The sequence below is a fragment of the Cheilinus undulatus genome, linkage group 9 (assembly GCF_018320785.1).
Source record: "Cheilinus undulatus linkage group 9, ASM1832078v1, whole genome shotgun sequence".
NCBI lineage: Eukaryota > Metazoa > Chordata > Actinopteri > Labriformes > Labridae > Cheilinus > Cheilinus undulatus.
The window spans coordinates 1,219,562-1,338,148 of NC_054873.1; the positions used below are offsets into that span (position 1 = coordinate 1,219,562).

The 118,587-nt window shown below is 40.1% G+C and overlaps 4 protein-coding genes and 1 non-coding gene across 11 annotated transcripts; all 5 read left to right on the top strand.

Moving 5' to 3' along the window:
* The first annotated feature begins 3,291 nt into the window (after positions 1–3,291).
* Positions 3,292–73,731, top strand: phf21ab (PHD finger protein 21Ab). 6 transcript variants are annotated; one of them, XM_041795526.1, is made up of 19 exons: positions 3,292–3,495; positions 25,537–25,576; positions 29,271–29,322; positions 29,596–29,685; positions 32,093–32,125; positions 32,463–32,528; positions 42,435–42,587; positions 44,053–44,304; positions 47,431–47,523; positions 49,972–50,343; positions 50,561–50,674; positions 50,751–50,802; positions 50,886–50,965; positions 52,908–52,968; positions 56,996–57,102; positions 60,427–60,582; positions 60,835–60,910; positions 60,990–61,093; positions 62,207–73,731. In XM_041795526.1, exons 3-19 carry the CDS (start codon positions 29,281–29,283, stop codon positions 62,966–62,968), a joined length of 2,613 nt encoding a protein of 870 aa, XP_041651460.1. In that variant the 5' UTR covers positions 3,292–3,495; positions 25,537–25,576; positions 29,271–29,280; the 3' UTR covers positions 62,969–73,731. The 6 variants fall into 6 exon arrangements, with proteins under 6 accessions (XP_041651460.1, XP_041651462.1, XP_041651463.1 ...); XM_041795528.1 differs by having other exon boundaries at positions 50,564–50,674; XM_041795529.1 differs by having other exon boundaries at positions 44,068–44,304.
* A 2,194-nt stretch (positions 73,732–75,925) lies between these two features.
* Positions 75,926–82,520, top strand: LOC121514648. The gene is made up of 6 exons (XM_041794864.1): positions 75,926–76,404; positions 78,163–78,406; positions 78,938–79,156; positions 81,001–81,149; positions 81,250–81,541; positions 81,784–82,520. Exons 1-6 carry the CDS (start codon positions 76,063–76,065, stop codon positions 82,104–82,106), a joined length of 1,569 nt encoding a protein of 522 aa, XP_041650798.1. The 5' UTR covers positions 75,926–76,062; the 3' UTR covers positions 82,107–82,520.
* On the top strand, positions 76,506–76,577 carry trnam-cau. The gene has a single exon. It is a non-coding gene; the product is annotated as a tRNA-Met (tRNA).
* Positions 82,521–85,643: 3,123 nt separating the features above from the next.
* prdm11 (PR domain containing 11) lies at positions 85,644–97,981 on the top strand. 2 transcript variants are annotated; one of them, XM_041795219.1, is made up of 9 exons: positions 85,644–85,729; positions 85,823–86,023; positions 89,465–89,513; positions 91,014–91,085; positions 91,319–91,578; positions 92,337–92,404; positions 93,865–94,052; positions 94,146–94,631; positions 94,851–97,981. In XM_041795219.1, the coding sequence occupies exons 4-9, from the start codon at positions 91,061–91,063 to the stop codon at positions 97,010–97,012; spliced, it is 3,189 nt and encodes a 1,062-aa protein (XP_041651153.1). In that variant the 5' UTR covers positions 85,644–85,729; positions 85,823–86,023; positions 89,465–89,513; positions 91,014–91,060; the 3' UTR covers positions 97,013–97,981. The 2 variants fall into 2 exon arrangements, with proteins under 2 accessions (XP_041651153.1, XP_041651152.1); XM_041795218.1 differs by lacking the exon at positions 89,465–89,513.
* A 9,213-nt stretch (positions 97,982–107,194) lies between these two features.
* Positions 107,195–115,371, top strand: cd59 (CD59 molecule (CD59 blood group)). The gene is made up of 3 exons (XM_041795221.1): positions 107,195–107,439; positions 113,146–113,247; positions 115,020–115,371. Exons 1-3 carry the CDS (start codon positions 107,388–107,390, stop codon positions 115,217–115,219), a joined length of 354 nt encoding a protein of 117 aa, XP_041651155.1. The 5' UTR covers positions 107,195–107,387; the 3' UTR covers positions 115,220–115,371.
* The last annotated feature ends 3,216 nt before the right edge of the window (positions 115,372–118,587 follow it).

A 118,587-nucleotide genomic window follows, 5' to 3' on the forward strand; every position in this document is an offset into this window, starting at 1 on the left:
ATAAAAACAAGAAAAGTCTGTGGTATAAAAACAATAAAAGTCTGTGGTATAAAAACAATAAAAGTCTGTGGTTTTGGGATTTAAAGGGGGTTCTGGATTTGGGACTGATGTTACTTTAAATTGGGACCAGCTTTTTGTAGAAATCTTTTATTTTCTACCAATAAAAAACTTAGATACTCATTCAGAAAATCAAATATTACTGCCAGGAAGATAATAACAAAACTGTCATAAGCCAGCAGCTCCAACTCTTTGAGATCATCAGTCCCATGAATATAAGATATTTATGCGGCAGAACAATTCTCAAGAGCTGTGGGAGAATGGAAACATAAATCCTCCCCACCAATTCATAAAAATATATAAATACAATAATTACAGTAGTTTACTTGCAAATTTATATTATTATTTCATTTTTCTTCTTTTTACCTTGATTATATAAACACACACACTTGTATGTTGTATTATAAATAGAGTTTTATATATATATATATATATACATAATAAACTTAAAACAAAAAGTAAGGAAATTTGTGTTTGGTAGATTATTTCTCTGTTGTAACAGTGTTTCTTGGTAATAAATCTTATCCCGTTGGGAAGCCTGTTTATTTCCCTTTTAAATGATGCCGCATCTGTAAGGATCATGCATTTGTGGGATGAGCAGCAGAGCTGAGTATGCGGGTTGTGTCCATGAAAAATGTGCCAAATCTTCTCTGCCAATGCCAAACAGCTGATTCTGCTGTTGACTCTTGTTTTGAGCTTCTGGTACCCCCAGGTGCTCCAATCACCTGTGAGCATGGGCGGGGCTACAGTGGTCAGTAGATGTCTGCTTCAAGAATCGGCACGTCACGTTTGACTGATCTGGATAGGGCCGTCTGTCGGACAACTTCAAGCTGGTGTTCCTCAAAACCAGGTTGCTGCATTGTTTGGAGTGAACCCTAGCACCATCTCCAAACTGAAGGCCAGGCTCCAGATAACGGGAACGCCAGAGACAGGCCGCTAGGCGGGCGTCCCAAGAAGACGACACTTCAAGAATACTGTTTTCTTACACTGTCAGCAAGAACTCTATCCTCCAAGATGACAACACTCGCCCCCACAGAGCGGGGTTTATCAGGGACTACCTCCAGAATCTGGGAGTGGAGAGGCTGGAATGTCCTGCCAGCAGTCCTGACCTTTAACCCCAGTGAACACTTGTGGGATCACCTTGGGCATGCTGTTGGTGCCAGAGTGACCAACACAACCACGTTGGCTGACCTGCGACAAATGCTGGTTGAAGAATGTGATGCCGTCCCACAGCAGTGTGTGACCAGGCTGGTGACCAGCATGAGGAGGAGGAGCCAGGCTGGTGACCAGCATGAGGAGGAGGAGCCAGGCTGGTGCCCAGCATGAGGAGGAGGAGCCAGGCTGGTGACCAGCATGAGGAGGAGGAGCCAGGCTGGTGCCCAGCATGAGGAGGAGGAGCCAGGCTGGTGACCAGCATGAGGAGGAGGAGCCAGGCTGGTGCCCAGCATGAGGAGGAGGAGCCAGGCTGGTGCCCAGCATGAGGAGGAGGAGCCAGGCTGGTGACCAGCATGAGGAGGAGGAGCCAGGCTGGTGCCCAGCATGAGGAGGAGGAGCCAGGCTGGTGCCCAGCATGAGGAGGAGGAGCCAGGCTGGTGCCCAGCATGAGGAGGAGGAGCCAGGCTGTTGTGGCTGTGATTGGTTCTTCTACTGAGGCTCCTGTTTGTTAAATAAATAAATAGTTAAATTGTCAGTATGTCTTGTTTCTTCAAACTTCAATCATCCAATCCACCAAACACCAAACAAGAGTCAACAGCAGAATCAGCTGTTTGGCATTGGCAGAGAAGATTTGGCACATTTTTCATGGGCACAACCCACATACTCAGCTCTGCTGCTCATCCCACAAATGCATGATCCTTACAGATGTGGCATCATTTAAAAGGGAAATAAACAGGCTTTCCAGCGGGATAAGATTTATTACCAAGAAGCATTGTTACAACAGAGAAATAATCTACCAAACACTAGTTGCCTTACTTTTTTTAAAGTTTATATTGGCATATATACATATATATGTACATATGTGTGTATATATATACATAATATAGACATATATTTTATATTATTTATATCAAATATATTTATATATATACATACATTTTGTATTATTTATATTATATATATAACATATATACATAATATACACATATCTGTATATATATATAATATATAACACATGCATATGTTATATTAGATATTATATATATATATGTTGTTATACAAGATATATACTATATATGAATTTTGCATAATATAAACATATATTATGTATTATTTACATTATGTGTGTGTGTGTATAAATATATATTATATGTATAACAATAAAAATAATGCATAATATATGCAGACAGGCAGACACAGCTGTTTTCATTTCTGTCTTATCTATGAGATTATATTTTTGCAGTTGCTGTACATTTAATGATTCCTCGTGTACTAACATGCTCGTTTCTCTGGTTGCTCATTGTCTGTCTACGGCTTTGATTCTTTACTGTGCACGTGCTGTGTCAGCCAGGACACTAGAAATCAGATTATTAAACTCAGTGAGGTCTTCTTGGCTAAATTAAGGTCAGATAAATAAAACTGTAATAACGGTACTACACATTGCCCCTGTTTGTTTCATAGTTCAGATAAAATAATCATGTTTTTGTTGCTGTCCTGATAAAACTGTTTCCAGTTGTTTTAGTGACCGAACATCAGCCCTGAGACTCTGAGGCAGTCAGGAGGAGGCCATGCCACCTGTCCTCCTCCTCTTCCTCCATAAAGCTCAGCAGAGCGGGAGATCCAGCAGCGAGCAGCCCAACGTGGAGCCTGTTTGTCGGCAGAGCGAGGGGCGGACGGCCCGGCTGAGGATCCGGGAGCTAAAAGTGTCGAAGAAGAGAGTAACACAACAAACTGCTGTGGCTGTCTGTGACTGAGAGCCGACTTTCTCTCCATAGAGTTTCACTGAGTTTACATCCGGGTTTTTTCCCTAGGCAATGGGAGTCGCAGCACCGCCGTTCCTTAGGCAAAGTGAAATAAATTCGCCGCACCGACACAAAAAGTAGATCGCTTTCCGAACACATTTTCTCCGCGGGCTCGGCCGCTGATCGCCTCGATTTAACGAACTTTAACAACGACACGAACAAATATCAAACGGTTTACCGCGGATTGACGAGCATCCGGAGGCCCGGTGAGTAGTTTTTATCCTCCTTCCTCCAGCTCCGAGGCGGAGGGATCTGTATGTGCTGAGGCTGAGCTGAATGAGATTGAAGAAGAGTTCTTCTTGTTTTGTAGCTTCAGTTTGTCTGTTTTTACACAAATTTACTCAAACTAAATATAAAATACAGTAACAAAATAAAGCTCCGCGGGAAGCAGTGAGTCGGACTGTTTATCTGCTGTTATTCCATCGTGGATCGGCTTCTTACAAATATATATTTAATTAATCTAGAGGAGGACTGCTGCTGAGTAAGTGCACATTGGGCTTTTTAATTTCATAACTTTAATTTTCTCTCTTGTCAAACTTCATCTGTGCTCGGCTGGCGGGCTGTCTCCGTGGCTCTGTCCGTGTTTTATTCAGCTGTGTGGGCTGGCAGCCGTGTACTCTTGTGTTCTCCGTGCTCTCTGTGTTTCTGTGTGTTTAGCTGCTCTGTTTCTTATTCTAGGAGTTGATATTCTGGAGGACAAGGGGCCGATATAACTTAGACCCACCAACGCCTGCTCTGCTCGGTGTCACAAATTAGAAAGATGGCGTCTTTTGGGACTGTTTCAGAGCCATTTTCTTTATTCGCGCTCTCTTTCTCCTCCACATCACCGTCAAAGGTGTTATTATCGATGTTTGATGTAAGTTATCAGCGTGGCTGGGAGCGTTAGCCGGAGCGAGCTAACAGGATGGTTAGCATTAGCCGCTACAGCTAACGTTATCCACTAGTGATGGGGAGTTCGGTTCATTGTTGTGATCAGGATCATTTGGCTCGGTTCAATAACAAGAGTTGACTCTTCCTTAACGGCTCTTAATTTTTAGTCTAGGGTCATTCCTATTTTTGAGTTTTTCATTCGTGTTTGTTTTTATTTCAGTTTGACCGTTCATTTCCCGTTTTTATGTAGTTTTAGTTTGTTTTGTTTGTTTTGGAAAGTTGGGCATGGAATTACACGTTTTAGGTCAGAGTGTTTCACAGCCAATGAGCTTTTAATTTCACAAGAAAAATCTGAAATCACAAAACAATCTGTTAAAATAGGAAACAAAGCATGGAAAACCACAACTTCAGCCTTTTCAGGCAGATTATTTTAAATTTTTTATCATTATTATTTTCCTGTTGTTTTTTATTTTTTGTTTACCAAAATGATTTTTTTTACAGTTTGTTTTCAATTTCTTTGTTTTTTACTCTCCATAGCCTATATATGTCTCATGGATTTTTAATTTCAAATAAGAAATCCAAAATCAAGAAATGAGCTGTTTCCCAGTTACTTTTTAAAAACAAGTTAACAACAGAAAACAAGGACAAAATCTTACACCTACCGTTGACCCTTCCAGGCAGTTCATATTAAACTTGGCATTTAACCCTTTACCTACTGAGTCTAAAAATGGTGATTCAGACATATTTTGTTATCATGGCTGTAAAATAGTCAGGAAATGCCCTAAGTCTGAGAGCTTTGCTCCCTTTTCCCAGGAGTGCTTGAACTTGACTTTTCAACATCTGGTTAATGATTATTGCACATTATATGGAATTGTCAGCAGTTTAAATGAAGAAAAACACAAAAACAGATTTGTTTTTCATGAGTTTTATGAGTAGAAATGTTGTTATTGCTCATGAATTTTTGATTTGACATTTGAAATGTGAACCTATACATGTTTAGAACAATCAGCAGTCATTTTTGGAGTCTAGGACTCTGGGTGTGCAAAACACAGAGCAAAAGATAACTATATACAGTGCTTAACAAATGTATTAGAGCACCCTAACCCTAACCACAGTCAGGTTTCTGCCACAGCTGTCCTAAATTAACAGCATTGGTAATTACCAAAATCATTTTTGATGTTTCTGCAATGGTGAATACACCAATATGTAGAAGCTCTTTAACCCAGATGATATTTTTAATGCTAAAATAGAATTATTATTGATATCCATGAATTTTCAAATTTACTGATTTACAAAAAAACTGAAAAATAGTAAAGCACATTAATATTTCTGATTAATGTGTCAGATTATAGTTATTTACTGTCATTCCTGAACAGAAAAATGAGTTTTAGTGGTTGAATGTTATGCTTGATTCATTTCTGACTTCTCAGAGAAGCCCAGTGAGCCGGCTCAGATTTGGGTGAATTCAGTTTGAAATTCCTCATTCCTGTTCAAAATGGTAAAACGTGGAGAGCTGACTGAAAATGGAAGAGTCTGCATTAAAGCACTTCATGATGCTGGATGGTCTCTGAGACAGAGATGACAGCTGGGCTGATACATTTGTTAAGCTCTGTATTTATGGCTAATGGATTTTTAATTTCAAATAAGAAATCCAAAATCATTATTTGGACTTTTATGTTTTGTGCTTTTAATATTTATTATTTTGACTTTTTATCCCATATTTCGACCTTTAACATTTATTATTTGGACTTTTAGCTAATACCAAGGCTTTTCACTACAATTTAGATTTTTTATCTCATATTTTGACCTTTTAGGTTAACAGTTTTAAATTTTAAGTTACATTTTGGCCTTTAAAACATGATTGTGACTTTCTTTTTTATATATTTGCCTTTTAAAAGCCTGATATTAACATCTAATTTTGTGTTTTGACCTTTTGCGTCAATAATTTTGACTTTCAATCTCAGATTTTGAGCCTTTTAACTGATCAGTTTGACTGTTTAAATCTCAAAATCATTTCTCATCAGTGCTTAGTTTTAACCTTTAATGTATTACCGGTGAAAATGAGGTGGACAGTTTGGTTTAATGTGGACCCTGTTAGGTTAGACCTTAGTCCTGAATCTGGCCTCTTCTGTGATTGAGTTTGACACCCCTGCTCTACAGCGTGGCTAGCATTGAAAGCTAGCGCCGCCCGCCTTCGTTCCTCTTTGCAGATTAATATCCTGCTTTGATATTTGGCCTCTTTTCACTCCGGGTCAGTAGTCATACGTGAGATTGACCCTCGCCAGCCCACATACCTCTTTATTTCCATTTACTACTTTAGAAAACTGTCGTACCGCGGTCTTCCTGCTACACGCTAACAGCTTAGCCACCGCCGAGCTTCTCATCGTTTACATCCGGTGAAGGGTCAGAGAGGAAGGCTGCGGCCATTAACTGAAGCTACAGCGGCCTCTAGTGGTGGGAGGTTCATTATTTTCCCCACAGTTCTCGCACTTTAATTTTTAAATGTTTATTTGAAAACCTTAAAGTTGCTGCAGGAGCCATGCTGCTTGAGTTTTCATGTTCAGATGAAGCGTTGTTGTTAACTTGTTTGAAGAGTTTTTGATCATGTTGATGATTATTTTTTCTGCAGTTCTTGCACTTTAATTTCAAATATTCAGTTTGAAAACCTTAAAGGTGCTTTTGCAACAGTCCTACCTGAGTTATGCTGTTCAGGGTAAGCGTTGGTTTTTCTAACTTAAACTCAGTTGTTGTTGTGTTTTTGATAATATTGATATTTATTAGGGGTGCACTGATTGATCGATCGGCACCAATTTCCTTAATTTTGGGGGATCGGCGATCAGCCGATCCTTACATATGAAACCAATCTTATCCACCGATCTTATCTACCTCTGCCTACTAAAATGTGAAAAATGAAAGACTAAAGGAACTGATATAAGTTAGACGTTTGGACAGCAATGCTCTAAACTTTTCATTTATATTTGAGAGAACAGCTCATGAGCAGCTAAAACAACAAGTTTGTATTATTTCACAGGTATTGTTCAATGTTTTCAACAAAATAAGACTGGAACATTGAAGGTTTATGCTGTCAGTTATTAAAATAATCAGTAAGAGCAGAGATCAGAACAGTGGTGATGTAACATTCTCTTTTCAACACCTGCAACACGTCAGAAATGTAGAAATATATGGGGAAAAGAATGTTGCACCGTCAGAGTTCTGCTCTTTGATCAGAACATAAAAAACAACATGAGGGAAACTTGTTCATTTATTTTTGGAAAACAAAAGAAAATAAAGAAGAAATAAACCAGTTTAATGAGACTTCCTGAAAGGATGGAGGGTAGATCCTCCATGTTTTCACTTTTTTAACAGTAACTGAGAAACAACTCGCTTTGAAATTTGAAATGTTAACCAGCTGCTCAGAACTCACTGACCTTTCTGCCACCATGCCAGTGTTTCCATACTGGTCCATACTGACAGGGTTTTTAGTCAAGATGTGAGGTTTTAACCCTATTTATACCTGAGACACAACAGAGATCACACTAAACACACACATGTCCACACACACCAGCCTGTTTAACACACTACTGTAGTTTAAGGTCCATGTCCACACACACCAGTCTGTTTAACACACTACTGTAGTTTAAGGTCCATGTCCACACACACCAGTCTGTTTAACACACTACTGTAGTTTAAGGTCCATGTCCACACACACCAGTCTGTTTAACACAAAAAATCATTTTAGTTAACTGAAACTATCTAAATAACTGAAACTATCTAAATAACTGAAACTATCTAAATAACTGAAACTATCTATATAACTGAAACTAAATAACTGAAACTATCTAAATAACTGAAACTAAATAACTGAAACTATCTAAATAACTGAAACTATCTAAATAACTGAAACTATCTATATAACTGAAACTTAATAACTGAAACTATCTAAATAACTGAAACTATCTAAATAACTGAAACTATCTAAATAACTGAAACTAAATAAATGAAACTATCTAAATAACTGAAACTATCTAAATAACTGAAACTAAATAACTGAAACTATCTAAATAACTGAAACTATCTAAATAACTGAAACTAAATAACTGAAACTATCTAAATAACTGAAACTAAATAACTGAAACTAAATAACTGAAACTATCTAAATAACTGAAACTAAATAACTGAAACTATCTAAATAACTGAAACTAACTAAATAACTGAAACTATCTAAATAACTGAAACTAAATAACTGAAACTAAATAACTGAAACTATCTAAATAACTGAAACTATCTAAATAACTGAAACTAAATAACTGAAACTATCTAAATAACTGAAACTAAATAACTGAAACTAACTAAATAACTGAAACTATCTAAATAACTGAAACTAAATAACTGAAACTATCTAAATAACTGAAACTAAATAACTGAAACTATCTAAATAACTGAAACTAAATAACTGAAACTAACTAAATAACTGAAACTAACTAAATAACTGAAACTATCTAAATAACTGAAACTAAATAACTGAAACTATCTAAATAACTGAAACTATCTAAATAACTGAAACTAAATAACTGAAACTATCTAAATAACTGAAACTAACTAAATAACTGAAACTATCTAAATAACTGAAACTAAATAACTGAAACTAACTAAATAACTGAAACTATCTAAATAACTGAAACTAAATAACTGAAACTATCTAAATAACTGAAACTAAATAACTGAAACTATCTAACTAAATAACTGAAACTATCTAAATAACTGAAACTAAATAACTGAAACTATCTAAATAACTGAAACTATCTAAATAACTGAAACTATCTAAATAACTGAAACTATCTAAATAACTGAAACTAAATAACTGAAACTATCTAAATAACTGAAACTATCTAAATAACTGAAACTAAATAACTGAAACTATCTAAATAACTGAAACTAAATAACTGAAACTATCTAAATAACTGAAACTAAATAACTGAAACTATCTAAATAACTGAAACTATCTAAATAACTGAAACTAAATAACTGAAACTATCTAAATAACTGAAACTAAATAACTGAAACTATCTAAATAACTGAAACTAAATAACTGAAACTATCTAAATAACTGAAACTATCTAAATAACTGAAACTATCTAAATAACTGAAACTAAATAAATGAAACTATCTAAATAACTGAAACTATCTAAATAACTGAAACTAAATAACTGAAACTATCTAAATAACTGAAACTATCTAAATAACTGAAACTAAATAACTGAAACTATCTAAATAACTGAAACTAAATAACTGAAACTAAATAACTGAAACTATCTAAATAACTGAAACTAAATAACTGAAACTATCTAAATAACTGAAACTATCTAAATAACTGAAACTAAATAACTGAAACTATCTAAATAACTGAAACTAAATAACTGAAACTAAATAACTGAAACTATCTAAATAACTGAAACTAAATAACTGAAACTATCTAAATAACTGAAACTATCTAAATAACTGAAACTAAATAACTGAAACTATCTAAATAACTGAAACTAAATAACTGAAACTATCTAAATAACTGAAACTAAATAACTGAAACTATCTAAATAACTGAAACTAAATAACTGAAACTATCTAAATAACTGAAACTAAATAACTGAAACTATCTAAATAACTGAAACTATCTAAATAACTGAAACTAAATAACTGAAACTAACTAAATAACTGAAACTATCTAAATAACTGAAACTAAATAACTGAAACTATCTAAATAACTGAAACTATCTAAATAACTGAAACTAAATAACTGAAACTATCTAAATAACTGAAACTAACTAAATAACTGAAACTATCTAAATAACTGAAACTAAATAACTGAAACTAACTAAATAACTGAAACTATCTAAATAACTGAAACTAAATAACTGAAACTATCTAAATAACTGAAACTAAATAACTGAAACTATCTAACTAAATAACTGAAACTATCTAAATAACTGAAACTAAATAACTGAAACTATCTAAATAACTGAAACTATCTAAATAACTGAAACTATCTAAATAACTGAAACTATCTAAATAACTGAAACTATCTAAATAACTGAAACTAAATAACTGAAACTATCTAAATAACTGAAACTAAATAACTGAAACTATCTAAATAACTGAAACTAAATAACTGAAACTATCTAAATAACTGAAACTATCTAAATAACTGAAACTAAATAACTGAAACTATCTAAATAACTGAAACTAAATAACTGAAACTATCTAAATAACTGAAACTAAATAACTGAAACTATCTAAATAACTGAAACTATCTAAATAACTGAAACTATCTAAATAACTGAAACTAAATAAATGAAACTATCTAAATAACTGAAACTATCTAAATAACTGAAACTAAATAACTGAAACTATCTAAATAACTGAAACTATCTAAATAACTGAAACTAAATAACTGAAACTATCTAAATAACTGAAACTAAATAACTGAAACTAAATAACTGAAACTATCTAAATAACTGAAACTAAATAACTGAAACTATCTAAATAACTGAAACTATCTAAATAACTGAAACTAAATAACTGAAACTATCTAAATAACTGAAACTAAATAACTGAAACTAAATAACTGAAACTATCTAAATAACTGAAACTAAATAACTGAAACTATCTAAATAACTGAAACTATCTAAATAACTGAAACTAAATAACTGAAACTATCTAAATAACTGAAACTAAATAACTGAAACTATCTAAATAACTGAAACTAAATAACTGAAACTATCTAAATAACTGAAACTAAATAACTGAAACTATCTAAATAACTGAAACTAAATAACTGAAACTATCTAAATAACTGAAACTATCTAAATAACTGAAACTAAATAACTGAAACTATCTAAATAACTGAAACTATCTAAATAACTGAAACTAAATAACTGAAACTATCTAAATAACTGAAACTAAATAACTGAAACTATCTAAATAACTGAAACTAAATAACTGAAACTATCTAAATAACTGAAACTAAATAACTGAAACTAAATAACTGAAACTATCTAAACTGACTTTCTGACTCTGACACTAAAAGCACAGGACAAACATGCAATCCTCTTATTTTCCCCTTTTTTAACTCTTTATTTACAGTTTTCAGTCTAAGCTAACAGTGTTAACAGTCAACACCATACAAAGGCTGAAATAACAGGGGTGTTTGATAACTACCAGTGCCTCTAAATTATCGGCTGATATTGCATATACTTTACATATTTTTATTATCCTGATAATAAAATACTAACCAATAAAATCCACTCATAATAAAGACATTTGTCCTCTTTCCACCAGACTACACATTCTGAAACAGTAGGGGGCACCATGGTATGAGACCCGCTGTTTAACACCAGAGAAGAAGAGGAAGCAGCCTCAGTGCTAACAGGCTAATAGATGCTAACAACACGGTGGAGTTATTCAGTCTTTACGAGGAGGATAACACAACCGTGTTTGGAAAATTTGCCCCTCAAAGATCCGAAAGGGTGGAAAACAGAGTTTTAACACAATGGATCTTATAAGTCATTGAAAAGTCTTCATCCTAACAACGTTACAACGAAGCGACAGTAGCCGCTAGCCTTAGCCACAGGCTAGCAGGCAGAGCGCTGATTCAGCAGACATTAGAAACACCAGAAAGTTCTCCGGAGTTAAAAAGCAGCGCTGATAAAGACAGAACCAGACTGACAGTCTCCTGATCCAGCGCTGCGTTCACAGACCTGTCCCTGCTCTGATGGCCTGGTTTCTCTCAGTCTGATCCACGTTAGGAACCCACGTTTGACCACAGACCACGAACATTGTAACCACGGCTGAACGACACGGGGAAATCATTGGATTGCAATTTTTTTTACCCAGTGTTGCAAATGTGATTATTCCTTAAGTTCCTCATCTCATGTACGTTCTAGGGCTGAATGATTTTTTAAAATCATCTGAATGTGATGTTTTTCCCCCCAGTATTGAGATTTAACGTGATTATTTTCAGGTTCCTCATCTTATTTATTTTTCAGTAAATACAATCAAAACATTAGGGATGCACCGATCCACTTTTTTCAAGTTCTTATCTGATTCTGATAAATATGTGCCGATACTGATACTGATTCCTCTCTCTATATATACATAAATATATAATACAGTTGTTATTGTTGTTGGTGTAACGTGAGGTTACATGAGGCTGTAGTAAACCACCCAGCTCCTCTTATTATTTGAACTACTACTAAAAAATAAATATCAACATTATCCAGAAAACAACAACATCTAAGTCTAAGTTCTAAACAACAACGCTGACCCTAAATGCTTTTTAATGAACCTCCCACCACTAGAGGCCGCTGTAGCTTCAGTTAATGGCCGCAGCCTTCCTCTCTGACCCTTCACTGGATGTAAACGATGAGAAGCTCGGCGGTTAGCGTGCTGTTAGCGTGTAGCAGGAAGACCACGGTACGACAGTTTTCCAAAGTAGTAAATGGAAATAAAGAGGTATGTGGGCTGTCGAGGGTTAATCTCACGTATGACTACTGACCCGGAGTGAAAAGAGGCCAAATATCAAAGCAGGATATTAATCTGCAAAGAGGAACGAAGGCGGGCGGCGCTAGCTTTCAGTGCTAGCCCTGCTGTAGAGAGTGTATCAGGCTAACGTCACGCCCTCTCTTCTTTGGGTTCTCTCATCTTCAGACTAGTTTTGACTGTTCTAAATATAGATGTATGTTTAATCTACCAGGTAATTATACCGCTAAGAACATGCTAACTAATACTAGCTCAGTTACACACAGACTGTCTCCTGTTAGACTGCGGTGCGTTCATGGTCTACCAAAAACTGTAGGACGGATTTGGATTGGTCACTTGGATTGGCGCCGTCAGTCAGATATCTGATCTATTGATTACGTCCATGTTGGACCTGCTACCGATATTGGATCGGATCGGTCCCATCCCTGCGATAAATCTTCTGTATTATGACCTACACTATAGCAGAATATACGAGGCAACACACTTTAAACCAAATATCTGACTGCCATTGTTTTGGCTCATATTGTGAATTTGATATCAGCTGCTATGTTGAAGGATGATCATTTTTATGTCCATCTCATTTTAAAGGAGAAAAACTGACATTAGTAAGTAGGGTTGTCCCGATCAGCATTTTTGGCCTCTGATCCTGATGCGATTTTTTAATATTGAACATCGGCTGATACCGAGTCCCGATCCAATACTCATAATGACCTAGATTACAGTTTCAGTTGTTACTACTAGATATCTCAGACTTATTCCATCTAACTCAGCCAATATTGATGTAAAAACATAAAATCACATTTCTGCTCAGAATGGTGTAATAGCCGTTTCACTTTATCTGTCAAAAATAAATGTACATATTCACTTAGTGCAGTGTTAGTATTCAGACAATCCAAATCCACTTAAAGGGGTCGGCTGAACGACCTGAGCAGTCAAAGAAGTGACCTCTAATAACCTCAGATTCACTTACAGGTGGTGGAACAGAGTCAATAGTCACAGTAACATAAGAATTCAATAAATGAATTTAAATCTTATAAATCCACTTAGAAGTTAACATGACTCTGTTAGTCACAACAAAACCTGAACTCAAAAAATGAATTTAAAACATCCTAACTCCACTTTAAAGTGGTGTAAACAGTTTAACTTGAATAGGATCAAAAACACATGAATCATACAGATTCAAAACAACAATCCTTATTCAACTGTAGCAGCTGGAGATGTAAAGCATTAACACTGGAATAAAACCCAAACATCAAATACAAGCACTCTTGTCATTTATGTGCAGTTTCTAAAGTTCAGCTAGAGCTGCTCCATCACTTCTATTTGTCAGAGACTCAGCAGTGACATGGGGCAGACATCTGAGTCCACATGTCTGTAGTGGAGCTACAGCAGTGACATGGGGCAGACATCCGAGTCCACATGTCTGTAGTGGAGTTACAGCAGTGACATGGGGCAAACATCTGAGTCCACATGTCTGTAGTGGAGCTACAGCAGTGGCGTTGCCTTTCTCTAGTATGCTATCAGGTACTTTGTTAAAGCTCTGGTAAAACAGTGTCAGTAATGTAACGTGGAGACAGCAGGGCCTAGCGTGGGTCCCAGTTCTCCACCACGGAGTCGGGCTGGTTGTCCAACGCGATGAACTCGACCACCTTTGCTGTTATCTTTTTGCCTCGTCGCTCTCTCGAGTGTACTTGTCTGTTCTGTTAAAGTCCTGAGTGTGTTTCTCAGTGAAGCTGCCTGTTGCTGTAGTAAAGCCTCCGCTGCATGTTTTGATCAGAGTTGATGGATCATATTTGTAGAGTTAAACGCCGCTCTGCTGCTGCCACCTCGTGAAACAGTCGTGTTACAGATGCTGTCAGTGGTCGCTGGACTGTTTTCGCTCTAAAGTTCGAAGTTTTTCCACACCGCTGACATTTTTAACACAAAGCTAATGTTGCTACTGCTGCTTTGTTGTTACTGGTGCGTTCACAGCCTGTCGTAAATTATGCTCCATTTAAGGCAACTGACATAAATGATCGGCTGGGCTGATCGGATCAAATTGATGAGTGCAGATCAATTAAAAGTGCTTAGCATCGGCCCAGTCCGATACATGTGATCAGGATTGGGACATCCCTGTTATTAAGGCAGAAAAACTGGTATTTTTGACACAGTTCAGGTTAAAGAAGTATTGAAACTTCTGTGATTTGTTTGCAGCAGGCCATATTAATGTTTAATCTAATTTGTGATTGATTTCCCAGCCCTGGACTATTTTCCAGCAAACACAAACAATAACTCCTCCTATATTACATCCAACCCAATATTGGAGTAAACAAGGACTGAACTGTTCTGGAAAATACCTGATTGTGAGGATTTTGACTCGTTTTGCAAACTGAATATGAACTGTTATATTGGCATTCTCATATTTGACAAGAAAAGGTATAAAAATGAAGGAAATGTGATTTTTTTTGTTGACTATTCCGTTAAAAAAAACACTTTAATAATTGAATAATTATGAAAAGAATAACATCTCTGCTGCAGAAAAGTGTTAAGCGGGTATTCTGACATAATTTTCAGGTTTAAGAAAAATTGTTCGCTCTGTGATTTTTAAATTGCAGCAGACTAAATTGTGATTTAATCTAATTTTGGATTAATTTCCCAGCCCTACTTCTAACCTATTTCTGATAAGACTTCTGTCAGTGAATATTTTTATTCTTCATGTAAAACTTCACCTCTCTTTATTGAAACAACCCCAGAGCTCCAAACATGTCCCTTTGTTGACCGTGACAGCCTGGTATCATCCTGTTTCTGTCTCTGACAGAAGTCAGCTGGATTCTCCTTCAGTTGACTGAAACATCACATTTGACCACTTGTCAGGATTCTTTCATTCATTTCAGAGGAAAACGTCTGCCGGTTGTTTGTGTGTGCTGAGCTTTACTACACAAATGTTGAAAAAATAACGCTCTAAAGTCAGAATAGTTCTCTGTTTTTTGATGGAAACAGGAGTGATGTCAGAGTTAGTGATAGATAGCTTTGCTCACTACACATTAACGCCTTCTTACCCACAGATGTGCAGAAATACATCAAATAAACTTCAGTTTTTTAAATCAACCATTGAGAAAAAGATCAGTTCTTATGGGTTATCAGCCATCAGGAGTAGGAAATTGTCGGTTATCGATATCAGCTCAAAAAAATATTTATCCTCACTAAGATATAAGGAAATACAGAACAGTAGACAGGGTTTGTTTTCTACTTTCCTGTTCCAGTCCTAGTCCATGTCCTCATACTTTAGATCGGCCTGTTAGGTTGACTGCTATAAAAACATACAGTGGGAAGAAACGGCAGAAAACAAAGAAAATGTAACAGTAAGTGAATAAAAAGGTAAATAAAATAGAGAAATAAATGAATGAAATAACTTTAAAATTTTAAAAATATTAAAATGATATGGTGGCGTATTGCATTCACTTGAAAATGAATGATCATGAAATAGTTATGTCGTAAAAACAGGAGGATTTTTTTATTTTCAAGTGAATGCAATACGCCACAGTAAAATGAATAAAATTATATAAACATTTTGAAAAATGTCTTATAAAATCAAAGAAATAAATGAATACTGAGTAAAATAACAGGTGAATTTAGAAACACAGTACCAGTCCAAACTTTTGAAATGTAAGTGATCAGGCCCTGAGTGAATGAGTGACAGCCTGTGGGCGGGCTCTGCAGTCAGGAAGGATAAATGTTCAGCATATTTAATGAAAGCAGACCAGATATTATACTCTTAAGTGATCCTTTGAGGGTGGCTCTCAGACAGTGCTCTTCCTCTTTAGTGCTTACATCCAGAAATGGAATGATGAACCGAGCCGGCTCCCGTCGGTCCCGTAAAGAGTCGTCCGTTTGTCCCGACTCGTCCACGGACTGCCCACCACTATTATCCACTTGTTCTGTGGTAACGTTCACAGCGTTGTTCACCGCGGAGCAATGTCGGCGCTGTGAGGCTGGCTTTGATGAATTTAGCAACTCCAGCGGCCGTTGGAGCTCTTCTTCACCGTTCTAGAGCCCGAACGAGGCCGCCACGGCGGATTTAGACGGACTCGGTCCACGTCCACGCCGCCATGGCGCTTCAGTAAGGCGGTTATAAAACATGACTGTCAGCGCCGAAACAAAACCACACTTTTCACTGTTTGAACTCTCATCTGTGAAAACCTCCATTTTAGCTCACTTTCTCCGGGGTTCGGGGCCTCTGCGCCGGCGTGGGATGCGGATGGAAGTTTATCCGGACAACTTCACGTCCCACCCCGGGAGCAATTACTCCAATTAGCGGGCAGCGTGAGCTCCGAGCCGGCGGAGTGGGGCTTGAGGGGACTAAGAGAGCATTTACTCCTTTACAAGGCTCCAGATACGCTCCATCTTCATCATCATCATCATCAGGGACACATGGAGTTAGTCACAGAGGTCAGACATCATATAACATGTTAACATCACTGCTTTTAGAGGAGAACAGCTGATACCAGTCCTGTTGGCGGTGGGGGGGGGGGGGGGGGACTAAGGTTTAACTACAACAGATCAGAGAAACTACAGTTTAACTACAGCAGACCAGAGAAACTACAGTTTAACTACAACAGACCAGAGAAACTACAGTTTAACTACAGCAGACCAGAGAAACTACAGTTTAACTACAGCAGACCAGAGAAACTACAGTTTAACTACAGCAGACCAGAGAAACTACAGTTTAACTACAGCAGACCAGAGAAACTACAGTTTAACTACAACAGACCAGAGAAACTACAGTTTAACTACAACAGACCAGAGAAACTACAGTTTAACTACAACAGACCAGAGAAACTACAGTTTAACTACAACAGACCAGAGAAACTACAGTTTAACTACAACAGACCAGAGAAACTACAGTTTAACTACAACAGATCAGAGAATCTACAGTTTAACTACAACAGATCAGAGAAACTACAGTTTAACTACAACAGACCAGAGAATCTACAGTTTAACTACAACAGATCAGAGAAACTACAGTTTAACTACAACAGACCAGAGAAACTACAGTTTAACTACAGCAGACCAGAGAAACTACAGTTTAACTACAACAGACCAGAGAAACTACAGTTTAACTACAACAGACCAGAGAAACTACAGTTTAACTACAGCAGACCAGAGAAACTACAGTTTAACTACAGCAGATCAGAGAAACTACAGTTTAACTACAACAGACCAGAGAAACTACAGTTTAACTACAACAGACCAGAGAAACTACAGTTTAACTACAACAGACCAGAGAAACTACAGTTTAACTACAGCAGACCAGAGAAACTACAGTTTAACTACAGCAGACCAGAGAAACTACAGTTTAACTACAGCAGACCAGAGAAACTACAGTTTAACTACAGCAGACCAGAGAAACTACAGTTTAACTACAACAGCCCAGAGAAACTACAGTTTAACTACAGCAGCCCAGAGAAACTACAGTTTAACTACAACAGACCAGAGAAACTACAGTTTAACTACAACAGCCCAGAGAAACTACAGTTTAACTACAACAGACCAGAGAAACGACAGATTAACTACAACAGCCCAGAGAAACTACAGTCTAACTCCCCCATACCAGAGAAACTACAGGATAACTACAGCAGACCAGAGAAACTACAGTTTAACTACAACAGACCAGAGAAACTACAGTTTAACTACAACAGACCAGAGAAACTACAGTTTAACTACAGCAGACCAGAGAAACTACAGTTTAACTACAACACAGATCAGAGAAACCACAGTTTAACTACAACAGACCAGAGAAACTACAGTTTAACTACAACACAGATCAGAGAAACTACAGTTTAACTACATCAGACCAGAGAAACTACAGTTTAACTACAACAGATCAGAGAAACTACAGTTTAACTACAACAGACCAGAGAAACTACAGTTTAACTACAACAGACCAGAGAAACTACAGTTTAACTACAGCAGACCAGAGAAACTACAGTTTAACTACAGCAGACCAGAGAAACTACAGTTTAACTACAACAGACCAGAGAAACTACAGTTTAACTACAGCAGACCAGAGAAACTACAGTTTAACTACAGCAGACCAGAGAAACTACAGTTTAACTACAACAGACCAGAGAAACTACAGTTTAACTACAGCAGACCAGAGAAACTACAGTTTAACTACAGCAGACCAGAGAAACTACAGTTTAACTACAACACAGATCAGAGAAACTACAGTTTAACTACAACAGACCAGAGAAACTACAGTTTAACTACAACAGACCAGAGAAACTACAGTTTAACTACAGCAGACCAGAGAAACTACAGTTTAACTACAGCAGACCAGAGAAACTACAGTTTAACTACAGCAGACCAGAGAAACTACAGTTTAACTACAGCAGACCAGAGAAACTACAGTTTAACTACAACAGACCAGAGAAACTACAGTTTAACTACAGCAGACCAGAGAAACTACAGTTTAACTACAGCAGACCAGAGAAACTACAGTTTAACTACAACAGACCAGAGAAACTACAGTTTAACTACAGCAGACCAGAGAAACTACAGTTTAACTACAGCAGACCAGAGAAACTACAGTTTAACTACAGCAGACCAGAGAAACTACAGTTTAACTACAGCAGACCAGAGAAACTACAGTTTAACTACAACAGACCAGAGAAACTACAGTTTAACTACAACAGACCAGAGAAACTACAGTTTAACTACAACAGACCAGAGAAACTACAGTTTAACTACAACAGACCAGAGAAACTACAGTTTAACTACAGCAGACCAGAGAAACTACAGTTTAACTACAACAGATCAGAGAATCTACAGTTTAACTACAACAGATCAGAGAAACTACAGTTTAACTACAACAGACCAGAGAATCTACAGTTTAACTACAACAGATCAGAGAAACTACAGTTTAACTACAACAGACCAGAGAAACTACAGTTTAACTACAGCAGACCAGAGAAACTACAGTTTAACTACAACAGACCAGAGAAACTACAGTTTAACTACAACAGACCAGAGAAACTACAGTTTAACTACAACAGACCAGAGAAACTACAGTTTAACTACAGCAGACCAGAGAAACTACAGTTTAACTACAGCAGACCAGAGAAACTACAGTTTAACTACAGCAGACCAGAGAAACTACAGTTTAACTACAGCAGACCAGAGAAACTACAGTTTAACTACAGCAGACCAGAGAAACTACAGTTTAACTACAACAGCCCAGAGAAACTACAGTTTAACTACAGCAGCCCAGAGAAACTACAGTTTAACTACAACAGCCCAGAGAAACTACAGTTTAACTACAGCAGACCAGAGAAACTACAGTTTAACTACAACAGACCAGAGAAACTACAGTTTAACTACAACAGCCCAGAGAAACTACAGTTTAACTACAACACAGATCAGAGAAACTACAGTTTAACTACAGCAGACCAGAGAAACTACAGTTTAACTACAGCAGACCAGAGAAACTACAGTTTAACTACAACAGACCAGAGAAACTACAGTTTAACTACAGCAGACCAGAGAAACTACAGTTTAACTACAACACAGATCAGAGAAACGACAGTTTAACTACAACAGACCAGAGAAACTACAGTTTAACTACAACACAGATCAGAGAAACTACAGTTTAACTACATCAGACCAGAGAAACTACAGTTTAACTACAACAGATCAGAGAAACTACAGTTTAACTACAACAGACCAGAGAAACTACAGTTTAACTACAACAGACCAGAGAAACTACAGTTTAACTACAGCAGACCAGAGAAACTACAGTTTAACTACAGCAGACCAGAGAAACTACAGTTTAACTACAACAGACCAGAGAAACTACAGTTTAACTACAGCAGACCAGAGAAACTACAGTTTAACTACAGCAGACCAGAGAAACTACAGTTTAACTACAACAGACCAGAGAAACTACAGTTTAACTACAGCAGACCAGAGAAACTACAGTTTAACTACAGCAGACCAGAGAAACTACAGTTTAACTACAACACAGATCAGAGAAACTACAGTTTAACTACAACAGACCAGAGAAACTACAGTTTAACTACAACAGACCAGAGAAACTACAGTTTAACTACAACACAGATCAGAGAAACTACAGTTTAACTACAACAGACCAGAGAAACTACAGTTTAACTACAACAGACCAGAGAATCTACAGTTTAACTACAACAGACCAGAGAATCTACAGTTTAACTACAACAGACCAGAGAAACTACAGTTTAACTACAGCAGACCAGAGAAACTACAGTTTAACTACAACACAGATCAGAGAAACTACAGTTTAACTACAACAGACCAGAGAAACTACAGTTTAACTACAACACAGATCAGAGAAACTACAGTTTAACTACAACAGACCAGAGAAACTACAGTTTAACTACAACACAGATCAGAGAAACTACAGTTTAACTACAACAGACCAGAGAAACTACAGTTTAACTACAACAGACCAGAGAAACTACAGTTTAACTACAACAGACCAGAGAAACTACAGTTTAACTACAACAGACCAGAGAAACTACAGTTTAACTACAACAGACCAGAGAAACTACAGTTTAACTACAACAGACCAGAGAAACTACAGTTTAACTACAACAGACCAGAGAAACTACAGTTTAACTACAACAGACCAGAGAAACTACAGTTTAACTACAACAGACCAGAGAATCTACAGTTTAACTACAACAGACCAGAGAAACTACAGTTTAACTACAACACAGATCAGAGAAACTACAGTTTAACTACAGCAGACCAGAGAAACTACAGTTTAACTACAGCAGACCAGAGAAACTACAGTTTAACTACAGCAGACCAGAGAAACTACAGTTGGTCTCAGAGCCAGGCTCCTGCAGATCCTTTCACAGGACTTCTTTAAATCTAAGGACGTTAAAGTCTTTTATGTAATCCTGAGTGGTCTTAGATCCTAGAACAGGGTCATCAAGTAAATTTGCACAAGGGCCAGATTAAGTTTGGAGAGAGACTCTGGGGGCCGGACTTTCAAACAAACACAAATTAAAACATATTTTGGGCTAATTAACAGAATATTGTGTTAGTATTTTCTTTTGAATCCCAGAGAATGGACCTCTCCAATTGTGATTTAGCACCAGTATTAACCCATTTTTAACACTTTTTAATCCCTTTTCACTACATTTGGCCATTTCTGCAACATTTTTTTTGCCACTCTTGACCCATTTTGATCATTTTTGACCTTTTTTGCCCATTCGACCGCTCTTTAAACCCTTTTAGCCACTTTTAGCCGATTATTTCCCCAGTTCGCCACTTTTAACCCCTTTTCACCACTTTGCCAGGCTATTTTTGGTGTATTTTCACCACTTTTAGATCATTTTTTAAACTTTTTGCCCCTTTGTACCTCTTTTACCAATTTTTGCCTCATTTTAACTTCTTTTCATCCATTTTCCAGCCAATTTTTGTCCCTTTGTGCCTCCTCACAACCCATTTTGCCGCTGTCTGACCCCTTTTCAGCACTTCATCTGTCCATTTTTACAACATTCCACCAGTCCTAACCCATTTTTTTAGATTTATTTTAAAAATTGCTTATTCTGGCTGACAAGTGAATTTATGTGAGGAAAAAAAAACAGATCAAATGTTGAGTTATTCTAAAACTTTTTGAATCTTAATTGTTGTTATATTAATTTTGGGCTGGGTTTAACAGCTGCAGACATTCTAAGTAAAACAATACCCTTAAAACCACAGCATCTTCTTTTCCTCCTTTTCTGAATTCAGTGATCTTCTGGGTGCCGGACAGGAAGCTTTGGGGGGCCTGATGTGGCCCTCGGGCCGCCAGTCGATGATCAGTGTCCTAGAGGGTGTTTGGACTTAGACCAGTCTGTATTTTCTACCTGAATTTCTGTGATTTTAATCTTTCTTTTTGAGTTTATGCTCATTGCATATTTTATAAATATTACTATTAATAAACAATAGATGTTACATGTGCCAGAAATAATCCAATACAGGTGTTTATGACCAAAAATCCCTTTTTTAAGTGTCAGTGCATTAAACCTGATCATGCAGCTCTGTCTTGTTTACATGGCTTTTATTTTTGACTCTGAATTTTGGACATTTGTTTGTAATCTTTTGGCAATTTGATTGGGAATTTATGGGTGGGGGAAGTTAACATTAAAAAAAAATCATGGAAAGTATTTCAGATAATTTGCTTGGATGTATGCATGCTGCACGCTGCAGCAGTTAAAGAGTTAACTGGCTGGTTCACCTTTACCTGCACGCTGCAGCAGTTAAAGAGTTAACTGGCTGGTTCACCTTTACCTGCACGCTGCAGCAGTTAAAGAGTTAACTGGCTGGTTCACCTTTACCTGCACGCTGCAGCAGTTAAAGAGTTAACTGGCTGGTTCACCTTTACCTGCACGCTGCAGCAGTTAAAGAGTTAACTGGCTGGTTCACCTTTACCTGCACGCTGCAGCAGTTAAAGAGTTAACTGGCTGGTTCACCTTTACCTGCACGCTGCAGCAGTTAAAGAGTTAAGTGGCTGGTTCACCTTTACCTGCACGCTGCAGCAGTTAAAGAGTTAACTGGCCAGTTCACCTTTACCTGCACGCTGCAGCAGTTAAAGAGTTAACTGGCTGGTTCACCTTTACCTGCACGCTGCAGCAGTTAAAGAGTTAAGTGGCTGGTTCACCTTTACCTGCACGCTGCAGCAGTTAAAGAGTTAACTGGCCAGTTCACCTTTACCTGCACGCTGCAGCAGTTAAAGAGTTAACTGGCTGGTTCACCTTTACCTGCACGCTGCAGCAGTTAAAGAGTTAACTGGCTGGTTCACCTTTACCTGCACGCTGCAGCAGTTAAAGAGTTAACTGGCCAGTTCACCTTTACCTGCACGCTGCAGCAGTTAAAGAGTTAACTGGCCAGTTCACCTTTACCTGCACGCTGCAGCAGTTAAAGAGTTAAGTGGCTGGTTCACCTTTACCTGCACGCTGCAGCAGTTAAAGAGTTAACTGGCCAGTTCACCTTTACCTGCACGCTGCAGCAGTTAAAGAGTTAACTGGCTGGTTCACCTTTACCTGCACGCTGCAGCAGTTAAAGAGTTAACTGGCCAGTTCACCTTTACCTGCACGCTGCAGCAGTTAAAGAGTTAACTGGCCAGTTCACCTTTACCTGCACGCTGCAGCAGTTAAAGAGTTAAGTGGCTGGTTCACCTTTACCTGCAGCAGTTAAAGAGTTAACTGGCCAGTTCACCTTTACCTGCACGCTGCAGCAGTTAAAGAGTTAACTGGCTGGTTCACCTTTACCTGCACGCTGCAGCAGTTAAAGAGTTAACTGGCTGGTTCACCTTTACCTGCACGCTGCAGCAGTTAAAGAGTTAACTGGCTGGTTCGGGACACAGGAGCTTTAAGGGAACCTGAGCACAAACTTCAGTCCTGCAAACAGACTTTAGAGTTTATGTAGCTTATGTAGCTCATGTAGCTCACGTAGCTAATGTAGCTCACGTAGCTCTGTTGTCTGTGAGAGCTATGTAGAGATGTGTGGGCTGCAGCCAGTGTGTCTTGGATTTTTATCTGCAGAATATTGGGTGGAAATATCAGTAAACATTTTCTGCGATAGCGATGTCATCCTTCTAAAATCGATTTCTCCAGTTTTTGCTGAAACACTGCAGATTAATTTATTTAAATCCCAGACGTGTCACTTTAAACTAGAGAAGAGTTTTCTTCTCAAAGTCAGCTGCTGTTCCTGTGGACTTCAGAGACCTTTAGTCCTCAGACTGGTTAGTGGTGACAGGCTGGTCTTTCTGACCAGTGTAAGCATGTGGCGGTCTGCTTGAAGAGCGGCTGTGGAGCAGTCCGGCGCGGTACGTGGAGATGTGAACAGCCCTACCTCAGTTCTGGTGCCTGTCAGTGAGGAGAGCTCTAAGGTGGATCCTAAACGCCTCTGTCCTGTATCTGTGCATCACGGCCCTCTTCATTCTCTGAGCTGATGGTGGACGTGGACGCAGGAGGAGGGTCGTTGTCGAGCACGCTCTTATTCTACCGTTTTAACTCGTTGGCTCGTTATTGATTCATTGATAACGTGACAGATCAATAACTTTTGATGACCGGTTCAAACTTGTGCCTGCTTGCATTGGTCCTCTCTGCAGCATTCTGAAAGCAGATGCTGAAATGGGACCAAACTGAACCTTTCCTTGGTTTAGTTTCTTTCTCTAAAAGTTAGCTAAAGATGCTAACCAGCCTCTGCCTTCTCTGCTCAGAACCGTCCATGGTTGGCCTTCAGCAGTCACATGTACTTTTCATACAGAATCAGTGCGTTAGTTTTGGTACGAGTAAGAAGAACAGCTCTCCCTCTATCCTGTGAGGATCTCTTAAAGCTCTTCTACACTTTAACTCTGAGCTTTTCTGCTGTTTAGCTTCTGTGTGGATACAGCGAATCAGGCGTCATGTCTGCTCCAGCACTGATTTAAGAGGGTCGACTTAGAACAAATATAAAGGACCCAGCCCTAGTCAGGTCCCAGCGCTGCCACAGGGCCAGACCATGTATTTTTCTGTGTGATTTCCCTCTTTCCTGCCCGTCCTGTAGCTGGATAGAACTTGTCCTGTATGATGTGAATGAGGACAGTGATGGGGGGTTACTGCTTTAACCCTGAAGAGACCATAAAAATAAATGTCTACAGAATAACAGGAACATTTGTGCCTACGGACAGAGATGTCATTGAAAACCACTGAAAATAACATTTTTTTAAATATTCAGCTCCAGTTTAACTGGTGACAGTCCAGTTCCAGACTCTTCTTCACCTTTAAAACAGACATGCAGGTAAACTGCACAGGTGTGACTGGGCAGTTCTGGAGAATATCTCATTATCATTATTCAGACTATTATTGGAAAGATTATCGAACTGTGATTTTTTTTCTCCCCCCATTATTTTTGAGTTCCTCATCATGTGTGTTTTTACCAGTAACACCAGTAACACCAGTAACACTGGGCTGAGTGATGGTGAAGTTAAAGCCTATTATATCCTGTTCAGTCCTGGTTTTGTTTGTCCTTCAGTGTTGTGTTCAAGTGTTTCTGGTCGATGTGTGTTTGATTTATGGCTGTTTTTTCTCAGGCAGGGTTTGTAACGGTGTGTGTTTGTTTTGTGTTTCAGGGCAGCACAGAGGGGTGGAGTCCAGTCCCACAGCCAGGTGGTGAGTTAACCTAAAACTGAAATGAAAGGTTTTACACTGATTCAGCTTCAGCTCCAGTACTGATACAGCGGTGGTTCTCAACCTTGGGATGGGGTCCGAGAGACTGAGAGGGGGTCAACAGATGCCTTCAAGGAACTAAGAATATTTTTTAAATTACACTGTTGCCACTTTACACCTATTGTTGCCTCTGTTGACCCATTATTGCCTCTATTAACTACTTTTTACCACATTTTACGTCCATTTCAACCACATTTTACAATTTGATTTGCTCATTTTTACCAGTTTAACCCATTTCTGCCAATTTATGCCCATTTTTCTGTCTCAGTTAACCCGTTTGCCATTTTATATTAATTTTTCACCCCATTTCACCAAGTTTTCCACCCATTTTTGCCAATTTAAAGTCAATTCAGCCACTTTTTATTTCCCCTTACCACTATCTATGACTATTTTTGCCACTTTAACCAATTTTGCCACTTTTTGCTTATTTTTTTGCCAATTTTATCACATTTTTGCCTTTTCTAACCAATTTCTGCCACTTTTAAAATCCAATTTCACCACCTTTTCCACCAGTTTTTGCCATTATTAACCCATTTTATTTCTGTTTTTAACAAAAAAAGATTTGAACCCATTTTTAAGAAGCTATCTACCACAAAAATGAATAAAAAAATAAACTTGCTTATTCGGTAAGAGTGGTTGTTTTTCAGGTTAAAGCTCTCCCCGTGTCTGTCCAAGATTTTAGATTGTTCATGTCTGTGTTCAACCACCTTCAGGTCCAGTGGGGGTCCCAGTCTCTTGCACCTTTATTTTTGGGGTTCTGGGCTGAAAAGGTTGAGAACCACTGTGATACAGGACCTGGATCCTAGAGGACCTGGGTCCTGGGTTTCTGCTGTAAATGATCTGATAAAAGTGTGAAAATAAATGACCTGATGAGACTGGGAATCATTGAGCAGCTCTGGTTTCACATCAATTAAAAAAAGAGCTTTAGAAAAGTAAGTGCACATAACCTAGAGTTGTTCTGATAGCAGTGTCAAAAATATGTCTGAGACCGCTTTAAAGGGGCTTTCAGTGAGAGCACGCGTTTATGCTCTGATCTAATACGGTTTAGTTTAACTTTATATTTTGCTTCATTTAGCCATGCACCCTAACCCTGCACACGTTCTACCGTTTTTAGAGCAGTGAAGAAGAACCAAACAAAAGAGAAGAAAGGACCAACTGCAGCTGCAGAGTTTGTTACAACTCTCTAGACCAGTGGTTCTAAATGGAGTGCCGAGGCACACTAGTGTGTCTTCAGGCAAGTCTAGGTGTGCCGTGGGTACCATACGTTATTACTACGACTTTATGTAAGAACTGTAACCAGGCCTGCCCACAGACCTGGACCCCGGAAAACCCCAGAGGATGGACCCTCCCCAGTTGGGCTTTATTGATGATATCAGTGTGTGTGTGTTGGATCCGTAGCATTGGTGCTAGCATCCTGGCTAACCGTTATCTCATTAAGAGCTGAAAAGCATGGCGAGATATTATTGGGTTGAATTGGTGTTAAAGTTATTCATTGGTGCTATTTTTAACCAAGGTAAACATTTTTCTACCCATTTTTGCCACTTCTTTTGACTGCTTTTTTACCACTTCTTATTACTACTTTTGACCCATTTTTGCAACTTTTTTGGAACTTCTTACCACATTAAAACCATTTTTACTACCTTTTTTCCACTTTTTGCACAATTTTGCTAATATTTGGTCATTTTTTTGCCATTTTCTCCCATCACTTTTAACCCCTTTTTGTACCACCTTGTAGTAACTTTAACCCATTTTACCACCTTTTTACATGTTTAATCCTTTTAGACCAATTATAACCTATTTTTGACACTATTTTGACACTTTTAACAACTTTTGGCCAACTTCAACCCATTGGTTTGCCACTTTTTTACCAATTTTCGCCCATTTCTGACTTTGCTTAGGCACTTTTTGCCCAATTTTGCCATGATTTGTATCACTTTCAACCCATTTTTGCCCGTTTTTGCCATCTCCATGATCCCCCGGTTGGCCCGGCCCCAGAAAGCTCTCCCCTTTATCTCCCCTTATAGGCCACCTTGACTGCAACATTATTAAAAAGTCTATTTTGTATTGATTTAAATATGGTGTGCCTTGAGATTTTGACTTGGCGAAAAAAGTTTGAAAACCCCTGCTCTAGACCATCGCCGTCTCATCAGCAAGAAGAGACAGCAATGATTAAAGTTACATAACATCATGCTGCGTCAAACTGCACACTCTTAAACACGCTTAAACACGCTCAAACACGCTTAAACACGCTTAAACTCCTCCACTGTGTGGCCCCGCCCACTTGTAGATGCTGTTCTAATGCCCACAGTAACTAAGGGCTAGCATTAGCATCTGTTTGGGGCAGTAAATAGGAGTCAGTTTTTGAAAATATCAAGTTAGATGGCATGTTTGATGACGGCGGCTGCACTTATAGTCATGACCGCTCCTTATGTTCTGGAGGAAACCTAAAGGAATTGCTGAAAACAGTAGAAATAGAACTGATAAAATAAGCTATCACTTAATGAAAGTAAAACAAAATTTATGTTGTTTGATAGTAAAAGGGCTGACGCTGAGGTAAAACTGAATTTAAACAATGTTGAAATTGAAAGAGTTTATGAAACTAAGTTTTTGGGAGTAATAATAGATGATAAACTTTGTGGGAAGCCTCACATAGAACATGTAAAACTGAAATTATCCAAATCTATTTCTATTCTTTACTAAACAAGGGATTTGCTGAATAAGAACTGTCTTCATTTACTGTACTTTTCACTTGTGATGCCTTACATGACATACCTTGCTGAAATTTGGGGAAATACATATAAAACTAGCTTAGATCCAATAATTAAACTGCAGAAAAGGGCAGTTAGGATAATAAATAAATAAAGTTGGATATCGTGATTCTACCAACCAGCTTTTTATAGGATCATCCACGTTAAAATTTCTGGACATTATAGATTTAAAAACATTAGAAATTATGTTTCATGTGGTGAATAACAGCATTCCTGTTTGTATTCAAAAAAATTTCAACTAAGACAGGGGATTTATAATTTAAGGGGGTTGCTAATGTTTGAAACCTGTGAAGTGAGAACTAATCTCAAGTACAGATGTGTGTCAGTTTTGGGAATGAAGTTATGGAATTAACTAAACGATGGACTAAAGATGTGTAATTCTACGTTAGTATTCAAAAAGACTTTAAGATCTAAAATGGTCAAAGGTTACAATGTGAACTGAAACTTGTTTAATTTGATTGATTTCCACTTTAAACTATCATGTATTTAGTACTGATGTACTAGTGCTGATGTTGTATTCTGATTTACTCGATTAATCCTATGATAGTACAGGATAGGCAAAAATAAGCCACTGGGCTTCAGCCTATTTCTTTCTCAGTTGCTGTCTGATAAATTATTATTATGTATAAAATGATTTTATTTTTGTTTTTAAACTGAAATAAAGCATTCATTCATTATTAAGACAAACCATATCAGCCAAAAACAGCTATTAAAGCCAGTTTTATTCACTGATCATACCATACTTCTACAGCCACAGAATTAGAAAACAGTCAAATAAAACTGAATTAATCATGGATGAGTTAATAAAAATATGTGGTAGTTCTGATAACTAACTTTAAGGTTAACTCTAACGTCTGTTTCTGTTTCAGCGGCACTTTAATGCTTCAGGTGGATGGTTTTCCTACTGGAGACGGTGTTAAGGTAAAACTGATCAATAATCATTAATCATAGTCATTGATCTCATATTAATGAGGTAAATATTAGTCTTAGTGAAGCTGTGGTGATTTAGACCTGTACTACAGCGATAATGAGACTTCCTGTGACCTTGATTGACCTTTACATGAGCGTAGCAGCGTCACACAGGACGTCCTCTTATGGCTGTACCTCCCGTTACCATGACAACAGCGGGGAGTGCCGACGCTGCTGGGTTTTTTCTCTGTTTCAGAGCTTTTACCTGAGCGTTTGTGTCCACAGGCTGATCGATCGGCTGGCAGACTGACTGGATCCATGATGGAATTACAGACGTTACAGGAGGCCCTGAAGGTGGAGATCCAGATCCATCAGGTACATCAGCGTCCAGTCTTACAGACCGGTTTTTGGGTGAGGAGGTCCAACCTGCAGCAGAACCGTCAAAGTAAACACCAGGCATCTCTAAAGTTAGCGGTCCAGGCTGGATCCAACTTTTATTTCAGTTCACTTAAGAGTTTTGCTCTTCTACATGTAAAAGACAATTACGGTAGTTTAGACTCAGCTATATCTGGATAATCGCTCTAATTACTCACTGCTTTTGCCCTGAGGTCAGCAGAGGAGTTTCTTTTCTACAGTCTCATCCCAAAGATGATAAATTATAAATAAATAGAAGCTACCCCTACTCTCAGTTACTGATGAGTTACATCAGCAACCTCAGCATCACCACCGACGTCAGACCCAGGCTCCGTTCATACAAGCTCCAGGTAGAGACGGCGTCAATGCTACCGACTCTCCGCGGCTCTGCACGGCCCCCAAAAGCCAAAGCTGCAGATTTATGGGGGGTGAGAGCCCGGGCATCATCGTGGTTAGAGTATGAACCTTCCTCTGCTGGGATCTGTCTGATCACAGACTCTACGCACCAGACAAGTTCGTTTGTGTGATTATTTCACTCATAATCAGCTTTTTTCCAACCTGTAGAGGATCAATACATGCCTCCACACCAGTGACAAAATTTCTAGTTATTTATGGTCAGTTTTTCAGTTCCACACCTCTGACTGATGAAAACACTCGCCGTTATTTATGGTAGAAGAGTTTAGAGGCAGACAGGAGCAACAGCATCGACTCCATCACGCCACATGATGATTTTTTCCCCCTTCATAGAACTGTTTGTCTCCAGACAGTGCTGACTTTTTTTAGTCTTAAAGTCACTATTTTAGTCTACTTAAATAACTCAGCTTTGGCTTAGTAACTAGCACCTGTCCAAGCATAATGGTGCTGTTAGACCAGGGCAGGAGAGAGAGAGAAAACTTATAACTTCTGCTCAAATGTTTCTACGTTTACCAGAGGATAGTGCAAAATAATCTGCAGACTTCTGCAGCACCAGTGTTTTTTTAAATTTGCATCATTTATTCTGAAAATAATAAAGCTCCTGATGTGAATAGACTGACGCATCAAAATTTATTTACATTTTCGTGCTGTTGCTGCGTGCTGCTCTCGTTGTGCTAAGGCCTCCAGTCCTATGTCCCAAACAGCAGGACCTTTGTTCATATAGCTCAGCATGTAGTTTGTCCAAGTGGTGTTGCCGTAGCTGTAAAAGGTGTGCCTATATGGTCAAACAGAGCAAACAGCAGGTAAAGGTTCCCCAGACCAGGCAGGTCATTTAGACATGCTGAAGATTCTCCTCCTGGGCACCCGTGGCCGCTATAAGCAGAATCAGACTCATAATTATTGTCAGGTGTGTTTTCACATACGAGGAGTCTGACTCTTGCTTTGGTACAAAAAAATACAAAGAATTAAAATATTAAGAGCTTAAAATATAGCAGCATTATAGGAAATTTAATGACACATAAAATAGAATATAAATCAACCTCAGCGTTTGTAAATGCAGTGCATGAAAGTCACACGCCAAGCCGTGATCAGCTGAGAGCCAGCCGTTCCTAATTATCAGCTCTCACAGCCAATCACAGATCTTCCTCTCAACAAAGCAGTGTATTTAAATATCCCTGCATGCGTTAATGCTAATCCACCACATCTCCTCCACCCCAGCCTTCTCCTTTATAGACTAAAGCTTCACCTCCTCCACCCCAGCCTCCTCCTTTATAGACTAAAGCTTCACCTCCTTCACCCCAGCCTCCTCCTTTATAGACTAAAGCTTCACCTCCTCCACCCCAGCTTCCTCCTTTATAGACTAAAGCTGCACCTCCTCCACCCCAGCCTCCTCCTTTATAGACTAAAGCTGCACCTCCTCCACCCCAGCTTCCTCCTTTATAGACTAAAGCTGCACCTCCTCCACCCCAGCCTCCTCCTTTATAGACTAAAGCTCCACCTCCTTCACCCCAGCCTCCTCCTTTATAGACTAAAGCTGCACCTCCTCCACCCCAGCCTCCTCCTTTATAGACTAAAGCTTCACCTCCTCCACCCCAGCTTCCTCCTTTATAGACTAAAGCTGCACCTCCTCCACCCCAGCCTCCTCCTTTATAGACTAAAGCTCCACCTCCTCCACCCCAGCCTCCTCCTTTATAGACTAAAGCTCCATCTCCTTCACCCAGCAGTAATTATCACACAAAAATTAACACATTTATGCAACATGTGTCCAAAAATTGTCTGAGTCTTTATATTTAGAATTGAATCCTGACACAGTGCCGCTGATAAAACCATTAAAAAACCTAAAAACTCCTTCATAAATCTGTGGATGTCAGTGAGGGCAGTCTCTGTGTGGTTGTAATTCTCGGCTGTGGCCAGCAGGGGGCTCTGTAATGATTCTGTCTGTTCTCTTCTGCAGAAACTGGTCGCCCAGATGAAGCAGGACCCTCAGGTAAACACTCATCATGTTTCTGTGGATTTATATTCCAACCACAGCTGTGATAGAGACCATGAATCCAACATCTTTACTTCCTGTTTGTTATCATGAATCCAGAATCTTTACTTCCTGTTTGTTATCATGAATCCAGCATCTTTACTTCCTGTTTGTTATCATGAATCCAGCATCTTTACTTCCTGTTTGTTATCATGAATCCAGCATCTTTACTTCCTGTTTGTTATCATGATAGCAGCAACTTTACTTCCTGTTTGTTACTGCAGTAGAAGAAGACTCAGACTAAGTTTTGCAGGAGTCTTGTTTCCTCTCTGACTGTCTGTCTGTCTGTTTTCAGAATGCAGATCTGAAGAAGCAGCTCCATGAACTCCAGGCCAAGATCACAGCGCTCAGTGAGAAGCAGGTAGACTCCAGAAAGATTCTGGTTCTGGTTCTGGTCTTCGTTAACAAGGCGTTTGGCTCGTTCTGCAGGAGGTTGGAGGTTTTTATATGAGGATGTTATAACTGGAGGCTAGAATCATCCCTTCTATAAGAACTGTTGAGGTTAGTGATGGAGGAAAGGATCTGCGTGAGGCCGCGGCAGGACGGCGTTAATATTTGCGGTTTGAGTCGTGCCCTGCAGGTGTAGCTGCTAAACTAGTGGAGCCAATCACAGAGCTGTCTGCCTGTGATGTTTTAATGTCCGTCTGTTAAAGCACATTCAATGAAGTTTTCCTGTTTAATGTTTAGAGTGCAGGCGAGTCACTGTGATTTATTTATAGTTTTGATGAAATGATTTGAACCTTTTTAGATTTTCAGTGTGTTTTGGGTTCTTTACCAGTTTCTCTGTGCTTATTCTATGAATCTTTGGTCTCAGTCAGCTTTAATTCCTCCTGCAGTTTGAGTTTGGATGCTGTGTAACGGTGAATCAGTGGCTGTGATGGAGGCTGCTGCTGTGTCATGTTTGGCTGATTGTTGGTGGACGGCGCAGCTTAAAATCCCACGTCTGCTGTCCCAGTCCGGTCCAATAGATGAGGAGCAGGAAGTGTTAGAAAAGACTAAATGGAAAAATCAAACCCTGAATCTTAAAAACACGTGTCATCTTTGGGCCTTCGTACAGCATGAATGCAGAGTTTCTGCCTCAGTGTCGTCATTCCTGGGTCTAAAAGTTTGACCCAGGAAGTTTTTATCTGAGTCTGGTTTTAGTGTCTGCTGCTGAGGGGAAGAGAAAAGTTTATTTTAACCTGAAGCTGCTTTATTCAGATTTTTCCATCACAGGTTTGTTGTGAAGAGGAGGAAGAGGCTTCTGCAGAGCTTTGGACTTTGTCAGGAAAAATCTAGTTGGTTCAAAAATTAATCGCTAAGGATGCATGAAAGTTATTACCTTCAGTAAATATCAGCTAAGTCATTTAATTCTAAACATTTATGTTGATATTTCCAACCTCTATTATCCATATAAACAAATAAATCTGCAGTTTCAGGCAGAATGAACAGATCTATCTCAGCTGAAGTCTTTGTTCCTGCTGAGTTTAGAATCTAAAGTAGGGGTCATCAACTACATCTGCACATGGACCAGATTCATTCTCAACAGAGACTCTGGGGGCTGGACTTTCAAATAAAAAAATATTAAATAGGCCTAAATATTTAGGTCTCATTGAAATATTATTGTAGTAGTATTTGTTTGTTTGTTTTTTTGTTGTTTTTTTAAATACAGGACATTTTTAGTTGTAACCAGGGAGATCTATGCCTGTTACCTATAAAGGCCAAGGAGACAGGCCTGATAACAGAGCTGGCAGGGCCCCTGAAAATCCCAGGAAATGGGCCCTCCCCAGTTGTGATTTAGTAGTATTTACTCATTTTTGACACTTTTAACCATTTTTGATACTTTTTGCCACTTTGACACAATTTTGGCAAGATTTTAACCCCTTTTTGAAACCATTTTTCCTACATGTTTTATTCCCTTTGTGCCACTCTTATCCATTTTGCCACTTTTCTTCTATTTTTGCCTCTTTTTAACCCCTTTTCATTAGGTTTTATAAACAGTTTTTGCAACTTTAAAATCATTTTTGCCACTTTTGACCCATTTTTGATACTTTTTGCATGTTTAACCCAATTTTTGCCAATCTTTATCCCATTTAAACCACTTTACCTGTATGTAATAACCCATTGGTGCCATTTTTGTCACTTTTACCTTCTTTTCATGACTTTGGTACTATTTTCTGGCATTTGTAACCAATTTTTGATACTTTTTTCCCCTTCTTTTCCTCTTTTACCAATTTTTGCCACTTTAACCACTTTTCACCACCTTTTTGCCAATTTTTTGCCCCTTTGTGCTGCTCCACAACCCATTTTGCCATTTATCACCCATTTTTGCTACTCTCTAACCCCTTTTCACCACTTTATCTGGTCATTTTTGCAGCACTTTTGCCAACCTTAACCCTTTTTTTTTTTTTTTTAATATCTACTAATAATGACAGTAAATTTCTGTAAAAACAGATCAAGTGTCATTCTAAAACTATTTTAATGTTAATTGTCTGTGGGATGGATTTAACAGCTGCAGAAATTTAAAGCTAAAGGTTAAAACCACATCATCTTTTCCTCCTTTTCTGAATTCAGTGATCTTTCAGGGGCCGGACAGGAAGCCTTGGGGGTCCTGATGTGGCCCCCGGGCTGCCAGTTGATGATCAGTGATCTTAAGGGTTTAAGGACTGAAGTAAATATGTAAATATCAGCTCTGATGTCGGTATCTGCTGAAATGAATTAGTGAATATTAGTGTGTCTGAAAACTGCAAACATCCAGCGTCCTGATTCTGAACCACAAACCTGCAGGTTAACCAGCTAGAGCTCCTATCACTGAACTGCAGGGCTGGATATTTCTAAACATTTTCAGACCTCTTCTGTTTCTTTATGACAGATTTTACAGAGAAACCATCGGTTTTAGTCCAGACCAGAGTCTGTTTGTCTTTATCCAGTCTGAGTTTAGCGTTGAGTTTTAGCTCCTTTTAGGACGTTTCCTCCTCAGACATGAGCGCTAGTCAGACACATCTTCTTTATCGCTGATATTTAGGAAAGAATAAAGCCAGTTTACTGTGGATCTGAGCTGCTGGTGTTTCAGCAGATTACCAGTTAAACCAGTCTGCTTTTTCCTGTTTGAACTCTCGTCTGATCTTTCCTGTTCTAAGTTAGTAGTTTTTAGTCTTTATTTTTATCAGCTTTGAGCTTTTCTCCTATTTTTATCCGCCTGTGTTTGCTTTCATGTCGGAGTGTTTGAGCGCGCTCAGTAGAGAGTAGGGCGGGAAAAACAGTCGAAGAAACAAGGTCTTTAGATAAAAACAATGACGGAGGATCTGGGTGATAAATCAACGTTTAAATATTTATTCACTGATTTATAAATCAGATATTTGGTTTCTATCAGTATATTTAACACCACCAGCAGCAGAATAAGAGAATTTATCTGAACTGTTCTGTCTAAATTGGTATTTATCATATTTACTGTATTTATTAATAAAACTCTGATAATGTTGATGCCTGTTTAATACCAGAGCAACAAAATAAAAGTCCCTGATGTCAAATATCTGAAATCTTTAGATCTAAATCTCCTGTCTGCTGTCTGCACAGCCAGTTTTAAGATTACAGAACCATGCATACTCTAAAGGGTTAATAACACTGAAAACTGCTCCAATAAATTAAACAACACCAGAGAGAAGTATGAATGAATGATTTTATCATGTTTTAAACCTTTGTGTATTTTAGTTGGTTGAATTCTGCAGTTAATCTGATCATAAAGTCAGGCTGTGATTCCAGAACTGCATAAAAGTCTGCAGTTATTCTAGTTTACTAAAGATTTACCTAAATATCTGCAGAAAGGCCTGAAGGTTTACAGCAGAGCTGTCACTGATCCCTGGAGAAGAAACTTTACTTTTAAAGAACAAACAACTTTAGAAAATATTCAGTTATTCTGAAAGCAACGCTGTGAAAACTTAATTTTGTTTCTTTAATGCTTAATATTAGTCTGTTTTGAGTTGATAAATAGCCGCTTCTAATGATAATAATAATTCTCTGTATTTTCACTGATAACTGAGCAGTTAGACTCATGGTTTTAGTTATTGATTATATCAGAATCGTAATTGTCCTGGTTAATCACAATCACATATTAGTACCAAACGTACAGCGCTGGTTTTTTTTGGTCCATCATGGTTCCAGAATTATTGCTAAAATATGATTTTGATAAAAAGCAAACCCAAAAATAGAAGACCTGGACATCCAGTGTTTGGTCATTTATTGTTTTCAATAATCAGAAACAGAAGGTAAACTCTTACTCTAACTCTACAATGAAGATTTATTTTTTATTTCACATTTCCAACTTTTCAGACTCAGAAATTCCCCAGGGTACCTGGATGCAGCCGACGACCTCCACTTCACACCAGAAGTCGGAGAATTGCCGCCATATCTCGTCTTCTAATACCTAAAGTCACTTGAACTGAATATAAGGTCAAAGTTTGTGACTTTTAACCTTTAAAATCTCTCATTTTCTTTCTTAAATTGTCTTAAATTTCCAACTTTTAAACTAAAAAATTCAGAGTTTAGAAATGTGTGAGAATCGTGAGTATTTCCCATAAAAGTCTGGACGTTCTGTGTTGGAAGTGGCTCTAACACTGTTGGACGTTTTTCCTGTGATTTCAGCTCCGTTCATGTTTCTCTCAGTCTTCTAAAATTGACATTTTCTTTAAACATTTTTTTAGATGCTATCTTCATTAAAATAACACGTGGCACATTTGGACCACCGTACTGTTTTTAGTTTCCCTAAGCTCTGTTTGAACCGCCGTGTTCCTCCTCACAGCCCTCAGCGGTGGCGGCTCTATCAGGAAACCTGAGCTCATAAAGCCGCCTGTGTGTCGAGATTAGAGCAGGTTAAACAGGCGCTATGTGTTTTTTGTGATGTGTGCGGGCGATCCTTTAGAAAACACGGTGTGATAAGAGCGGCGAGGGAGAGCGCGGCCTAATCCCGGGTGATAAAACGGCACCCTGCAGCAGATAGAGACGCACGTTATTAACTGCAGGTCAAACCGCTCTGAGAGACGAGACCGGGCCGGCTCGCCGTCTGCTCGGGACGCCTCTGTCTCTCTTCAGGACTCCTCAGGAGCCAGCGTTAACTTCCTGCTTCAGAGTCGGCGTTGCTAGGCAACAGATGGGCTTTATCTTCGACTGTAGAATCAAACATCCGAGCTTTTCTCCACGACAATGAGCCGTTTGATTGTTAATCAGCAGCAGACGCTGCCAATCAGACGACAGCAGCCACATTATTGATTATTGATCAGTGAGAAGGATGTCAGCAGTTATGATCCAGACATGTATGATCCAGACATGTATGATCCAGGCATGTATGATCCAGGTATGTATGATCCACACGTGTGTGATCCAGACATGTATGATCCAGACATGTATGATCCACGTTTGTATGATCCAGACATGTATGATCCAGGTATGTATGATCCACACGTGTGTGATCCAGACATGTATGATCCAGACATGTATGATCCACGTTTGTATGATCCAGACATGTATGATCCAGGCATGTATGATCCAGGCTTGTATGATCCAGGTGTGTATGATCCAGGTGTGTATGATCCAAACATGTGTGATCCAGACATGTATGATCCAGACATTTAAGATCCAGACATGTATGATCCAGACATGTATGATCCACATTTGTATGATCCAGACATGTATGATCCAGGCATGTATGATCCAGGCATGTATGATCCAGGCGTGTATGATCCAGACATGTGTGATCCAGACATGTATGATCCAGACATGTATGATCCAGGCGTGTATGATCCAGGCGTGTAAGATCCAGGCGTGTATGATCCACACGTGTGTGATCTAGACATGTGTGATCCAGATGTGTATGATCCAGGCATTTAAGATCCAGACATGTATGATCCAGACATGTATGATCCACATTTGTATGATCCAGACATGTATGATCCAGGCATGTATGATCCAGGCATGTATGATCCAGGCGTGTATGATCCAGACATGTGTGATCCAGACATGTATGATCCAGACATGTATGATCCAGGCGTGTATGATCCAGGCGTGTAAGATCCAGGCGTGTATGATCCACACGTGTGTGATCTAGACATGTGTGATCCAGATGTGTATGATCCAGGCATTTAAGATCCAGACATGTATGATCCAGACATGTATGATCCAGGCATGTATGATCCAGGTATGTATGATCCACACGTGTGTGATCCAGACATGTATGATCCAGACATGTATGATCCACGTTTGTATGATCCAGACATGTATGATCCAGGTATGTATGATCCACACGTGTGTGATCCAGACATGTATGATCCAGACATGTATGATCCACGTTTGTATGATCCAGACTTGTATGATCCAGGCATGTATGATCCAGGCTTGTATGATCCAGGTGTGTATGATCCAGGTGTGTATGATCCAAACATGTGTGATCCAGACATGTATGATCCAGGCATTTAAGATCCAGACATGTATGATCCAGACATGTATGATCCACATTTGTATGATCCAGACATGTATGATCCAGGCATGTATGATCCAGGCATGTATGATCCAGGCGTGTATGATCCAGACATGTGTGATCCAGACATGTATGATCCAGACATGTATGATCCAGGCGTGTATGATCCAGGCGTGTAAGATCCAGGCGTGTATGATCCACACGTGTGTGATCTAGACATGTGTGATCCAGATGTGTATGATCCAGGCATTTAAGATCCAGACATGTATGATCCAGACATGTATGATCCACATTTGTATGATCCAGACATGTATGATCCAGGCATGTATGATCCAGGCATGTATGATCCAGGCGTGTATGATCCAGACATGTGTGATCCAGACATGTATGATCCAGACATGTATGATCCAGGCGTGTATGATCCAGGCGTGTAAGATCCAGGCGTGTATGATCCACACGTGTGTGATCTAGACATGTGTGATCCAGATGTGTATGATCCAGGCATTTAAGATCCAGACATGTATGATCCAGACATGTATGATCCACATTTGTATGATCCAGGCGTGTATGATCCAGGCATGTGTGATCCAGACATGTATGATCCAGAAATGTATGATCCAGGCGTGTATGATCCAGGCGTGTAAGATCCAGGCGTGTATGATCCAGACGTGTGATCCAGATGTGTGTGATCCAGGCGTGTATGATCCAGACATGTATGATCCAGGCGTGTATGATCCAGGCGTGTAAGATCCAGGCGTGTATGATCCACACGTGTGTGATCTAGACATGTGTGATCCAGATGTGTATGATCCAGGCATTTAAGATCCAGACATGTATGATCCAGACATGTATGATCCACATTTGTATGATCCAGGCGTGTATGATCCAGACATGTGTGATCCAGACATGTATGATCCAGACATGTATGATCCAGGCGTGTATGATCCAGGCGTGTAAGATCCAGGCGTGTATGATCCAGACGTGTGATCCAGATGTGTGTGATCCAGGCGTGTATGATCCACACGTGTATGATCCAGGCATGTGTGATCCAGGTATGTATGATCCACACGTGTGTGATCCAGACATGTATGATCCAGACATGTATGATCCAGGCATGTATGATCCAGGCATGTATGATCCAGGCTTGTATGATCCAGGTTTGTGTGATCCAGACATGTATGATCCAGGCATGTATGATCCAGACATGTGTGATCCAGGCATTTATGATCCAGACGTGTATGATCCAGGCGTGTATGATCCAGGCATGTATGATCCAGGCATGTATGATCCAGACATGTATGATCCAGACACGTATGATTCAGGCGTGTATGATCCAGACTTGTGTGATCTAGGCATGTATGATCCAGGCATGCATGATCCAGACATGTGTGATCCAGGCATTTATGATCCAGACGTGTATGATCCAGGCGTGTATGATCCAGGTTTGTGTGATCCAGACATGTGTGATCCAGGCATGTATGATCCAGACGTGTATGATCCAGGCATGTATGATCCAGACATGTATGATCCAGGCTTGTGTGATCCAGACATGTATGATCCAGGCATGCATGATCCAGACATGTGTGATCCAGGCATTTATGATCCAGACATGTATGATCCGGGCGTGTATGATCCAGGTTTGTGTGATCCAGACATGTGTGATCCAGGCATTTATGATCCAGACGTGTATGATCCAGGCGTGTATGATCCAGGTTTGTGTGATCCAGACATGTGTGATCCAGGCATTTATGATCCAGACGTGTATGATCCAGGCGTGTATGATCCAGGTTTGTGTGATCCAGACATGTGTGATCCAGGCATTTATGATCCAGGCGTGTATGATCCAGGCTTGTGTGATCCAGACATGTATGATCCAGGCATGCATGATCCAGACATGTGTGATCCAGGCATTTATGATCCAGACGTGTATGATCCAGGCGTGTATGATCCAGGCTTGTGTGATCCAGACATGTATGATCCAGGCATGTATGATCCAGACATTTGTGATCCAGGCATTTATGATCCAGACGTGTATGATCCAGGCGTGTATGATCCAGTTATGTATGATCCAGGCGTGTATGATCCAGGCATGTATGATCCAGGCATGTATGATCCAGACATGTATGATCCAGACACGTATGATTCAGGCGTGTATGATCCAGACTTGTGTGATCCAGGCATGTATGATCCAGGCTTGTATGATCCAGGGGTGTATGATCCAGGTTTGTATGATCCAGACATGTATGATTCAGGCGTGTATGATCCAGGCGTGTATGATCCAGGCGTGTATGATCCAGGTTTGTATGATCCAGACATGTATGATCCAGACATGTATGATCCAGCAGCTGTGCATGGTGGAACATCAAAACCTGCAGCAACAAAGACTCTGCTCTGCCTCTTATCTATTTTTTTATTTTTGATCTCTCACTAAAAGAACCATCTAGAAGTTCAATGAGAAAAAAGCAAAGCAACATAAAAGCCTTTAAAAGCATCAGTCAGCTTCATTAGATTTACTCCAGCATTTAAACAAGAACATTTCTCCTCTTTTTTTACCTCAGACCGTAGAAAATACCAGATAAAGTCTGAATCTGTCAGCTGTTGATTCCTGACGCCCCAGACAGAAGCTCACAGCCACATGTCAGAGGATTATCTCACATCCATCGGGGCTACAGCCCATAGACGGTGTTTGATTAGGCCTTTCAAAATAAAACTCAGACTGTGATTGGACCAGGGTTCTGTCACATTCATTTTGGGCCGATCAGAACTTGACTTAGTGGGTGTAAACTCCGTAACGTGACCTGGGTCCAGTGGAGTCAGCCGGTAGATTAAACTGGTTCTCTGCGCCACTTTAATAAAGTTCTGATCAGACCGCTGCTGTCGCTGCATCCACGCTCGTCTCCTCACCATCCTATCACCAGAGAGGGAAAAGAGAAACTGCATCTGATCCTCTGTTAAAGTTTTAATTTAACCTTTATTTAACCATGTTAGTCACCTGTTAAAGTCTTAAAACTATCCTCTAACTTTACTACTTCAACCTCCTAACGTCCCTATATTATCGTCTTCTTAGGTGTAAAGCTCTCTGTTAGAGGACTGAATGAAGCCTGTAGAGGTGTCGCTCTGCTCGCCGTTATTGTGCCGCCATTGTTTACAGGATTGGAGTCACTTCAACTAAACCACACCTGTAGCTCCTCCTCTTTCTCCTCTAATGATGCTGATTGGTCCCTCAGTCTCTGACCAGGAACATCCAATCAGCTTGAAGCGATTTGCTTTCACTGATTTATAAACAAACTAAGGATCAGGTTTTCTTGTGTTTATTCTGCAGGTTTTCTCACAGACAAACTGACGTTCTCCTATGTGCTCCTGACTTTTATTAAAAACCAGGCTGCCGTAGTTTTAAGCAGGCTTCAGTTAAATTTTGACTGAAATGATGTCAAAGTTTGTTTTTCTGATATGAGACGACCATTGGTTAATTCATCGCTGACAAAGCTTCATGATTGTTCGTCCTTATGGGCCAGAAACCCGGGATCTTGTCTATAAACGCCTGGATGTCTTTGAGTTTTTGTGATTTAGTGTGAGACAGAAACATTAAAACAGTTTAGATCTCTCTCAGTCAGACACGTTATTGTAAAAGAGGAGAAAACAACCAGACATGAATACCGAGTCACTGCAAACAGACTTCTGTATAGAAATGCTGCTGTCTGAGTGTCTGAAACAATATTTGTCCTGATTCAACCTCCCCTCCCTCCCTCCCTCCCTCCCTATCCTCATCTCCTCTCCTTCCTCATCTTGTTTCCTCCTCTTCCTCCTCTGGTCCTGCAGAAAAAGGTGGTGGAGCAGCTGAGGAAGGAGCTGCTGGTGAAGCAGGAGCCCGAGGCGAAGCTGCAGTTGCACGTCCAGACTCCACCAGTAGGCGGCGACATCAAGCCAGCCAACCTGCTGCAGAGCCAGCAGATACCAGGAGGACTGCAGCAGGTAGGAAACACTCTCTCTGCTGCAGCTGTGCTTCACTTTAGTAAGGAAAGAGCCTTTTCTACGGTGGGCCTGAAGGGAAACTGAAAAAAACACGTACAAAATATTTCTCAAAAAGCAAAATTATTTCAGGAGACTCAAACATTTGATCAAGCACACAAAAATCATTAAAAGAGAAAATACATTTCATTTAATGCAAATTAAAAGAAAATGTAAAAAAGTGTTTAAAAAAAAACAAAAACATTGAATGAATCAGGTGAAAAAATGTAAACAGATGGACAAAAATTTGTTGAAGTGCAAAACCATTTTATCAAAGTGCAAAAACATTAGATGACATACCAAAACTTTTTATGGTAAGCTCAAAACTTTTTATTGAAGTGCAAAACCATTTTATAAAACACAGAAACATTTATTCACACAGAAGCATGTCATGAAATGCAACAAATATCTAATAAAACATAAAAGCATTTTCCTGAAAGACAACAGCTATTTAAAAACATTTGATGCACAAAAAACATTGAGAACAAAAACATCTGTTTGAAATTTTCAGGTTCAAAAATGTTTTATAAAAGCGCAAAAACATTTTTATGAATACAAGAACAGTTGATTGAAGCGTAACATTTTTTTTATGAAATGCAAAATCGTTTTAAATGCACAGAAATTTCATGAATTGTAAAGCCCTTTTTATTAAACACAAAAAAAATATTTATTGAAGTGCAAAAAAATTTCCTGAACTACAGAAATATTTAATGGAAGCATGAAAATTAATCAAATGCGAAAAGAAAAATATTGCAAAAACTTTTCACTAACACGCAACAGCATTTCATCAAAATCAATTTTTTAAAATTGAAATGCAAAAAATTTTCTTGAAACAAAACAACATTTAAAAAAATGCAGAAACATTTTTATGAGGCCCAAAGACTTTTATTGAAGCGCCAAAAAGAAAAACTTTTAAAAAATCATGAAGCCCATAAACATTTTGCAGAAACTCAAAAATTTCTTAAAAAGCAGAATTATGTCATGAAAAACCAAAGAATTCCAGGAACTATGAAAATTTGTTTCCATGCTCAATTAAATTATTTTGTGTTTTATGAAATGTTTTTTTCTTTTGACCTTCAGGGCCACCGTACTTTAGTCTTTTTCATGATAAGATAGATGTTTGATCAGAGCTGATGTCAGGAGTTTTTCTTTTTTTCTTTTTTTCTTTTTTTCTGGACAGTTTAATGGAATTGTTTTTGCATTCTTCCGTGTTAAATTTTTAATTTTTCAGTCATATTTTGGATCAAATACAGAAAAGTGACTTATATTTTATAAAACATTAATAAAAATGAAGCGACATCACATTTCAGAAATACCGACATGCTCATAAATGTTTGAAATGTTTTCTGTAACTTTTCTTAAATGTGTTAAAACATTGATAAATGTCACTGTCAGCTGCTCACCCTCTAGCCTTGCTCTCATTGGTCAGTTTCTCCCTGGACAGACGCTGACGGTCACGCCGGTCCTCACCACGAAGACTCTACCTCTGGTGCTGAAAGCTGCCGCGGCGCCCGCCCTACCCGGCTCTGTCCTGCCACAACGCCCGCCCACTGTTGCTATGGTAACCACAGCTATCACCAAACCCGACGCGCAGAACGCTCCCATCAACCTGCAGGTGGCCAGCAAGCTGACCAATCAGAGTCCAGAGCCTGTGCGACTCGTGTCCAAGAACGCCATGGTGGTAAGAGCCTCAGCCCCGCCCCCTGCTGTCTGGTCTTTGTCATTACCCTCCTTTAATCTGATTGGACAGTTAGAGTTACCATGTGTAGAAGAGAGATGATCTGATTGGACAGTTAGTTATCATGTGATCTGCTGTGGGGTTTTTAAAGTCCCGGCTCTTAGAGGTTTTTAAATGTCCCTGATCTACGTGAAGCATGATGCGGGGCGTGCGCGGTGGCGGTAAACTCTGTAGCTGAAACAGCGTTCGTGCTGATGTAACGGAGACGTGAAAGAGAAACAGGATGGTCGCTTTGTGCCGAGGTCAGACTCCACCATCTTTATGTCTGTCACCATGGTCACCAGCGTCTCTACGCCTCATCCTACAGAAACCGCCGCAGACCTTCCACGCTACTTTCCTGTTCCCCAGCTGGAAACGTGAAGACGCAGAACCAGCAGGCTGTAGTCTGGTTTGATCCGTCATGGTTGACTCTGCTTTAACTCCAACATTAGGATAGTTTGTTTAGGGCTGGGTAATTAATCGCAAATTAGATGAAATCCTGATATGGCATGCTGCAATTTTCAAATCACAGACAGTGCAGAATTTCTTTAAGTGGCAAAATACCCGCCTGATACCATCTTTTTGTATTTATTTTTCTTCATCAAAATGAGAACAATATGAGAAATGACCATCCCCTTTTATATCGCCATAATGTTGCAGCAGTTTTTCTCTGCTGCTGATGAGAAATGAAACAGAGACATCTGCCGGCCGACAAAAAGGTTTAATGTCCTCGCAAGGAATGGTCAATCATCACACACGAGCAGTTCACGAGAATGAAGAGAGACCCAGAATGCAGCAGCAATGACGTGGTTCCTGCAGGGACAGCTCAGGACTAGCAGTCCTTTTCAGTCTCAGTTCTCAGCTTTAGCAGGTCCAGGGTCTGGGGGGTGGGGGGTGGAAAAGGAGGTAGCCTAGTTAATCAAGTCAGTCAAGTCACAGTTCACTATAACAAATGATTTGACCCCTTTTTCTTTTATTTTTTTCCATTTTAGATTTTCTACTTTTTATGTTTTTCTCTTTTATTCCCCCTTTTTTTAAATATATTTTCATGATTTTAAAGATTTTTTTTTTGGTGGTTTTATGTTTTCTGTGAACTATGTTCCTCTTGTTGGAGAGAATTAAAAAATTCTTAAAATCCAAGACTCAATGATAAAAGACTTCTCTGTCAGATTTCTTAAAAATCCTAAAATTATCATATAAGTTTTAATAAAAACATCCAGAAATCTAAAAACAAGTGTAGTTCATCCTGGTTTAAAACAGTAAAATTAGTAAAATTTGTAGTCCTGTCTTTAGTTAAAAGATAATACAAAACTCGTGATAAAAAATACAATTCCTGTTTTGTCTTAACAACCTAAGAAAACTAAAACCATGTCATCAATTAAATTAAGAGTTAATTAAAACCAATTAAAACTGAGAGTGGGGTGCTACAGAGACCCAGAACATGGGGAGACTAAGATGTTTAGCAATGATATCCCTGCTGTGTAAAAGTCCCCATTGAAACCCAGTCAAACCACTTCTTCTGATCCATACACCATTACGGCATGAATCATGCTTTTTCTGGTTTCTGGGCTTCATTTGAGAGTCGGGGCTTTACATTTGCACCTGGACCCTGTGACGTCACTTTTACCATATATGGGCGAGGGCAGGAAATCCATGTTTGTTCCACCAGATTTCAGTGTTCTACTGCCCTCTGCTCCCCTCCTCACTAACTCTCTGAGGTTTGGTTTGAGTGCAGATCAGTGTGTGAGTCTGTGAGTGTGTCTGTGCAATCATCAGAAAATAAGTTATCTCATTTTCATGTAGTAACTTGCAAAAAAATCATTTTTGTGTATTTTGCATCTAAAAATGCAGTGACATCATCAATGAAACATGGCATTTAAAGGGTTAAATAAATTAAAATGAATGAGTATTTGACATTTACGGTTAGGGCTGACCTTAAATGAGAAAAAGATCATTGAATAACAGTAAAGCAATTTTGGAATGTATGATATTTAGAACAAGATTTAAAGGTGTGCATTTATGTGCAGAAGGGTGAAAAACGTGAGTATTTTAGAATTACTGACCTCACAAAAAAATAATAATGCATTTTAACCAATGATGCTACTAATCAATGACACATGCCAGGCTGCAGTCATCCATAAATAAGTTATTCACTTTCAGTGTAGTATCTGCAAAAACATCCATTTGTGTTTTTTTCATCAAAACATTTTGCTTGTTTACATTAAAAACATGGTAATTAAAGGGTTAAAAGATATGCCAATTATTGAGTATTTGGTATTTTTGTTAATGGCACAAGTTGATAAAACAAGGAAAAAATTAAACAATTAAAAATAAACTAATATAACTTTTATTTACAGTAATAACACCCCCCACCCACCCCCGCATTTTTTGCACACTAGGAGGAAAATGAGGCAGCAATTTGTAGGAATACCAGAGGGTTAAAAATGCCCAAATGGTGTAGTCCAGTGCTGCAAAATAATAAGTACAAAGTAAAAAAAGTTGCCCATGTATTAAGGAAATTATGGTTGAAAAGTCTGATAAAATGCATAGATATTTGTTAAAATGATGCAACATTTGTTGGAGGGCTAGCCGGTTAAGGGGGACCCTGTATACATTTTTCTCAGGGCCCATAATCCCTAGCTACGCCCCTGGGTGCAGCAGCCAGTCAGGTCCATGGGAACCCCTCAGTACTGAAACTGTGTGAGTTAACAGAAGTGTAAAATCGTGCTGCATTACACAGGATGAACCCGTCCCTTCTAAAGATCACCTGGACCGGGCTGAATCCTAACAAGTGTGGTCTGACCTCGGTGTAAGGAGACGGCTTCATCAGAGTTCGCCTGTAGGATTTCCTCTGCTCTGTAGTCGATAGGATAGAACTACAGGAATACTCTCCTTAGAGGATGGTGCGGTGGAGTCTGGAGCGTCCACATCCGTGCCGCTCTTCTTATTTTTTAGAACTTTTCTGGAGCGTTTATATGGAGACGTTACAGGGACACTCATCTTCCTCCTTAAACCATCAGTGTACATGAGCCTACAGTAGAGCAGACTTGTCAGTGGCACAGTTCCACATGTGCTGTGGTTTTGTCTCAGATGCAGGCCACCACCACCTCCGCCCAGCCAATCAAAGTTCCTCAGTTTGTCCCTCCTCCTAGAATGACGCCTCGACCCACCTATCAGCCACAGGTGCGTCCCTGTAAGCCCCGCCTCCAAACCCTAACCCCCTGAGATCGTTGTGTGACTGGCTCTTTGTCCAGCAGAGGGCAGCAGTGCACCAAAGCAAACACTCACGCCTTGCTCCGTGGCACTAAAACATTGTTTGCTCTGTGCTGCCTCTACTCATTTTCTCCTCTCGTTGTCGTTTTTTTCATTTTCCGACTGATCGGGTTGTTTTCAAGGTTTCCTGCCTGTGAATGTGAGCGTGAGCGTGTTTTACCTTCTGTGCTGAGAGCTTGTTTTCCTGCAGCTTCTTGGTATTTTGTGTTTCTGGCTGTTGATGTGTTTTAACCCTTTCAGTGACACATGTTGGTGATGTTTGTCTGTGCTGAGTAACACCACTGAGAGCTCTGACACACTCTAGATGAAGATCGGTTCAGGTGAAAGCCGGACTAAAGGTGAAGGTCTAACGTGTGCTTTACTCAGGAGATATCTAGCCAATCAGGTGGTGTTGTGGGCGGGGCGTCAGGAGAGTGAAAGCAGCCAGAGGGGGAAACCGTCCTAGCAGAGCTAAAGTAGCTTCAGCATCAGTGATCAGCCTGATACAGACTGTGGGGTAGATGCAGGTTATCATCCCCAGCAATCAGCCAGGTTTATCACCAGTACACCCGAAATATCTTCACACTCTCACACCACTGTGTGCATCACTAGAGACCGTACACAATCAGTACAGCGGTATAAGATGTGATTATAGATAACAAAAGCCGCTTAAACATTAAAGACAAAAACTTTTCAATGAAACACAAAAACATTAAATGAAGTGCAAAAAAATTCCTTGAAGCACAGAAACATTTTATGAAAAAACTCATGATAAAGTACAAAAACATTTTAATGAGGCACAAAAACATTCTAATGAAGCGCAAAAACATTTTAATGAAGCGTAAAAACTTTTTAATGAGGGGCAAACACATATGAATGGAGTGCAAAAACATTCTAATGAAGCGCAAAAACAATTTTAAAACCTTAAAAACATTTTAATGAAGCGCAAAAATTTTTTACTGAAGCGCAAAAACATTTTACAAAATGCAAAAAAAATTCTGATATGCTTAAAACATTTTAGTGAAGCGCAAAAATATGTTGATGAAATCGAAATGCAAAAATATTTCAAAAAACAAAAAAAAAACACAGTACTGCAAAAACATTATAATTAAGCGCAAAAGGTTTTAATAAGGCACAAAAACATTTTAATGAAGCACAAAAACATTTTAATGAAGCGCAACAACATTTTAAAGAAGCTTTTAAAATATTTTAATGACAAGCAAAAACATTTTGATGAAGAGCAAAAACATTTAAACAAAGTGCCAAAACATTTTAATGAAGTGCAAAAACATTTTAAAGAAGCACAAAAACATTTTAAAGATACGAAAAAACATTTTAATGAAGCGCAATAACATTTTTATTAAAGTGCAAAATAAATTCAATAAGGTGTAAAAACATTTTAACAAAGTGCCAAAACATTTTACTGTAGCCCAAAAAAATTTTAATGAGGCACAAAAAAAAATTTCACAAGAAGCAGAAAAAAAAATCTGAAATGCAAAAAACATTTTAGTGAAGCACAAAAGCTTTTTATTGAAGTGCAAAAACATTTTAAAGAAGTGGAAAAACATTTTAACGAAGTGCAAGAACATTTTAACGAAGTACAAAAACATTTTAAAGAAGCGCAAAAACATTTTTAATAAGTGCAAAAACATTTTAATGAGGCACAAAAAACATTCGCAAAAAGCAGAAAAAAAATCTGAAATGCAAAAACCATTTTAGTGAAGCACAAATATATTGATGAAACTGAAATAAAAAAACATTTCAGAAAAACACAAAAAAAAATCTGTAATGCAAAAACATTTTAATGAAGCGCAAAAATGTTTTCTGAAAAGCAAAAGTATTTTACTGAAGTGCAAAAACAATTTAATGAAGTGCAACATTTAATCCACATTGCCTGTAATGCAATCGACCAAAAACAGTGGGCTGTAAGAGCTTAATAAGATTTTGCAGAGCACGCCTCAGATCAGAACAGGCAGGGATGAGAAAGTGAATCTGCTGCCTGAAAGACTAAAACAAAGATCCAGGATTCTCTCTGGGTCTTCAAGCACCAGAAAGTCTGGAGCCAAAAATGAGTCGTGCAGAATGCCAGCTACACAAAAAACATGACCGATCTCCAAGGATGGCAAGAAAACAAGAGTGTTACCTTCTTAGATCTTTACCTAAGTGTAAGCAGAACTAGTGGTGTGTAGATTTACTCAGGTAAGAGTTAAAAGTCCCTTCAGCAGAGGTCAAAGGCTGGAAAATATCAGAAATAAAGGGTTAAATCAGTAATATTTAGGAAGACAGCACTCAGTCTGAGGCAGAGCTTCACAGTGGTGTTACCAGGCAATGTTGGCTCATTTCCTTATCCTTTTCTGATTGGCTGTCTATCGTTACCAGGTCAGGCCCAAACTGGCCACGCCCACCAACGTCCCCATCGCCCCAGCCCCTCCCCCTCCCATGATGGCGGCCCCCCAGCTCCTCCAGAGGCCCGTCATGTTGGCCACCAAGCTGTCATCCTCCCTGTCCTCCTCGGCTCCCATTCATCAAGTCCGCATCGTGAACGGACAGCCGTGCAGCAAGACCGGCTCGACGCCGCTGACGGGCATCGTCATCACCACGCCCGTCTCCGCTAGCTCCGCCAGACTCGCCAGCCCAGCCCAGGCGCCTACCCCAATCCCCACCCCTATCTCCACCCCTACCCCCATCCTCACCCCTACTCCAGCCCAGCCCCAGCCGATCCAGATCAGCAGCCTGACCCCTGAGCCCAAGGTAAGACGACCACCGAGACTCTCCTTCCACAGACTCAACACGCTGTTTGATCAGTGAATAAAGGAAACCTTTACCCTGTTCTCCACACGTCCTCAGTCCTCTTTAAGACCAGTCCCAGATCACCGAGCCGATTCCTGGCCTTCATGACTGTCTGATTTATTTCCTCCTCTCTAAACCTTTTCTACTTTCTTTGGTTTAATCTTTCACCGACTCTCAGCAGACTGTTAAACCTGGAGGAGCAGAGAAGGCCGTCGTCAGCCTCCCCTCGTCCTCCACTCCCCCGCTGTCTCCTCCACCTCCCCCCAGACCCAAGAAAGAGGAGAACCCAGAGGTACGGCGTGGTAGGACACATTCTGACTGTCTTGGGTGACAGATTCTGATAATAACGCTGTCTCTATGTCCTCCAGAAACTGGCTTTCATGGTGTCTTTGGGCCTGGTAACACACGACCACTTAGAAGGTGAGACTGATGGAGGATCTGCTGTTAGTCCTGGTTCTTCTGCAGCCGTTATGGTTTTACATTAAATGTTTGTTTGATTGCAGAAATTCAGAGCAAACGACAGGAGAGGAAGAGGAGAACGACAGCTAACCCAGTGTACAGCGGCGCCGTGTTTGAACCTGAGGTAACGAAGAACTCATTCATTTGGATGCAGATTCGTTATTTCAAGACTTCCACTTCCTGAATGGTTGCAGTTGTGTTTTTATTTTTAGTGTAATGACATTATAGAGGGGATTCCTGCAGAGATTTAGCTTTGACTTAAAAAGGAAGAGGACGTTTTTAACCACAAACAGCTGTTACATTTAAAAAGGAACATTTTTCAGTTGGCGGTCGTGAGTTTCCAGCCCTGGTACTGGAGTCAGAGCCCTGCATGTTTAACCTAACCTGGTTCTAATTTACAGAAAATTCAACCCTGCTGTCCCAGTAACCTTTGATTCAGTGTGTATGGAGCCAGTTTTGTTGCAAAACTCAAGAGTGCATTTTAATGTTATGAGATCATGATTTATTGATTCTGGTCTCTTAATCTCCTCCTTGTCTCTAAAAACATTCCTCTGTGCTCTAAATGTCTGCTGGATCCCTGATCTTAAGTTGTTGATCAGATTTCAGGCCATTTTCCTCTCATTCAGGTTGATTCTGATTGGTTGTCACTCTCTGATTTTTCTTTGTGGCGTATGTATGTCTTATTTTATATTTTATTTTTATTTATTTATTGTATTCTTGTGTATTCTTATGATTTTTTTTTTATTTATTTTTAAATTTATTGTTTATTTTTGTGCTCCAGGTGTGGTTTATTTTTATTTATTTATTGTATTTTTGTTGTGATTTTAAATTTATTTTCTAAATAAGTGTTTGTTTGTGTTTTATGTATGTCTTATTTTATATTTTATTTTTATTTATTTATTGTAATCTTGTGTTTTAGTTGTGTTGTTTTTTTTTATTTATTGTATTTTTGTGCTGCAGATGTCGTATTTTATTTTATTTATTTTATTGCATTTTTTTATCTTATTTTGTTTTTTGTGTATTTTTTTATTTATTGAATGGTTTTGTGCTTTAGGTGTCTTATTTTATTTTATTTATTTTATTGCATTTTTTGTTTATCTTATTGTTTTTTATGTTTGTTTTTTTAAGATAAGAAGATTTTTTTAAGATTTTTAATTTATTTTATGTTTTTGTGTTTTACATGTGTCTTATTTTACTTTCTTATTTATTTATTATTATCTATTATTATTGTTTATTATTTTAACTTTCCCTGAGCGGCCTGATCTTTGATGAACCGACCAATAGGAAACAGGTAGAGGAGGGACCAATCACGTTAGCTCTGCCCGTTGTTGCCGTGCTGTTCTCCAGGAGACATTTGCTTTGATCTCACTCAAGCCCTATAACTCCACCCCCGCTCCTCCTGTAGACTTCAGTTAGGCTTTAAAGGGAGACATTCAGGTATTGATGCTGGATTCACTGTTTTTCTGTCTGACAGATTTTTAACCATTCCTGTTAAAGTTTGATGATGTTTTTTTTTTTACTCTCAGACTTTTACTGTGTGTGTGTGTGATAGAATGTTGGGACTCACTCAGTGAGATCGAAGGAGAACAGCATAGCAACAACAGGCAGAGCTAACATGATTGGTCCATCCTCCACCTGTTTCCTATTGGTCGCTTCATCAGAGCAGAGATATTACGGAGCTCAGAGAAAGTTTCATACGCCACAGAGAAAAATCAGAGTGCGACATCCAATCAGAAAGAAGCTGAATGAGAGGAGAATGTTTGAAAATTTGATAATGAACTAAAGATCAGAGATCAGTCAGACATTTAGAGCTCAGAGAAAATGTAAGAAAAGGAGGCAGTTTAGAGTCCAAAGACAGGTTTGGATGGACAGACTGAGGAAAAATCTTGAAGTTATGATCTAAAAATGTTAAGAGTGGTTTTGCAACAATAGACTTGTAGAGTAAGACAAGCTCTCCCAGCCCTTTGACCAGAACCTGTTAGCAGGTTTGGGCCGCTGGATTGTTTTATTTCTTCACACAGACGTCACATTAAGACGTTTTTCTGTGTTGTGTTTGTGTGTTTCAGAGGAAAAAGAGCGCAGTGAGTTACCTGAACAGCCCTCTGCACCAGGGGACCAGGAAGAGAGGTCCGTATGAATCACTGATCCACACGCCACTCCGATATGATAGGATAGGATTAGACTAGATAAGAGGGGATGAGACGATAAGATAACACAAGACAGAAAAAGAGAGGTTCACATAAGGCATGAAATAAACATCAGAAACACAACAGAATAAAGGACAGGTTTGGACTGGACAAAGACTGTGATAGAAAAATAATAGAGAAGGTAGGATAAGAGTAGAAAAGACAACCCAAGCTTAGATCAGACGCTGTAAGACAGGATAGAAATAGACTAACATGATGTAATATTATAACAAGATAGCCAGGATAAGACGGTGTAAGATCAGACTTAGCAGGATAACACACAATAAGATGTAATGTGATAGGACAAGATGAGGCGACGGGGCGTATAAGAAAAAAGCCAGGGGTGTATGCTGAGAATTCGACTCTATGGAGGAACATGAGCTCGCACTGAGCAGCTGATTCATTCACTACACATCGCCATCATGCAGTTTATATCATCTCAATTCTAGACTTCAGAAAGAAACAGACGAAACCTCTATCACTGTTTCTCTGCCAGGAAACACAACTGTCAGCTACGCAGTCACAAATATCAGCTGTAGGCCTGCAGACAGGCCCGATGCATGCTGGTTTATTTCCTTTACTATAGCCAAGGAAGGCACCTCAAAAGCCGTGTTTCCATCAGGGGGTCTGGTTTGATTCAGTTCGGTTTGGTACGCTAAACCCTGAAATAGTTTGCGTTTCCACAGACACCCGTGCTCTCACTTGGTGGGCGGGGCTGTAAAAGCATGCATGTCACAGACAGTGCGAGTCAGCTGGTCCAGCAGCAGAGTTATAGAAAAGATCAGTGACAGAAATCAGTAGGGAATCAGCAGTAAACAGTTTTATTTCAGCTGAAAGTGCTTTTTAAAATAATAATTACTTTTTAATGATGTTAACATCTGTCAGTACAGATCCTCTGCTGATGGACTACGTGTACAGAGACAGTTTGAGTCGTAACGCTATGTTAATATGTGAATATATCTAGTCTAGAACAGTTTATACCACAAAATATGAAAGTTTAGAGCTGTACTGTGAGAATTCACCGCATTAAAAATAAAGTCAAAGTTCAGCTGGTGTTAAAATCAAACTAGATTAAGTCAGAAATCCTGGATGCGCTGATCTGGTTTTAAAATAGTCTGTAGCCTGAAGTTTTACAAACACGTTCAACAACCACAGAGCGATGTTTTCACAGGTTACCTAATGTAAGAAGTAGATTAATAACTAGTTACAGAAGAGTATGAACTGTTCTAAGTCTTCATATTCACAAAACTTCAGCATTAATTTAGTTTCTCATCCATCGTGGATGGATCAGGCTGATTCGAGCCTTCAGGTTCTGCTTTGTGTTCTTAAAATCATCCAGATAAACGCCAGGAAACTTGATTTGTGGTCAGATACCAACATCCATAGACTAGGAAACAGTTTGGATCTCTGTCGAGTCCAAATATTTCCCATTTACGCAGATATTAGTCTGTTTTTCTCCTGTTTTCACCCGCGTCTCACAGCGCAGACTTCCGTGTTTGAAGCCCAGAGGCAGGCAGCTGAGTCGTGTGCTGACGTGACGGCAGTGCAGCCCCTATCGTTGTGTGTAGCTCCACCTTTTTGGTACGGGGAGGTAAGATTGGCACCCCTGCGGAAGGGTGCCGAAAAGTGGGACGGTACGGGTCGGTTTTTTGGGACCCTTTCCAACTTTTGCTCTGTGGAGACACAAAAAAATGCCTGCCATTCCTCACCGAACTGAGCCGGACCGCTTGGTGGAAACGACCTAATAGAGTTAGATTAGGCATGATGAGATGGTATGTGATGCTCTATCATAGGATGAGACAACAGAAGGCAGCTTTAGACTCAGTCAGATGTGAAAGTACTCGACTATAAGATGAGAGAAGACTTCAGGATCATCTAACAACAGCAGAAAGAGCACTATCAGACAGGGTAGGATTAGAGGTAATCTCTGAAGGTAAACAGCCGGCACATGGAGCTCTTCATAGAGTAGATACTAACGTTTAACTCAGCACTAAAATCTCAATAACACTGCTCTTCCTCCCTCCTCCTCCTCCTGCTGCTTCTGTTTGCTGTCGCTTCACTCAGATTTAAGGTTCTAATTCGGATTTTATTCATGTTCACGAACTTTAATCCTCATCAGGGGTCTGAGGTGTGATTTTCAGCTCAGGTTGTTCCTGATTAACGTCACTCTCACGTTTATTCTGAGTTTAGGACGAGAGGAGACGATGAATTTAGGAGTTTTTACATAGAAATGTCTGGAGGAAAGATGCTGGAGATGCTTCTGTTTCCATTTTTATGCATTATGTTTATTAGGGTTGTTGAAAGGCATTCTGGGAAGTGTAGGCAACTCTTAAGTTAAAGCTGGAGCACCTTGGAACTCTGAGTCTTCACAGCTTTACTCTGAATGTTTGTAACATTTTAATGAGGGGTGTAATGTACCTTAACAGCAGAACAGAAAGGCTTTATATTATTTTTTACAGATTAACCCTTGTGCCCTCCTCAAATTTACTACCCTCTTTACACCTTCAAGACCAAAAATGTACACGTACAGAAAAATTGCCATTAAATCAGCATACATCAATATTTTTTCCTACTCTTTTTTCATAAATCTCTTTAACAACTCCAGACTTGCTCAAATCTAACAAATCTAGCAAAAATGCCCCCATTGACTTCCATTAAAACCAGGTTTTTTAATCTCACTGTTGTTGCAGGATAAAATCATGCATTCTTTAATGTCAGCATTTCAACATGAAGAAATCTAGTGAAATTTGACATATTTACCGTATTCCACCAGATTCAACCATTTTCTCATTGTAGGACCATGCACCAAATTCTTCCATTTTTGCCCGTTATATTATGAAATATTATAAAAAATATAAAGGCAATGAAATCAATTTTGTTGCTAATCTTTGACCCATCCAAGACTCTCATTAGCACCAAAGCTCCATCTTTCTACTATTAATTTTATGGAAAATAATTCACTTTTTGTGTTTTTGTAGTGCAAAATAAAATATTTCAAATAATCAATCTAGCATTTAAAGGGTTAAAATCTTGAAAATTATTCAATGTTTTGGTAGTTTTGAGCAGGTTTGAAGTTGTTAAAGAGATTTATGAAAAAAAAACAAAAGTAGAAAAAAATTATTGACTATGCTGATTTAATAGCAGTTTTTTGTACGGGTACATTTTTGGCCTCGAAGGTGTCCAGAGGGTAGAAAATTCACTGAGAGAGTCTGAATGACATTTAAGAGTAAAACATGTTGGATTTCAAGAATTTAACTAGAAAGAAAAGTTCCTGTAAAAAATCATGCCACAAGCTGTAAAACTGACAAAATGATCACAAATTTAAAAAAAAAAAAAAAACTTGAGAAAAATGGCCAAAAATGCCGGAGGAGGGCACGAGGGTTAAATGTCATTTTAATTCAGAGCAGGTGAGAACAGAGCAAGGTGACTAACTTTAGAATAGTTTAAGCAGGTAACCTTCTGTTTACTAGCTGATTAACCTGATTAACCCTGTAACTGTGTGTGTAGTTCTTTCTTTGACCCATGTGTAGCTCCAGTGTCAGACTTTATCACATCAGGAGTCTGAATAATCCTATCAATAAAGGGTCAGAGTGCCAGGAGGAGACACTGAGGCCAGGTTTTAAAGAAATAGCATGACCTCAGTGTGTCCGCCAATCAGAAGAGCAGACCCGTACAGGCCACCGTGGCGTGTTAAACTCTGACACCGGTCCACGTTTACCTGCTGAAGCTTGTTGTAGTGCTCAGCTGCAACCTGCATGGAGCCAGTCTCCTGCACTAACTCTGCTGTCTGTGCTTTGACTCCTCCTCTTCCTCCCTTACCGCGCCCCCGTCTCATGCTAGCCAACGAAGACTCCCTTTCTAAGGTATGTCATACAGACTGTTTGTTTTTGCTTTCTTCCCCCCTCTCCATCTTTCTTTTTTTTTTTTTCTTTGTTTTCCGTCTTTGTTGTCTGTCTCATTTCACCCAGGTCGCCCACCCAAATACAGCAGCGTCCCGGAGCTGGGCAGCCTCACCCCGACCTCCCCCTCCAGCCCCGTCCATCCCCTCCCCATACCCAGCCCCAGCTCTGGGGATGTAAGTAACGAAGGGGGAGACGGTGACACACATCGGCCCAGTAGCTCTGACACCCCCAGACACCCGTCTACAAACACATCCATCACTCTGTTGTCTCCATGTGATAACCATCAGCCATCACCTGATTTTACTTTGATTCAGCCTTACAAAGTGAACAGCCTCCATTAATGATAACTCTGAGTGGCACACGGGCGCAAACATGCTGCAGCCGTCTGGAAGGTTTTCATGAGGAGAGACAGGCTGCAGAGGTCTGGAAGGTTTTCATGAGGAGAGACAGGCTGCAGAGGTCTGGAAGGTTTTCATGGGGAGAGACAGGCTGCAGAGGTCTGGAAGGTTTTCATGAAGAGAGACAGGCTGCAGAGGTCTGGAAGGTTTTCATGAGGAGAGACAGGCTGCAGAGGTCTGGAAGGTTTTCATGAAGAGAGACAGGCTGCAGAGGTCTGGAAGGTTTTCATGAAGAGAGACAGGCTGCAAATGTAAATATGCACAAAGTCCCTGCAACATGCTGCAGAAAGAAGAAAGATTCAAGGGGGAACAAGCTCCAACTACAAAAATAACTCAACATCAAACCAAGGAGTTGAGTGCCGCAGCCGGATCTGGGAGTCCATCAGCATGGATTTTACCCATTTCCAAAAGAGCAATCATGCGTGCAAGTCTGCATCAGCCTGTTTATCTTTCTTAGTACCTGCACGTTCAGTGGTCTCTGTTTCAGGTTGGTTTGACCGTCTATGGGTCAGTGTTTGAGTAAGAGCATGCTCCTATCTAAGAGATCTAGGTCAGTTACCTGGTTCCTGACCTATTCCTCTCTCAGCCCTAATTGGCTCAACCTCTCTTTGACAGGATCTAGTTGTTCTTTATGATAGATAAAGGTGTGAATATATCTGTCTGCCAAAATGAGTTTGTAAACATCAGCACATCGGATATCAACAAAAATTGAATATGCATCCCTAGAGTTAAATCTTCTATTGCAGAGAATAACATCATTTGGCTGCAGCGGACTCTCTGTCCTTTATTTCTGTGTCGTAGAAACCAACATTCTTTCTGTCCACTCTAAAAAGCACCAGCCAGTGGGGCTTTTCCACCACGCCGATTCTAAATCAAGTCATGCTGATTTACTTTTCCATCACCAGTGTTGACCCAGAATAGTCCCGCTCTGGAGCGGGGCCCAAGTGTGCCACAGTGATGTCACAGCGTTCGCCATCATTCATGGTCATCCACAGACATGTTTAGGTAGGAACCGCTGCACCAAACTTTGAAATTCCTGCCAAATTACTGATAGAAGAACAAGAAACTTTGAAGCAGAAACCAAACTGTGCGTCTTCTTCTTCTTCTGGTAGAACAAAACAGTGCTTATTGGAGCACAACTGTTAAACATCATCGACTCTGGACGCTGCATCATCAGCTCTCAGACTGGTAGCTCTGATTTTGTGGAAAAGCAGATCCTCTGCCGTGCTGAGTTCAAACCAAGTAGAGCTGAGCTGCTCAATGAGCTGGAAAAGCCAGTGGCTGGGATCATCTGGGACCTGCAGAAGTTTTTGTTTACTGAACGCTATGACTGGCAGTGAGGATGAATCACATGCTTCTGAGAGATTTGCAGTGCTCTCCCAGCTCAGCTCTCTAATCTGAAGCTTGAATAAGGAAAGAAACTGCAAATGTGTTCATTTTGGGGTGAAAACCTTCCACCAGGCTGGATCCAAGCCCGTCTGAGGTGGTCGATCAGACATACAGTACTGTGCAGAACTTTTAGGCATGTATAGCGCTAACAGTTCTTCACAGGTCCTGATGTTCCACAACCCCGGCTGAAGAGAGGAGGGAGGGCGGCCAGAGTCAGTGTCAACACATTTGACATGTACGTGTGTTGCTCAGCAGCCAAGGTCAAGCCTAGGCCAGGGGCTCTTAACCTTTTCAGCCTGCGACCCCCAAAATAAAGGAGCCAGAGACCGGGGACTCCCACTGTACCTGAAGATGGTTGAACACAGCCATGAACATTCTCGAATTGTCATGTGGAGACAAGGCCGTCTATAAGGGGGGAAAATAGGAGAGCTCTCTGGGGCCCAGCCGGACTGGGGGCCAGCAAAAGTATTTTATATTCAACCTGAATAATAACTACTCTTATCAAAGAAACATTTTAATTAACTTGTGTAGTAAGTAGCCCTCTTATAAAAACAGAATGAAGTATGTTAAAAATAGCCAAAATGGGTTAATAATGGCAAAAAATGGTGGGAAAGGTGGTAAAATTAGATTTTAAAAGTAGCAAAAATGGGTTAGAAATGTCAAAAAATTAGATAAAAGTGGCAAAAAAAATTACCAAAAGAGTAGCAAAATGAGTTAAAGTGGGATTCAAAAGTGGCTGAAATGGAGTTAAAGTGGCAAAAATAGGTGGAAATTTGGTGAAATGGGATGAAAAATGACATAAACTGGCAAAAAAAGGTTTAGCTGAGGCAGAGATAGTCAGAAACTGGCTAAAATGGGCTTATTAAATTGTGAAATGTGACTTAAAAAGTGGTTAATAGTGGCAATAATGTGTCAAAAGAGCCAAAAGTAGGCAGAGAGTTGCAAGATTCAGTTTAGAAGTGGCAAAAACAGAAAACAGTGGTGGAAAGGGGTTAAAATGGACAAAAAATGGGGTTGAAGTTGCAAAAATGTGTTAAAATTAGTGGGAAAAGGGTTTAAAATTTGGCAAAATTGGTGTAAGGTGGCAACAGTGTAATTCAAAAATGTTCTTAGTTTTTTAAGGCATCTGGAGATCCCCTCCCAGTGTCTCGCGACCCCCAATGGGGTCCCAACCCCAACGTTGAGAACCCCTGCCCTGGGCTATGTTTAAGCGCCCCATCTGCCCACAGCTCCACCCTAAAGCTGTGGTTTTTGTGTTGTTTTCATCAGATTATTTTCCCATGCTCTTGCTAACGTACAGACACCCAGAGCATGACCTGGGTTGTGTCGATACTCCTTCCTGCCCGATGGGGCCCTCAGGTGGGCGTACTCAAATTTTGGCCCAAACATGGCTAAAACCTCTGCACAGTACTGTATGTTCTCTTGACTAGCATGGTCTCTGGAGTTAGCCCATTTCTCCTTCTGGAAGCCTCTGTCTGCTGCAGCGTGTTTGCCCTCTAGGCCACCGTAACAACCACTACTCTACCACACTCTAACCCAGATATCAGATAACTTCTCTGTGAGCTCAGACGATTAACACACCACGTCATTAGACTGTAGGACTACGTAACAGAACCCGATCACGGCTCCTACCCCTGCCTCGCCTCTCCTCTCATGGTGGGTGGGGCTCAGTTGGGCAGGGAAACTGATTGGTCCAATTCTTCCTCACAGGGAGACATCCATGAGGATTTCTGCACTGTGTGCAGACGCAGTGGCCAGTTGCTCATGTGCGACACGTGTTCTCGTGTTTATCACCTGGACTGCCTGGATCCACCCCTGAAAACCATTCCTAAAGGCATGTGGATCTGTCCAAAATGTCAAGACCAGGTAACCGCAGTCCAGAGAGGCCCCTAGATGTACTTAAGCCTGTTCAGTCCTTTGTAAGCATAAACATGATGCAGTATTGTTTTTTTGTGCTTCTGTCTCATTCATGCTGTCAGCACAGATCTGCATCTCACATCCATTCACGCCATTGCCTGTCCCTTTTTCAGCCTCACCACAAGGTGGCGCTAACTCGACCTCCCTTTAGTCTTTTTCTGAGTCTCAGCTGTTATGACAACTCCGAGCTTCTGTCCACAGATCCTGAAAAAAGAGGAAGCCATTCCCTGGCCTGGTACTCTGGCCATCGTTCATTCCTACATCGCTTACAAAGAAGGTGACGTTCCATTCTCGTCTTTACTCAAACGTCTGCAGGAACGAACAGAGATTAACCCTTTCATTGATCCCCGCTGCAGCTAAAGAAGAGGAGAAACAGAAACTGATGAAGTGGAGTTCAGAGCTGAAACTGGAGAGAGAGCAGCTGGAGCAGCGAGTCAAACAGCTCAGCAACTCCATAACGGTAAAACACTTCAAACACAGCACCACAGAATCTCTACACGAGCCAAACGACAGAAAAACAGGCCGAAAGTAAGACGCCAGTGTGGATTACAATATAAAGTACCTAAAGTTAAAGCAGCGTCAGGAATATAAAGAATATGCACTAAATGTGGGATGGGATGAGTAACTGAAGGCTCCATAGACTGCATAGAGTACACAAGCTCGACACTTAGAGCTAGCGCTGCTAATGCTAACAGTGCCGCTAACGAGACATAATTTTAGCTGCAGGTCCGCAGTCAAAAATACACTCAGGGTGAATGAAAAAATAAGTAAACTCTTAAATTTTTAAATCGATTCAGAATCATAGAAATGAATAGTATTTATTTTTGCCGTGGATGAATTTTCTTCCAGCAGCTACAGAGACAAAAAATCTAGATCTGTCTGAGCGAGGCTGCATGGACATAAATAAAGCCACGCTTTATGTTTTCTAGTGGAATACCGTAGATCAGTGACAACGTGTGGCTCTTGAGCCACATGAGGCTCTTTTACATCTTCAACTGAAATATAATTCCCCCAGAGATCCTTAAAAAAGAGAAACTTTGTCCTCAGAAATATCCATTGCAAGACAACTTAAATCAGTTTGTTTCCCCACACTTATACAGCAGGCTTTAATTGTCAAACTTAGTTGTCAACCTTTATTTTTGTCTCTATATTTCCATTGCCTTTATTTGTAATTTTCCTCTTTTTATCACTTTTATCCAGCTTGTTGGTATTTGCAGTTTTTTTTTCCTTTGTTACCACTTTTCCCCATTTAAGCCGCCTTTTACCGCTTTTGACCATTTTCCTACCTTTTTGCTGCTTTTTGCCCACTTTAGTCACTTTTGCCTCTTGCACTTCAAGGATTACTGCTTGGTCTCAGAGTCAGCACAACAGAGAACATGGCGGTGACTTTGCTGACTTACTTTGAGTCGGTCTGGTCACGTATGTGCAGTACTGAGTTCTTTGTGAAAGATGGACATTCAGCACTGGAGAAGTATTAGAATTAAAAACTGGTCTCCAGCTAAAAACTCATGTTTTTTTCTGTATATGATCTGGAGTCTGGTCCAAAACTAACGCTGTTGGTTTTGCCTTTTAGAAATGCATGGAGACCAAAAACACCATCCTGGCTCGTCAGAAAGAGATGCAGATGTCCCTTGACAAAGTCAAACACCTGATTCGCCTCATCCAAGCCTTCAATTTCAACAAAGCTCTGGCAGAGACAGACGGTAAGGACAGCAATGCCAGAGTCCCGGACAGAGCTGAGAGTACAGTGGTCTCTGAAACCACAACAGGAGACAACCCTGCAGAGAAAGTAAAAGACGGGAGCTCCTTAGCCAGCAGCAACAGCGATGAAAACAAGAAACAAGAGGAGCACGGAGCCACGGGGAACAACCAGACATCAGGAGCAACGGGAGGAGACACCCAGAGCCAGGCTGTGCGAGAAGACGGCGCCGTCCCCACAGTAGACAACAGTCCTGCTGTTGGGACGGGGGCTGGAGTCGGGGCGGGGGGTGACACGGGGACTGGTCTCCAAGCGGAGGTCGTGGCCAAGCCCGCCACTGAAGCAGCTCCAGCGGTTGACATTTCTGCTCCCTCAGTGGTTGCGACTGTTGTCACAACCAATGGTACGACCGAGCCCGCCTGCCCTGACCACAGCCCCACGGGAGGCTGCACCACCAACGCCACCACCAACTCTGAGAACAAGATGGCTGCCGTCAACCCTCCAGAGACAGCGGTGGAGAAGAAACAGGAGGAGATCACTGACAGTGACGGCAGCAACAACAACAACAGCAAAACCTCAGAACCCTCCCAGCATTCTTTGCCAGCTCTTGTCAGCAGTTTGGACAATAAAAAGTAATGCTATGTGTCTCGCGGGAATTCAAACATATATATAAAAAAAGACTTTTGCTTGCACCGCACGGTGCCCTGAAGTTGCCAATCTGTATAAATGTTGTTTGTTTGCATCGTATTGTCAGACTGTGTCAATGGTAGATATACAGCCCAAGTCACATGACTCTGGGAAGACGTAGGCTGCTCCGCCCACCGAGCTGGGACACGAGAGCCTACGTTCCAGTGTCATCATGCCAATTAGTGATAGACGTCAGTGGTGGGAATGCTCTAAGGGAGATTTAATTCATCATCACACCAGTGTGTGCCTGTTATAGTGGCCCCCGTGTTCTCTTGTTGGGGGGTGGGTCCACATGGTACTGAGAAAACCGAGAACATGGAACCAAACATCTGCCGGGGGTTACTCGTCTAAGAAGCAGTGTTGTGATAGAGTATGCATACTGAAAAGAAAGCCTGTTCAAACCTTCGTCCAAATAAACTTAATGTGAACAACCTTCTGCAATCCCATGATCCTCACCTTTGACCCTCTACCCTCACCCCAACCCTAACCTGTCCTATTTATTCAACCAACTTCCCTGATGGCCCCGTAACCACAAACCAACCGTTTAAAACCATCTTAAAACCAGAAACTCTACAGTTCCAGTCAACAGGGCTTTCCTCTTAGTGAAAGTGAACTGTAAAGGGTCAGAATGCTTCAAACATACTCATTCAAAGGCTGACAATTCTAAAGAGATGAGAAGACAAAACCATGTCAGCGAACCGGATAGCAGCACAAGGGGGAAAAGAGCTTGGGAGATGACCTGAGATGCTAAAGTTTTGTCTAACCATCCTACAAGCTCTTTATCTGAGACACACTGATGCTCATAAACAAAAGCCCCAAAATACCCCGTCAACTTTGGTGTAATCTGTCTCCTCCAGTAGAAAAACATGCCTTTTTCACTAAATCCAAACTTGAACTATCCAATCCACCAATGTTCTAAGCCTTGTCCTAATGTTCTCTGTAAACCCGTCTGAGAGATGCAAAGAATCCTAGGTGTGGGGTTCAGAGAACACAATACCGTAGCCGTTAGGCCACACCTACGTAGCTCACCTCTGGCTCTTTTCCGCAGTCATTCCTGACCGTATCTCTCCGATTCCCCACACTATCCACTGTCCAGCCCTCTTCAAACAAAGGCCCTAACACGAATCTTAAAAAGAGCACACAATGGATAGCCTCTTCTCATGGACAATCACAGTGTGGATGTTGGTTATTCATAAACTTGGAAATGCATTTGAAGGCGACGTCTCCAACACCTAATCAACCACGAACTTAGAACATCCTCCTCAGTCATAAAACATTCCCTCTCAGTCAACTGCAAATTCCTTTGAGCAGAAACTAAAACCCAACTTCTCTGATTTCCTACTGTTTCAGGGGATTTAAAGTTGGACATTCCAACAGACACTTCCTGAAGTGCACAGATGCCTTTAAACAACATCACTGATTTCTGTCTTTGCCTTTATTTATCCAAAAATTAGCCAATCCTACCATCAAAAGGGGTTCTTATGACTGTTCAGTCGGCTAACAAACCTTTTCCTAACCTAACAGAGTTAACCCACTCCCTGTCAAACATCGCTCAAATGTCCCACCAGCCAGCAAACCCTTCTCTGAAAACATTCTGGTGCCTTTGAACAAAGATCCCCAACCACCTCTGCTGAGTCAAGCAAAAAAACATTCCCTCTTTAAAGTCATACCATCCCCCTGACTGACTTAGGGTGGTTTCACATTAGGGACCCAGCTCTGGATCTGAGTTACCTGACCCAAAAGTCCAGTTCATTTGACCAGTTTGTGACCACAGGTGTACTGTATTCAGACACCGTGTCCAAGAATGCTTGAGGAGATCTCCAGCACGGTACATGTGAACACAAACATGATTGAGTATTGGGTACTCAGCAGGGAGCAGAGATGTGAGGACAACTCTTAACATCTAGTGTCTTCTCAAAGCCTCACAGGTCCATTTCATCCTCTAAGCTGCTTGGTAGATTTAAAAGACAGAAGAGAGTCATTGTTGACATCTTGAAAGCATCCAGAGTACCCTGCAGGACGGACCGCATTGTTCAGACAGAGCATAAACAAATGTTGACGCTAGTGTTTGCCATGGTTGCCTCTACTTCCTTCTTCTTGGTGAACCACTAACTGTTCTGGCATTTCTGCATGGGAATGGGACAAAACAAATGTCCCTGATATGAAAATGCCCTCAAACCCAAATTTAGCTTCCATTGTCCACTAAGGTCTGATATTTTCTAAATTAAACCACTAGTCCAAGACTAGTTCATGCACTCTAAACATTTTTGAGTTGGAAAGCAATGTTTCAGAAAGTTACTCCCAAACTCCCACCAGTTTCAGTCAGAAGACAGATGCTGTCAGACAACCCAACAAAATCACCATAAACCAGCACCTCTGAATCCAAGTCAGCCTCTAATCTCTCAACAAACACCCCTCCCCACATAACTAGAGCCCAACATTCCCTGTAAAGTCCACCAACTAACCAGTCATCTTCAGAATCCATAACAGTACTCGTCTCTGAGCGAGGACTACCGTCTCTGGTAGACCAATGACCTACTGAGTCAGCCTGGAATCATTCCCCTACCTTTCTAACAACAGTAACCACCTCATCTGGACTTGTCAACAAATCTACCTGTCAAAGTCCTTGTAGAATCTGGTATGTGACCCTCTCCCATTACAAAGGGCTCGTTAGACTTTAAACAAAGTTTTAACATGAAACAAGGAGATACCCACCTCAAACCAAAAACGATGACTTGTGTTCAAGAGTACAACACGGTCTATAAAAATAAAGCCTTCCTCGGAGGACCTAAAAACCACACCTCCATTTCTAATGTGCCAAAAATCCAGTTTGACCCACTGGTACCCCCAGAACTCTGACCCAGTTACTTAAAGACCCAGCCATCCAATGACCAAACGTCCCATGCAACCAGCAACCCCATTAACCATCGGACCAAGCCTTCATTTGAAGCATCCTGACATTTTAAAACTCTCACCTAATCATCCAAAGACTACCCTCCCCTAGTCCACCAACGACCAAAATTACCCTCAACAACCAGCAGTCACAGTTACCGTCAGACCAAAACCTTCCCCAAGGAACCCAATAGCAAATCTCTCTTCCCCAGTGTGCCAAAATCCAGTGCACCCCTAAAAAATCACCTGTATTATCCAAGAACTTTTGTGAATATCCAACCTGCCATTCCTGTTAAAATCAGACCAACCAATTATTTGAAGCATTCTGACACCTTAACAATGATCCCATCAAACAAACAACAACCCATCCTATGGACCAGTAGCAAAAACCTTCCAAGATGACTTAAATCCCTTCCAGATTGCCAATAACCAAACTTTTCCCAACCAACCAACAGTCATCAAAGCTCCCCCCAATCCAGCCTCCTTGAGTTTAAACTTCCTCTGGACCCCAACAACCCTTATAGGGTCAACTGATTACTATACATCCCTCCAGATCACCAAAACACCCCCTACCAACTAACTGGCCCAGATCCAGTTCAAACATCCTTTCGACCCCAACAACCCTTTTCCAGTCAGCTGAGTACTATTGGCCCTTCCAGGTCAACCAAGAGGCACAGATGCTCACCCCCTCTCCATGACATCCAGTTTGAACATGCTCTAGACCCCAAGAACCCTTACAGAGTCTACTGATTATGCACTTCTAGATCACCAATGACCAAAAGTCCCCCTACCAACCAGCAGGCCCAGAGCCCTGCACCATTTCCAGGTCCCAGCAGCCCCTGCCCAACCAAGTGACGACTTAATGCCCTTTTAAACTGCCAATGATCAAACTTCCCCCTACCAACCAACAAACCTAGAACCTTCCCTCAGCCCTGCCTCCTCCAGTTTGACCCCAACATCCCTTACCAGCCCTTATCAGCTGATTACTCTGTGCCCTTCCAGTGACCAAACTTTCCTAGTCCCCCTCCTCCCCCCTCTCCCCCTCCTGTGTCCCAGAGCTCAGGCAGAAAAGACGCTGAGCATTGCGTTCAGCCGGTACGAAGGACGAGGTGGAACAGGCACGGTAGCCTAACAGATGTTTTCAGTGGTGTTGGTCAAGTGTAGTGATTGAGTTTTCATTCGTGAGTCAAGTGTGTCAACTGTGAGCACTAAATGTGAAGTTGCAATATTGCAATGTCAACACACACAACTATATCTGGGCTGTGTTTCTTTTTTATAGGAAAAGATATTCAGGTCTTCCTAGTCTTCAGAATAAGTGCTTTCTGTTCCTGAACCTGCTGGACTGGCATTATCAACACAAAAAGGAATCCTCTTTTTGAAGTGGTGATCTTTGCATTATGTACATTTTTTGTTGAATCCTGAACTGCCAAAATGATGTTGTATCCAAATTCAGCAGGGACAAGTCCACTTACTGTATTGAACGATCAAATCATTGGCGTTGTAAGATATAGATGCTACCATTTCAGAAATTGGAAGTTCCCAGATGGAGACAGGAGAGCTTATTAAACAATAACATTAGAGGAACTTTGATTTCCTTGAAATGGAGGGATTTGTCGTATGAACCTTCTCCTGCAGATGGATCTCAAAGGACAGTACCACAAATCCTGAGATTAAAGCACAAGCTTGCTGCATTACAAAGAAGTGCTGAAGAGCTTTTTGTATGTTAATATGGAATTAAACAGAGTATGCATCTCTTTGTTGTGATGTGACTTATCCCCACATTGCCAATATTTTTCTAGGAGGAAATCCAAACCTCTTTCTGACATTAAGGCTCAAGTGGAGTTCATGTTTGGGGAGGGGAGGGGAGCATCCCCTCGCTGTTAGACTAGTGCATCTCTTTTCTTTCTGGAGCATGTCTGGGCTGAAATGTGATGCTGATGTTCGTTGGCTTGGTGGCTGTCAGTTCGGGTCTGTCTTTGTCTGGTGAACCGATCATGACTTCTGGCTTCTTGTTGGGTACGGGGCATTAACAAACTCTGGTCTGTTCATAAACGGTGCCTCTGTTCATGCTTTTTTTTTCTACTTTTGTTTGGGGTTTTTTTTTTGCTACGTTGGAGCGTTTTTGCTTTAACTTCAGCGGTCCAACCACGCATCCACCCGATGGCGTTCGGTTCTTTGAACTGTCTCCTGTACACTAAAAGTTTTTGGTTTTTATCTGCCTAATGGTGAGGATTTTTTAGCCATGCTAGTGGCTTAAGGGTGTCAGCGTCCATTCCAGACATTATTGAGGCCACGTTTACACAGTCATCTGAAACTGAAAACTTCCTCTTCAGACAAGTCCTGTGTTCATACAGGAACGTTCTGATAGCAACCGCCATGGCTATCATGTGACTGTGTGGGCGGGCAGTGAGGTAGGGTTGCTACTCTAAGTGAGCCTAGACTACAAGGAGAGTAAGCTCAGTCCCTGGCCCCCCTTTGCCTCTTCTATTTAGTCAGACCAGTACGTATTGTGTCCCAATTCCTGGACTGGCACACTCCAAACAGAGTCTCATGAGAAATCCACAAGACTTAGACAAATGTCCGTAGCAAAATACGAAATTTACAACATCGAATACTTAAATTAAATGATGTTTCAATGCATTCCTGTCCTTTTGATTTCAGGTAAGAAGTTTTTTAGAGTAGTAATGTCCGGCGACGTCGAGTCTGTTCACGTGAATGCTGTCGATGACCACTGATGGCGTATCAGGAACTAGAGAGGTCGTCCCATTTCGTAGGGGGTTTTGACCACTACCACTTGTGACTTGAAATCAAGGGGTAGGAGTAAACATTAGAAATTGGAATACATTTCTTAATTTCAAGAAAACATCGACTAGGAGTGAAACAGATCACAGGAGTCGTTTGAGTTGTTGTGCACGTGATTCATCAGTGCTGGCCCACTTTTCAGCAGCTCCGGTTCTGGAAGTAAAATTCACCCTTCAGATCCTCTCTAGACATTTCATAAAATCTTTATTAGAACACTTACAATGCATGAACCAAGCTAACCAGCTACCCAAGGACTCATGACTATCAAACACTTGATTGGTGCAAAAAACTGGCATTCGAAACTGGGGAAAAAGGCACAAGACTGTGGACATATTTCCTTACAAGGAGGAAGGAACTACGTATCCCACAATCCATTGCGATTTGTTGTCAATGATAGCTTCTCAAGCTTTTAGACGTTATATGCATCTTTATTGTAGTAATTACATATTTGAAGTTGTTTTAATTTGCATATTCATTGCTTTATATTGTGGCGGCGTGTTAGTCGTCATAAACAGTCCTCAGCCTTTGATCGTGGGATGGTAGACATTTCTGTGGTAACCAGAGACCCCACCAATCAGAGACATTGCTTTGATACTAAAGGATTGTGGGTATTGTAGTGCTTTTGCCTGAGATCACCAATAAACTGCCGCTGCCTTCCATTTACCTTGGAGGTCCAAACTGCATTTCCGTGGCAGCGTTCCAGCGCCACGTACAGGCTTGGCTTATGCGCTACGGCGTTTTCAGTCGTTTTAGTTTCTGAAACGATTCCGTCTTCACTGAAAACTTTTTCGAACGAAACGACAACATATCGTCTCTGTGTGGACAGGGCCTACGTTTCTTAAAACAAGGTTGATATCTTGCAAAGTTTGTCTTCTGCAGAAGTGCGTACCATCGTTTCACTGTGAGGCCGGTCTAGCTCAGATGTTTCTGATAACATATAATAATCAAATCCACTATGATGGAAATGAATGGGACTTTTGTTTCTGCAACCACACTGTTGAGTCCGATTGGCTTGGACTGTGGAGCTCATCAGAGGGAATCACGGATCGCCGGTTCACACGAAAGGTTGCACTCTGCAACTGATTATCAGGCACACAATGCTCATTTTTGGTTCAAATGTAGACAAAATGTACCAAAAGTTAACCCTTTCAGCTGAAGTTGTGTAAGTGTGGCCTTAATAAGTCTTAGGGCAGGTTCAAATCTTTGGTTTTTAATCAGCATCTGTGGGTCGAGTGTGATTAAATGTGGTTTACACATTAACGCTCCCCTCAGGATGTTCTAATAATACTAAATTCCTTTATTTATGACCAAATATCTGCAGAAATGTCATTCCTTTAGTCTTGGTTCCACTTTGAAGTATCAGCTAATGCTAGCATGCTGACATGCTAAGATAATTAACCTGCAGAGCATTCATATGTTAGCATCTCCGTTGTGAGCATGTTAGCATGCTTATGCGTGAGCTGATGGGAGCTGCTAGCATGGCTGCAAACTCTAAATAAGGAATTCTTTCAAAAGAGAAAAATGGGCTCATTAATTGTAGATTTTTCACTCATTTCCAGTCATCTGAGTATTCAGGGGTGCGTGCGTGTTTGGGCGGCTGTGAAATAAGCTGTTACAGGTGTCTTTTTTTCATATCATATGGACTCTTGTAACCCAATCAGCATATCTGACACCAGTTGTTTTTACATCAGCTGTACAAACTGCCTTCATTGAGAAGATCCCCGAAGAGTACTGAGAGAGTTTAACATTTCCACGTTCGGCCACAGTGTTGTCTGATAAATGTCTTTGAGAAGAGTCTAGCCATTCGAACAGAAGAAAAAGACTGAAAATGGCATCTGATACGTCCCCACCTCCTCACACACTCCTTCTGTTGATGTGTTCTGTTCTCCGTCTGCGTTCTGGGGTGGATGTTCTTCTTCTTCTTCTGTCGTCTGACGTTTGTTTGGTAGAGCAGCGCAGTCATCCGGTTTTTCTTTGAACGAGCCCGAAATTGTGTTCCAGACAAACTGGACCTTTCCCTCTGTACAGTAGGTACCTCGAGTGCCTTTCTTCAAACAGCAGATAATATTTGTCTCTTGACTTGCACTGTGACTTGTAGAACCTTACTAACCCCCTCTTACCCGACCCGACCCACCTCTCCCATCCCACAAGCTCCCCCGAAACTCTGGAGCACAACCCCGGTCCCTTCACCTCAGGCTGCCAGTAGTCAATGCAAGTGGAAACTACATTTCATGATATGCCGTTTAGATCGACCAGATAGTGTTTCGTTGTTCTAGGAGTTGCCTTAAATGTGTTTTATTTCCTTTTTACGTGAGTAACTTTTAAATTAGGAGAAAAAAATCGCTGCAGACGCTGGAGACGGTGGAAAACTCGTCAACTAAAGACGGATCGTTGCTCGGTGTGACAGCCCGTCGTTTTGTGATGCACTTTTGGTTTGACCAGTATTATTATCAACCTGATGGTCATGGATCCTGCTCTGGGAGCTCTTCTGTTCCTCCTTCATCATTCCCTCCGTGCTGTGGTTCTTTTTCTTCTTTTTGTGTTTTTGGAGGAGTTTGCTAAATCAGGTCACGTGAGCCGGAGCCTGTTTGCATTAGGAATGAACAAACTAACCCGCACCCTGATGGGCAGACTTAGACCCAATTAGCAACATCTGTCCACTCAGTCTGGTGGAACGCATGCCTTCTTATGCAAATTTTTATACAAGATTTGTCAAACCTTTTTAATATGCATTTGTTTTTTAAGTTTTTTATGTGAAACTCAAGTCACCTTTTCTTTCTTTGCTGGCATCCTGATGCCAAACGTGCAGTTTGGGTGTCGGGGCGTCTGGTAGCCTCCTGGTTTGGAACATTTCTTCTGTGTTTTATGGACTCTGGTTTTTAATTAGAACATGGCTAAAGCACCATGCTGAATGTTGGGATCCCAGCAGGGCTGTTCAGGGGGCTCAATCAATCAAGTACTCATGTCTCTCTCGTGTCGAGCTCTAACAGTGAATTTATCCAAAGAACACTGCACGTGTGCATTTCTGTTCAGAAGCCTTTCTGTCGTCGGTGCATATCATTCCGGAGTTAATTTCTGCGTCAGCATCGTGTGCATTTGCCCAGCTGGATAGGACCATGGTGTGTGCGGCTCGGAAATGCTCGCCGCATCGGAGGGCGTCGTGAATGCATTCATCTCCCCGTGTGGTGGAAGCATCCTGTCAGGCTGGCGGCGCACTAGACGATTCTGGAACCCTGATTTTAAAACTGTGGGGAAAAGCATCAGCTGATTTATGACCTTCTTATCCACACTGAACGCGAGCTCTAGACGGTTCAGCCAAGCATGAGATCTCACAGAAACTCAAGATCAAGCGTGACTTCTTTAAAAACCTGGAGGACGACTGATGGCGCCACCTGGTGTCCTGGCGTATGTTTAGTTTTGCAGCAAAAGGGTTAGGGTTATTGAAGAGGCAGCCGATTCGTACCAATTTATTAGAAACATTTTCTATCATACTGAATCAGGAGTTAGACGTGTCTTAAATAATAAATATCAAACGTGTTTGATATCAGTGATTCAGTAAAGTTTAGAATGTTTCTAAAGAGTCGTAGATGTCCAAGACGATGAACATCATATTAGATATTCGATATTTATGATTCTGTAACATCCTTTTATAACAAATCCTATGAATAAAAAAGTCAGATATTTACAATAAGAGACTAACATTTCCATCCAAGTGTAAATATTAAACATGATTTTTGTTTTCAGTTTGTGAGAAACATTTTGAATCCTACTGAATCAGAACTAACAGACATGTTTGATAGGTATGACCTGATATGATTCAACTATATTCACATCATAATTGCAATGAACATTTTTAACGACCTTCATCAGAAATGTTCCAGAACGTATCAAATCAAAAAACAAAACGTGATTTATAGCTTCATTTAAATTGGACATGTAACTAGGATCTAAAATCGCCCTTTACTCTTCTTAAAATCGCCCTGAACTCGTCCTATACTCGGCCTAAAATGGCCCTAGATTCGGCCTTAAATTACTCTAAATTCCGCCTAAAACCACCCTTTATTTGGCCTAAAATGGCCCTATACTCACCCTAAAATCGCCCTATTTTCAGCCTTAAACCGCCCTGTTTTCAGCCTAAAATCGCCCTATATTCTGCCTAAAACCGCCCTATATTCTGCCTAAAATCGCCCTATATTCTGCCTAAAATCGCCCTATTTTCAGCCTAAAATCGCCCTATATTCAGCCTAAAATCGCCCTATATTCAGCCTAAAATCGCCCTATATTCTGCCTAAAATCGCCCTATATTTGGCCTTAATTCGCCCTACATTCGGCCTTAAACCGCCCTATATTCAGCCTAAAACCGCCCTATATTCTGCCTAAAATGGTCCTATACTCGTCTCAAACTCGCCCGGTGCTCAGCCAGCCTGACGCGCCCACTCCGTACTCTGAAAGCGACCGAGTCTCGATTGTGGCCTTCTAGCGTTCTGTCGATCCATGAACCCATCCATCCTGTCCGGACCCAACTGTTCACCTGAAGCTTTTACCTCATCCACCGCTGATTCCATTGGGGGGGTGTTGAGTGCAAAAAAAAATAAAATAAAATAAAAGGACAAAAAAAGAAAAGAAAAAAAGAAAAGTCTTTTTTTATCTTCCATTCGGTGAGATGCATTGTAGCGATATGAATAAAGAAAAAGTTCACCTGGTGTGCTGAATAATGTGTAAATTGGTAATTACACAATCTGAATATTTGTATAATTGTTTGTATTTTTTCATAATGATTTTGGAAAGGAATGTGTTTATTTTTTTGACTTCTGTTCCAGATGTGTCTTCTGTTGGCCTGACATTGTGACTGGTCTGGTGGGATTCTTACCTCTGTATTGAGCCTCTTCTGTGATGAATTCTTTGTATGCAGTGTTTAGGAAATACTGTAGGGAACATGGGGAGGAGTTGATATTAGGAGCATTTGATCAATTTGTATTTATTTATTTTATCATTTTGTTAATAAATTGTGAAAAGCAGCACGCTTGGTCCCGTCTTCATTTCTTATTCGTTTCACATTTTAACCCTCAGTTTTGTTTTCTAAAACCTTCAGGGATGATCAGTAAAGACATATTTAATTTAATATCCAGAACAGTGGAATTTTGAAATTTCACCTTAAAAGTAAAACTACAAAATCATTCACACATTCACAGTTATAACAGGGAACATAATTATTACATTCTTTTTGTTTTATATTTTTAGTTTTTTTTCTGAACACGTAAATTTCAGTCTTTTCTTCTTTCTTTTATTTATCCTGATATCTGGAGATAGCAGCTGTTCTGTGATAATTTTATTTAAATTATTTCAACAACATTAAGAGAAGGTGACCGATCAGGAGTCAGCCGTGTTCTAACCAGATAAATCTGATTTTACTGGTTTTTTGTGGAACCTTTTTATAGAATACAAAAATGTATGTGAGATGAATATTTCCTGAAATGTAAGAATATTAGAATTTTAAAACAAAAATACACATGAAACAAAAAGTTTGTATGCTACGATGCTTTATAAAACTTAGTGAAGAAAAGAATCCTCTAAACAGAAACACATCAGAGAAAACTGTGAAACACCACAACATTCAAAGCAACAAAAATATGAATTATTGAAACATGAATAAAATTTAAAACAAAAAGACATAAGATATATATTTTTTTATGAAATATAAAACATTTTGTAAATTACAATCAGTCCTTAAAACAGAATCATTTTGCAAAACAAGTAAATTTCTTCAGTCAAAAAAGAAAATTTAAAAGCTCAGAATGTAAAAGTCCACCACCAGGGGGCTCCCAACCAAAAAGATACCACAGTATGAGGAGTGGAGCCCAGCTCCTCGGTCTACTGCTAGTTCTGAACAGAGGACTCTGATAAAAACAGATCCTCATAAGGCGGATTTATTTAAAATAAAACCAATATTTATTTTTTTATTTATAAATTTCTCATAATGAGGAGAATTACACTGAAAAAGGCGCCTCCATGTTCACTCAGGAAGCAACGCTAGAGCTCAGCACGAGTATGGGAGCGCCTTTTTAACAGCATTTCTTCCTCTGTGAGAAATTTATGAATGAAAGGAGAATGACAGTTTTCTGTTTAGAAAATCTGCCTGTGAGGAGCCGTTCTTCCTCAAATCTAAAAACGTATTAAGGAGGAGGCAGTGGAGGCAGGTGACGTTCAGCAGTGCTGGTGTTAACTCTGGAAATGCTGATGGGCTGGGGGTCCACGTCCTGCTACAATTTAAAATAAGATCTTGGCTGTCTCTTTGTAAACTTTAGGAACATTCTAGATACTCCAAGACTAAAATGCATTTTCAGCTGAAATTGTGTGGGGATGCTGAGAGCTCCTGAAATAGCAGAAAGCACAAATATAGCTGAAAATAGCATATAAATAGCATTAAATGGCAGAAAAGTAGCTGAAAATGGCATTCAATAGCTACAAAAGGATAAAAATAGCTGAAAGTAGCCAAAAAAAAACTGAAAAAAGCTTAAGTATAGCTGAAAGTATCCTTAAAATAACTGAAAATGGCATAAAAATAGTTCAAATTTGCTTAAGAATAGCTAAAAATAGCTTAAGAATAGCTGAAAGTAGCCTAAAAATAGCTGAAAATAGCCTAAAAGTAGCTGAAAATGGCATTCAATGGCTGAAAAAAGCATAGAAATAGCTGAAAATAGCATGAAAAGAGCTGAAAAGAGCACATAAAGCCGAAGAGTATGATAGTGGAAAGAGTGAAAATAGCACAAGGAATGCCAAAGTTGTGAGGAATTTTGCAGTAAAAGTTAAATATTTTTAAAATGATAAAAGTTAGAAATGAGAACAGACGTAGCCATCATGTCCTAAAAGAGATGAATAGAATGATGTTATGATAAATAATTAAAATTATGATGAGTATAGCTCAAAGTGTGAGAGCGGAGATACGCGGCAAAAAATGTATGGAAGAACAAAAAGAAAAATAAAGAAACAAAATGGCCGACGCAAATATCAATAGTGTGGATGCTTACTCTGCATCCTCGCTAATAACGTAAATAAACATTTTTGTGGTTTAATGAAATATTTTTTCACTCAGCGATAACTTTTTACATGTAACTCTTAGGGCCTCCGTCCTGAAGGGTTGTTATGTTCGGTTTGGTTACCAGTAATAAAACCTACAACACCCAGCAGGCACCTGGCTCGGTTCCTTCCAAGGCTGCGCTCATTGGTCAGGCTTCACGGCCCTTTCCGGTCTGTTTACAAACGCAGGCAGGGCTCGAAGCACGTCTGCTGGAGTTTAAAAGTTATTTGTGTATTTAGTGTTTAGATTTTAAGGTTCTCGTTTCTCCGTGATGGTGAGCGGCTGCATGGTTCCCGGATGTCCGAGGACAGAGAGGAGCGCAGAGGCGGGAGTCGCTTTTTACAGTCTGCCTGTTAGAGACTCTGAGCTTTGTCAACAGTGGCTACGGGCGGCGAATAACCCGAAATATGGAGACAACACCGATAAAGGAACACTGGATAAACTCCACATTTGTAGTCTACATTTCAGACCAGAGGACTATGATTATTACGTGTCGACTGACATCGTGGAGAGCACACTGGGGCGCAACGCCGTCCCTTCTGTTGGTTTGAACGAGGAAGAACCGGAGTTTAATTTTTCCCCATCGAAAGAAGTGAAACAAAGGCATTCCCGGGTAAGTTGGAACATATACCCCATATTTAAGATAATTTGATGTAATCTTAAACACCGAGAATATCTGTTTAAGTATCTTCAAGGACACCTGGTTGTCTAACCAGCAGAGTGGCGCAGCGGAAGCGTGCTGGGCCCATAACCCAGAGGTCGATGGATCGAAACCATCCTCTGCTAGCTATTTTCTACCTTTTTAAAAAAGTAAAAGTTAATGCTTAAAATAAGCAAATAGCGAACATAAATACCCAGCACACCTAGAAATACTTAGTCATACTCCGTTATACTTTCATATGATGACATAACAAAATTTCAGTTTTTCGATGCAGCAAAACGAAAATAGAATAAAAGTAGAAACGACTGGGTTTTTCTTCTTCTAAATCAGCATCAGATTGTTTCAATTGTATAAATATGAATGTAGCCGATATATTCACACTCTTTCCTCTACACCAGGGCTTTTCAAAATGTGGAAGAGTGAGCCTCCCCTAAGAAGAACTGATCCATTCAGTGGACCCCCACCCACAAAAAGCATTCAAATTAAAAAAAAAAATTAAATAACAACATTTCAAACATTTATGTCTGATCTGTAAACATTTTTAACATTATTATATTTTGGATTTTTTGGTTTGCAAATGTCATTAAACATCTGCCTTTCCCTCTTATTCAGTTGTAATGCCATTTAAAACCCCTTTTGCATATTTTTTTGGGCCATTTTCTTTTTGCCTCTTTTTCCCCATTTTTTCACTTTTATCTCATATTTGCCCTCTTCCACCTTCTTGCCCATTTAAGCTACCCTTCATCATTTTCTATCCCTTTTTTCCCACATTTTTTTGCTCATTTTTGCAACATCTTTTTGCCACTTTTATCCCATTTTTTGCTCATTTAAACTACCCTTTGCCATTACACACCACTTGTTTCCTATTTTTTGCCACTCTTGACTGCTTTTTTCTCATTTAAGTCACTTTCCACTCATTTTTTTTTTGTCACTTCTCACATATTTTGCTACTTTCTGACCATTTTTCCACTTTTCCACCCCATTTTCACCCCTGTTTACCATTTTTGCCACCTTTAATCTATTTTTATTGCTACTTCAAGCTGTTTTTGCCTCTTTTTACCTCTTAGATTGTGGCTCTTGCAAAAGTATTTTCAATAATTTGGCTCTTTGGTTGAGTAACACTGCTCTATAGCATAGTCCCTATAGTAACTTTAAGTCTATCCATTTTGCTCCATGCACAGCAGAAGTTAGTAAAACAAATCACCTTTTTTCTGGTTAATGGTTCCACGCCTCCCCTGAAGCTCTGTGGCGCCCCCCAGGGGAGGCCCTCCTCACACTTTGAAAACCACTGCTCTACATCGAACTGGTCTTGTGAAATAGTTGTAGTATTTTTCAGTAATTATCAAATCTATGGATCACTGAAAGAGAGATTATAGAAAAAGCATCCTTTTGGAACGTTAGTGACAGATAAAACTGAGAGATTTGTTGATGTTTTAAGGAGGTGTGTTCACGGTGACCTAAATACAGTTTGATGGTGTACAGAAGGTGAAAAGGCACAGAAAACCCTCCAAAGAACCCCACGAGAACATAAGCACAATAGAAACGCGTCTGTTCACATCACAGCTCTCTAATATTAAAGTAATTCCAATGAACCACAGTTATCACAAGCCTGAATCAAGACTCTGAATATTAACCTCTATTTAAAATCTAAGGACGTCATTTCCTGAGTGTTTCCTGTCCTCACCTCCTCGCTGGCTCTTCTTCTGTCAGATAAACATCGGAGCAAGAACCTGCTGCGTTAAAAACTGCCATCAACGCTCTCACGACCACCTGGGGAGAAAGACCGGTCTGTCGTTCTACTGTTTCCCCGCATGGAGGAAGAACGAAGGCGCTCAGATCTCAGCGCTGACCATGAAGAGGAGAGCGGCCTGGGTGGCAGCGGTCGGCCACAGCCACATCACATTCAGCCACATCCCCACATCCATGAGGGTGTGCTCCAGACACTTTCACTCCGGTGGGTTTCAGAGATGACTGCTGTAGGGTTGAATGAATCAGAGCTGAGTGATACGGCAGCGGCAGCATGTCTGTTTGAAAACTCTGTTATTTAAATTATTAATGCCATCAAAAGACACAGAAACTTAGGGCACAGGTGCATGAAGAAACCTGCACCATGTCCAGACGGGTTTGACATCATAAGAAGCCCCAGCTCTTCAACAGTTTCACCCACTTTTTCTAGAAAAACAGGCAGATACTGAGAATTAATGATCTTCTGGTTTTCTACCTCTCTTCATCCAAAGACAGCAGCTCTTCTCTTCATATTTTTGTCTTTATTTGACCTCACTGACGTTATATTTTCTATATATATTTACAGAAGGCAACAGCATTTTATAGAAAGCCTTTAGTTCACGTTGTAAGAATGAACTGAGGGTAAAATCAGGGTTTCAGATTATTTGATCCTGAAAGTGGCTGACAGCTTAAATTTTCTTATGTAGCATTTTATGCATGGGGATGTCTTGTTCATTGCTGCTCGTTGTCCCGTCTGCAGGCAAACCAGCGTACGAGATGCTGGTGTCAGATCCAGACTGGGTGCCGTCGCTCAGCCTGGGTCATGGTGAAGAAAAGGACCAACAGAGGAAGCGAGTTAACCGTCCGTCGAAGGCAGTGAAGACAACAAAAAAAACCAAAAAGATGTCGTCAGGCATTTTCAGACCTTCTACAGAAGGACCAGAGCCAGGAGGAAGAGGAGGAGGAGGAGGAGGAGGAGGTGAGTGCACTGGCAGCTGGTGGTAATTTCTCACAGATGGACAATTTGTAGCTTGATGCTAACACATAATGGAAAATGCCTTTAGTAGGCTAACCAGATTTAGCTTAAAATGTTAAAGGAAACAACCGATTTTTCCTTAAGTACCTAAACGCCACTCTCACTCAAATTTAAGTACAAATATTTATTAAACTCTGTGGAAACAAAAGTGCTGACTCATGCTAGTCTGGTTTACTGCTCTGATGCTGTTGGGTCTTTATAATAACAACCTTTATTATTATTATACATCAAAGACTAAAATCTAGACTTGCCCTCCTTATCAAAAGTCTTGAGATAACTTCTGTATGAATTAGCACTATATAAATACAAACTGATTGATTAATTCAAACCTGTAACATCCCATCCTCTGCACTTAAAAGATTATGTCACCATTTAAAACCTATAAAACATTCTGTCCTTGCTTGATGATTTAATCCTTTTAAATAAATAAAATATCCCATCCTTGCCTTAAAACAATGTCATTCTTTTAATGGTAAGTCCATGAGCCATTCCATACTTGCCTTAAAGAGATTACATCATCCTTTGAAGCCAATAAAACCCTATCCTTGCCTTTAAAGATGATGTCATCCTGTGACACCTATAAAACATTCCATCCTTGCCTTTAAAGATGATGTCATCCTGTGACACCTATAAAACATTCCATCCTTGCCTTTAAAGATAATGTCATCCTGTGATGCCTATGAAACATTCCATCCTTGCCTTTGAAGGTGATGTCATCCTTTATGGATTATGGACATTTCATCCTGTGTGTCATGAAAGGCACCCTTAAATAAAATGCATTATTATTATTATTATTATTATTATTATTATTATCATTATTATCCTCTGCTCTTATGATATGTTGACCTTTAAGAGCCTGTAAAACATTCCATAACTTTCCTATAAAGATGATGTCATCCTATAAAAGCTTATAGCTGGTCCCTCCTTGCCTTTAAAGTGATTTTATCATTTAAAGCTTTAAAACAATTTGTCATGTGCCTTTAAGATGTCCCCCTTATGAGTCTATCTAACATTCCATACCTGCCTTTAAAGATAAGGTCTTCATTTACAGCCTATCAAACATTCCTACCTTGTCTTTAAAAATGATTTCATCCTTTAAAGAAGATAGAACATTCAAATGCCTTTAAAGATAGCCATCCTTTGTAGCTTACCAAAAAATCCATCCTTGCCTTTAAAGATGATGTTATCATTTAAAGCCTATGAAACATTCCTACCTTGCCTTTAAAGATGATGTTATCATATGGAGCCTTTAAAACATTCAATCCTTGCCTTTAAAGATGATGTTATCATTTAGAGCCTATAAATCAATCCATCTTTGCCTTTAAAATGATGTTATCATTTGGAGCCTTTAAAACATTCCATCCTTGCCTTTAAAGATGATGTTATAATTAAGAGCCTATGACACATTTCATCCTTGCCTTTAAAGATGATGTCATTATTTAGAGCCTATGAAACATTCCATCCTTGCCTTTAAAGTTGATATCATCATTTAGAGCCTACGGAACATTCCATCTTTGCCTTTAAAGATGATGTCATTATTTAGAGCCTATGAAACATTCTGTCCTCTGACTTCTAAGATGAGGTCGTCCCTCAAAGCCTCAAAGGCCTTAAACATGCCATCCTTGCCTTTTGCATGTTCCCCCCTAGATATCTGCATGAGGAAATTACAGATTATCCCCTCTCTGCAAAGGCCGCCATTGTTGTTTACTCACAATGCACTCTGGGTAATGAAGTCACTTGGACTCAAGAGGAACAATTGAACAAATTTGCTTTTGCTCTCCTCCCAGTTGTTTCAGCTCCTGTCACATCTAATAGTCTGTGGAGAGAGGCCAAATCTCTGCTGCACTCGATCCTGAACCCTCAGACGACCACCAGACCGCCTGCAGATGAGATAAGCAGGGAAGCAGTGCATGCTGGGAAGGAGGCTGTCTTCAGAGTAAGCACAGATTCAACCCCAAGATTTCATTCAGTCTGTTTGAAATGATCAAATAAAAATCGAGAGAAAGGAGGATAATAAAATCACAAATCACTTTCAGGATTTCTTCAGAGAGTCTCTGCAGGCGTCTCTGGAAGCATCCAGCAGGTCCAGGATGCCGTTAGTTCAGCAGGCGACAAACACACCACCGGGGACCTCCACCTCCTCGTCCTCATGTGTGAGCTGTGAGTGTCTGCAGAGGACCGTCATGGTGCTGCAGGAGGAGCTGTCTCAGCGTACGGCAGGTCAGGCTAACATGGAGGTCCCACAAGTCTTTGATACAACTCCCATCCCATCAGAGCCGGCCTCACCGAGTCCTGAGATGGCCCAGATCGAGGAAGAAGTGCCTGACTGTGAGTCTCAGGGACGCTTCGTTGTAGTTGTATTTCCAGTCACTCAATATGATGTTTGTTTTTAGTGAGAAATGACAGCTCATTTCAGGGCAGGGAGCCGTGAAGTCTTCAGTGGAGCCAGGAAAGAGTACATGTAGCATCTATCAAACCAGTCCAGTCCAGTCCAGACATCCCAGACCTCCTCTGTTTTCAGTTAGAGCTATTACATACCAGAGCATTAATGCATCATCTCTGTCCTTTAGGGGGAGAGCCTTTTGAAGGAGATGAAGATGGAGATGTGGAGTTCTCTCCAAGCAGCTGCAAAGCTTCAAGAATCAAGTCCAAGAGTCCGGCACGTCTTCGCTTCAGGAAGGCGTGGCTCAGCATGTTCTGGTTCCTCCGGTACTCAAAGACTGACAATGTCATGTGGTGCTACGTCTGCCGTCTCCACCACGACAGGAGGTTTGCCAACAAGGGCATGATCAAAGGAACCAAGCTCTACAAGGTGGATGCCATCAAGAAGCACAGCTACAGCCAGTACCACAAAATCAACCTGGACCGCTTCACCAAGGGGATGTCTGATTGATTCTGTGAATTATGATGTTAGTCATGCCAAATACTACCTCAATACAACCTGAACGGCTCTGACGCAGCATTCACATCATAAATCCTGCAGGGGCGCCAGGTTCTGACATCAATGTGGAAAAAAGTCCAACTTCAGCTGCATGTTTGATCTTTAAAGGTGATGCACAGTGTTCTGTATTTAAGGCAGAAACTAAACTGTTGTATTTTTTTCAGGAGAGTAGGGTATGTGCAGCAACAAGAGCTGGATCTGTCAGACAGTCTGTCCTGCAGAGGGCGCCCTTACTTCTCTGTTTACATTATGTAACATGTTTGTCCTGCTCTGATTTATTTTCTTTGGTTTAAAAGGAAGATAACAGGATTTATGTTTGCAGAATATGTTCCTTGTTGGTTTGGGAATATTAAACCATCCATATTTCCTCCAAACACGTCAGCCTTCGCTTCATTCAAGTGTGCAGAGAAAATACAGTTTGAGTTGCTCTTTAACCCTTGAACTCCCACATCAGCTGTTGTAGACCATACTTAGAGTCACTATTTTACTGATAAATGTGTTGAACACATTCAAGGCTGAGAGCCTCCTCTTCTGCTCGGCTTTGGTATGCAATGCAAAAAAAGATGCGTAAGTTTTCACTGTTTCTAGAACGTTCTCACACCCCATGTATGGAGCTAGTCTTCCAAACAGGCTGGAATCCAACCTGTGGCTCCTATCCTGCATGTCATTCCCCTCTCTCTGGATTTCTTACATTATCTACTGTCTTATCCCTTCAGAAGAAAGGCAACAAAAACAACAACGAATTACACTTACTCAGATTACTATTATTGAGTAAATTTATTTTGTATTTTAACTTTTTTGATTCGTTTTTAAAATCAGTAATATCACTTTTATATGAGTACAAACATCTAGAAGCTAGAATGTTACTTTATAGCTAACTTACTAATGTCATATTGCAAGTAATGTTAGCATTTTGTAGCCTAATTCTGATGTTGCTGTTCTGTACAGTTAGCTAACATTAACAACTAACAGCTTAATGCTGGTCTAGTTCTGTAATGAGAGAAACTCTCAAAACTAGAAAAAGCCCTCAGAGAGTACCATTAGCCCTGTCTCCCAATAGTGAAGAATCCTTTAAAAAATCTTCAGTATGACCCAAACTTTGTGACGGGAGTAAATTTACTCATCTAATTTGCATATTCTGACATCACTAGGCAGCCTCTACTACCATTGGCTGTGCTTTTTCTCCCATGGCTTCTACTCTAGGCTTCTACCACGTGTCTACCTCGGCAGTGTTTGTCATTCCCGATCTCCGTCACTCATCGCGATGTTTTGAACCCCCCCAAGATACCCCCCACCATGGCATTCACTGATTATTCCCTCCCTGGTGGGGTGGTAATATGGTGAGTCAAAGCTTTGGCTTCACTATGGGTGGACTGTCGGGGCAGAAGCATTGCCTGCTGGTGCCAACAGATGCACTGACAGTCTCACCCATGGTCTCAACGGATGACTGGAGGTCAAGTCAGAGAGTGAATATTCCTCTATTCCTCCCAGCATTGTGAGTATTCTCGCTACAATTGGCTGTCTTTCTCTCTGTTACGCTCCAACTCATCTCCTCGACCAGCCATGTGTCTTTCAAACTCTATAAACTCCAAAACTATGAATAGAAACACACCCAAAAATGCTGCTGGGATTGAAGTTACTCATGTCTGCCATCTCCTGGTGTAAAGTGGTAACAGCGCAGACCTCCGCCATTAGCCTTAGCTTCCAATAGTACAGAATCCTTTAAAAAAACTCCTGTCTCCAGACGGTGATCCGGATCACTCTCAAAATCTAGTCAGTTCTTCCTTATGCCATTTCTGACATTTCCTGAAAATTTCTTTAAAATCCGTCCATAATTTTTTGAGTTATGTTGCTAACAAACTAACTAACTAACTGACTAACAAACCCTTCCAGTCACATAACCTCCCATTAGAAAGCAGTTCCATTAATTTTCAAGAAAATAAATATATTTCTGAGTTTAAAAATTGGTTAATTTACAAAAAAGGGGACAATTTCAAGTTTATAGAGTTATAAATATAAAAAAAAAAATCTTATGGAACAAAGATGACATTTTCAAGTTGAAAAAGTCATACAAGTTTTAAAAAATTAAAACCCTAATTAAAAAAGTCTAAACTACGGAGCCCGGGAAGTGACATAAACTTTTTTTTTTATATACACATGCGATTTAGTATCTCGTACGTGTGTTTTATTATCTCGCGTGTGCATTTTATTTGTTTCACATATGTGCAATTTCTCAGTATCTTGCACGCAAATGAAACATGTGAGAGAGATATTGAGAAATCGCATGTACAAGATACGAATAAAACGCATGCGCAAGCTAATAAAACGCATGTTTGAGATACTAAATCGCACGTGCGTATTTAAAAAAGTAAAACGTTCATGTCACCTCCTGGGCTCCTTCCTTAACTTCCCAACAACCAGAACTTAAAAATTTTGAGGTAAAAAAAGTTGAAAAACAGCCAGCTGTGAGATAGAAAATCATACCAGAGGATTTGGTTTTCCTTGCACAAGTAATGAAGTTGAGAGTCTAATTTTTATAGTTTTATAGTCTTTATAGTTTTTAGTGGGACTGATCAATAGAGAAATAATTGTAATTTTAGTCAGAATCATCATCATATTATCTTGACTCACAAAAGCACCAAGGGTCACCAAGAACTGAAAAAATTCAGAGTTTGGTGCTTGTAATTTAACAACTGTGGGCCTTTCGTACTAGTTCCATACCATTTCACGGTGGTAACATTGCTTTAAAAACAGTAAATTTCCATCAGTTCATCATTTGATTTGAGAGACCTTGTTAAACTAGCAAATGTGAAGAACATATTAAATCAGACTATGAGTAGAATTACACAAAAATGAATTTGTTGTATAAAGTCAGGCAAACAGGGACATGGCATTTTAGCATACTAGAACAAAAATACCTGTAATTATTTAAAAATCGCAAATGGATTTGCTAAAAACCATTGCTTTATACGGCACAGTAATATTTACAGTGCAAGAGAAGGTTCAACAGTTCTTATTGTTATAATTTTAATAATAGGTCACAGGGGCCTACTACTCTTTTATCATTTATTTTTTTAGTTTATTTTAATAAGCGGATCCATTTAAATTTTTTTGAGTGCATCAAATTTACCGTTGTGCATCTCTTTTTGTCAAACGCTTCGTTGTTGTGCCAGAAAGAGCTACCATCAGCTGTCATTACTAGTATCAGATATTGTTAATTTTTATCTATTTTAACTCTTTTTATAATTTTTGAGTTGTCCTCATCTACCCTACTTTATCTTTGTTTTTTATTCTCTCACCTACGACAGTTTATCAAAGAATCTAATCAATTAGAGATCAATAACAGTTAAATCGCTGGTATTTTAGTTGTAAAAAGCCCGGGAACTACAGATTCCACCTAGCAACAGCATCCGTGGGGGGCGGGTTTAATAAGGTGTCAATCAGCGGAAACATCAAAGTTTTAAATTAGTTTTCTGTTGTCTGTAAAATCTGATTAACTGACATTAAAATAAACCGTGTTGCGGTGGTTCCCGGTCTCCCCTACTCGTCTGTGTTCGCCGTTTTCCGGTAAAAAGGTGAGTAAAGGTGAACTCAACTCCCCCTATCATACCGAACTCTTAAATCCCCCCTGTTAACTTTAATTTTTGCGCACTATCTTTCTTCCGTAGTTTTCCATGTCATTTCCTGTGATAAAGATGGTGGTCACAGCTCGGGGAGGAGGCCACTGAGTCGAGCTGAAATTTAACGGAAACTTTACCGCCGAGCCGCCGCGGGGACAGCGGCCGGGACTCGGTGCTCTGCGGCCGGGAGGACAGAGCGAAGCTTCCCCGGGAGAGAGGCTCCGTGTCCCCGCTGCGTGTCTGCTGAAGGTGGGTCTGTGTCGGTAGTAGCCACTGTGGCCAGCGAAAATGGCTTCCGAAAAGAGCAGGCAGATTGCCAGATGTGTGCAGATCGAGGGAGAGGAGGAAGAGTGGCGCAGATTAAATTCACTAATCCGATCATTTCACGGATTATCGGAGGACACGGACACCCAAAGTTTAGTTAGTGAGTTTTTATCAAGTGTTAGTGGTCACGGGAGAGTCCTGCAGACACTTCACATCCGCACAGTTTAAATACACATTTAATAGATTCACCACATTATAAAACATACAGACAGTTTAGTCTCATTTAACCCACTGACAGCAGGTGAGACAGTGTTAGGTAGTTCAGTAGTTGGTTCAGATCTACAGCATGGTTAAGGAGGGGTCTCATTATGTCTGTAAACTCATGATAAACTTTTGGACATTACATCCCATTCCTGTGACTGCTTTCTCATGAGGAGAAATCAACTCTGGGGGCTGATGGGAAAAGCCTTCACTTAGGGAAAAGTTTTGCACTGAGATGTCAACAATTACTCTAAACATTATTTTGATTTAACACTCATTTAACCAGGACTTTTGTTTGGAGGCTACCTGGCCAGTTACGAACACACAGGGCCAGGTGAATACAACACTGCCCCTGGGCGACAACTACCAAGAGCCCCTCTTGCCCACCAGAAATTGCTGCCACTACTACCAAATAATCAGCATTTAAGAACAGTGACTTGGGAGGGTTGGGGGTCTGCATTGCTCGCCAGTTACACCAATTCTTCTAAAAGCTGCAAACTCTGGTTTGCAATTTTACAAGATGAGGCCAAAAGTTTAAAGTCATCCAATTTTCTTTCTTTAAGGATGATGTCATCCTTTAAAGTGTATAAACATTCCATTCTCTGTCTTAAAGATGATGTCATCTTTCAAAGTTTATAAACATTCCATTCTCTGTCTCAAAGATGATGTCATCTTTTAAATTTTATAAACATTCCATTCTCTGTTGTTGAAGATGATGTCATCTTTTAAAATTATTAAACATTCCATTCTCTGTCTTAAAGATGATGTCATCCTTTAAAGTGTATAAACATTCCATTCTCTGTCTTTAAGATGATGTCATCTTTCAAAGTTTAGAAACATTCCATTCTCTGTCTTTAAAGATGATGTCATCTTTTAAAGTTAATATACATTCCATTCTCTGTCTCAAAGATGATGTCATCTTTCAAAATTTATAAACATTCCATTCTCTGCCTCAAAGATGATGTCATCTTTTAAATTTTATAAACATTCCATTCTCTGTTGTTGAAGATGATGTCATCTTTTAAAATTATTAAACATTCCATTCTCTGTCTTAAAGATGATGTCATCCTTTAAAGTGTATAAACATTCCATTCTCTGTCTTTAAAGATGATGTCATCTTTTAAATTTTATAAACATCCCATTCTCTGTCTCAAGAATGATGTCATCTTTATACTGTATTAACATTCCATTCTCTGTCTCAAATATGAAATCATCTTTCAAAGTTTATAAACATTCCATTCTCTGTCTCAAAGATGAAGTCTTTTTTTAAAGTTTATAAACATTCCAGTCTCTGTCTTTAATGATGATGTCATCTTTTAAAGTTTTTAAACATTCCTTTCCTTGTCTTTAAATATGATGCCATCTTTTGGAGCTCATAAACATTCCGTTCTCTGTCTCAAAGATATCTTTTTTAAAGTTTATTAACATTCCATTATCTGTTTTTAAAGGTGATGCCATTTCTAAAAGTTTACAAACATTCCATTCTCTGTCTCTAAAGGTGATGTCATCTTTTCAAGTTTTTAAACATTCCATTCTCTGTCTTAAAGATGATGTCATCTTTCAAAGTTTAGAAACATTCCATTCTCTGTCTCAAAGATGATGTCATCTTTTAAAGTTAATATACATTCCATTCTCTGTCTTAAAGATGATGTCATCTTTCAAAGTTTATAAACATTCCATTCTCTGTCTCAAAGATGATGTCATCTTTTAAATTTTATAAACATTCCATTCTCTGTTGTTGAAGATGATGTCATCTTTTAAAATTAATAAACATTCCATTCTCTGTCTTAAAGATGATGTCATCCTTTAAAGTGTATAAACATTCCATTCTCTGTCTCAAAGATGATGTCATCTTTTACAGTTTATAAACATTCCAATCTCTGTCTCAAAAATGATGTCATCTTTTACAGTTTATAAACATTCCATTCTCTGTCTTTAAAGATGATGTCATCTTTTAAATTTTGTAAACATCCCATCTTCTGTCTCAAAGATGATGTCATCTTTATACTGTATTAACATTCCATTCTCTGTCTTCAAAGATGATGTCATCTTTCAAAGTTTATAAACATTCCATTCTCTGTCTCAAAGATGAAGCCTTTTTCAAAGTTTATAAACATTCCATTCTCTGTCTTTAATGATGATGTCATCTTTTAAAGTTTTTAAACATTCCTTTCCTTGTCTTTAAATATGATGCCATTTTTTGGAGCTCATAAACATTCCGTTCTCTGTCTCAAAGATATCTTTTTTAAAGTTTATTAACATTCCATTATCTGTCTTAAAAAGTGATGTCATATTTAAAAGTTTATAAACATTCCATTCTCTGTCTTTAAAGGCGATGTCATTTTTTAAAGTTTATAGACATTCCATTCTCTGTCTCAAAGATGATGTCATCTTTTACAGTTTATAAACATTCCATTCTGTCTTGAAGATAATGTCATCTTTAGAAAGTTTATAAACATTCCATCCTCTGTCTCAAAGATGATGTCATCTTTTACAGTTTATAAACATTCCATTCTGTCTTGAAGATAATGTCATCTTTAGAAAGTTTAGAAACATTCAATTTTCTGTCTCAAAGATGATGTCTTTTTTAAAAGTGTATAAACATTCCATTCTCTGTCTTTAAAGATGATGTCATCTTTTAAATTTTATAAACATTCCATTCTCTGTCTCAAAGATGATGTCATCTTTTAAAGTTTATAAATACTCCATTCTCTGTCTCAAAGATGATGTCATCTTTTACAGTTTATAAACATTCCGTTCTCTGTCTTGAAGATGTTGTCATATTTTAAAGTTTAACAACATTCCATTCTCTGTCTCAAAGATGATGTCATCTTTATACTGTATTAACATTCCATTCTCTGTCTCAAAGATGATGTCATCTTTCAAAGTTTATAAACATTCCATTCTCTGTCTCAAAGATGAAGCCTTTTGTTAAAGTTTATAAACATTCCATTCTCTGTCTTTAATGATGATGTCATCTTTTAAAGTTTTTAAACATTCCTTTCCTTGTCTTTAAATATGATGCCATTTTTTTGGAGCTCATAAACATTCCATTCTCTGTCTCAAAGATGTCTTTTTTAAAAGTTTATAAACATTCCATTCTCTGTCTTTAAAGGTGATGTCTTTTTTAAATGTTTATAAACATTCCATTCTCTGTCTCTAAAGGTGATGTCATCTTTTCAAGTTTTAAACATTCCATTCTCTGTCTCTAAAGGTGATGTCATCTTTTCAAGTTTTAAACATTCCATTCTCTGTCTTAAAAAGTGATGTCATATTTAAAAGTTTTTAAACATTCCATTCTCTGTCTTTAAAGATGATGTCATCTTTTAAAGTTTGTAAACCTTCCTTTCCTTGTCTTTAAATATGATGTCATCTTTTGGAGCTTATAAACATTCCATTCTCTGTCTCAAAGATGTCTTTTTTAAAAGTGTATAAACATTCCATTCTCTGTCTTTAAAGGTGATGTCATTTTTAAAAGTTTATAAACATTCCATTCTCTGTCTCTAAAGGTGATGTCATATTTTCAAGTTTAGAAACATTCCATTCTCTGTCTTAAATTGTGATGTCATATTTCAAAGTTTATAAATATTCCATTCTCGGTCTTTAAAGATGATGTCATCTTTTAAAGTTTATAAACATTCCATTCTCTGTAACTGAAGATATCATCAAAACTTAAAAACATTATGTCTTTTGCCTTTTCACAATGTTATCAAATCTTATAAAACATTCCATCCTTTGTTTCTTATCCAACTCAGTCTATTTTGCAATCTGACTCTTTGAATTCATCAAATAATGTTATGTGCGACTCCCATCTATTATTAAATAAATCACATTATGAAAATACATCATCCTCAACAGATTAACTCCAGACAATGTTAGCAGAGCGGTAAATGCTACCACCAGGGGGCTCTCTACAAAAACAAAACAGAGAGGTGCCGTTCAGTTCCGTCCACCTCCTCTGCTTACTTCTTGTTTTGAAATCAGAACTTCATACAGGACACCATAAAGTGTATTTACTAAATGGTAAACAACCTTTTTGGTCTTAAAGATGAACTTCTCATAACAAGGGAAAAAAGTTGTTAAAAGTGCCCTTCCTGGTTAACACTGTAAGCTGTCAGGTCAGGTGTCCTGTTGTATTTAAACTTACAAGTAGAAGAAAAAATGAAGATATACAACAGTATCAGCATGGTGTTGGCATTAGCAGAGACTAGCTTAAGGTATCAGCAAATCATAAAAATGTACCTCATATTAACACCTACTGTAAATCCATCCATCTATCCATTTTCTATACTGCTTATCCCGTTGGGGTCGCGGGGGGCTGGAGCCTATCCCAGCTGTCATCAGTCTGAACTTTAGTACTGATATTGTCATTTGTAAGGATATTGTCATTTGAATTGTCCAAAATGATTTTGTAAAAAAAAAAAAAAAAAAAAAAAAAACCATACTGGATGTCTATAAAAGCCAAACTTCAAGCAACTCTAAAAAACATGCGTTTTAAACAAAATGATAAAACAAAGGTTTGAGCAGAGATTGGTGATACTGTTGGGATTGTTAAATGTCAGAAGTTATTTTGTGAGCAAACATGCAGAGATCCAGCACCTTTTCTCTGACACACTCATAGCTGCATGGCAGCAGTTATTACTGACACAGATGATGTTGAATTATAAAAGTGAAGTTGCTGACAGTAGTAACAGAGTTGTCTTTGTTTTTGCAGACGGCTGAAGTGGATGATGTGCTGATTTCTACAAACATGATTCCAACATGAGCGACTCGCTGGACCTCTGGTGTGAGTTCTGATTCACCTTCGTTACTAAATGTTTGACAACACTCCTGCTAGGAACATGTTTCATTTAAAACTGATTAAGCTAAAGACTGTGCTCACACTCCTTTCATTTCAGTCTTGAAAACTCCTTAAATTTTCGATATACTTGACTATCTATAATCTGTACTTTGTGGTCCTGTTAGAGGTTTAAAAACTCTGAACTGAGCTGTTGTTGAGTTCTTATTTTTGTCCCTCAGTCTGTGAGGAGTGTCAGGAATATTTCCAGAACGAGTGTCCGTCCCATGGGCCTCCGCTGTTCATCCAGGATACTCCTTCAACCCTGGGGTCGGCTAACAGGGCGGCGCTCACCGTCCCGTCAGGCCTTGAGGTCTTCACTGAGGGAGACGAGGTAGATGTTCGGTGTGTGGATCCAAATTTCCCCAAGGGGGCGCTGTTCGGTCCATATGAAGGGGAGGTGGTGACCAAGGACAAATCCTCGGGCTTCTACTCCTGGATCGTGAGTCAGACCAGCAGAAACCGTTCATGTAAAGGTGTTTGGAATCAGTCTAGACCTGAACTAGCAATGTTAGAACCAGTTTGACACCAGTCTAGACTACTTTTGTTTTTACAGTGAAAGTTGAAACCAGTGAAGACCAGTTCCAAAATATATCTAGACCAGTTATACTGGAAGTTAAACTGAAATAAACCAACAAAATACCTGAACACATGACTATTAAACATTTGGTCCGGCATGAAAAGGGCATTCAAGAACGTAGAAAAGGCAACGTTCCAAAACTGTGTACTTATTTCTCTGTGAGCATGAAGGGACTACATATCCCACAATCCACCGCGATCAGTTTTATTTTTCGTTGAGCTTTCAAACCATGAATTTGCCTTTTCCCTACACCTGTCTTTAATGTAGCGTTAACATTTTAAATGATAATGTAGTATATCCCAGTTTATATTGCTTCATAATACAGCAGCATGTCCAGATCTAGTCCAGTCACAGCTTGTCCCAGTGTAGAACCAGTTTAAAACCAGTTGAGGCTGAGATCTTTTTAAAGGATGTGCAGCACTAGAGTAGAACCAGTTTAGATCTGTTACACTCTGGACCACTTTCAGCGTTATTTAACACCAGCTTGTTAATATTTAACAGCTTCACCACTAATGAAGACCAGTTCCACCAGTTCTACAGAGCAGACCAGTTTGGAATCAGTCTCAATGTGTGCAATAATCTCTAAGTACAATTTTGAGCAAGTTTTCTCTCTTTTTCAGATTGTTGATTTTAACAACACATATCAATCCATCGATGGCAGCGATGAGACCAAAGCTAACTGGATGAGGTAACCTTTAACTTATCTGTTTTATATAACCTTTATCCAGAAAGACCTCAGTTAGATGAGTCTTTTTTAATTTCATCTTGTCTTGGCTAAGACAGGCAGCAGTGGTGGATAGAGTTGCAAACGTGCAGCAGTCAAACAGAGAAAGCTTAAAATGAGATACAAAAATAAAAAGGGCATTAACAGGTACTAACTTACACATTTAAACAGCAAGTATGTGCCAAAATTTTCTACAGTTGTTAAAGACAAGACATCTGCAGCCAGATGTGTCTGCCCCCATAGGACTTTCTTTTTGTCTTCTACGTCTTTTCTTCTTCATTGTTGTTTATTTGGGACAATAGTGCCAAAAACGAGCAGATGATAAAATCACTTCATGTTATCCAGACGGTTCGCTTCATTTGACCATGTGCAGTGTGAAAGCAAACCAAACCACATGAAGTGCGGAACAACCTAAGGTCGTTTTCACACCTGATAGTCCAGGGACTCAGTCCGTTTTGGAACAGAAATGGCAGCATTGTTGCACTTTCCTTTGGTTTGGTTCGCATTCACACTGCACTTGGTCAGGTGGTCGCCACGAACAAACGGCAACCAAGAAGAAAAGAAGGCAAAACTCCTTCCACCAGTCTTTTTTCCATATAAACAATGAAAAAACACAGAAATTATGCTTTCTTGGGGTTTCTGCTCTTGCATTGGGCCATTATGAGCAACCAGCGAGGCGGTGAGCTGTCCAACATGTCGTTCTTAACATGAGACGAATAAATCAGCACGGATGACGACTATTGCTATGGTTACCCAGATGCCAAGCAAGGTACCGACATGTACTTAAGTGTATTAAATCACTTATAAATCCGTATATCATTACGTTTTATGCCACTCCCTGCCTTTGGTTCACAAGTTGGCCCATTTTGCTTTTACACCTTAAACGACCCACACCAGGGTTCGGTTGGAAGTGACCAGAGACCCCCCGTTTTCAGGCGGACCAGAGTCTGCTAGTTTGGTCCGCACCAGAGTACGTTTGAGCTTTCACACTACTCCAAATGAACCGGACTATCTGAGAAAACAGACCAGAGTTCGTTTAAAGCAGACCAAACAGCTCTGGTGTGAATATGCTCTAAGAGTCATTCAACAGACCCTCATGAAGTGACACAAAGGGAGTAGAGGACCTACGCCCTGGAGCCCGACCTGGGGAAGAGGTCAAAGGCGAACACCTGGTGGCCAGGCTTGCTTCCGTGGGGCACAGTCAAGGTCGACCTAAATAAACAGCATGGACCTGACAAACTGTGGGTCCACTGCCTGCAGGGATTAGCATGCATGCATTGTATGTTGAGCTGCAGGCAAAGGTGAAGTCCTGGATGTACTGACCCCCAGCAGCTTAGCACACACTGCTTTTTAGATACGATTGAAGGCTCTTCTAAGAGCCTGCTTTAGAAAATAAACTTTAAATAGTTCCCGTTGATCTGCAGGTTTGTCCGTACCTCGTCTGAAGAAAGCGACAGGAACTTGACAGCCTTTCAGCACGGTAAAAACATTTATTTCAGAGTGAGTCGCACTCTGGAGGCCGGAGAGAAGCTGAGGGTTTGGTACAGTGACGACTACATCCAACGACTTCACTGTGTCTCCCAGGAGAGCATCGGCCGTAACCTGGACTCAGGTGAGTTGCACACAGGTAATCTCTTTAGTGCTTACTTGTTAAACTGTTGGGAACATTTTGGTGCCATAGTTAAGGTAAATGGTTTTGTTCCAGGTTCAGAAAAGCCACTCATCCTGCCAAACGTTCAAAAAGACTCAAAATCTCCGTGCCTGCAGTCAGCTCTGCGGGGAAAATCTAGCCAGAGCAAACGACCTGATGAAGAGTCAGACGGCCAACCTCCTGCCAAGAAAAAGAAGATTGATCTCATCTTCAAAGATGTCCTTAAGGCCTCTCTAGGAGACTCCATCAAGTCCTGCATCTCTACTGAGTGCAAACCAGCTGCTGAGAGCAGCTTTAATGTTCCCAACCTGAAGGTGGAAGAGAAAGAAGAGGACAACCAGAGCAAAGAGGAACCCTCCACCTCCTTCTGTCCTAACTGTGTCAAACTGAAGAAGAGGATCCTGGAGCTGGAGGAAGAGCTGTCTCGTCTCAGGGGAGGACAGGAGGACGTGGTGGGTGCACCAATGTCTGACCAGCACCAGACGCAAAACAGCCAGGCACCACCCCACCCTGAACAAGGCCCCATCGAAGATTTCCAAGGTATGTCCTAAAAATCATTTGTGGAAGCATTTGAGATATTCTAGACTATAGGTTGAATATTAATCATAATATAAATGAGCTCACTGTCATCCATCCAAAGTGGCTGTTAGCTTTTCTGTCTATGAAGGGTTTCCAATGGCACTGTTTTATTTTGAAGAGATCTTCCCAAAATAAACACGCCTAACAGGTATCAACGGTTAAAAGCATTTTTCTTTGCAGGGATGGAGCCCTTGACTCCCTCCCAGGTGGTCCTGGATGAAGACGACCAAGATGTTGACTCTGCTGATGAATCGATAGCTGCAGATCTTGTGATTTCTCCGGAAGATTCATCAAAGTTTTCTTCTGGTGGAGGGCGGCGGATTCGCCGCTTCAAGCAGGAATGGCTGAAAAAGTTCTGGTTCCTTCGCTACTCACCAACTCTAAATGAGATGTGGTGCCATGTTTGCCGCCAGTACACCGTCCAATCATCCCGAACCTCTGCCTTTATCATCGGATCCAAACAGTTCAAGATCCACACCATCAAGCTCCACAGCCAGAGCAACCTCCATAAGAAGTGTCTGCAGCTGTACAAGCTTCGCATGCATCCAGAGAAGACTGAGGAGATGTGCAAGAACATGATGCTGCTTTTCAACGCAGCGTATCACTTGGCACTTGAAGGTCGACCTTTCTCTGACCTCCGTCCGCTGGCAGAGCTGCTGAAGAGGTGTGAGCTCAAGGTGGTGGATCAGTACATGAATGAAGGAGACTGTCAGATCCTGGTCCACCACATCGCCCGAGCACTTAAGGAAGACTTGGCTGAGAAGATGCGCCTGTCTCCTTTCCTAAGTGTCATAATGGATGCTCAAAACGACGACCTATTCTCTGACATGGTGGCAGTGTACGTCCAGTTCATAACCAATGAGGGCTCCCCAAATACAGAGTTCCTGTCCTTGCAGAGACTCAGCATAGCTAATGTGGATGGGTATCTTCAGGCGATGGATCGAGCCTTTGGGGTCCTTGGTCTCAGGTTTGAGGACTTGCTGGTGGTGGGTCTGGGGGTAGACGGCAGTAACATCTCCTCAGGAACAAGAGCCAACTTGTACATTGCTGTACAAAAGACATTTCCTTGGATCCTCTGTCTTCCTATCATGATCCATCGACCCCATCTGGAAGTGTTGGATGCCATCAGTGGGAAGGAGCTCCCCTGTCTGGAGGATCTGGAGAACAACCTCAAACAGCTCGTCAGTTTCTACCGCTACTCGCCTCATATGATGTCTGAGCTGCGATCCACTGCACCAACGTTGTCCGAGGAGACAGAGTTCCTAGGTGACATTAGAGCCATCCGATGGATCATAGGAGAACCGAACGTCCTTAACGCATTGATCAAAGATTACCTGGAGGTAGTTGCACATCTTAAGGAGATCAGCAGCCAGACCCAAAGGGCTGATGCTGCTGCCATCGCCCTTACCCTCCTCCAGTTTCTAATGGACTATCAATCAGTGAAACTCATCTACTTCCTCCTGGACATCATTGCTGTTTTCTCACGATTAGCCTTTGCCTTCCAAGGAGAGTACTTGCTGGTGTCTCAGGTGGATGCCAAGATCGAGGAGGCCATTCTTGAGATCGGACAGTTGGTGGACTGCCCTGGAGAGTATTTGCAGGAGTTTGAGGAGAATTTCCGTGAGAGTTTCAACGGCGTTGCACTAAAGAACCTGCGAGTTGCTGAGTCCAAATTTCAGTCCATCCGAGAAAAGATCTGCAACCGCAGCCAGGGAATCCTGTCTCAACGGTTGGACCTGCAGAGCCGTTCATTTGCCAAAGCCTGTGGAGTCCTGGACCTGTCCACCTGGCCTAACAACCGGGAGGATCTGCAGACTTACGGAGAGGAAGAAATCCAGATGATATTCAACCATCTAGAGTCGATTCCCACTGGGGGCAAGGAAAGCTCTCTGGCCAGGACGGAGGCCAAGGGTAGTCTGGTGGTGGAATGGAAGGATCTAAAAGCAGACTACTACAGCATGAACGGTTTCAAAGAGGTCATCGGTCACGTCTGCAGGTACAAGCAACGTTTCCCTTTACTGAACAGGATCGTTCAGGTCGTCAGGGTCCTGCCCAGTTCCACGGCCTGCTGCGATAAGGGCAGAGGGTCTCTACAGAAGATGTGTAAGAACAATCGATCCCGGCTGACTCTAGAGCAGATGAACGACCTGCTGACAGTGGCCGTGAACGGACCGCCCATCGCTAACTTTGATGGGAAGCGAGCGTTGGACAGCTGGTTTGAGGAGAAGTCTGGCAGCAGCTACTCTCTGTCAGCGGAGGTGTTGAACAGGATGTCGTCTTCTGATCAAAAGTCTGTCCTGCACAGCGTTGATGTTAACACAGAGTTCTATCCAGACATTTAACAGACAACCAAACAAGTTTATTACAACGAGGAAACACAGTAAAACTTGGCTAATAAAGACTGGCTGTTGGTGGGACTAAAAAACCATCCAGTCTTTCAGAAAAGTATCAGAGGCTAAGCTTTGCCTTGTCTGTTCTTTGCCACTTAGCAAACCTCCGTCTTATGCCGAGTTGAGACTGCACAATCATTTTGTCCGTTACAGTGCCCACTGTGCCATAACAGGCGATCACTGTCTTAACATCAAAACATACACAACCAACTATGGCAACCAACATTGACTGACATGATTACACTAAGGAAGAGAGACAGGCAGCTTACAGCTAGGCACCACGTTAAAACGCTGCATTTTAGATGAAAATTAAGTCTTACTGCCAGATTTTCAGTCAGTGCATTTCCTGGCAGATCCATTTCCCAGTTAAAACCAGACTCAAAAAAATGGGAGAAACTGTCATTATTCCGTTTTATCGTTTTTGACCAAAAAATGGGGGGGGGGGTGTGTGTGACTTGTTTTCCGGGTTTTTTTTTTTTGGTTTGTTTTTTGTTTGTTTTTTTTTTCATTTTGGTCACAAAAATGGAAAAACAAATAACATTTTAAAAAAGGATCAAATTTTTGTTTTTTCAATTCGGTTATTTTTTTTTTTTTACATTTAATAAAATACTTGAGGGAAAGGAAATCATATGGTCATGGGGAAAGGTGTGCATTTCAAAATAAAAGCCTCCATGTCAAAACAAGAGCCATCCATTGAATTTTACAGTATTAAAATAGGTAAAAATGCTCTTTATACAATGTATGATTAATAATGTGAATTGTTAATATACTGGCAGTTTAATGGACTGTAATGTTATTGTTACCTTTATTTTACATATATATATATATATATATATATATATATGTAAACACACATTATTTATATATACAGTGCTTAACAAATGTTTTAGACCACCTGTCATCTCTGTCTCAGAGACCATCCAGCATCATGAAGTGCTTTAATGCGGACTCTTTCATTTTCAGTCAGCTCTCCACGTTTTACCATTTTGAACAGGAATGAGGAATTTCAAACTGAATTCACCCAAATTTGAGCCGGCTCACTGGGCTTCTCTGAGAAGTCAGAAATGAATCAAGCATAACATTCAACCACTAAAACTCATTTTTCTGTTCAGGAATGCCAGTAAATAACTATAATTTGACATATTCATCAAGAAATATTAATGTGCTTTACTATTTTTCAGTTTTTTGTAAATCAGTAAATTTGAAAATTAATGGATAACAATAATAATTCTATTTTAGCATTAAAAATATCATTTGGGTTAAAGAGCTTCTACATATTGGTGTATTAACCATTGCAGAAACATCAAAAATGATTTTGGTAATTACCAATGCTGTTAATTTAGGGCAGCTGTGGCAGAAACCTGACTGTGGGTGGTGGGCTAATAAATTTGTTAAGCATTGTATATACAACTATTATCATAAAAAATGAAATAATGAGAATTTTTCCCATTTTTTGAGTCTGGTTTCAACCAGGAAATGGATCTGCCACTACTCGTTAATATGAGTAGTGACAAAAAAAACAGCCTTAAAAAGACAAAGAGAGACATACAGAAAAACCAACACCATGTTTGTGCAATATGACTGAAAAAAGAGAAGTCACAAAATCACATAAGACTACAAAAAAATGCCAAACAGCCACAAACTTGTTGTGTTGTAGTTTTTATGCTTTTAAATCTTACTCCAGTGACTCCCTGGAGTCTAAACCGTCCCTGTTCAGCTGGATGAAGTGATGAAGTCTCCACTTTCTTACTGACAGACTTCTTTCACTGATGCTCTTTGTCAGACTGACCCCTCTGCGTGTCCCTGCACTCGTTCGATTTAATAAGAAGCACTTGTTGCCTGAATAAAAGTCACTTATACGAACCAAACAATCGATTAGTGTCAAACCGAACGTCTGTGCCATTGAGTGACTCTCTTCTTTAGCTTCTTTACCAACAGATATTCATCATGTAGAGCGTGGCGATGTATAAAGGCTTTATATTTCTAACAGAAAAGAGTCTCTTTGTATATATTGTGTAAACTGTATATATTGTAAATGCTTTTGAGCCTGTTTGTAAGAGAGTATTTTTCTCTTGGATTTAATGATTGTGCCATAAAGGGGGGAGTGATAGAAAAAGGTGCTATCCTGCTCTGCCATATTTGTTTCAGTGTTTACTGCTGCGTATATTTCAGATATGCTGAGAGTCTGCTTCATGTTCAGGCAAAGCCAAAGCTAAAGCTCTAAATAATTCATAAAAGGTTGCATGGTATACTAAAGTGTTCCTTTGTAGTGCAGTGTTTTACTGTATTATATAAAGATGCCTTTACACAAGGCTGTTACCATTGAATGATGGGGCTTTAGGCTCAGGCAGTCTCACAGTTTTAAGCTTTATTTCTTTTAAAGTTTATTAAATTGTCCTTTAGTTGATGGGAAACAACATGGCCTAACTGCATACAGCACCACCGAGTGTGAGGGGAAAAATCTGCGTAATTCTATCGTTTTTCCCCACAGCCTGTGAGCGATACAGTGTGAGGCAGACGTTTGCATGCTTACCCAGACGCCTGTTCAAAATGTTATTGAAAGAATTCTTCAAGTAAATTTCCAAGAAATGTTTAAAGTATACCTAACTTATTTGTTTTTGCTCTGAGCTGATTTTTTTTTTCTCTATGCTGCTGACGGTTTGACCTGTTTTTAATCATCATATGGTGCATGTCTGTATTATATGCATGCAGTTCTTAATGTGTAAAATGTTCAAATGATGTTTTTGAAGCATAATGTTTGTATCAGGATGCTGCCTTGGCTCTTTGTGACTGGATGTAAAGTCAGATTGATGATTGTTTGCAGCAGAGCTCGCCAGAGAAAAACGGTTTTATTGATGCTGTTTCAGGTTCACTGCTGCGTTTACTGTGGTGGCCTGGAAGTGCAAAAACAAAACTACAAAGTCTAAAATACTTCTGCAGAACTTGAAACAAAATTACATTAATGAGATAACAATTTTACATTTTATGAAAGAACTTTGCATTAGCAAAACACTTTCACAAATTACAAGATCTGAAAAAATTTTCACAAAACAAATTTACCATATCTGAAACATTTTTACAAAACTTGAAACAATTTATAATATCTGAAACATTTTTACAAATTTAAAATAAATCTACAATATCTGAAACAATTTTACAAAACATAAAACAAATTTACAACATCTGAAACATTTTAACAAAACATAAAACAAATTTACAACATCTGAAACATTTTAACAAAACATAAAACAAATTTACAACATCTGAAACATTTTTACAAAACATAAAACAAATTTACAACATCTGAAACATTTTTACAAAACATAAAACAAATTTACAACATCTGAAACATTTTTACAAAACTTGAAACAAAGTCAGCTAAAAAATTGCAAAGTCGGAAAAACTTTTGTACACAATTCTGTATTGTTTTTTGTAAATTTGTTTCAAGTTTTGTAAATTTGTATCAGACTTTGTGTTAATTTTTTTGTTGATTGTAAATGTGTTTTTTCATGAGTAAAAGTGTTTCAGAGGGGTTTTTTGTTTGTTTTCTAAAATATAAACATGTTTCTTCATTTGTAAATGTGTTGTGCTAATATAAATTTATAAAATGAAAGGTAAAAGTTAAATTTGTTCTAGGTTTTGTAAAAATGTTTCAGACTTTTTGTTAATTTTTTTTGTTAATTGTAAATGTGTTTTTTCATTTGTATAAGTGTTTCAGAGGTTTTTTTGTTTGTTTTCTAACATGTAAATGTGTTTCTTCATTTGTAAAAGTGTTGTGCTAATATAAATTTACAAAATGAAAGGTAAAAATTAACTTGTTTCAGGTTTTGTAAAAATGTTTCAGACTTTGTAATTTTGTATTGCACTTCCAGGCCACCGTAGTGTTTGATGTAAACCCTTCAATGTAAGAGTGCTGAATGTTAAAGTGTGTTTGTTCATCTGATTGTCTCTGACTGTGGAGCGATGTGGAGTTTTTTTTACCATGTTTGATGGTGAACGGTGAGATTTTTCACTGCTGTGGTTAAACAAGAACCAAAAGAAAATGTGCAGTTATGAGTTCTCTGTTAAATGTTTTTTTTCTCTTTCAAGGCTTTAAAAAAGTTCTCTTAAAGAGCCATTAAATCTGAATTCAGCCATCTTGGATGGATAAACTTGTTGTTGTGTGATTCAGATCTTTTCTCTTTAAAGACCTGTGAAAAAGTGTCAGACCTTTTTTATATTTATCACACTTTAATGTTTCAGATTATCAAACTAATGTCAATATGAGTCAAAGATAACCCGAGTAAATACTAAAGACAGTTTTTAAATGATGATTTCATTTACTATGGGAAGAAGAAGCCATCCAAACCTACCTGGTCCAATGTGGGGGCCAACTCCGGCCCTTGGTACAGTTATACCCGGGCCACCAGAGCAGATCGTATTTTTATTATAACTGGCCCAGTATGAGGTCTGCAGATTTCCTCCAGTATAGAAATGTGAACTTAACCTTGATGATTTAAGATATTCCAGATGAGTCATAAAAAATATAAATAGTAAAGAGGAGAAATAATTTGTTTAAAAGTCAGGAAAGTGGAACAGAAATTTGTTTTCATTTCATGTTTTCAATGTTGTATCTCACAATTAAAAGTTATGGTTTTGACTTTTTGTCTTATATTTTGACCTTTAAGAATCACAATTTGAAATTTTAAGTAAAAATTTGATCTTTTAAACTCATAATTTCTTATTTTATCTCATATTTTGACCATTAACCTTCATGAGCTGGAAATGTATCTTAATTTTTACCTTTTAAACTCATGATTTTGAATAATATCTCATATTTTGACCATTAACACTCATGATTTTTAATAGTATCTCAAATTTTGACCTTTTAAACTCATGATTTTGAATTGTATCTCATATTTTGACCTTGAAAACTTGTGATTTGGAATCTAACAATTTTGATTTTTATCCCATATTAGACCTTTTTAAATTCATGATTTTGACTGTTATCTCATTTTTCACCATCAAAAATCATAATTTCAACTTTCTATTTCATACGTTTGCCTTTTTAAATACATTACTTTGTCTTTAGATGTCATGTTTTTACCATTTGAACCAATAAGTTTGACTTTTTCTTTCAGATTTTGAGTCTTTAGACTTATCATGTTGATTTTTTTGGTATTAAAATCATTTATAATCAGTGCTAAGTTTTCCCCCCATAATTCATTCCTGGTAATAGCGAGGTTTATGTTTTATGGTTAAATGTTGACCCTGTTAGGCCCTCAGGTTAGACCCAGAGTCAGAATCTGGCCTCTGCTGTGATTGGGTTTGAAACCCCTGATCTAAAGAAATCTCAGTGTGAGAATCACACTGAGAGCCATTACCCACAAATGGAGAAAACTGTGAACAGGGGAGAACCTTCCCAGGAAGTCGTGAATAATGCTGCTTTTGCTGATTTGTAAATGCATCCATCTTTAAACATTTTCTGTTTTTGATGCTGCAGAGCAAAGTGGCAGTAGCAGGACCACACCTCATCCTCCCCTCTCTTCCCGTCTCTACCTGTCCCGTGAATGTCTGATGGGGTTCGCCATGCCTGCACGCTGAGGCAGATCCCACTGCATTGAAAATCATGTTCAAAGATAATTTTTTAAAAATCCATCAGTAAATGATTGCATCCTGCTGGTGGTGTGGACCTTGCTAATAAAATGACTGAAGAAATCAAAAATAGCTAAATGTTATAAATAGTATGGTTATTTTAAACCAAAGTAAGAGAGCGCTGTCTAAATACTTATCATTTTTAAATATTGGTAAAGTAGTCCTCCAGTTCAGACTGCAGGCACGAGCTTTATCACAGTTTTGCCCTTAAAAACTAAAGATCTGCAGCTGATGTCTCGGATTCTGTATTCAAACAGGCATGGATATTATTTTATTGTCTTTCTAAAATCCTGTAAAGTCAAAAACACGAATCACGACGACCCCAGTAAACAAACGTGTCCTGTCCGAGGTGGTGGATTGTTCTGGATCGTTAATCAGACTTCTGAACATTGACTAATGAGTCGGCCTCGTGCAGACCCTTTTAGAGGCCCGGCTTCGTCTTGCTGAGTTTAACAGACGTTTTGGACCCCAGTCTAAAGAAAAACAGGAAATGTGAGACAAAAAGAGCAGGAAGTGATGTGACAGCCCGCCGCGCTCTGAGTATTTTCCAAAACGCTCTCAGATGAACTTTAGGCCGGCGGCCATGTTGTGTTGCTTTTACAGCTGACAGAAAGTGAAGGGACGCGGGCCGACGCTCAGACTGTGACCTCTTTGTCTGCTGAATCAGACCGTCTTTGTGCTCAGACGTCTGCTCCATGGATGGACACCAGAGTCTGCAGCTGCCTGATGTCACATTTATCCAGGCTTTATTTCTGATCAGTAACACTCCCCTTTAAAGGAACCAGAACTATCAGTTCTACATCAGTTAAAGATTTAAGTTTGGCGTCAGGGCTACAGCCTCATCACTCCTAGCATGTTTATTTATGTGTTAGTGAGAAAGAAAACCCCAGTCAGATCCTGCAGATGCATTCTGGGGGATTTTAAGATCAGCTCAGGTATGAGACAGCAGGATGGCGAGGAGAGGACCAGAGATCTGACAGAAAATCCTCCTGATGGAGAAGGAGGTCAAAGTTGACGGGCTAACCTCTAGTGTCAGTGTCGTGGTCGGTTGTGTGGTGATGATTGAGAACTGGAGGCAGACTGAAGTGGTGTGAATGAAAAATGAACGTTTGAACAAAAGGCCTGCTGCAGCTTCAGACAGCAGCTGGACGCTGCTACAGTCGCTCCTCTGTGTGCAGGAACAGCTGACCCTCCGTCTGTCACAGCCAGGGACTGATAATCCACGACCAGACCGATAGGACCAGACTGGTAGGACCGGACCGGTAGCAACAGACCAATTGGACCAGACCGGTAGGACCTGACTGATAGGACCTGACCAGTCCAGGCCAATACAACTAAACCAGACCAGACTAATACAACCAAACCAAACCAGAGCAGTACAACTAAACCAGACCAGACCATCAAAACCAAACCAGGCCAGAGCAATACAACTAAACCAGACCAGACTAATACAACCAAACCAGACCAGAGCAGTACAACTAAACCAGACCAGACTAATACAACCAAACCAGACCAGAGTGATACAACTAAACCAGACCAGACCATCAAAACCAAACCAGACCAGAGCAATACAACTAAACCAGACCAGACCATCAAAACCAAACCAGACCAGAGCAATACAACTAAACCAGACCAGACTAATACAACCAAACCAGACCAGAGCAGTACAACTAAACCAGACCAGACTAATACAACCAAACCAGACCAGAGTGATACAACTAAACCAGACCAGACCATCAAAACCAAACCAAACCAGACTAACCAAACCAGACCAGACTAATACATCCAAACCAAACCAGACCAATACAACCAATCCAGACCAATATGAGACCAGAACAATACAACCAAAGCAGACCAACCAAGAGGAGACAGATCAATACAACCATTTAGTGCCATCTACTGTCAAGGGGTAAATGTGATCCAAAGTCCTGTTAGTATAAAGATAATGGGAAAACAATTGCTGGTTCCTTCCACCAGAGCACCAGATGGGGTCTGTTTTGGCCTTTAGAGTCTGCCAACCAACAAGAATGACACGTTAACAGAACCATGTAGTAAACTATTAGTTTTGTCCTACTTCTTCTGTTCTCAGTGGCCGGCCATGTTTGAAGCTGCTGACTCAGCTTGTATTTTACTTTTTTATGTAACTTGTTCAAAATGCTCCAAAACTTTTCTGTGACCCTTCTATGGAGGAAAGTACGCCATTAATTCCTCCATTTACAAGCTTTACCTGCATGGCTCTTCAGTTTGTCTCCACATGTTGTATCAATAAAGTTTTGTTGTTGTAGATACAGAGAGTGTTTGAAGAGGCTGAGGAGAAAACAGAAGAATAACTGAGAGGAGATGAACATGTAAAGGTTAGGAGTGTGATGATCGAGTCAGTGAATGCCTCAGAGGCGTCTGAAACACAAAAACTCAAATACCAAACCAACGCCACGCTCTCCCACATCAGCGCCGAGGGAGTGGGAGGGCCGAGACGCGGGGCTAAGCATGTCATCATGGCTGCCAGAGCAGACAGAGAGTGTTTTCACTGTTTTTCTAGTGCCAAACATCACACCATCACTGGTATGAATGTCTTAAACTGGACTTAAAGCATTTATATCAATGATAGCCTGATATTTGGTGTTTACATCCATTCATTCATGTTTTGGTAAAGTGAGAGAGCGCAACACAGAGGGTTCCTCATCCACTGATCCCATTCTTGCCTCTTTGGGGATCATTTCATCCCGCTATTACCCCTCTGTGATGTTTAAGGTCACTGATAATGCCCCTCTAGATAAACTCCCTCCAGGTTTGAGATTTTAAAACTCTGATCATAGCATTTATGTGTCGACAGGAGAATGGTGTAACATCAAACTGTGCACTGGATAGTCCTGTTTTACATCGCTGGTGTATTTTCCTCGCCAGTTCTACCAACATCTCTTTGAAGATGATGTCAATCGTTAAACCTTTTTAAAGCATTCCATCTTTCTCTTTGAAGATTATGTCAATCGTTAAACCTTTTTAAAGCATTCCATCTTTCTCTTTGAAGATGATGTCAATCGTTAAACCTTATAAAGCATTCCATCTTTCTCTTTGAAGATGATGTCAATCGTTAAACCTTTTTAAAGCATTCCATCTTTCTCTTTGAAGATGATGTCAATCGTTAAACCTTTATAAAGCATTCCATCTTTCTCTTTGAAGATGATGTCAATCGTTAAACCTTTATAAAGCATTCCATCTTTCTCTTTGAAGATGATGCCAATCGTCAAACCTTTATAAAGCATTCCATCTTTCTCTTTGAAGATGATGTCAATCGTTAAACCTTTATAAAGCATTCCATCTTTCTCTTTGAAGATGATGTCAATCGTTAAACCTTTATAAAGCATTCCATCTTTCTCTTTGAAGATGATGTCAATCGTTAAACCTTTATAAAGCATTCCATCTTTCTCTTTGAAGATGATGTCATCATTTAAACCTTATAAAGCATTCCATCCTTGTCTCAGAAGATGATGTCATCCTTTTAAACCTGATTTAACACTGGATCCTTGCCTTTGAAGATGTCATCCTTTTAAACCTGATTTAACACTGGATCCTTGCCTTTGAAGATGATGTCACCCTTTTAAACCTTATTTAACACTTGATCCTTGCCTTTGAAGATGATGTCACCCTTTTAAACATGATAAAACATTCAATCCTTGCCTTTGAAGATGATGTCATCCTTTTAAACCTGATTTAACACTGGATCCTTGCCTTTGAAGATGATGTCATCCTTTTAAACCTGATTTAACACTGGATCCTTGCCTTTGAAGATGATGTCACCCTTTTAAACATGATAAAACATTCAATCCCTGCCTTTGAAGATGATGTCACCCTTTTAAACCTGATTTAACACTTGATCCTTGCCTTTGAAGATGATGTAATCCTTTTAAACCTGATTTAACACTGGATCCTTGCCTTTGAAGATGATGTCATCCTTTTAAACCCGATTTAACACTGGATCCTTGCCTTTAAAGATGATGTCAGAGGTTACTGTTGCTTCATAAAACACTCCAGCAATACAAACCTTTCCACAAAGGACTACTACTGGTATGAGGTGATCTTTTCAGCACATTACAGGGTTTTTGCATTTTTATAATCCTCCATTTTCAAAAATACCAGAAACTATATTTATTTATTTATTTATTTTTATTTAACCAGGAAGAGCCTGGTTGAGATTAAAAATCTCCTGTACTCCAGGCAGTTGCATACTTTTGCACATTGTTCTAACCACCCTCAGTCCAGAGATGACATTTATTGTGACTGTGATTTAAGACTGATTGACTGACTGTGTAGCACTTTGTGTTGCTCTGAATTAAACGTACAATTGTTGGCACTTTAAGATTAAAAGATGTCACAGTTTGATAAAAGGTAACATAAACTAAGGGTCCATTATGTCCACGTGCATACAGCAGACCTGTACTGGGACTAATGGCCCCCTCTGACAGCAGCTTTAAGTATCAGAGCTGCAGCAGTGATTGGAGCGTCAGCGAGGCGGAGTGAGGGTGATTGTTGGAGGGAGGAGGACACACACAGGGACTCTTTGTGGACTTCTGGACAAAGAGACGTTCTCAGTTGCCTGCTATCGTTCCTCGGGGTCACGCTGGACCAGAACAGACGCTAGACCTGGCTGCTGCATCCTCCTGACTCCTTCTCGGTTCTGATTTCACTCCTCGCCATGCCCCGCTGCCTCTGGTTCCTGCTGCTCTGCTCCGGGACACTGCATGTGGGTGAGTGCACCAGGACGCATTAAACTGCTGTCCTTAATCAGCCACAAAATACAGTAAAAAGTCTCTTTATCTATGTTAATCTATCTTTAATTCATCTATATTAAAGGTATTATTCATAACATTTAACTTTAATGATTTATATTGTTGGTGTTTCATGAATTTATCCTCAGGATTCAAGATTATAGCAGGATATGATACATTTCAGTGTATAAAAGTTGAAATAAAATAGCTAAACAACGTCTCAAGACAACAACTTGAAGCTATTTTCTTCTCTATGGAAGTCAGAAATAAATCAAGCATAACATTCAACCACTAAAACTCATTTTTCTGTTCAGGAATGCAAGTAAATAACTATAATTTGACATATTAATCAAGAAATATTAATGTGCTTTACTATTTTTTCAGGGTTTTTTTTGTAAATCGGTAAATTAAAGCATTAATACAGCATTAAAAATATCATTTGGGTTAAAGAGCTTGTATATATTGGTGTATTAACCATTGCAGAAACATCAAAAATGATTTTGGTAATTACCAATGCTGTTAATTTAGGGCAGCTGTGGCATAAACCTTACTTTGGTTAGGGTTAGGGTGGTCTAATACATTTGTTAAGCTCTGTACATCTGTGTCATGCATTTGCAAAGTGTTTTGAATAAGCATTAGTGCTGCACTTGTATGCAAAGCATTTCAGATATGCATTGTTTCATATTTGGAAAAGGATCCAAAATAAATCTGTTTGTTTCCCAAAATGCATCCTTGTTGCGTTTCTGCATAGCATTTTGGATACGCATCCATGTTGCATGTTAAAAAAGCTTTTCTACGGAACCTGGGAGGTGACATAAACATAGTTTTTTAATACGCATGTGTGTTTTAGTATCTCGCACGTGCTTTTTAGTATCTTGCATGTGCTTTTTAGTATCTCGTGCATACGTTTTATTATCTCGCACATGCAATTTATTATCTAGCATGTGCGTTTTATTATCTTGCATGTGCATTTTATTATATTGCACATGTGTTTTATTATGTCGCACATACGTATTACTATCTTGAATGTGTTTTATTATCTTGCGCATGCCTTTTATCTCACGCATACGTTTTATTATGTGGCATGTGCATTTTATTATCTGGCACGTGCATTTTAGTATCTCATGCGTGCGATTTATTATCTTGCACATTAAACGCACACGTATGCGTTTAAGTATCTCACACGCGCGTGTTTTATTATCTTGCATGTGCAATTATCTCGCACATATGTTTTATTATGTTGCATGTGCATTTTATTATCTCGCATATATGTTTTATAATTTTGCGCATACGTTTTAGTATCTCACACGTACGTTTTAGTATCTCACACGTACGTTTCATTATCTCACACGTACGTTTGAGTATCTCACACGTGCGTTTTAGTATTTCACACGTACGTTTCATTATCTCACACGTACGTTTTAGTATCTCACACGTGCGTTTTAGTATTTCACATGTACGTTTTAGTATCTCACACGTACGTTTTAGTATCTCACACGTACGTTTCATTATCTCACACGTACGTTTTAGTATCTCACACATACGTTTTAGTATCTCACACATACGTTTTAGTATCTCACACGTACGTTTCATTATCTCACATGTGCGTTTTGTTATCTTGCACCTGCGTTTTATCTCGAGCATGCATTTTATTATCTCGCATGTGCATTTTATTATGTCGCGCACATGTTTTAGTATCTTGTGTGTGTGTTATTGTTTTGCGCATGCGTTTTATCTTGCACATACGTTTTATGATCTGGCATGTGTGTTTTATTACCTTGCACATGCGTTTTATTATCTTGCACATCTGTTTTATTATCTTGCACGTGTTTTCTTATCTTGCACATGTGTTTTCTTATCTTGCACATGTGTTTTCTTATCTTGTGCATGCGTTTTGTCTTGCGCATGCGTTTTATTATCTGGCATGTGCATTTTAGTATCTTGTGCTTGCGATTTGTTATCTTGCATGTGTGTTTTATAATCATGCGCATACATTTTATCATCTCGCACGTGCATTTTTTATCTCGCGCATGCATTTTTTATCTCGGGCATGCGTTTCATTAGTATCTTGTGCGTGCAATTTCTCAGTATCTCGCACAGGCGCAAGATAATAAAACGCACGTGCAATAAAGTGTAATGCACGTGTGTTTTATTATCATGCGCATGCATTTTTTTATCTCACGCATGCGTTTTGTTATCTCAGTCATGCGTTTCATTCGTATGTCACGTGTGCGATTTCTCAGTATCTTGCAGACACACAAGATAATAAAATGCAACGTGAGATAAAATGCATGTGCAATTTAGTATCATGGTCTTACGTTTTTATTATCTTGCACGTGCATTTAAGTGTCTCACATGTGTTTTAGTATCTCAGGCATGCGTTTCATTCGCATCTCATGCGTGCGATTTCTCAGTATCTCGCAGACACGCAATATAATAAAACGCACGTGCGATTTGGTATCATGGACTTGCGTTTTATTATCTCGCACGTGCGTCTAAGTATCTCACATGTTAGTTTTGTTATCTTGCACATGCGTTTTATCTGGAGTATGCATTTTATTATCTCGCATGTGCGTTTTATTATGTCGCGCACATGTTTTAGGATCTCGTGTGTGTTGTTATTTTGTGCGTGTGTTTTATCTTGCTCATACGTTTTATGATCTGGCATTTGTGTTTTATTATCTCGCATGTGTGTTTTATTATCTTGCACATGCGTTTTATTATCTTGCACATGCGTTTTATTCCTATCTCGTGTGCAATTTCTCAGAATCCCGCACAAGGGCGAGATAATAAACGCGCGTGCATGGTACTAAATCAAACGTACTAGATACTAAATAGTGCGTATGTTTAGTATCTCACACGTGCGAACTTGTGCAGACAAGATACGAATAAAACATATGCGCGTATAAAAAAAATTAAACACGTTCATGTCACCTCCCATCTCCCATGCATCCATTTTGCACCTGTACGCAACGCATTTCAGTATGCACCTGTGTTGCACCTGGATGCATCTGTGATGTGCCTGTGTTAGTTTTAACATGCATCTGTGATGTGCCTGTGTTAGTTTTAACATGCATCTGTGATGTGCCTGTGTTAGTTTTAACATGCATCTGTGATGTGCCTGTATTCTGTGTTTTGAATCTTCATTAGTATCGTGTCTGTTTGTGTTGTAGCTACTTTCAGCCTCAGTGGCATTACTTTGAGACTTTCAGGCCACCGTTGTGATAACAGTCACAACAGATCCAAAGAAATGACCTTAATTACTGTAGTATCCATGCCGAGCCAGTAGGTGGGGGTGTGAGACATGTGCATGCTCACATCCTCTGTTGTTGTTGTAGTCCACATTAATGCATGGATCCTGACTGGAACTCTAATGAGCATGTGCAAAAGTCTGTTTCCATAGAAACTGCATATTCATAGTTTACACCTTAGAAACGATCTGCTGTCTAAAGTTTCAGGCCCTGAATCATCGCTGCTGTTGTGTGGATGAGCAGCTGCAGTGAAACTAAAGCTCAGCTGGAACCTCTGTTAGAGGGAGGTATGTGGTCAGAAACCAGAGAAGCTCTCAGAATGATTTCCTGCTCAGAGATGAGGGACTCTACATGCACATCTCTCATGTGAACGCTGAATGAGAGGTACGAGGATGTGGACAGCTAAAGTATCCATGGAGTGGTCCTGTTAGACTTTCAGCAGCGTTTCATCGACCACAAGCTTTGGATTTATGAGTGTTGATTTAGAGTGTCGGCAGCTGCTTAGATGGAGAGCTAGCAGGCAAATAGATCAGAGAGTCTGCTTTAATATTCAGAAGATACTCAGAGAGAGTCCATGGATGTAGTTTCCATCTGAGTGCAGGTGGCCCCATATATTTGGTGGTTCAGATCCTAAGTGCTAATCCTTGATGGTCTGTGTGGACAGTTAGAGATCTGATAGAGCCAGTCCTTCAGCTCCAAATCAGCTCTTCATCAGGACCAGCAAGCCTTTCTGACGTCTCTAAAACCACATCCCTGGTCCTCTATAAATGACTGATCCGCATCCCTGGTCCTCTATAAATGACTGATCCGCATCCCTGGTCCTCTATAAATGACTGATCCGCATCCCTGGTCCTCTATAAATGACTGATCCACATCCCTGGTCCTCTATAAATGACTGATCCACATCCCTGGTCCTCTATAAATGACTGATCCACATCCCTGGTCCTCTATAAATGACTGATCCACATCCCTGGTCCTCTATGAATGACTGATCCACATCCCTGGTCCTCTATAAATGACTGATCCACATCCCTGGTCCTCTATAAATGACTGATCCACATCCCTGGTCCTCTATAAATGACTGATCCACATCCCTGGTCCTCTATGAATGACTGATCCACATCCCTGGTCCTCTATAAATGACTGATCCACATCCCTGGTCCTCTATGAATGACTGATCCACATCCCTGGTCCTCTTTGGGAAACAATAAAACCATTAAATCACAGATGGTGTTTAAGTGAAATGTTCCTCTACTTCTCCTTCATTCTCTCCTTCCACTCTTTTTTCCTCTCCTTCCTCTCCTTCTTTCTCTCCTTCTTCTCCTTCCTCTCCACCCACCTTTCCTTTTTCTCCTTCCTCTCCTTCTTCTCCTTCTCCTTCTTCCTCTCCTTCCTTCCTTCTTCCTCTCCTTCCTCTCCTTCTCCTTCTTCCTCTCCTTCCTTTCCTTCTTCCTCTCCTCTTCCTCTTCTTCCTTTCCTTCCTCTTCTTCCTCTCCTTCCTCTCCTTCCTCTCCTTCCTTTCCTTCCTCTTCTTCCTCTCCTCTTCCTCTCCTTCCTTTCCTTCCTTTCTTCCTCTCCTTCCTCTCCTTCCTTTCCTTCCTCTTCTTCTTCTTCCTCTCCTTCCTTTCCTTCCTCTTCTTCCTCTCCTTCCTCTCCTTCCTCTCCTTCCTTTCCTTCCTCTTCTTCCTCTCCTCTTCCTCTCCTTCCTTTCCTTCCTCTTCTTCCTCTCCTTCCTCTCCTTCCTCTTCTTCCTCTCCTTCCTCTCCTTCCTCTCCTTCCTTTCCTTCCTCTTCTTCCTCTCCTCTTCCTCTCCTTCCTTTCCTTCCTCTCCTTCCTTTCCTTCCTCTTCTTCCTCTCCTCTTCCTCTTCTTCCTTTCCTTCCTCTTCTTCCTCTCCTTCCTTTCCTTCCTCTCCTTCCTCTTCTTCCTCTTCTTCCTCTCCTTCCTCTCCTTCCTCTCCTTCCTTTCCTTCCTCTTCTTCCTCTCCTCTTCCTCTCCTTCCTTTCCTTCCTCTTCTTCCTCTCCTTCCTCTCCTTCCTTTCCTTCCTCTTCTTCCTCTCCTCTTCCTCTCCTTCCTTTCCTTCCTCTTCTTCCTCTCCTCTTCCTCTCTTTCCTCTCCTTCCTCTCCTTCCTTTCCTTCCTCTTCTTCCTCTCCTCTTCCTTTCCTTCCTCTTCTTCCTCTCCTCTTCCTCTCCTTCCTTTCCTTCCTCTTCTTCCTCTCCTTCCTTTCCTTCCTCTCCTTCCTTTCCTTCCTCTTCTTCCTCTCCTCTTCCTCTCCTTCCTCTCCTTCCTTTCCTTCCTCTCCTTCCTTTCCTTCCTCTTCTTCCTCTCCTCTTCCTCTCCTTCCTTTCCTTCCTCTTCTTCCTCTCCTTCCTTTCCTTCCTCTCCTTCCTCTCCTTCCTCTTCTTCCTCTCCTTCCTCTCCTTCCTCTCCAGGTTCTGGACTTCGCTGTTATAAATGTGCTGATTACACGGGCCGCTGTCAGAACGTCCAGGAGTGTACCTACGAAGACTCGTGTATATCTCTGAGTGAGAGAGGTCAGTCAGCTCTCTGGGTCTCATCCACCATCCCCTCTAACCCCTTAAAGCCTGAAAACACAAATTAAAGCCAGAAAATTCTCTTTTTTAACTGAAATGTTTATTTCACTTTCTACTGAAATCCAAAAAATCAAAATTTCCATCAAATTTAACATATGTATTTTTTGTATCTCATTTGAGACATCAGCCGTTTTTGGTAACTGATAATCCACTTTAGGGCTTTTTTATCATTTATCAGAAGTTTTTTTTAGTAATGTATTGATCATATTGATTAGATAGAGGTATCATAAAAGTATGTATCAAATATGATTCAACAGGCTTTAAGGGGTTAAAATCCACAAAAGTTCACTGAAGTTTTACCCAAAGTTTCTGTGAACGTTTCAACACATTTTTAAAGTTTTATATCCCCACATTTCAGTAAACCCTGACCATGACGCCTAATATCAAAGCAAAAAACATGAAAAACATGCCAGCAAATTCCCCTCACATTTCCCAAAAACTGACACATTCTCCCAAATTCCATGAAAATGGTGAAAAAGTCCAAACATCCAAACAAATTCATTGAAGATGCCTAAAAAACTCAGGCAAGAAATTTCCCAACAATTCCAAAATAAAGTGCCGGAATAGTTTGCAATGCAGAATACCTGAAAGAATACAAACAAATTTCCCCAAAGAATTCAAGTCCTTTTCCTGAAAATTACAGGTGCATTTCCTAAATTTTCATGAAAATTCCAACAAGTCTCCAAATTCACCAAAGCATTCAAATTTCCATGAAAATGCAGAAAAATTCCCAGGCAGATTTTCCACAAAACCAAACAAACATTGAACCTGATTTTCCATGAAAATACACAAAAATTTCCAATCAGATTCTCTCAGACTTTCAAATAAATGACATAAACCTCAGTAGACGTTCTGGTTTCTAGGCTCATTAGGAAAAACGTGAAAGAGCTCCCAGCATCCAACAGAACATGAGGCTTCTCTGAGAAACTCTGAAGAAGCAGATGTTGGTGAATGGGACCTTTATTCTAGGACTTTTATTTCTATCATAGAGTGGGCCTTATTGTTTCCTACTGTTGTTTTAATCTTAGTTCTGTTAACGTGTCTGTCAGACCTTTATTCTAGGGCTTTTATTTCTATCATAGAGTGGGCCTTATTGTTTCCTACTGTTGTTTTAATCTTAGTTCTGTTAACGTGTGTCTGTCAGACCTTTATTCTAGGACTTTTATTTCTATCATAGAGTGGGCCTTATTGTTTCCTACTGTTGTTTTAATCTTAGTTCTGTTAACGTGTCTGTCAGACCTTTATTCTAGGACTTTTATTTCTATCATAGAGTGGGCCTTATTGTTTCCTACTGTTGTTTTAATCTTAGTTCTGTTAACGTGTCTGTCAGACCTTTATTCTAGGGCTTTTATTTCTATCATAGAGTGGGCCTTATTGTTTCCTACTGTTGTTTTAATCTTAGTTCTGTTAACGTGTCTGTCAGACCTTTATTCTAGGACTTTTATTTCTATCATAGAGTGGGCCTTATTGTTTCCTACTGTTGTTTTAATCTTAGTTCTGTTAACATGTGTCTGTCAGACCTTTATTCTAGGGCTTTTATTTCTATCATAGAGTGGGCCTTATTGTTTCCTACTGTTGTTTTAATCTTAGTTCTGTTAACGTGTCTGTCAGACCTTTATTCTAGGACTTTTATTTCTATCATAGAGTGGGCCTTATTGTTTCCTACTGTTGTTTTAATCTTAGTTCTGTTAACGTGTCTGTCTCTCTGTCAGGTGGGAAGACGATCCGGCAGTGCATCAGGTACACGGACTGCGATAACTCCCGTCTCACTCAGATGTTCCCGGCGATCTCCGGTTTCACGTACCGTTGCTGCAGCAGCAACCTGTGCAACTCCAGCAACGCCGTTACCACGGCGACGTCCACGCTGGCCCTGCTGGGCTCCCTGCTGAGCTGGTGGTGGTGCTGGAGCTGAAACCGACCCCTCTGATGAAGATTTCCTGTTAACATGAACTAAACAGAGTAATGAGGATGGCTCACACAGGTTCTCAGGTCACCTTTTAAAGAAGGATTTTTTTTAAACTCTTCTGCTAATTTATAATTTGATGCTTTTTAACAAAATAAACTCCAGAAAGAAAAACATGTGTTCTGTTGTTTTATTCTCGGTTGGATTCCTTCTAAAAATGGACGTAGTCTCTTCCTGACAGTGAGGCCAAAGCAGACCGGGGTTTAAACAGCAGCCTTTGGTGGATAAAGGGTTCCTCCTCCATGCTGGATTTACTCCCTTATTTAACATTTTCTTATTCTCTAGTTTCCAGTCTTCTCTAAAACAGCGTGGCGTTCAGTTAGTAAATGATGGTCCTGTTTAGAGTCAGCGAGAGCAGGAAGAGTTAAGGTGGAGCTTCCTGGCGCAGACACGGTGGGAAACTCTAAATGTTCAATGTTTGGTTAAAGTTAAAAAGCCCTGAGGAGTTCAGGTTCAGGTTTCAGATGTTCTGAGGAGGAGAGCATCTTCCAGCAGGTTCTCAGGGTTAGTCTGGATCAGACCGTAGTCACAGAGGTTTGGTACGTTTAATTCAATTTATATATTTGACCTCGGAGGATGTTCATAGTTGGATAGGTTTTAATATTTAACCACAGAAAGAGACAATTTGGAGAAATATTAAGTCAAATGCATTGATTTTATTTGGACGTGTTTAATGTTTGTTAGAGTAATTTAACTGTTTTCATGTATTTTATCAAGTGAAGTGACTGTGGACATATTTTCATGTTTTATCTCAGGAAGTGACCATATTTGGATTTTATTTCCGCCAAAAAGATGGAAGAACTTACACATTTTTCAATATTTGTCCAAGAGAGTGAACATATTTGGACAGTTCTTTATCATTTCTATCCAAGGCAGTAACCATATTTGGTCATACTTTACATACTTTGTCTTAGGAAGTGACCATATTTGGTGATACTTGCATGTTTTATAAGGAAGTGACCATATTTGGTCATACGTTGCATGTGTTATTTTCAGAAGTGGTCGTACTTTTGCAGGTTTACTTTGTAGCAAAGAAAGTAGCAATTTAACAAAGTTTTCACTTTTTTTCTGGAAAAATGACCATAAAAAAAGAAATGGTGCTGTTTAGAAGTTTACCATAGTTAAAGCATTTTATTTTTATGAGACAGTGATTCGCTGAAGATGTTTTTTTAAAGTCTGAGTTAATGCCCTTACTTGTGCATGATTTCAATGTTTGACTAAGAGAATGATTTTATGTTTGGAGCTAAAATCTTAAATCCCAGTGCTGAGAAAGTGATGTTAGCGCCCCGTGATGTTAGCGCCCCGTGATGTTAACGCCCCGTGATGTTAACGCCCCGTGATGTTAGCGCCCCGTGATGTTAACGCCCCGTGATGTTAGCGCCCCGTGATGTTAGCGCCCCGTGATGTTAGCGCACTGTGAGGTTAACGCACCGTGATGTTAACGCCCGTGATGTTAACGCCCGTGATGTTAGCGCCCGTGATGTTGGCGCCCGTGATGTTGGCGCCCGTGATGTTAGCGCCCGTGATGTTAGCGCCCCGTGATGTTATCGCCCCGTGATGTTAGCGCCCCGTGATGTTATCGCCCCGTGATGTTAGCGCCCCGTGATGTTAACGCCCCGTGATGTTAACGCCCCGTGATGTTAGCGCCCCGTGATGTTAGCGCCCCGTGATGTTAACGCCCCGTGATGTTAACGCCCCGTGATGTTAGCGCCCCGTGATGTTAACGCCCCGTGATGTTAACGCCCCTTGATGTTAACGCTCTGTAATTTTAACACCCGTGATGTTAACGCCCCGTGATGTTAACGCCCCGTGATGTTAATGCACCGTGATGTTAACGCCCCGTGATGTTAACGCCCCGTGATGTTAATGCACCGTGATGTTAACGCCCCGTGATGTTAGCGCCCCGTGATGTTAGCGCCCCGTGATGTTAGCGCCCTGTGATGTTAACGCCCCTTGATGTTAACGCTCTGTAATTTTAACACCCGTGATGTTAATGCCCCGTGGTGTTAACGCCCCGTGGTGTTAATGCACCGTGATGTTAACGCCCCGTGATGTTAATGCCCCGTGGTGTTAATGCACCGTGATGTTAACGCCCCATGGTGTTAATGCCCCGTGGTGTTAATGCACCGTGATGTTAACGCCCCGTGGTGTTAATGCACCGTGGTGTTAATGCACCGTGATGTTAACGCCCCGTGGTGTTAATGCCCCGTGGTGTTAATGCACCGTGATGTTAACGCCCCGTGGTGTTAATGCACCGTGATGTTAACGCCCCGTGGTGTTAATGCCCCGTGATGTTAACGCCCCGTGGTGTTAATGCACCGTGATGTTAACGCCCCGTGGTGTTAATGCCCCGTGGTGTTAATGCCCCGTGGTGTTAATGCACCGTGATGTTAGCGCCCCGTGATGTTAGCGCCCCGTGATGTTAGCGCACCGTGATGTTAGCGCCCCGTGATGTTAGCGCCCTGTGATGTTAACGCCCCTTGATGTTAACGCTCTGTAATTTTAACACCCGTGATGTTAATGCACCGTGATGTTAACGCCCCGTGGTGTTAATGCCCCGTGGTGTTAATGCACCGTGGTGTTAATGCACCGTGATGTTAACGCCCCGTGGTGTTAATGCACCGTGGTGTTAATGCACCGTGATGTTAACGCCCCGTGGTGTTAATGCACCGTGGTGTTAATGCACCGTGATGTTAACGCCCCGTGGTGTTAATGCCCCGTGGTGTTAATGCACCGTGATGTTAACGCCCCGTGGTGTTAATGCACCGTGATGTTAACGCCCCGTGGTGTTAATGCACCGTGATGTTAACGCCCCGTGGTGTTAATGCCCCGTGGTGTTAATGCCCCGTGGTGTTAATGCCCCGTGGTGTTAATGCACCGTGGTGTTAATGCACCGTGATGTTAACGCACCGTGGTGTTAATGCACCGTGATGTTAATGCACCGTGATGTTAATGCACCGTGGTGTTAATGCACCGTGATGTTAACGCCCCGTGGTGTTAATGCACCGTGATGTTAATGCACCGTGGTGTTAACGCCCCGTGGTGTTAATGCACCGTGATGTTAACGCCCCGTGGTGTTAATGCCCCGTGGTGTTAATGCACCGTGATGTTAACGCCCCGTGGTGTTAATGCCCCGTGGTGTTAATGCACCGTGATGTTAATGCACCGTGATGTTAATGCACCGTGATGTTAACGCACCGTGGTGTTAATGCACCGTGATGTTAACGCACCGTGGTGTTAATGCCCCGTGGTGTTAATGCACCGTGGTGTTAATGCCCCGTGGTGTTAATGCACCGTGATGTTAATGCACCGTGATG

What these genes read in the sequence shown, in the direction of transcription:
- phf21ab (XM_041795526.1), top strand. Translation starts at nt 29,281, where the DNA reads ATGCTTCAGGTGGATGGTTTTCCTACTGGAGACGGTGTTAAG. An exon ending in CCAGGGGACCAGGAAGAGAG is followed by an intron (nt 52,969 to 56,995) that starts GTCCGTATGAAT and finishes CATTTCACCCAG; the next exon opens with GTCGCCCACCCAAATACAGC. An exon ending in CTACATCGCTTACAAAGAAG is followed by an intron (nt 60,911 to 60,989) that starts GTGACGTTCCAT and finishes TCCCCGCTGCAG; the next exon opens with CTAAAGAAGAGGAGAAACAG.
- LOC121514648 (XM_041794864.1), top strand. Translation starts at nt 76,063, where the DNA reads ATGGTGAGCGGCTGCATGGTTCCCGGATGTCCGAGGACAGAGAGGAGC. An exon ending in AGGAGGAGGAGGAGGAGGAG is followed by an intron (nt 79,157 to 81,000) that starts GTGAGTGCACTG and finishes CTCTCCTCCCAG; the next exon opens with TTGTTTCAGCTCCTGTCACA. An exon ending in GGAAGGAGGCTGTCTTCAGA is followed by an intron (nt 81,150 to 81,249) that starts GTAAGCACAGAT and finishes AATCACTTTCAG; the next exon opens with GATTTCTTCAGAGAGTCTCT.
- prdm11 (XM_041795219.1), top strand. Translation starts at nt 91,061, where the DNA reads ATGAGCGACTCGCTGGACCTCTGGT. An exon ending in CGGGCTTCTACTCCTGGATC is followed by an intron (nt 91,579 to 92,336) that starts GTGAGTCAGACC and finishes TCTCTTTTTCAG; the next exon opens with ATTGTTGATTTTAACAACAC. An exon ending in CCCCATCGAAGATTTCCAAG is followed by an intron (nt 94,632 to 94,850) that starts GTATGTCCTAAA and finishes TTTTCTTTGCAG; the next exon opens with GGATGGAGCCCTTGACTCCC.
- cd59 (XM_041795221.1), top strand. Translation starts at nt 107,388, where the DNA reads ATGCCCCGCTGCCTCTGGTTCCTGCTGCTCTGCTCCGGGACACTGCAT. An exon ending in CTCCGGGACACTGCATGTGG is followed by an intron (nt 107,440 to 113,145) that starts GTGAGTGCACCA and finishes CTTCCTCTCCAG; the next exon opens with GTTCTGGACTTCGCTGTTAT. An exon ending in TATATCTCTGAGTGAGAGAG is followed by an intron (nt 113,248 to 115,019) that starts GTCAGTCAGCTC and finishes TCTCTCTGTCAG; the next exon opens with GTGGGAAGACGATCCGGCAG.